The sequence below is a fragment of the Zootoca vivipara genome, chromosome 1, assembly GCF_963506605.1.
Source record: "Zootoca vivipara chromosome 1, rZooViv1.1, whole genome shotgun sequence".
Classification (NCBI taxonomy): Eukaryota; Metazoa; Chordata; class Lepidosauria; order Squamata; family Lacertidae; genus Zootoca; species Zootoca vivipara.
The window spans coordinates 125403164-125538279 of NC_083276.1; the positions used below are offsets into that span (position 1 = coordinate 125403164).

The 135116-nt window shown below is 42.0% G+C and overlaps 3 protein-coding genes across 6 annotated transcripts in view; 2 read left to right on the forward strand and 1 right to left on the reverse strand.

Moving 5' to 3' along the window:
- Positions 1-7158: 7158 nt before the first annotated feature.
- Positions 7159-88637, forward strand: BMPR2 (bone morphogenetic protein receptor type 2). Of its 2 annotated transcripts, none has more exons than XM_035137452.2 (14): positions 7159-7316; positions 8032-8744; positions 52063-52236; positions 53083-53262; positions 63625-63735; positions 64351-64442; positions 65183-65413; positions 66379-66493; positions 68232-68392; positions 71772-71919; positions 74086-74222; positions 75681-75856; positions 77063-78342; positions 80620-88637. In XM_035137452.2, exons 2-14 carry the CDS (start codon positions 8669-8671, stop codon positions 80868-80870), a joined length of 3132 nt encoding a protein of 1043 aa, XP_034993343.1. In that variant the 5' UTR covers positions 7159-7316; positions 8032-8668; the 3' UTR covers positions 80871-88637. The 2 variants fall into 2 exon arrangements, with proteins under 2 accessions (XP_034993343.1, XP_034993325.1); XM_035137434.2 differs by lacking the exon at positions 7159-7316 and adding an exon at positions 7476-7673.
- A 10122-nt stretch (positions 88638-98759) lies between these two features.
- FAM117B (family with sequence similarity 117 member B) lies at positions 98760-125813 on the forward strand. The gene is made up of 8 exons (XM_035114442.2): positions 98760-99656; positions 111018-111169; positions 113932-114024; positions 115271-115384; positions 116477-116620; positions 118208-118433; positions 118735-118855; positions 121040-125813. The coding sequence occupies exons 1-8, from the start codon at positions 98918-98920 to the stop codon at positions 121356-121358; spliced, it is 1908 nt and encodes a 635-aa protein (XP_034970333.2). The 5' UTR covers positions 98760-98917; the 3' UTR covers positions 121359-125813.
- Positions 125814-130043: 4230 nt separating this feature from the next.
- ICA1L (islet cell autoantigen 1 like) overlaps positions 130044-135116 on the reverse strand; it is a 19086-nt gene continuing 14013 nt past the window's right edge. For 2 of the 3 annotated variants that reach the window (XM_060281857.1, XM_060281849.1), the window contains exon 12: positions 130044-130527. In XM_060281857.1, coding sequence (XP_060137840.1) covers positions 130409-130527 — 119 coding nt within the window. In that variant the 3' untranslated portion in view covers positions 130044-130408. Of the gene's footprint in view, positions 130528-131247; positions 131307-135116 lie in introns of those variants that run through there. The other variant, XM_060281862.1, reaches the window with a different exon arrangement.

Sequence of the window (135116 nt, forward strand, 5' to 3'; positions counted from 1 at the left end):
CAGGGTTGTTGTGAGAATAAAATGGAGAAGACGATAATAATATTTGTCAGTATGAACGTCTTGGAGGAAAGGTGAGGTGTCAATTCAATAAATAAATGCATTTAAATACAGCTAACAAACTAAATGGGAGCATTGCTAAAAAAAAAACTGCTTCTGTAAATACATGGGACACAATCAAATGGGAAACATGAGCAGTGGGGAATATTGAAATGTTTAATTTCCCCATTTAAAACAATGAGATGGGATGAGCTGTGACTGGATTCTTGTTGTTGGAATGTATTGTGATAGTTAATCATTTTATGTGCTTATTGGATGCTTGAAAAACCAGAATCCTTCAAGATTCTGTTTGGGATGTATTGTTTTAGTTCTTAGTCCACAGTGGCTGTGCAGATGTTACAACTGCTGCTGAAAATTAAAATGTGTAAGAATGAATGAGACAATGACAGGCCAGCCAAATTTTCCCTGAGAGAGAAAGTTAATTTAAACCTGATTCAATGGCATATTTGTTTTGATAAGGTCATTGGAACTTACTGAATAACCGGATGATACCACTACTGACAAATGCATACTGCTAGAGGGAAATTTTCTCGCATTATGGTGAGAGCAAGCCAAGAGGCTTAAGCTGTTACTCCCCCACAGGTTGTAATGCAAGATGACATGCGTTTCTATTGGGGACAGAAATGCAAGACTACAATAGATAACTAAATCATGTATGGAACTGACTTGGTGCCAAAGACAAATCATTGAGGATGTTTAGGTAGAATGCTGAAGATATTTTGCTTTTTCTTTAATGTGCATTACTGAAGGTCAGATGAAAACGTTTCTGCATTAATGTCGAAATGATGAAGCCCCCAAAGGAACTCACTACCAGACAGAAACAAATGTCCTTCTGTTTGGAGAGTGTTGCAGTGTGTCACCAAAGAAAGCCACCTACCTCTTCAGCAGCTCCTGACAGTTCTCATTTCCATGTTACAGCCATATTAATTTGGTGAAAATGACCATTTCAGCTAAACTGCAAAAGCTTTCCTTTGCCAAACCCTAATATCCAATGATGCATTGATTTTGATTTTTATTCTAATCTTAAATTGTAGCCGCAATCTTTCTGCTACCAAAAGGGTTCTGGTATTAGCAACAAGAATAGATGATGAGGTGTATGTATGTATGTATGTATGTATGTATGTATGTATGTATGTAGATAGATAGGTAGAGATAGAGATAGAGATAAATAGAGATAGAGATAAATAGATGATAGATTAGATAGACAGATAACACTCACACACAATTAAACACCACCACAAAGGTTTAAAACTCTAAAAAATAAGCTATGCAACATGAAAAAATTCCTTCAGTAGCACCTTTCGTGTGCATGCACACTTTCTTCAGATATCTGAAGAAGTGTGCATGCACACGAAAGCTCATACCAAAATATAAACTTAGTTGGTCTTTAAGGTGCTACTGAAGGAATTTTTTTATTATTATTATTTTTTTGCTTCGACTCAGACCAACACGGCTACCTACCTGTAACTAGAACTATGCAACATGGTTTGACTTTAGTCAATATGTGCAATCCATTGAACACAATGTTCACCCATCAAGAACACACAGAACATTGTGGAATGACACTTTCAGTTAATTACTTTTTTTGATGCTTGTGAAAACTTTTTTAAAAAAAAGCTGCACAGAAGCTATGCCCTACTTAGAAGAAAATCCACACTCTGGGAGAGGAGTAAGTTTTATTTATTATTGTTATGCAATTATGTTTAAGTCAAATCAATGAAATATGTTTTAAAATGTATACAAAACCACATCTAATGCTTTCCCTCTGAAATTCTTTAACAATGCATGATAATCATGTATGTGTGAAGTTCGTAGCATTTACCTGACAGTTTTGAGGAGGTGAGCTGACAGAGCAATCCTGAACATACGTCCTAAAAGGGAGACCTTCAGTGGTACTCTCAAAGAGCCTCATGGCATCTTAACTGGCCACAGTGAGCAATGATCTGAAACATGTTTTGGAAAAGGCCATGCTTATTGAATATGATTAACAGGAAAGGGACAGGCAGCCGTATCCTCAAATCTGTACAATTCCCCTATGTCCAGAACTTAGTGTGCAAGCTGGAGTCAGGGCAGGGACTGAGTGAGTGAGCTGGACGCTAAGGAGCTGAAAATGGACCTGTTAACTTAGCCGTTAACCTCTTAAATGCTTTTTGCACCATGGCAGGGTGAGAAAGCACCAGATCTGTGATGGGTCTCCAGACCATTCTCAGCTCTCTTAACAAACTACCATTCCCAGGATGCTTTGTGGGAAGCCATGGCTCTTATACCACTTTAAGAGTCATGACTTCTCACAAAGAATTCTGGGAATGGTAGTTTGCTTGAAATGTATAGTATAGGTACAATGGTTAGGGTTCAGTTAGATGAGCAGCAGAGAGACAGCCAAATGGGAAAGGTAGGTTTATGGACCCGAGTTAATTTTCTCACTCCCTTGGTCCAGTGTCAGAAGTATCTGGATTCTGCTGGTTGGAAGGCTTTAATGGAATTTTCCATCCAACTCTACTGAGTAATCAAAATCCATTGTTTAATCTAAATTGGAGGTTGTGTTATGCAGGCGAGTGTCTACTATCTGCTGAGTAGATAGCGCTCTAGCTGTTCGGAGTTCCTTTTAGTAAGATTAATCAGGAATGGTGAGATAAGTGCGTTTTCTTTGAGAAATTCAGAATTGTGGGTGAACAATTGTAATGGAATTGCTTAACAATGTGCAGATTCCTTGCTTAAGAAAACGCTAAGGGGAGTGGGGGAGAAAGAATGCAAGGAATAAAGTAGTTAGGCAACTTCAGTGTCTCTTTGAAATGTGTCTGCTAAGGGACCACAAATGGCTTGTGCATGAACATGCTTTTATATGCAGAATGATGTCTTGAGATAGCTGCTCACCTTCACATTGTGTTGAGTTCAATGGTATTTATTCCCAGGTGAGTCCATACAGGATTGCTAACTTTATGGCATTCCATTTAGGAGTGCAAATTGAAACTGTAGTATCAGCAATCTCTATTACAGACACATTTATCTTCAACTTTTTCTTTAGAATTTTAACTTTCTGAAACCAATTTTAAGGGGTTAAAAGCATAGAGGAACCCACTTTGCTGAGGAAAAGCTGAAGAATGAAGTTCAAAGAGAAGCAGAGGTAAGGAAAATCTGGTTTTGGAAATGTCCCCAGGATGGCTAGATAGGGTAAATAAGATAGCAGATGATGCAGAGCTAGCAACTGATATTAGTGAGCAGATATGATAAGATACATCAAAGACACACAAGCATTATTTCAAAGGGCATGTCAGAACTATCTAACCTACGGTGGTGTTTACTTCATTTTGAGCATGAGAATGTTAATATTAAGATTGGTTGAAACAGTACTTGGTTTTAGAGGAGTCTTCTCTCCTTTGGAATCTCAAAAAGGGGTGGGGGCAATATTTATTCCTACCAAGAGAAGCTAAGGCTATTAATGTTTCTCTCCCGCAACCCATTCTATAAATGACTATTATTAGACAGCATATATGTAACACATAGCAAGCTGGTGTGAAACAGTGGCCAACAGTTTGAGCTGGGAAATTCTGGTCCAAATCTGATAACTATATGGTAATAGGCAACGTTAGGCGCTCAGCTTTAATTACAGTCAGAAGAGCAGACTTTAGGCTTGTCATATCTACTTGGTTGTTTTTTTGTTTCATTTTTACAAGAACCTCAAGATCTAACAACCAGAACTGGGTGCAAAAAGCTATATAATAATAATTCATTCATTCATTTAAATAACATATAACCCCCACCATTTACGCATATTGTGGTGGTGAACAAAAAAGAATAAGAATACATTGTATTGTTTATGCTGGGTTTACAAACGACTTTAATGGTGTCTCTTGAGCATATTCTGACCTAGAAATTTGTTTTTAGTATCAGAACAGAAGTGAGCTCACAGTATTTTCACATGAAAGCCCACTCTCTTAGCTTTCTTCATTTCAGTTGTCCCTAAGTTAGGTTTGGAAATTATTTTCTGGTAACAAAACCCATTCTGTTGTTAAACAACTAGGAGTCAGGCAGCATTGCTAATATACTGTACTGCAAATCACCCTAAGATCTACCATCGGATCCCAAACTACGGTACTTTCTGCCCAGTGTTTTGTAGGCACCATTGGCACGAGCTGAATTTGGCTCACACTTGCTCTTGCTTCAACATTTCCACTTACAGCCATGTGCCCAAAACCAACCTGGACAGAACACTGTGTACATCATGTTCTCACAACTGCCTTGCCATGGGCTGAAACCTCAGCACCGGGAGAACTTTGCCCAGCTGCCGTCATTCGCTAATGTGGTTAGAAAGAAGAAACCCCCAGGGTGACATTAGAAGACTTTTGGTCTATTGTCCGCTGCAGTAATGATTTAGCTCTTTTCTTTCCAGGAAGGTTTTGTGTGTTTGTGCACACTAACAGTGTTGGGGAGACACATAGCCTGATCTTATGTACGTTTACTGAGAAGTCTGTACTAGTGTTCAAAAACGTCTTACTCCCACAAATTGCTCTGAAGCCTGAGAATGGATCAAGAACAAAAATTTACTTTTTAAAAATGGACAGCACACACTACCTAATTATGCAGCATAGGAAAACGTCTGCTGATCTTCTCAAGTGAATTCTCTTCTTCCTCTTGTACAAATAACTCTGTGGGAGGTTTGGGGTGCCTCTCTGGATGAGACTCACTCAGCACCACCTCAGGATATTTTCAGATCCTCCAACTATCCCTATTTTCCAGGGACAGTCCCAGATTTGCAGAAGCCATCCTGGTTTCTGATTTGATCCCAGCATGTCTCACTTTTCCTTAGGACATCCCTATTTTCATCAGGGAAATGTTGGGAGGGTATGTAGTTATGCAACTACACACCCTCAAGCCAAGGAGATTAGTAACTATACAACCTTTAGCAGACATTTGGAGGCAACCCTGTATAGGGAAGTTTTTTTTAAAAAAAGTTTTATGATGTTTTTATATATGTTGGAAGCCTCCCAGAGTGGCTTGGGCAACCCAGTCAGATGGGTGAGGTATAACTAATAACATTATTATGGAATGTTGTTGTTGTTTAGTCGTTTAGTCGTGTCCGACTCTTCGTGACCCCATGGACCATAGCACGCCAGGCACTCCTGTCTTCCACTGCCTCCCGCAGTTTGGTCAAACTCATATTCGTAGCTTCGAGAACACTGTCCAACCATCTCATCCTCTGTCGTCCCCTTCTCCTATTATGGAATAGGATGAGAAATGTTGGAAGGTTATACATACCCTCAAGCCAAGGAGATTAGTAAGTATACAACCTGTAGCAGACATTTGTAGGCAGCCCTGTACGTATAGGGAAGTTTTAAAAAACAAAAATAAAAAACAATGATGTTCTTATATATGTTGAAAGCCTCTCAGAGTGGCTTGGGCAACCCAGTCAGATGGGTGGGGTATAACTAATAACATTATTATGGAACAGGATGTCCCGATTTTCACCGGAGAAATGTTGTTACAGTATGCAATTTGGCACCCACCCCTCCAGGGAAGAGCAGGTGAGTGAAGATGTACATCAGGAACAAGGCGGTAATAAAGATCTGATTATTATTATTTATTGAATTTATATACCGCCCTATACCTGGAGGTCTCGGGGCGGCTCACAGAAAAGATCAACATAAAAACCACAATACTGTATACATATATAATCAAAATAAAAACAACCCAATAACATCCCCCGATGGTGGGGTATAAAGCTTGCTAGCACATTTGCAAAGCTAAGCGGGGTCTGGTATGCTTCCAAACAGGGCCAGATTTAGGTTTGATGAGGCCCTAAGCTACTGAAGGTAATGGGGTCCTTTATATGTCCAACTGTCCTTTGTCAACAACAAATTGTTGCTGTTTCTTGTGTTGAATATATGCTATATGGTGATTTATGAACCTAATAGGTATCTCAAGCCATTTGCACGTGCAGAATGTAGGCACCCTATATATAGAAAAGAGCAAACTAGTAATATTTTAGGGAGCAGGCTAGCAGGCGGGGCCCATTACTTACATCATAGGAGCCTACACAACACAAAACACTGCTGCTGTATGTAGGTTTTTGTTTTGTTTTTTATATTGTACTAGCTGGCCAGGCCACGCGTTGCTGTGGCTCATCCCTGCGATTCCCCCCACCCTGTCCCGATCCATGACCTATCCCGTCCCCTCCTGCCCCCAACCCACACCCAGGCGAGTCCCCACCTCCATTCGGCCTAGTAGCTGCAGTATCATTGTAGCCACCGCTAGAGGTTGCAACCTCTTCTGCCTTCCATTTCCCAGCTTCCCTGGCCCTCTGATCTCAGGGTTCCAAGCCAGTGGGTTTTACCTGGATTCGTGGCACAAGTGGGCAATCTAAGCACTGGAAACACTCAGATATCCCCATGTGACGCTGTGGCCAAATTTGACCGCGATCGGGCAAGCAGTTTCGGAGAACGCCACAGCCTAACAAACATGGACCTTCTACATTTTTATATACCGTAGATAGATTTTGGAAATGTACATCCAGGTTTCTTTCCCTTTAATTTTTTTTGGGCCCCCCAAGAGAGTGGGGCCCTAAACTATACAGTAGCTTGTTTAGCTTATACATAAATCCGACACTGCTTCCAAACTGGTTGGGGCTGCAGCCGGTGCCGACATTCCTGCATTGCAGGGGTTGGACTAGATGACCGTGGAGGATCCCTTCCAGTTCTGTGATCCTGCCTGCCCCTGAGGATCCTGCCGACTGAGGCCTCGTGGGTTGGCCGACCCGGGATTTTACTCGTAAGCGAAGGAAGTACTGGTGGAGGTGGGGGGTCTCGAGCATAGCTGTCAAGTTTTCCCTTTTCTCACGAGGAAGCCTATTCAGCATAAGGGAATTTCCCTTAAAAAAAAGGAGAGAACTTGACAGCTATGGTCTCGAGGCAGGCGGGCCCCACGACAGAGAGAAGGTCCAATAAAACTCACGAGGTCGAAATGAAATAAAATATAAAACGCTGGGAGAGTGAGCCCGCCGGGAGAGTGGCGTCAGGCGGAGCGACGAAGGGCCGCGGGAGGCGCCTTCCCACAGCGACAGCGGCGGCAAGCAAAGAGAGGAAAGAGGCAGCAGCTCCACCTCTCGCCGGGCCGCCCGTCTGGCGAGCCTCCGCAACATGGCGGCGCGGAAAGGCCTCCGTCAACACCTTCTCACCTCCCTCCCTGAGGGGGCCGCTCTGCCGGGAGGAGCGCCGCCTCTCTATGACCGCCGCTTCCCAACCGCGCGGGGATAAGAACCTTCGGTGGGGGAAAGAGAGAGAAACAGAGAAAGAGGGGCTGCGGGAAGGACTACGACGTCGACGTCGCGCTCGAGACCGGGCCGACAGAGAAAGGCGGGGCCGTGGGGGAGGGGGCATGTCGGCTATCAGCCAATGAGGGGCGGGGCAGGGCGGGGCATCGTGGCGCCCGCGGGCCGGGCGCTTCAGACTGGCAGTTGAAGCAGCGACTCCCCTTTGTGTCTGGTCTGAGGGGGGGAAAGGGAGCAGCTGCCAGCCGAGCCCCGAGCCTTCCCGGCGACTGTGAGGCGACGCGCCGTGGCGTGAGAAACACCCGCGGAGGGCGAAGGGCGGGCTGCCAGGCGCCCCCAAAGGCAGGGTTAGGTGAGACCGTGTGCGTGCGTGTGAGGGGAGGGCGGCAGGAGGGCTTGGCCGCCGCTGGGGGAAGGAAGGGGGGAAGCCTTTGTGAAGTGAGGGGAAGAAGAGGGGGCGCTCTCCTTCGCCGCCCTCCCCTCGAATCCTTTTTCAGTATTGGGGGTCGGGGTGGGGTGAGGAAAGAAGGCCTCTCTGGGGCTGGTGGTGGGTGCCAGGAACTGGGGGGCCCTCATTGCTGGCGCCCTTTCCAGAGAAACGCCAAGAATATTTCCCTTTCTCCCGTCAATTATTTTTTCCCTATTGTGTTTGTGTGTAAGACTAGAGGAGCCAGATCCTGATTTCTCTTTTTCTTCTTTTTTAAAAAAAGACTCGTAATGGGGAGAAACGCCGTTAAAATCCCTCACGTAGAAGACGACGACGCCTTGTTGTTTTTAAACGTCAAGTGACTGAAAATAACACTTCAGGAAAGAGACGACGACAGAGAGAAATCCGGGTGTTTCCCCCCCCCTTTGGTTTCCTCATACCTCGGCCTTTTAAATGCCTGTCCGTAGCTGCCTTTTGGGGGATCGAGGAAGCTGCTTGTAGGTGACAATCGTGGGTTTTTTGTTTCGTCCTCTTCACCTCTCGGATATGATTCCTTTGCAACGTGTGCGGTGCTTTGATATTGCGAAGAAGCGTGGGAAGTAAGCCTGGTTTTTTTAAATATATATATATATAGAGAGAGTATGCGAAAGATGACCGCCGGCTGGGGGAAAAGGACATGTATGTTCGCTTGAGAACCAAAACTCTCATCTGCCGATTGGGAGGCAAGCCCTGAAACATGAAGACAGATCCGTGTAATGGAGTAAGAGGTCAGACTGCTCCTCTCATCTGCCATTTGCCCTTTCAGACTGGATTGTAAACTAAGAGGGTTAAGACACTTTGGAGACTGGAGATTTCCTCCTGCTGGCATTTTAAAAGAAAATTATTATACACATCATCCACCCTCCTGGATTTCTTCAAATATGACCGCCTTGCTGCAGCACCTTTTGCTATTGCTCCTTTTCTCCACTGCCACCTTACTACTCAGCACTGCGGCTGGTAAGTAACCAGTGGGTGTAGCAGTACAGCATGATCTGCAAACGAATTAAGCCGGATTACCTGGATTTAAACCAATTTGGTGTCAGTGAAGACCATGTGAATAAATCAGAGTACATTTAAATAATTTGACTTTATTGGTTCTAGAGATTGCATCCACACTAGTTGTTTTGCGTACAGGGAAGGGGGTGCGGCTGGCCACTGTTAAGGCTTATCTTTTTAAAATGTCTGCATCATGCTCCTGGAAATTGTTTCAGTTTTCAGACTGATCTAGTGAATATATTTATCTTCCTATATTTTATTGGGGGAGATTAGCACAATCTAGTAGTTAAGGTGAAATTTTCTTTTATTATGACATTTGTCACCATTCATATTTTTCAATACACATCCTGCACTTCATAAACTGTTGGCTTGCTGTGTGTGTATGAAATCTTTGTTCACATCCTTAAGTGTGGTCAATGGTTCTTCATTGACTGAAGTATGTAATACGTATTGTTTCACAGTATGTGAAACAATGTATGTCTGGGTTTTTAAAAAAACCAAATAATCTGTCAGTATTGGCAGAGAAAAAAGTCTACAGAATGTAAGCAGAAAAATAGATGCAGAATTATTTTGTGCTCTGACTATCCTGAGCAATTTTGTTTTTATGAGCTTTGCTCACTGCAAACAATATATCAGATATATTATTCATCTTTTGGACATGTGTGGAAGCTTGATACTGGCATAAAGCTTCTTGGGTGATAAAGGATGAAAGAGCTCTGAGTTGAGACTATGTTATACATATGTTTAATATTTTTCCCTTTGTACATATTTTCAACCAGTTTTTAAACTGCAACCCAGTTTTTATATCTGCTTCCTGGGAATAATTCCAATTTAACCCAATGACACTTACTTCTGAGTAGAGATATGCATAAAATTTCACTGACAGAAATCTAAAAGTATGTCTTCCTGCCTTCAGTCACCAGCTGAAATACCAAACTAACTTCATTTACCCCTAATTTTTTCAAGTGGACAAATACATTTGCTTTAGGAATGTTTCAAAAGAATTATATAAAAAGAACGTGAAATTATTTGAATCCTTCAAATAAAATTTTAGAATTAAGATTGTGAGCAATTCTCTCAGGAAACCAATGATGATAAAACATTTAAATATCTATCTATCCATCTATCATCTATCTTTCTTAATCCTATTTGGTTTTTAAAAAAGGAGTGGTTAAATGTGAAGGGTGAATCAGTCTTCTAGGCAAGTTACATGTAGGATTGCACTGCATAGTTGTTTTTCAAGCATGATTTATATGTTGGTGATTTACCTAGGAGTAAATCTCATTGAGCTTGGTAGTGCTTATTTCTGGGTGTACATGCTTAAGATTTCAGCAATACAGTACTAATTTTAAGTTTTTAAAAGGGCTTTCCTTGGGGGAATATTGAACTAAAATGAACATGAATGAAAATGAAAAATGAATGAAAATGAATATAGAACATTTGATTGCAGCAGGCTGGCCTTGGGCTAAATCATTGGTGCTTCAGATTAATGTCCACTATGCGTGTCATTGGTAGTAGGATTGATATTTGAAACCCATATTTCTACGTTTAAACTTTACAAGTGTAATAAAATATTCCATATTCAATCAAGTCTGCAAAAATACATGGTTTTTCTATGGGCTGATTTCTTGGCAAAATTCGAGACATTTATTGTGCTTGCTAAAAGAAATAGAAAGTTGTTTGTGCCTGGTAGGGAGCAGTAGCAGTAGCACTAGTGATGCTGTTAGCAATTGTCTTCAGGTTTGACCTAAGAGTAAACTTGGTATTAATTATAGACTGGGGAAGTTCTAATGGGCAATCTAGCGAGCGTTTTACATATGATGGGAGAATCCTGGCACCTACATATTCAGTAATGTCTAGAAAAGTCAGACGGTTCAACAGCTCTGCTGAAGAAAGTAATTCACTAACTAGTCTTTAGAGTCCAGATTTATATTCTATGAATATACTACTGTATATCCTATTAACCACTCAAGAACTTTATGATGTCCATTCATTCACAAACCCCAACATTTAATTAGTGGTAAAGTTCTACAATATCTAACAAGGATAAAAACAACTGGAGTCCTATACTGAATCAATTAAATAAGTTTAATTCCAAAATTCTTTTAAATGTATTTCTCAAAATCTATGAATACATTGTCGGATAAATTAGTTTAAACATAATAAAAGTCCTGTTCAATCAGTCCAAAGACCCATCTGGTCCAGCATTGTGTTCTTATGGTGGCTAACCAGATGCCTGTGGGAAGCCCAAAAGTACTCTCTCCACTTGTGATTCCTAGCAGTTGGCATTTGGAAGCATACTGCCTCTGACAATGGAGGTAGAACATACAGTAGGTAGGGCTATCACTTTCTCTTGTGGGAGTGAATTTCATGGTTTAACTGTGCACTGTCTGAAGAAATTCTTTTGTGCATCCTACATCTTCCAGCAGCCAGCTTCATTGGATGGTCCCGATTTTTTAAAATTATGAGAGGGAGAAAAGTGTCTCCCTGTCCAATTTTCTACACCATACATAGTTTTAGTCATTACTATCAGCCACACGTTTCTATGGCTCAGTCATGGGCCTCCTCCATTCAGCGTCCCTGTTCCCCACCCCAGCCGCATAACGTTGCGACATTCCTGTCTCTGGTCCCCCCGCTGCGTGACATCCTCTTCCTCCCATGTGACGGCACCTGGTGCCCCGAGCACTCTTTCTCTCCCTCTCGCACGCGTGTTCTGGCAAATCCCCCAACCCCTTTCCCACCCATTCATCCTCCTCTAAGGCATGGGCCTCGTCCACTCAGCGTCCCCGTTCCCCACCCCAGCCGCACACCCCTGTCTGGTCCTCCCACCGTGTGACGGGAGGACCAGAGACGGGTGTGCGTGAGGGCACCCGCCACCCCGACACATTCCACCTTCCCAAAGGCATGGCCCACCCATTCCTCACCACAGCCCCGTACCACACCCCGAACGTCACGACAACTCACTCTCTGTGGTCCCTCCTGTCTCTCTGGTCATCTTCCATCCAGGTCTCTCTGCTCTTCTGCTCCATCAGCCCAACCCCTCTTTCTCTCTCCCATCCGCACACTCCATGTGCATCTTGGGCCTGGCCTGCTCCCCTGGCTGTGCTATGCTGTGCAATGCCATGCTATTGTGATGTCACAGGTAGTCTGCAGCCAATGGCCGCAGCTGAGGCATCCTCAGTTGTGCTGCTTTGACATGTTTTTCTAGAAAACATGTTCTAACTTCTCACACGTGTGACATCTGTCCAATCTAAGTTTATACAAACACTCCTGTATTCGCATTTCAACGCAATCGGTCAAGCGGTTTCGGAGTTAGCTGGACGCGTACAAACGGGAACCTTTTACATTTTTAGATAGATTAGATAGATAGATAGATAGATAGATAGATAGATAGATGTCCCCCTGCTTCCCATTTTTCCTAAACTATAATGTTGCAGATGTTATAACCTTTCTATGTAGGGGAATTCTTCCAGTCCCTTAATCACTTTATTTGCTCTTTTCTGAACCTTTTCTAGCTACAGTATCATTTTTGCAGTGAGGCAACCAGAACTGTACACAGCATTCCAAATGTAGTCACAGCATAGACCTCACAGCATCATACTGGCAGTTTTATTTTCAACCTCTTTCCTATTGATTCCTATCATATATTGACCCCTATGTTGGTGTTTCTGTTGCACCAGAAGTGGTTTAGTCATGCTGGCCACATGACCCGGAAAGCTGTCTGCGGACAAATGCCGGCTCCTTCGGCCTGAAAACGCAACCTCATAGTTGAATTAGACTGGACTTAACTGTCCAGGGGTCCTTTACCTTTACCATTTTTTTAAACCTATCATGTAATTCACATTTCACAGCTGCCAAACACCGAGTCAACATCTTCATGAAACTGCCCACTGTGACCCCAAGGTCATGTTCCTGGTCAGTCACCACCAGTTTAGATTCCAATAGTGTTTATGTGAAATTATATTTTTTTACCCCAGTGTGCATCTCTTTATATTTGCATCTGTTGATTTGCATTTGCCATTTTACTGCCCATTCACCCAGTTTGGAGAAAACGGTAAGTCTGTGAATAACTTTGGGTGACATTCAATGCTGTCTCATTCAATGGGGAGGAAAGCAAAGTTTTTCTAATTCCTCCACCCCTTGTAGCCTCCTATGCCATTTCCTCAAATCCGCTGTGATGGATCTCCATACTGCAGAGTAGATTTAAGGAGGAGTCAGGGGCAGCAGTGAGAGGAGGAATCATAGGATCAACAGCTTCCAGCTGTTAAAGAAAGGTTGAGTTATCAGACTACAGTATTTATTAGGGACTTGATAAGGTCTTTTTTAATATAAAAAAGGGTAAATAGTCCATTTCCATCTGAGCTAGCTATTATAAGAACTTTGTAAATTTATAAATAATAACTTGCAAATAATGAGAGGATGGATCCCTGCTCCACTTACTTTTCCTCAGTGAGATGAGGGGCAGGGGAGCATATTGAATTTACATGTAACTTTGTCTCACTAGGTTTGGAACTAGGTGATTGTGTGAAAGGCTTAATGGAGAATGTGGGTTTTATAGAGGAATATGAAGGAAGTAAGAGGTGGCGTTAGAGAACATTACTGGAGGCAGTTCCAGTATGATGGGGTAGCAAGGGAGAAAGGGTAGAGTTATGTGGGGAAATGACCTTTGGATTGCTGAGGGTGGTGGGGCCCAAGGCGTGAATGTCACAGATAGATATGTGAAGATGCCACCATCTGTGGGGGTCTCTTTGCCTCCATGATAGTTGGAACCCTCAGAAGCCTCATAGATAATCAATCATGTAATTTTGTGAAAGGGGAAATTGTTACTATTTGGTGATGGATTGAATGTAGAAGTTGAAGGAATAAGCAGTTGAAGGATAAAAATCACGACTATGTGCCTTTCCCACAGGGTGGATGATGTCAGTGGATAAGAAGAGGGGGGGCTTAGGAGAAAAGATAAGCTCATTCAGGGGCATATTGACTTTGTAATGACAACAAAGCATCCAAGTGAAAAAATCAAAGGGGCACTTGGACATGAAAGACTAGATGAAAGAAAAAAGTTTTGGAAAGAGGTAAAGCTGAGTGTCATTAGTGTACAGGTGGTTCTGAAAGCTGTGGGATGTAATGGGGTCACCCAGGGACAGTGTAGAATGCTGTAATATAGGTTAACTGTTATATAGGTCAAATGTTCTGTGATTATTGTTGCTGATTCCAGTTACAGTGCTTGGTTTAAGAACAGTCCAGTTTAAGAACGATTTGGTTTACAAACTCTGCAAAACCAGAAATAGTGTCTTGGTTTGAGAACTTTACCTCGGTCTAAGAACAGAATCCGAATGGTGGAAGGGCGCCGGCAGCATGAGACCTCATTAGGGAAAGTGTGCCTCTGTTTAGGACTGGTTTTGGTTAAAAAACAGACTTCTGGAACGGATTAAGTTCATAAACCAAGGTACCACTGTACAGTACTTAATTCTGTTGCTGTGGGATACGGCCATCCCTTCATGCATTGCTTCAGCCTGATGTCACTTTTTCCTGGTTCTTTCTTTGTTAATGGGAGTAAATGTGGCTTAACAGCAAAAAACAAAACAAATATTAACTCATACTGATAATAGAGATGCTTACATAGTATTCAAAATTGATTGAAAATGTTTGCATATATGTATGTGTGTGTGTGTGTGTGGGTATAGGTGTGTGTATATATATATATATAATGTCCTGCCTTTTTAAGGGTCTTTTTTCTTTGCTAAATAAATGTTCTTATCTCTGATGACATTTTTGCATTTGAATGGTGAATGATTGTGTGTTGAACAGGGAATATGCTGTTAATCTTTTTTTAAATGTGTACAGTGTATGCTCAGTTCTACATTTCCCCCATATTTTGGAATATATTGCAGAAAAAGCAATGGGAGGAATTCAACATCATGCTCTTCTGCTTGTTCCATCAGCATAAGAATATCTGCTTGCCAGACTGAATGATTCCTCCTCTCCTCCCCCTACATGCTGTTGAGAGTTTTCTTCTTCTTTTTTCAAATAATATTTATTCATTTTATAAAAATGAAAAAATACAAGATACAAAAATACACAAAAGAGAACAAAAAATACAAAAATACAAAATATATAAAAGGAGAAAGAAAGAAAATTCATATTTATAACTCTTATGTCTTAACATTTATGACTTCCTCGTGTCCCCCTCACTGTGTTTCCTTGTAAATCATCTTTAGTAATTTATATATCATAATTCTAGTCATCTTATATATTCTTAACATTCATTTCATTTCTTATTTAACATTTATACCTAAATCCTAAATTACATTAACATTAACCTATCTTTCCTCTACAACCTCTATATACAGTACTTCCAAATCTAGAGAGTTTTCTTGATCCTGTAGATCAGATTGGGGGGCAGGGAGACTTGGGGAAGCCTCATTGCCCTTGGACTGGGTTTTGCTAGCACACTGGGTTAGATGAATGTGGACCAAGGAAGTGTGTACCTGAAATACTTAAAACAAAATCAATGGGGGGGTGTCAGGCTTGTAATGAAATCCACACAATTTACTAGCTTCCAGTGATCTGATGGAGAGCTCTATCTTTTTGCAGCAGTCTACGCATTTTTATGGTCTTGCAGCCTGCTTGGTTTCTATGCTGGGCTCACTTGATTGTGGCTGGTCTTGTGTTGTCTGTTTCCTTACTGAATGGAAGGGGAAAGTAGATGATGGGGAAAAATAAAGATGGTATAGGAGCCCACTGCCCCTGGCCAGCAATCACTGCTAGAGCACTCGAGGAAAGTGGAATAAGAAGAGAACAACAGCTACGCGCCCATTAATCCCAGTATTGAAGAGGACATGGCTGTTATGTCCTTCTGATGTGCCCTCCCCAAGAGGCCGTGCGAGGAGTATTTCCATGGCGGGGTGCGGTGGGCAAACGGTGTCTGCTGTGCCAGCCAAGTCCTTGCCACCAAAGCGATGACTAGCCTGGTGCAGCGGGCTCCATTTGCCCTCCGCACCCCACCATGAAACACTCCTTGCTAAGCTGCTCTAGGAGGGCACGTGAGAAGGACGCAACAGCCATGCCTTTGCAAGGCTGGGTTCCTTCTCATGCCGCCCTCTCTGAGTGGCTTTGTAAGGCTCAAAAAGGTACACAGGGCTGGTTTGGGCAGGACGGCATGAGAAGTGTGCCCCCTGCCCAAAATGTGCCGGGGGCGATTGCCCTGGCTACACCCCACACTACGCCCCTGTTTTAGCCCACTACTGGCCATAAAAGGAAAATGGCCTGGGACAAAGCTAATTGATCCTTTAAGTTACCGTACTGGAGATAAGCAGTACTGGAGCCAGTCAAACATGCATAAGACCTTTTTTGAACACTAGCTGGCAGATGGAGCTATAAAGACAGGTTGCATGGAGTGATGTTGAGTCCGTGGCCACATTCCAGTGATCATATCTTTGCATGTATCAAGACATACATGGTCTGAAGGCTGCCACCTTAGTGAAGCTGCGGTAAGTAAGTTTGGTTTGGGTATAGGCCTGAATAGGAGATTCTCTAGGAACTACATATGCACTGCCTTAGGTTCTATGAAAATATATAGGTGGAATATAAATGGAAGAAAATAATAATTTAAAAGATCTTAAGCCAAATATGAACAGGGCTTGTGCAGCCACACACAGATGTTCACTCTTCTTTTTGTGTAATCTGGGAAACAAGCCAGGATGTCTTCAGTTTCCTATAACTCCCCGTTATATTCAAACTGGAAAGCCGTGTTAATGACTTCTAAACAAGTTAGAATATAGTTACAGGTAGGTAGCCGTGTTGGTCTGACGTAGTTGAAACAAAAAAATTTAAAAAAGTGCTTCCAGTAGCACCTTAGAGACCAACTAAGTTTGTCATAGGTATGAGCTTTCATGTGCATGCACACTTCTTCAGATAGAGTATAAGTTAGAATATAACGTTATGGTTTTTAAAGCCATTTACAATGGTTTCCTGGTTCTGGTGTAGTAGCCTTTGTGTGGGGCTTGAGATTGTCGGAATGCATCCCCTCTTGTCTTCCAGGCATCCGGCCCTTTTATGTGCAAACCATGTATATGATTCCACTGGAGGAGAAGCACCTCAAACCTTCCCCTACCCCCATTGTCTCCATAGAGTCCATACACAGGTGTGGCTTCATGTGGCCAACAAGTGTGAAGTTATCTTAGGCAGTGTTTGGAATTCTCCAGGTGTCAGGCGCGTTTTGCAACTGGTGCAAGTCCAATTGTGACCACATGGAAATTTCTGAATGCCAGGTTGGTGATGACTGACATCTCTATTTGGCTGACGGCACTGTGGCAGTGCCAGGCAAGCCAGGTGACTCGGATACAACAAAAGACACATGTCTTGTGTTTCTGCACTGTCGCACAAGCCAGATGACTCGCATAGCAGCAAACTTTACTTCTATACTGCTGTGAGAGCTGCAACCCTAGGCACACTTTCTTAAGGGTAAGAAAGACCCTCTCAATGTGTTGGGGCTCACTTCCAAGCAAATGTGCCGAGGGATAAAGAGGGGCAAGTGTGTTTGCCCTCATGCCTACACCCGCAAGCTCACCAAGCCCCATGCACCCGTCTCTCATGAGGCGGTTGCTGGGTGCCTCGGAGCAGCCATGCTGGGCCAGCCAGGGCACTCCAAAAGGTGCTTCTCCCACTCCCTCCTTCCTCCTCCCTTGCAGTATTAGTTCATGTGCTTCAGGGGAGAAAAGATTACTGTAATTGGTAAAATGTGCAACTGAATTGTTAAATATGTTAATATTGATGATAAATTTTTTGCTTTGCAACCTTGAAAATAATGGTGCCTAGACATTATGTTATGGCAACCTCAGCCAAGGTTTAAGGTGCCAGTTGGCAAATAGCTTACATACCTGAGTTTCTAACACAAATTTTAGGACAATGGGTATAACTGGTAGTTCTGATTCCTCTTCAGTGCCTAAATCTAGGGCATTTTTTTTTTATTTCACGGCTCTCCAAACCATTTAGACCATGTGGGTCTTGGGGCAAAGAACATACCGTAGCTATCTGACTTAGGCACCCACCCTGCCAACTGGAACATGCCCTCAGGTGGGGAACCTGCAAGGTGCAAGTACCAGATATTTCTTGGGGATTCCTTCTGCCTCATTGTGCTTCGCTTCTCCAATAACTTCAGTATTAAGATGGGCTTTCTAGGTAAGTCACCTTCTCCATTCCCAGGGTGGCCTGCCCTGGTAAATTCGTTCTCTTTTCATTTGAGGAAAATAGCTAGTGCTAGAGGGAAATAAATATTCACTAACCAGACAGCAGGGCTCTCTTGCTTTATGTTAATGTCTCTTGTGGTCATCTTCAGGCAGACTTTACCTCCAAGGCATTCAGGCCAGCCTTTCCTGCTGTTGCTGTTCATGCGAGCACTCTCCCCAGAAAAATTGTGGACTAGCTTTTAATCTTCCTCAGGAATATCTACCTAGGACACTATTCTGGTTTCTTCTCCCATTGGTCTTAACCACACCTGCCCAGCAATGCCTTTCTTCCACTTGTATCTCATCTGTCAAGGTTGAATAATCACAAGACAAGAGGATTGTTTAATCTCCTGCCTGGGCTCTGGGGCTAGTAAAGGTCCATTGGACTCCTCCCCAAATTCTTGGGTGTGGGGTAGACATGGACTATTTTTAGTGTCCCCTTGGGGGTGCCTAGCATCATGAACTATTTAAAACCAAATGTACAATTATATATTTTAGAGTATTCCTGAAAATTAAAAACATAGCATAATACTTAACTTTTAAAAAACAACAACACTTGTTCTTCTTCTCAGTACTTTTTACTTGGGGTATAAAATGGATTTCAAGCTATATCTAGAAGTGTGTCATTTCCCCTGCAATTGAGCAAGGGGAAATCTACCAAAGTCAGCAATGGAACAAGATAGCTGAGCCTTCATTCTAGTATTATTTAGGTCCCATAGTGATGCAACTCCTCTGATTGCTTGCGGCTAACAGGAGGTATTATCTTTATTAAAACATAAAGTGTCTTGATGCAGTGTAATTCAAACACATTTCCCACACTATAGAAATATGCAGAGAATGACATGTAGAACAGCTTTCAGAAAGCAGAAGCTTTGATCTTCTCTTTTAAGAGTCTGCTGAGATCCCAAAACTTCCAGGAAGGGTTTAAAACCAGTCATTTTATTTTGTTTCATATTTCAGCATAGCAAGATAATGATGAAATATAGCAATCCATTTTGTAGAGATTTTCTAGTCTTTTCATAGTAAAACACCCTAGAACCTCTCTTAATTGTTTTACAAATGAACACTTAGGTAAACTGGGATTTGGGTTTACCCTAGAAGAGATATTTTTAAATTACTGAAACCATGTTGATATCATTTAAATTTTAAACTACTTTTAAAGCAAAATCTCCTTATAATGCTGTAGCTTGGGGTTATGGTATTCAGTTTAGAAGCAGATTGAATTTACAGGCTTTCTGGTTCTCCATTTGAAGAACTGGGACTGATTTTAAAATTGCAGAAATAATACTTCTGCACTGTCCTGTCTAGAGTGGGTCATTCCAGGCAAAGCAAGGCAAAGCAAAGCAAAGCAAACAAAACCAAGCAACCTTCTAACATGTGAAAACTTAGCATACCTGGAAGGTGATCTCATCGTTTGTGAAAATTTAGGTTCACAGCAGTGTTGGAAATTTGTCAGGCACCAAGAGTGTTTTGTGACTGGCATGGGTCCAATTGTGACCAATAGAGATTTCTGGATGCCAGGTTGTTGACTGACATCTCCTTCTAGCTGTCCCTTCCAGATTTCTTAAGCAGGTAAGCAGAAGAGCTTATTTATTGCATTTATATCCCACCTTTTTCTCCAAGGAGTATGGCTCACCCTGCTTTCAGTTAATCCCTATAATAACCCTGTGAGTTAGGCTAGGAGGCTGTAACAGGCCCAAAGTCATCTAGGATTGAAATCCTGATTTCCCAGGTCCTAGTCTCACGCTCTGATCCAGGGGTCAGCAACCTTTTTCAGCCGTGGGCCGGTCCACCGTCCCTCAGACCATGTGGTGGGCCGGACTATTTTTTTGGGGGGGAGGGGAGAATGAACAAATTCCTATGCCCCACAAATAACCCAGAGATGCATTTTAAATAAAAGCACGCATTCTACTCATGTAAAAACACCAGACAGGCCCCACAAATAACCTAGAGATGCATTTTAAATAAAAGAACGCATTCTACTCATGTAAAAACACACTGATTCCCGGACCATCCGTGGGCCGGATTGAGAAGGCGATTGTGCCGCATCCGGCCCACGGGCCTTAGGTTGCCTACCCCTGCTCTAATCACTACACCACACTGACTTCCTACAGCCAGTGTCCCATAGCAGAAGTATCTGCTATGGGACAGCTATATAAATTAACTAGGTAAGTAAATATGGGGAAAGCAAAATGTCACTTTGAGAAGGATCTGAAATTTTTTTCCTTGAAACTTGAATTTGTTTTATTCTGGATTCCTTATTTGATGTTTCAATGTGTTGTAAACTGCTTTGGGATTTTCTTTTTGAAATATAAAGTATATAAATGAAATGAATAACAACAAGAAATTCCATTGGGGGGGAATGGTGCTCATTCTGTTGTGGTGACAGTAACCCAGGTTTAAGGTGCCATTTGGCAGTTAGCCTATATATCTGAGTTTCTAACACTGGTTCACAGGGTACTTCATGGACAGGCTGTTTGTTGACTGATTGCTTAATCATATATGTATGAATACATCTCACAGCAGGTATTGATACCTAACAGTACTTCTAAACGGTGTGGAGAGAAACACTGGGCAATGAATGGCTACAGTACAACTAACTCCAGTGGGAGATTGGTGGCAAACCTAAGTTCGGGGGTGGGGGTTGAGAGAGGAGGTTGCAACACATGGGGAGGGTTAAACTTTACTTCCTCAATATTCCTGTATACCATTTAAACTTGAAAATTGCCAACAGAGACTTAATTTCCATACAGGGTTCATTGTCTGCACTGCAGTCACAATGAAGATCACCCCCATCTGGCAATTAGAACTGGGGGGAGGGGGGCTTCAGTACAGTCTGAATCCTATGTGTATGTGGGAACAATAGATAGAAAATGAGAGTCTATATATTTGTAAGAAAGAGAGAACAGATCTCCTACAGTGTTAATAGTTTTCTAGAAGAGGAAATTTCAGCAGGTGTAATGTGTTACGTAAACTACACCTGCTCAATTTCTTTCTATTACACAATTATTGAAAGTTTAGGAATCCTGCAATCTTTTGCATTTCGGTACCCTTGTGTGGGCATCTGTGTGTTGTGTGAGTAGGCGGCCATAACCGGAGCTAGTATACTGCCCTCAGGTGGGGGGAAAATCCCCCACCCTTGGCATAATCTTGTATATCTCATTAGGATTAAGTTACTTTCATTAAGCCATCTTGACCTTTGCCAAAAACATTCATATTCTAGTTGATGAATGACTTGATTTGCCTTGCAATATTCAGTGTTTTAGTTTCTGTGTCAAGGTTGTAGAGTAAGGTTTGCTTTAGTTGAGGTTCTATCCTTCTTGGAAACAACTAGCTTAACCTTAAAGCACATATATTAAAGCACATATATTCACAGTTTAAAAATAAAAAAATTAAACACAAATAGCCTTCAGAGGTACTTTATAAGAATATATTTAATAACTATTAATGTACCTGCACTGGAAGTTCTTTTTCATAACTGAGATAGCAGGTTCAGAAATTTTACCAAAATTTTCCTTGTGAAATGCCAGAATCTTCCTTATCCCTTTAACTCCAAAGAAAGCAAAACTATGTACAGGTACCGGTATGTTGAACTGAAGTAGAATGACATTCCTTCTTCATAACATCATTGCTATTAGGCCTGCTCAGGTGTTCACCAAGAAGATACACAGGGAGGACTGGGGCTGTGCATGCTAGCCTTTCTTTGGATGTCCCCAGCTCCAGCCTGAGCTTCCTTTGGGGCAAAGAAGGGGGAAACTGGTACAATAATTTTAAGTTGCCAATTGTCTTTTTTACTTTTTTCATCAAACTGTGGATTTGTGTTCACAAAGATTTATATATATATATATAATTTGGGGACAAGGCAAAACGAAGCTCACATTCCAGTGAGAGCCAGTGTGGTGTAGTGGTTAAGAGCGGTAGACTCGTAATCTGGGGAACCGGGTTCGTGTCTCTGCTCCTCCACCTCTGCTCCTCCACATGCAGCTGCTGGGTGACCTTGGGCTAGTCGCACTTCTCTGAAGTCTCTCAGCCTCACTCACCTCACAGGGTGTTTGTTGTGGGGGAGGAAGGGAAAGGAGAATGTTAGCCGCTTTGAGACTCCTTCGGGTAGTGATAAAGCGGGATATCAAATCCAAACTACTACTACTCTTCTTCTTCTTCTTCTTCTTCTTCTTCTTCTTCTTCTTCTTCTTCTTCTTCTTCTTCTTCTTCTTCTTCTTCTTCTTCTTCTTCCTGTCACTCTCAGAAAGACTCCAGTCAACACTTGTAAGACAGAACAGGTTAATCAGACTTCCAATTGCAGCAAAATTCTTGCCTCTTTCAGCATACCCAGGGGAACACGTCTGCCTAGGAATGTGCAAACAGGCAGGAGAAAAACTGTCCTAGGTCTAATCATCTTTTTTTTATTTTGAGGTAAGCCTCAAACTATACTGTGTGTGTTTCTCTCCCTCTCCCTTGTGATAGTACAGTGTACATCAAAATAAATGTGTTTTCGAGTTGTAGATGTCTGAGCTTCTGGATAACCTCAGGGCAAAATAAGCAAACAAGAGATCCATTCATGAAAAATGGAACTTTAAATTCAGGCAAGATGAAACTAGTACTCTAACAGTATTCTATCCCAGGCTTGCTGTTAAATGATGTAAGCCAGGCCCTAAAACTTGCAATTTATAATGAAGTTTCATCTAACCATCTTTTAGAAAGCTGTGTATTTGTATTGGGAAGGTATAAGGTTCTTATATGTATTGCCAATTCACTTCAGGCAGATTGCTAAATCTTCATCACTGAAGCTCCACTTCCTGGAATTCTAAGATGTTAAACACATGAGGAATTATTGTGGTAAAGAACAAGTGTTGCTTTGGAAGGCTAGGAATTGGTTGGAAAGTTCAGGAATGCAAAAAGTTGCAAAGTAACAACCATCTGCCACTTATGATCCCAGCTGTCCAAATTCTCAGTCACTACTGTTACAAATTGCCACTTAAAATCCAGTTGTTTTTTCATTTATATACAACGTTGAGACAAGTGTTCTAGTTTTAATTTACATACCCTGAAAATGTTTGTGGCCTTTGCAGTTTTGCTGTAAACTAACATATGTCTGTGATGGAATAGCTTTAATAATTTAATTTGGTAAACATGTAATTTTCTTACAGGCAATTTTGAATAGGACTGCCTCATATCAGGTTATAATCTTTGTCTTCCTAATTGCAGAGATTGTTTCATGGTGATAGCTGGCAGAATAAGGTATTTCTAAGGAATGACTTGCTTATTTTTGTTTTTGTGCTATAGTTACAAAACAATATGGAGTAAATAAATAATATAGTTTTAAAAGAAATTCTTTGAGAGCTAATGTACATTATAGCAGAGGCTTGAAGACTATCACAGATATATTTTTAGCTTTTCCAGGTCACTTCTCTGCAAGCAGGCATTTGATTTTCTAGACCACATTTCAAATTGTGCTGCACTATGAAATTTATTTTAAGATGGACAGATTTATGCTGGGAGCTTTTTCAGTCCTTTTCAGCTCATCACATTACTACTTAAAATGGAAAATAGTTCAGTTTATTCTAGCAATAAAGCATATGTTATTTTATAAATACATACATGATTTTAATACATAAAATTTATACTGAAATTCACCTATTACTTTTAAAAATAGCCTGATGTCAAAATGTTTGCTGATTATTGGAAATGTAATATGTAATAGAATGCAAAATACTTCATTGTTTCTTTTCCACATATAAAGTTAAACTCTTTTTACTCCACAGGGTATTGTGAATAATGGCTCTAATATACTGGTTGTGACCATTCCGTATTTTTCTTCTTATGTTTGGTCTCCCATTATTAATAAGCAACTTCTAAAGGTAAAGGTAAAGGGACCCCTGACCATTAGGTCCAGTCGTGACCGACTCTGAGGTTGCGTGCTCATCTCGCATGATTGGCCGAGGGAGCCGGCGTATAGCTTCCAGGTCATGTGGCCAACATGACAAAGCCGCTTCTGGCAAACCAGAGCAGCACATGGAAACGTCGTTTACCTTCCCGCTGTAGCGGTTCCTATTTATCTACTTGCATTTTGACGTGCTTTCGAACTGCTAGGTTGGCAGGAGCTGGGACCAAGTTCATTTAAAAAAAAAGGTATTGTTTTCTAGTTTCTCTCTCTAGAGTAGCCTCTTGTTGCCTCTTCACTTGTGTGCTACCTGTCAAGATCCAGACAGAATTTTCATTACCATCTTTCTATACTCCTCCATTTCCAAATGTGAATTACCACATTTTCTTTACAGCTTTGTGTGTTTCACTGAATTTGCGGGGCACATTTTATTGTATCATGCAATAAGAGGCAATTATGTGTTTGGCATTGAGTATATAAGTAGGGTGTTAACATCATTCACAACTTGCTGCCTTGCAAATATACCCATATGATACACGTGTTAGTCACATTCACACACTACTTCTCAGGCATACCCCAAAAGTGATAGGTGTACATCGTTAAGAGATGCAGGTGGCACTGTGGTCTAAACCACCAAGGCTTGTCGGTCGTAGGGTCGGCAGTTCAAATCCATGCAACAGAGTGAGCTCCTGTTGTTTTGTCCCAGCTCCTGCCAACCTAGCAGTTCAAAAGCATACCAGCACAAGTAGATAAATAGGTACCTACCCCTGCCGCAGGAAGGTAAATGGTGTTTCCGTGCACTCTAGTTTCCGTCATGGTGTCCCATTGCACCATAAGCAGTTTAGTCATAGTGGCCACATGACTCAGAAAAGCTGTCTGTGGACAAACGCCGGCTCTCTCAGCCTGAAAGTGGAGATGAGCACTGCAGCCTGTAACTGTTCAGGGCTTTGGACCAATTATATTTGGAGACCACAAGTCATTCTCTCCTCAGATTTCACAGCTTATTCTTGATGCATTCCTACAACAGAAAATTTTCTTATGGATTTGCTGCTAACTAGGCTCGTTGTGTTTAAATTCTCTCTGTTAGTAGTGCTAGGGTATGATTTAGTGTAGTTAAGAGAGTGGTGTGAACAGGCAATTTATTAAAAAGTCTGACCTCTTTTAACAGCAAATAAATTTTGCCTTGTGACCTCTTTATATAGATTCTTTAGTTGTGCAATCCTATGCATATTTACTCAGAAGTCCCTCTGTGTTGTTATGCTCAGATAAGTGTAAATAGGATGGCAGGCCTTATTTCATTCAGCATTCAAAGCAATAATTAAATACTGGTATGTTAATTCCTAACAATAAGGGCCTGGTTTTGTGTTTTGCCCAGTGGTTGATTTAATACTTTATTTTATGTTCTGTGTAGCGTGTTAAAAATGTGCAGAAGGTATTAAATTATATAATAGTAGTAATTTCCAGAATAGTAACAAATAAAGATTGTGAGCTGTGTGTTTTATTCATTTACAGCACCTAGTGTATATTACATGCTTCCACAAACGATTAAAAGGTGCAACATACATACTCTTTAGCAGCCCTGACAAAATGGTGGAATATACAATATGAGTGACTTAGACTGTTGGCATGAGTGGCCCTGAGCAGACTCTTCTGCTTTGTAGAGCCCACATGGCTCCTTGGTGTACTCCAGAGCTCATGGCAATGAAACAAGCTGGGAGATGGCTTGAACGCAAGTGGAGGAAAACAACAGGTGAATGCAATTGGAACACTGGTGAGTGCTCATTTTTGAGCCTACCCAGTGGCAGTGAAGGAAGCAAAGAAGACATATTTTGCTGCCTCCAATACATAGCCACTGTATTGTTCAGCAGAGTTTTTCTGAATAGTTTGGGGCCTTTTGTAGTCTGGCCCAAAGGAGGTGGTTTTTACTTCCTTTCACTTTAGCTTCTTGCTGCCATTCATGCACTCTGTACCCCCCTTCTTGACTGCAGCAAGATGATTTGATTTTATTTGTTATCAGGGCACTTGTTAAAAACATTCCTGTGATAATGCTGTCTTCTCTGTTTTCTTTCATGTGAGGGTCAGGAAAAAATAAAATAATTGAGTTCTGCTACTATGCATTAGTATGGATTGACCAGCATTTTATTGTTTACTAAAGGTAAAGTGACCCCTGACCATTAGGTCCAGTCGTGACCAACTCTGGGGTTGCGGTGCTCATCTCATGTTATTGGCCGAGGGAGCTGGTGTACAGCTTCCAGGTCATGTGGCATGACAAAGCCGCTTCTGGCGAACCAGAGCAGCACATGCAAATGCCGTTTACCTTCCCGCTGTAGTGGTACCTAGTTCATTCCTAAATCATATTGTTTTTGTTTTTGACTGTGAATGTTGTAGAGCAGGCATCCCTCCAGATGTTTTGGCCTATAACTCCCATGATCCCTAGGTAACAGGACCAGTGGTTGGGGAAGATGGGAATTGTAGTCCAAAACATCTAGAGGGCCGAAGTTTGAGGATGCCTGTTGTAGAGGCTCCACAGCTGGCAAAAAAGCACTGGGTTTCTGTCTACTTCAACAATTTTTTTAAGAGTGAATTTACGAGGAATTATAGAGCTGGAAGTTTGCTGCAAAGCAAGACTCTTCACCCACCACAGATCAGTCTCCACAGTAGCAAAGTGTGCTGCAAATAGGAAGCTCATGTGTTGCAGAAAGATGTCTGTCAGACTTAAGCAGATATCTCTAGATGACTTGAGGAACTGAGCCAAGCTGCATACTGATTGGATAGTGCAAAATTTTGTGTGACTGGTTATAAAGATATAGTTCCAACAAGAATGGGCAACTGTTGCCATCAGTTATCACACAATAGATCATAATTCTGTCATTTAGGTGAGCTTCGGATATTTCATAGTCAGTGTGGTTTCCCTTGTAAATCTTTTTTTTTTTTTAATCAGCAGACACAAGGAGTTGGATCCAGGCTTAGCCTTTTGTGAACAAAAGGGTTCCTTTCATCTGCAGAATTATGATCTAGTGGAGGAATTCCACTGGTGGAATAGGGGAGGTCATTTTATCCATCACCTTCTCCCCATAGCCCACCATGTTCCCTGAAAATCTGATCTGAGGATGCTTATTTCTCTCTTAATTAATCGTCTAATATGGCCAAGCTTAGAAGACTGTAGGAAGGAACTCAGAAGCAGCAGAGTCCTGTGAGTGTCATGGACTCTGAATGGATCTTTGATAAAAACAGAAGGTTGAGCAAATGAAGATGAGAAATGGAGGTTGAAGTGATATTGGTGATAAGATATAGCTGAAAGAGGGTATAAAGGCTTACACAAACATTAACTAATCCATTCCATGGAGTTGTGACATTTCAGGGTAAGTCAATGGACTGGTAATTTTAAAAATCATAGTTTTATAGATGAATTTGAAGGCTGTGCATAAGAATATATTGGTGCCTGTTATATTAAAAGTCTAAAGACAGTATCTAAAGGGAGATAGTGAATTCTTTAGATAAAAGCACATTCTTCTAGTGACTTTTCTTGAACTCTGTATCCATAGCATTTATACAAATGTGGTAGTTTGGTTAAACTTTTGGTGTACGGAAAAGATACTTAAAAGTACATATCTCTTTGATCTCCTGTCTGGCTGCAAAATCCTACAAGTCAAATTTTACAGTAAATGTTACAAACTTTGTGAATTTTGAGGAAGTACCTTGTTAAAGGGTAGCTAATGAATCTCGTAGTCTCTTAACTGCATCCTGAGCAGAGCTGCATGTTCTTTGCTCACTGCCAAATCTAAACAAGGTCGCAGAAAAGATTAGATTAGGAATTGAGTTTTACTAGAACCAAATATCAGCTACTCATCCAGACTTTTACACTGCCAAATCAAAACAAGGCCATAATAAAGATTAGATTAGGAATTGAATTTTACTAGAACTTAATTTTAGCTACTCATTCTAGCTACTTGTCTTTAGCAAGTGTTTCTATAGTGTGGTCTTAGTCCTATGCCCACTTACTTGGGAGTAAGTCCCTCTGAACTCACTGACCCTTATTTCTCAGCAGACCTGTATACTGCACTACTAATAGAAGAGTATTTTTTTTTAGACTCTTCCATTTTTTAGTCCAGCAGTTTCCTCAGCTGCAGTTTTTGAATGGTTTGAAGACCAACTACTCATAACTTTTAACTGCTGTGATTTGGAAAACATCCACAATGAAGTTGATGTAGACAAACAGGTTCTTTTAAAAAATGGTGCTGGTGTCCTGAATAAATTTGATTTTTTTACATAGCCCTGTGAAGGATCATGCTCCAAACATTTGATGCTGTCTGTCCAAATTCTGCTAAGAGCCTAGGTATAGCAAATAGTTTTCCCGGACATGCTTATGCATGAATTCAGGTTGTTAAGAATTTGCTTGCTAAGAGAATGTGATTCCATTTTCCGACTATATGTGATGCTTCCCCCCCCCCCCGGTCATTTTGAGCTTATAGTTACTTGAACCCCATTTTTAGGAGCAGTGAAAGAGATAAAATTTTCTGTATAATTATAGGAAAGTGAGTGAACTGAAACAGTCAGAGTGTATGATGTCTAATATTTTAAAATCAAATATAAAGTATCATATGAACCTGTTCATTCAATTAGAAACTATCCATTTTATGGGTGAAATTATAGCACAGTGGACCTTGGTTCTCAAACGGCTTAGTTGATGAACAAATCAGCTCCTGAATGCCAAAAACCCGCAAGTAAGTGTTCTGGTTTTCAAACGTTTTTCGGAAGCCGAACGTCCGATGCGGCTGTCAGCTATTGTTTCCGGGGTGCCTGCGCCAATTGGAAGCTGCAACTTGGTTTTTGAATGTTTCAGAAGTCGAACGGACTTCCAGAACAGATTACATTCAAGAACCAAGGTACCACTGTACAGACTTTCAAATTTGTAAAGAGGCTCAGAGGACAGTGACAAGGGAGCGGGCTTTTTCAGTTGCAGTTCCCCATCTATGGAACACTTTGCAGACATATTTTGGGTAGCCAGCCAATTTTTTTTATAAGGGCAAAGTATTTTAAATGCAATGAAATAATAAGTGCTGGATTCATCTAAACAATTCTGTGAGTCAGCACTATGAGTCCCACAAGTGCAATAGGGCTTTCCATTCTCTCCTCCCCCAATGCATCCAGCATCCCCAAATCAACTCGAGGGGGTCAGGAGAACCCCCAGAGCTGTGCATGGGGAGAAGAGAAGAGGGGAGATAGTTCCATCTGGCAGGCAGAAAAAGGTGTGCTGACAGAACAGCCCTAATATTGCTGTTATTATAACTGAACACACAAATAAACACTGGGTGGTATTCAACTAGTTTTACTTAGAATGTACCTAATGAAATAAATGGACCCAACTTAGTCATGTTTATTCCTTTAATAGGTCTGCTCTGAGTCAAACTTAGTTGAATACCACCCTAAATTTGTATTTGCTGTTTGCCATTCTACTGTGGCATAATAGGGAACACTAAAATAATAAAACTGCCAATTTAAAACAATTAGGAAATTAAATTTTTGTCTGAAAATGTTACCACAGGTTTATTGTACTATTCTGTGATTTTATTTGTTGTATTGCTGTAGAAATTATTGAAGCATTAAAAGTAACAACATTTTTTAAATCATCTGCATCATTTGGGTGGATATCTTCTTTTATAATTCCTGTCCGTTTGATTATTTAAAAAATGAAATGTTGGAAGTAAAAGAAGTTACTGCTACCAGACACAGCTTTGCCTGTACAGTAGTTCTTTTGTATGAGATAGAACTGTCTGTTGTTCTGTGTAGCATCTTCAATGGTAGTGAGTTGTCAAGATTTTATTAAGTGCTTCCTGGATCCTAGCCAGATATTCAGAACACAGAAGGAAAACTCAGCATTTTATCTTGGAACCAAGAGAAACAGTTGGAGGTAGGGAAAGTGAAACTGCAGTTTCACCCACCAGGTTTAATTAGGAATTAATATTTTGTTTTAAGTTCTGTATAGCCATGTTCTTTTCAAGATCCAGATGCTAGTTTTTTATTAGTCACAAAAAGGCATATGATTACCCACACACCCTTTGAGTTTTCAACCATAATGTTAAAATGTTTAATGCTCAAATGTAAGGTGAAATGCACCTGGAAATGTTTTTTGTAAATTGTAATCTGCATGGAAAAGCTTTTGAATGAGCATTCAGACATGGATCCTTTGGTTTTAAAGATGGAAAATAAAATACTGTAGGTGCTTTTTAAAATTGCTCATGGAATAATGATTCTTTGTAGAAATCTACTGGTATGTAACTGAGGGAAGGGGTGGCTTAAATGCAGAAAACAGAAGTGTGAAAAGATTATATGAGAGAGAAAAATACATGAAATTTAGTATTGGAGACCCTGAGTGTTTTTAATTCTACTTGATTGATATACAGCAGGCACCCCAAATTTCGGCCCTCCAGATGTTTTGGACTACAATTCCCATCTTCCCTGACCACTGGTCCTGTTAGCCAGGGATCATGGGAGTTGTAGGCCAAAACAAATGGAGGGCCGCAGTTTGGGGATGCCTGATATACAGTACAATAAGTGATTTCCCAAATGATGTTTTGTGCATTTATTAGAGGATTGATAGTTAATATTTTGCATCTTGCATAAGGCAACATGTAAGAAAGTACTGTAAACGTGACCTGAAAGATTTGTGTTTGAATGGAGCAACTGAGATGCAAATTGTACACTGAAACCTAGTTAGTATAACTAAGTAGCTGCAGGGCTGTGTGCTTCTAATGTGTGTGTTTAGGCTGGCCAAATGGCATGAAGAGTTTGTTACTTGGATACGCTGTGGGGCTGTTTCTGTCATCTCATGCCTTTTTTCCGAAGCTTTCAGTGACCGAAAAAAAATGCATAATTGGCTGCAGTGCAGTGTGATGTCAGGCAGCTGCAAGAGATAGTATTTGTTTATGTTAGCTGATTTGTTTTGCAAATTAACAGCCTAAGTCTATCTTAAGCTTTGAGAAGTAGCTTTCTGGTGAAAAGAGTTGTGAATTGATGTTGAGAATTTTGAACTATGTTCTCTTATCTCTGCAGCACAGTTGGAAATCTGGGAGTTCTCTCAAATATTGTCCATGTGTGCTATTAATTGTAGTGTTTGTGACCCTTAGTACTACACATGTTTTATTTAAGAAATTAAAGTTATTCATCATAACAGATTGGAGAGCACATGATAAATTAAAAATCTGGCGCATTCACAAATTCTAAAAAACCCCAGGTAATTTGCATTTTGTATGTGCTTATGTTAAAATGTATTCATGTGTTCTTTCTCCCGCCCACCATGTTCATGGGATATTATGATTTCTGCAATTATATTTCTTTACATTGTTTAAACATATTAAATAATTTAGAGATATGAGTTTGGTAAAGTATAATTTGTTCATTAACGGTATATTGCTTAACAGCTTATTGCTGAACTTACATTTAGATGTGAGAAATAACATATCTGTTCAATTTTAGCGTATTCCCATCTCATTTAAGCTAGGGAAAGTTCCTAAAACAAGATAAACTGCAATTACAAGAACTGTGTGTTGATAAAACAGTGTTGCTTTTTGTATAGCAGCAGATTGCTTAATAGATTCATGCTACTTGCTGAGAAAGAGCTGAAGCAGAACAGGAGTTCCTCTGTCTTCTGAGAAGTGAACTTTATTCCAGTTAGCTGGGGGTCTCTAGGGACTGTTGGGCAGTCTATTGTTTAAGATTCTTTGTAATGTAAACTAATGTAGATTAATGAAGTTGGTTTGAACAAAATAGCTTTGTAGAAGCTAAACCTCTTTATTTTTGCGTACTTTGTGTGTATTTTACTTGTTCATTTATGATTAATACATTGGTTTGACAAGTAAAGTAACTAAATGTCTACTATACAATGAATATATGTAAAATTCTGAACAAAATTCCTGGTATGATAGTAGTTGGTGGAACACCACCTCACATTTAAAACGGAAATGAAACTATTTTTGTCATAAAGCACCATATTTTAGGATTGGGACTCGAGTCAAATATGCCATAGAGTAAGTGGGGGGGGGGGAATCATCGTGTAAGTGGCAGCCTACACTTTTATTATTACAGTATTGCATCGTGGGGCCTTCTAATAGCAGTGGCGAGAGTGAGAGCTCCTATCTCTACAGTTGTCATTGTATATGGCATGCTGCATCTGCCCTGACAACTTTTTAAAAGCTCATTTCTACCTTTTAAATGATGCTGCATTATTTGTCATAACTGGAGGATCTCCAAATAGCAATATAGCGTTCATAAGAAATCACCATTGTGTAATAGTAGTAGTAGACTGGGTAGATCTCGGTCCAGTATACCTGAAGGAGTGTCTCCACCCCCATCATTCTGCCCGGACACTCTGTCCAGCGGCGAGGGCCTTCTGGCGGTTCCCTTGTTGCGAGAAGCCAAGTTACAGGGAACCAGGCAGAGGGCCTTCTCGGTAGTGGCACCCGCCCTGTGGCCCTTCCACCAGATGTCAAAGAGAAAAACAACTACCAGACTTTTAGAAGACACCTGAAGGCAGCCCTGTTTAGGGAAGCTTTTAATGTTTAATAAATTATTGTATTTTAATATTTGGTTGGAAGCCGCCCAGAGTAGCTTGGGAAACCCAGCCAGATGGGCGCAGAATAATAATAATAATAATAATAATAATAATAATAATAATAATAATAATAATAATAGATCCAGGGTCAGATCCCACTCTGCTACAAAACACAATGATATTGAACTAATCACTATCTCACAGTCTAACTTACTGCAAAAGATTGTTGTGTTTAATGTGGTGAGGAGACCCGCCTATGCTTTCCTTTCATTGAATTAATTTTTATTAGTATACTGTAAATTGTACATATTTTGTATTACATATGTGTGTGTGTGTGTGTGTGTGTGTGTGTGTGTGTGTAAATGTGTTGGAGAACTTCAGGTAACAAGTGACCAACAAGTCTAATAAATGAAGCAAAAATAAAGTTTTATCAGAGAGGCATAGGCATATGGTTGCAATCACACCTGAATTTTAGTGAACTAGTCAAAATGATATCTACTAGGTTTCAGCTGGTGTGTTTTGACCCACCACCAGGCCTGATCCCAGTTGCAACTCTTCAGCACTACCACCATATATGGTTTAAAAAACCTGAAGAGACAGGCCTTTTTCAGGGGGAAATCGCAATGCAAAAGTGTGTGAGATCATGGCAACCAAAATAGCTGCCATGCTCTCATGATAAAAATTTAGATGTCCCGGTGTGGGGCATACTTGTGGGGTATGCAGTCCCCACTCCATTCTGCCCTGTATTTTGCCAGACCAAAGGTGGCAACCCTAAACTAGTCTCACTTTTTTTTATTGGGGTTTGGAGAGAGGCAAAGGGGAAGAGCAGTCCTTACCCCAAGGGCAAATGGAGCAGCAGAGCACCACATCATAAGCCAGGAGTCAGCAAACTTTCTCAGCAGGGGGCCGGTCCACTGTCCCTCAGACCTTGTGGGGGGCCCGGACTATTTTTTTTGGGGGGGGGGTGAACGAATTCCTATGCCCCACAAATAACCAAGAGATGCATTTTAAATAAAAGCACACATTCTACTCATGTAAAAACACACAGATTCCCGGATCATCTGTGGGCCAGATTTAGAAGGCAATTGGGCCAGATCCGGCTCCTGGGCCTTAGTTTGCCTACCCATGTCATAAGCCTTGTCAACTTCTGCCAATAATAGTAGAGGGCTGTGCATGTTTTAGGTCTGTTGCTGTTTTGCTTCACCAGCTCCATGTTGGTGTAAGAGAGAGGCACAGCTCCATCAATACCCATGGAAAAGACCCTACTTCAGGGCCCTCCTCTGGCTATCACCAGTTGTAGCCTGTTGCTTGCTTGGTCAGAGCTTGGGTCTCTGCCACAGTGATCTCTTCATGGCACTCCTCTTTACCAGCAGGTTGAGGACAATGCTTTGTCCTTTCCCCACCTATCACCTTCAGGGAGGTTAGGATTGCAGCCAGAGTTCCCCTCTGCCTCTCACTGAAGCCCAGCACAGATTGCAGACCATGTTCTTCTGTAACGACAGGCTACTAAGCAAAGCAAACATTTGTGAATCTCTTATTACATAAGATAGGAGCAGGTAACTTCTCAGTTTATATTTGTTTGCTTAGATTGCAGTAGGTACATATCAGCTTTGTATTTGACAGCCAGGTTTATGTGGGCTGTGTGTCTATGGATGTAATAACATTTGATGTTGATTGGAAATTATATTCCGCAGAACATTTTGTTTCACATTCATTTGCAGTCAGTTGAGTTAGATTTTGTAAGATCACTCTAATCCTGTGCCTGAACTAACATGCAGCCATTTTATAGATGGATCAACCCAGTGTTGCTGTCTGGAGCTCTGATTGTATACATTGCTTAGCTGCAGTGGACACAGAGTAGCCTGGCCATGAAAGTTGATTCTGTTGTGTTGCCTCTAGGGCCTGTCTCTGCAGTAAATTGCACTTGTTGCAAGGGATCCAGATGTCTTTCCTCAAGGTAACAACTTCTGTGGCAAACCACAATGCTCATTGTTAAGAAAATGTGGCCTCTCTTTTCCTCACATTAGTGTGTCATTTGAGATTCTGGTATGGAATATAATTTCTTGTGTGTCATGGGCACTTATTAGTGTCTGAAATCACTGGTGCAAAACAAGATGGCTCCTCCCATGGCCACAGTATTTCGTGTACTTGGCAATGCACCTAGTTTGTGGTAGATGAAACCCAGTGGGCTAAAACAGCTAGCCAAGCTCCTGTATTCCAGATGTTGGAGGGTTTATTTTAGAAAAGTACTGTAATGATTAGGGAATGGGGGGGGGAGGTGAGTGGAATATGATATAAAATAAAGCATAGGTTCAAAATAACAATAACAGTAATTTATTACTGCCCATCTGACTGGGTGGCTGCCAACATATTAAAAACACAGCAAATACCAAACATTAAAAACTTCCTTCAGATGTCTTCAGAAAGTTGTGTAGTTGTTTACCATTTGACATCTGATGGGATGTGCTATTTGATGGGATGTTTTATCCTAACATTTTGAGCATGTTATGATGTTCAGCTTACATGCCTGGCATATGTATAATTCTTTAAGATGTTCTGCTGAAGACAAAAACTAGTAAATAACACCCCACCTTAACTTTTGTTGACAGAGGGGTGGATGGTGGAAGCCCACTAATGTGGAGGTACCTGCGGCAGCATGGAAACTTTTGGAGATTGGTGCTTGGGACAATTATTATTTTGCCCTGAAGGAGAGGGCATATATATTAGAAGGATCTCTTATTGGGTTCCTGTGCAACAAATTGTTTCTTGGGAGGGGGAATGCTTGAGCTGTGCAGGCTTCCCAAGCATAGCATTAGTCTATAAAAGATTAGAAAGCTACCTGCTTTATTAGAAAAATAAATTAAGGTTATCTATAACTTATTCCAGAAAAATACACCAATGGAAGAAATTACAATTGTATCCTGAAATGAATTTAAAAAAGAAAATAAAAGATTGTTTTGTGCTTGAGTAATTCTTCACATCTGGAAGGCAGAAGCATTTTACTTTCCCCTCATAGTATTTCCTATGTTCATTACAAGTGCAGCTCTGATAAGCAAAAGCCAGTCTAAGAAAAGTCCATGAACTGCAGTCCAAGGCAAAGATAAGATGTTCAATTTCTTCCCATTCTGATAAATGCTATGCAGCTACTGTGTGACTCAGATTCTTATTACATTTTAGCATGATTGTGAAGCAGTGGGCTGTCATCACATTTAAATAGAGCAATAGAGTTTAAATAATGTTTGCAAAACTTATCATAGTTTAATTCATATTAAATTATTTTTTATCACTTCAAGTGACTTTAAGCATATTTAGGTTTTTTATAATGTGTCATGACTTTTCCATTGTTTACTTTAGACCAAAAAAAATCACCTTTCCATTATTTTGACCCCCCCCCCCAAAAAAACCCCTCTTTAAAAGCAGTCAGTTCACAAAAGCCTGTTGGAACAAAAAAGTCTTCACCTGCTGGCAGAAGGGCAGCAGGTAGGGAGCCAGTCTAGCTTCCCTAGAGAGGGAGTTCCAAAATCTGGGAGCAGTTGTTTATGTATGCGACAACGGCCGCTCGGATGTTACTACCCCAGAGATGGAAGGAAGAAACAACCCTACCAGAGAAGAATGGCAAATCAAGTTGATAGTCTATGCCGAAATGGCAAAACTAACTGGGAAGCTCAGGAATCAAGAAGACAAGAAATTTAAAAAGAATGGGAAATGTTTATAATGTATATACAAAATCATTGTTAACAGGTCAAAACATTAGCAGGATTTTAAACACACTTGTAATCTAACAGAAAATTTAGGAAGATGAAAAATTGGAGAAGTCTTGATATGCAGTTGAAAATAGAATCAATAGGACCCATGGAAGGGATGTGGGGGGGGGGGAGTCAGGAGTTTCAGAGTAATCTCAACAATTAGATTTGGAATTGTTTTTGTTGTATGTTTATATTTTGGAAAATCAAATAAACATTTATTTCACACACACTGAGAAGGCCCTCTCCCGTGTCCCCCCCCCTAAATGTGCCTGTGAGGCTGATGGGACCGAGAGGCCTTTCCCTTCTCAGTATTAAACCTTCACATGTATTAATGTGGAAAATAAATATGTTGCATTTCATTATTTCATAGTTATCACAACTATGACAAAAGGGCCCTTATTATTAATTTCACATCATATTAAGCTAACTTTAAGAAACAGTGGTGGTAGAATTCTGATTATCATTTTCCAGGAACATTGATGCAAGAAGTATGAAATAGAGCTATTATTTTGTTTTTGACTAATGCAGACATTACTAATTCAGGACAAGTTACTGGTGTAAATATATGTGAATAGCTTGCACTTATTGATAAACAATGGAATTGGAAGGAGAAGGAAGCGGGAAATGAATAAAAGCACCAGTTTGTAAAAGGAAGTGCACATTCCATGGAAAGAATGGGGAACTTGTTTAGATGTGACAATTTTCTATCTTTATGAAAGGAATCAGTCCTTTCTTCCTTTGGAGCAAGGGTATCCAACATGGTGCCCTCCAGAAGTCATTGGACTCCAACTTTCATCTTCCCTGGCTATTGCAGCTGATGAAAGTTGGAGTCTAACAGCATATGGAGGGCACATTTTTGGTACCTGCACTCTGAAGCCAATGAATTTATAGCTCTGTTGCTCGGCATTTTGAATTCCAGTTTGCTCTTAGGAATGACGCAGTTAGGAAAATAACAGAGAATGCTCTGTTTTATATATTGGTTTTGTTCAATGTGTTTTTGTTTTTTTTAAAACCCCACAAAATTCTAGCTGTCAAGTGTTCAATGTGAAACTTAACAAAAACCTTCATCTGAACTTCTTTGCAGTTTTATTCAAATAGCCTTTCTATTTTATTATTATTATTATTATTATTGGGGAAATTATTTTTTCTGAATACTAGTAGTTATGATTCATGAAGAAAAATATAAAAATTATCACTTTTTATTTATTAAAGCCTAATGGATTGGATCCATCAGAGTTTTTCCTGAATGCAAAGAGTCCTTCCGTGAACTGCAATCCAGAAAGGGCAGAAGAAACAGGAGGGATGGAAGAATTCTTTACCAAATGCCTATTTCCCCCTGCAGGCTTCCAAACCATGGCTTGTATTGCTTCATAGGATTCCATCAATCCTCCTGGACAGTCTTTTGCAAAAGGCTGTAGGGGGAAACCAGGAAAAAAAATTGCTGCCACCCCCTCCATTCATGTGAGAGTTCCATGAGCAGAACTGGGCTGATACATCTCTGAATTCAATGTCTCGTTAATTAAACTTTGAGAAAATTGTTAATGGAAAAAGAAGCATCATGCATTTCCGAAGCATTTTCATCCTAAATACTTTTCTGATTCCCTGAAGTCAAAGTATTTTACTCATGTAAAATAAAGAACATGTTTAATAGAAAACATGTTTCCTTCCTGGAAGAAGGGAGCTCAGAAGAAATTCTACAACATACTATTTTCCTGTAAGCATCAAGTCATTGTGATGAGTAACAAGTAACTAAAGAGTTAATTGTGTACTGTAGCACCTGACCACTGAGGAAGATCATGTTACAGAATGTACCAGAAGTGTTTCTGTATGTATCAGTTGGTTTCGTTTCTGCCTGGGAGACGGTCTCAAGATGTCTGCGCTCTCACCAGGTTGTTTGTTATTTTCTCTCTAGAATAAACTTAAGTAGTTATTAGAACACTTTGGACTCTGTGTGTTCTTAAGAGGCTTTTTATCCAACGGCTATACAAGCTTTCGCTGTGTGAGAAGAAGAACTCTGCTGTGTGTGTGTGTTTTACTGCCAGCCCGGTTCTACGGAAGCAGAGAAGCGGAGAGGAAGCGCGCCGGGCGATAATCAGAGGCTCCTAATTGAGTCATAAACAACTCAACGGAGCCCTATACCCCTCACAGGTTATGGGTCATAGAACCTAATCAATCACCAAAGCAATAAAAGGTGATTGCAGCTGTAAAAGCCGTGGAGAAAGCCGGTGTAAAGTGCTAGCTGGGAGAAACCTGTTGTCTTGCAGTCGGCAATCAATAGATGCACTCGCTAGCAGAAAGACCCTGTACCAGAAGGCTGGGATCCGCAGTCTACCCGGAGGAGCAACGTGAGCTATTCTGAGTGAGTACACAGACACGGAGCCCGGGGGTGGACAAGATGGCGGAGCAGCTACAGGAGTCATTTGTCGTGCCGTTCCAGAGGTTGAATGGCGACAACTATGCAGAGTGGAGAGAAAGGGCCAGAATGTGGTTGCTGGGAAAGGATTTGTGGACTTGTGTGTTAAATCCTCCAACCCCTGTCGCTGATAATTCAGCAGCTGAAGCACAGAGGTTTGCAGCAGAAACCAGAAAAGACAATAAGGCTCTATGTGCCATTGCCATGAGCTGCGATGCTACACAACTGCCCTATGTGCAAAATGCTGAAAATGCCAAGGAAGCCTGGGACAGTTTGGAAAGGGTCCATCAGAGAAAAACAGCTGGAGCTAAGCTGCATGCTATGAGGCATCTCTTTGAGTTGAGACTGAGACCAGGGCAACCCATTAAGGAGCACATTGCCAATGTGATTGATGCATTCCATAAGCTGCAGCGGCATGAGATTGTGTTCAAAGAGAAGGAAAAAGTTTATATTTTGCTGTCTAGTTTGGGAAACGCCTATGAACATTTGTGTTTAACATTTGAGTCAATGCCTGAATCTGAACTCACGATTGCTTACGTTTCTGGGCGTTTGGCGGATGAGGAACTGAGACGCCAGAAAGAATCGGCTGAGAAGGGGGGCCGTGGGCGCAGAGAAGCCAGTGGGGGTGCAGTAAAAAGCACTGAGGAATCCACTGTGAGTGCGTGCGCAACAAGGCTTTGCTATCGGTGCCAGCAGCCTGGGCACGTAGCAAGATTCTGCCCAGCTCCGGAAGCAGCCAAGGTCACTCAGCCAGGTGCCAGGCAACCCAGCGGACGTGGTCGTGGGACCAGCCAGCAGCGCCAAGGCAGAGGACGTGGGAAAACTCCAGATAAGCCTGTCAGCCGTCTTTCTGCTGCCTTAGCAACGATTCGAAACAAAGGACAGGACAGTTTCACTTTTATTATCGACTCAGGCAGCAGCCATCATCTTGTACCTCCTTCAGGACAGATCCTGAACTGCAGGCCACTTGAAGATGAAAAAAGCCTGCATCTTGCTGATGGTTCTTCTGGAACAATTAAAAGCAAGGGTGTTTTTTATATGCAATGCTTAGACACTAACCTTGATGTTTATGTTGTACCAGGCATGGAAAATGGTCTTTTAAGTGTGTCTTGCTTATTGCGTGAGGGCTTTGAAATAAGTTTTGCCAATGGTGTTTGCAAAATTGCCAGAGATGGGGCTGAGCTGGTAAGCGTTACTGTTGGGTCTGATGGTCTGTTTGTCCTAGACGGGAGGGGGCAAGCAGGTGGAAGTAACACTGGTGATGCTCAGGCTAAAAGTGCCAATACCCCAAAGGGCACAGAGGGCGCTATCCATAAGGATTGTATTCATGCTTGGCACAGAAGATATTGTCACATGTCTTTTCCTTATGTGAAAAAAGCCCCTGATTTTGTCAAAGGTTGCAGGTTCAAGCCATGTCAAAAACACCTGCAATGCCGCGCATGTGCGAAAGCGAAGACGAAGAGATGCTCTTATCCTAGGTCTGAGAGGAAGAGCACAAAACCATTTCAGTTAGTTCACTTGGATATTTCTGGGCCTATGTCAACGTTAAGTTTAGGTGGTTCAAAATATGTTTTGTGTCTTCTGGATGATTTCAGCCATTTTTCCTGGGTCATAACACTGAAAGAGAAGGGGGAGGCTGCCAGAGTGATACAGGAGTGGGTAGCCGAGGTAGAACTACAGTTCTCCGTCACTGTCCAGTGTTTCCAGAGTGACAGAGCGGGAGAGTTTTTGAGTGCAGAACTACAAGGGTTTTTCCGAAGCAAGGGAATGAGGCACAGGAAAACCGCTCCTTTTAGTCCACAGGAGAATGGTTTAGCTGAAAGGAAATTTAGAACGCTGTCTGAACTGGTGGAGGCAACGTTGTTTGATGCAGGACTACCCCAGAAGTTTTGGGGGGAATGCTATAAATTTGTGAATTATTGTTCAAATCGCGCTTTTAATTCAGTTGTGGACAACACACCCTACTACATGTTGTATGGCAAAGTTCCGAAGGTGCACTATTTCAGAACTTTTGGGTGTGAGGCTTGGGTTCTAATTCCAAAGCAGAAGCGCAGAAAGGGAGGATCAAGATCCAGAAAAATGATCTTCTGTGGTTACGAACCAAACTCAAAGGCTTGGAGGTTTGTACCAGCAGAGGGGGACCAAACCCGCGTTCACATTAGCAGGAGTGCTACGTTCTGTGAACAAGAGGGCTGGAGACGCATTCATGCTAACCCCGAAGTTCTTCTTGACTGGTCTTCAGGTTTTGACCAGGAAGAGGAAACTCAGGTAGCTGATGCTGGAGTTCCAGATGCTGCAGGACCAGATCCAGGTCAGGCAGCTGGTCCAAGTGGTGTAGCTCCTAGGGAAGTGAAGCAAGTAGTCAGAAGCGCACCGACTTCACCCCAGGTCAAGCCTGGGAAGTACAGCAAACGTGGTAGGTCACCCACTTCACCCAAAGCAAGCCCAGAGGGGGCTGCAAAGCGTAGTAAGTCTCTTGACAGTGCTGCTAGTCCGAGAGAGCCACAGTCAGAGACAAGCAGTTCGGATTTAGAGGGGGAAGATGTGGGACCAAGGCGTTCAAAACGCACCACGAAAGGTAAACCACCTGAAAGGTTTACAGCTGTCAGTGTATGGGCGAACCTAGCAGTGTGTGAGCCTGAAAGCTTTGAAGAGGTGCAACAGTTGTCAGTGGAGGAAGCTAGGAAGTGGAAAGTTGCAATGGAGAAAGAGTTGAAATCCATGCAATCTCTTGGTGTGTATAGCCTAACACAGTTGCCAGAAGGCAAGAAAGCAGTCAGTTGTAGGTGGGTCTACAGGCTGAAACCCACAGTGACTGGAGAGCCTCAGTACAAGGCTAGGTTAGTGGCTAGAGGTTTTACTCAGAAGAAAGGAATCCACTACACAGATGTCTTTAGTCCGACTTCGAGAGCGGAATCTTTCAGGATGCTTTTAGCGACTGCAGCGCAGAGAGGCCTAGTGGTCAACCACTTGGATGTGGACACCGCTTATTTGAACTCTGACCTCCAGGAGGAGTTGTACATGTTGCCTCCTCCAGGGTTTGAGAGTGACGTGCCAGGTCAGGTGTGGAAGCTGCACAAGTCGATCTACGGTCTGAAGCAATCAGCTAAAAATTGGAATTCATGTCTTGATTCTGTTTTGAAGAGCCTAGGTTTCAGGAAGAGTCTAGCTGACAGTTGTCTGTATCTCAGAGGTGAAGGAGAACAGCAAGAACTGTTGCTTGTCTATGTTGATGACTTGATCTGCTTAGCAAAGAGCCAGATGCAAGTGCAGAAGTTTGCAAAAGAGCTAGGCAAGAGGTTCAAACTCAAGAATCTAGGTGCAGTGAATGTTTATCTAGGTGTGCAGATAGACAGAACTGAGGATGGAAGTTTTTTGCTCAGTCAGAAAGGCAAGATTGAACATTTGCTTGAGAAGTTCAGAATGTCTGACTGTAAAGGGGTCAGAACACCCATGGAGACAAACTTTGTGAAAGATTCACAAGTGAAGGACAAAGTAGCGTTTGAGAGTCCTGAAGTGTTTCAGTCAGCGCTAGGGAGTCTGTTGTATTTGTCACAATGGAGCAGACCAGATATTGCTTTTGCAGTCAATTTGCTCAGTAGAGAAGCATCGAAACCTAGCGTGCATGCTTGGAATGGCATTAAGAGAGTGCTTAGGTATTTGCAGGAGACCAAAGAGTATTGTTTGGAGATGTCAGCGCAAGGTGAGCCACAACTCACTTGTTTTGCAGATGCTGATTGGGCCAATCAGGAAGACAGGAAGTCAGTGACTGGTTTGGTAGTCAAGTTTGGAAATGCCCTGATTGGTTGGCGGTCGCGCAGGCAAAGCCTAATAGCAATGTCTTCCACGGAAGCCGAATTCTGTGCGTTGTCTGCGACATGCACTGAATTGGAGTACTATAGATGTTTGGTCCAGGAAATCTGGGGTGATTGTAGCCAGCCCATCACTGTTTGGGGCGACAATCAACCATCTTTGAGACTGGCGGAGTCTGGACAGTTCAAGGCCAGAACCAAACACTTAGACATCCGCTTCCGAAACGTATGTCAGAGCATACAGGTAGGCTTGGTAAAGTTGAGGTATTGTCCAAGCCAAAAGAACCTAGCAGATGGGTTCACAAAACCCTTGAGTTTCCAACGGCATGGGGAATTCTGTGAAGGGTTGGTTTTAGGGTAAGTTTGGATACCCGCTATCCCCAGTGTTCAGGTGAGAGGGGGTGTGATGAGTAACAAGTAACTAAAGAGTTAATTGTGTACTGTAGCACCTGACCACTGAGGAATATCATGTTACAGAATGTACCAGAAGTGTTTCTGTATGTATCAGTTGGTTTCGTTTCTGCCTGGGAGACGGTCTCAAGATGTCTGCGCTCTCACCAGGTTGTTTGTTATTTTCTCTCTAGAATAAACTTAAGTAGTTATTAGAACACTTTGGACTCTGTGTGTTCTTAAGAGGCTTTTTATCCAACGGCTATACAAGCTTTCGCTGTGTGAGAAGAAGAACTCTGCTGTGTGTGTGTGTTTTACTGCCAGCCCGGTTCTACGGAAGCAGAGAAGCGGAGAGGAAGCGCGCCGGGCGATAATCAGAGGCTCCTAATTGAGTCATAAACAACTCAACGGAGCCCTATACCCGTCACAGTCATCAAGTACTGTTTCAATATTAATGAATAATCTATGAAACCAAAGGCAGTAATCTGGTTTGGATTCAGTAGCTACAGTTCTAAAACTATTACTTGTAAGTACTTCATGAAGCAATTTGAGATTTCATATAACTAAGCTGCTGGAAAATGCCTTGCTTTTATTATAACTTCTGTTGTTGCCCTAAAAATAGGGATTCTGCTACTGCAATTTGATATATCCAACAAGCATAGCTCCTTCTCAGAGAAGCAGTTATGTGGTAATATCTCCTTAGGATGCATATTGCTCAGTATGCAGCAAAGTGCTTCTGTTAGAACAAGGATTTTTACTTGTGCAACCAAACTTCACCATCTGCTTTCCCAACATTGTCCCCTGTCTCCCTTCCTTAAAGGCAGGGTAGGTTAATCAACTTTAAAATCTGGGGAAAAGAACATTCATATTTGGTTACTCACCCGAAGCTTGCTTAAACTTCTTTTTGCAGTCTGTTTGGGGCTTTAAAAATAGGGGAACTTTCAGGCCCAGTACATGACTGGAGAGCTGTGTTCAGGTTGGTGCGCTAGAAGTTATACAGGCCTGCTATACAGTGTCTTATGTTTAGGAGGAGGAGGAGGAGGAGGGCCGCCCGGCAGCCTTACCTCATGCCGTCCCTCTCCCGCATTTCTACTTGGCTGTGCAGTCTCCTGGCGCCTCACGCCGGCTGGGGCAGGCCATTTAGAAATAAGACTGGGCTTGAGGAAAACGCACCTCGAGAAATCGGTGCCGTTTAAAAACGGGCAGAGGCTGGTGGCACCGAGGGGAGCGGCGCCGGGGAAGTGGCGGCAGGAGATGTTGTATAATAATAATAATAATAATAATAATAATAATAATAATAAAGTATTTAATAGTGTGGCAAGCTGTAAAGGGGGTTCTTCATGGAGAAGCGGGGCAGGGAGGAAGAAAGGTGAAGAAAAGGTGAGAGAAAGGAGCGTTCCTGAAGTAAGGATGAGTCATGGTTTTTGAGGTGTGGAAAAGACGGGGGGGTGCCAGAAGGTGATCACGCCTAGGGCGCAAAAAACCCTAGCACCGGCCCTGGCTACAATGGATAAGAAAATATGCATGAACTAGCTGTCCCGGCCACGCGTTGCTGTGGCTCATCCCTGTGACTGCCCCCACCCTGTGACTGCCCCCACCCTGTTCCGATTCATGACCTATTCTGCCCCCTCCCCCCCAGGCTCATCCCTGTGACTTCCCACACCATGACCCATGACCTATTCTGTTCCCTTCCCCCCGGCTCATCCCTGTGACTGGCCATACCCTGTCCCGACCCATGACCTATCCCGCCCCCTCCTCCCCCCACCCCTGGGTCATCCTGTCCCACTCGCAAACCCCTGCGGCCTGGCCGGTTCCCCCGCTTTGGTGTTGTTTTCTGTTAAAGGCCCATATTCAGTTGGTTGGAATGTTCTGTTGTGATGTAACTGATAGTATACAGCCAAAGGCAGCAGCTGAGGTGTATGTTCCTTTGACGTCCACTGGAGGGCGCTATGTTTTTTAAAAATAGAAATTTACGTTTTTACGTTTTTACCTGCCAAAGGTTTGGCACGTGTGGAATCTAAGGTTAAGTTGGCACTCGCATATTGGTACTGGACACTGTGTCCAAATTTGAACACAATCGGCCAAGCGGTTTCCGAGAAAAGTGGAAAGTCCCAAACATGGGCCCTTTAAATTTATATATATATATAGATAAAGAATGTGTTGATGTGACCCCAAAGATCAGTGCTTTTTAAAATTGTATTAACAAAAGCATTGTTTCCAAAATTTGGGGAAGGAAGGGTGGTGCTGTGGCTCTAGTAAGACGTAATGCAGGCTTCCATTCAATTCTGGTCAAAAGAATTCAAGGAGCTTGTTGCTCAAGAGACAAGTTATCAGGATTATGTGTTTCAGAAAAGCAGGTTGAGAGGGAAAGCTGAGAGAAATACCGGTAGGCAATTTTGTTCAAAGAAGATTAAAATGGCAATATATTTGAGAATGATGGTCTAGGGAGACTCTAGAAGAAGTGGCAGATCACTTGCTTGCGCAAGTTTTTGCATCTTACCCAATTAAAACAGAGCACCTTAAATTACAACATGGTGATTTTAGAGCAGCTTTGCAGTAGAATAAACTGCTTAGGGAGGATGTTTGATGTTCCTAGGTGATTTTAATAAAATGTTGTGTACTTCTTCCATACATGAATTATGTACTGTATATAATCATTTGTTTTAGAACAGAAGTTGGACTAAACAATCCAATATCTTCCTTCAATACTGTGACTGACCCTTGCTTCCAAAGTGATTATGAAAGATTGTGGGTCAGTTCAGATATTTAGAAATAATTTTCTTCGTGTGGTATGGCATCACTGATCTGGGAATGCAATGCACTCATGTAGTAACTTAATATCTAACCTGATTTATCCTTGGATATAACTACACTCTCTCAGACAGAAGCACTTTCCATGATTGTGGTGACAAAAGAATCTGCTGCTGCTATTATGAAAATTGTTTCCAGGATATCATAACTATTTCCATGCAGGAGCAGTTATTTATCAGGTTCTTGATGCAAGTGTTTCCCCAAAGATTTACCCACAGTAAAACTTTTGAATGTCTGATTTCACACTGAGAAGTTATTTTAAAGTGTCCCCAGGGACTGAAGATAGAGCACCCATAGAGACCGTTGGGGAAGCCCCAAAATATTTTAATTAAGCTTTGAATGTGTACAACTGTGGACAAAACAAAAACAAAAAATCTAAACAGGCTAATGAGGAACAATTATGTTTAGTTGTCATGAAATCCTAACGGGATTAACTGGGGTGGCGGAGAGGAAAATTGGGGCTCAGGGAATGTAATGGAGTGGCTTGAATACTAAATTACACTGCAACACTTTGATGCAGAACTCCAATTCTTATCCTTTTAATTTATCACAGTTACACAAATCAAGATTTCATAAGGAGCAAATAATTTGCACTTAGTGAAATGTGTGAATTTCCTCCTTTCCTTGAGTCACAGCATAAATACTTAGTGTTTACATATGGAATTGTGTTGTCCTTTGTTACTGAAGATAGAAACAACATCCTTTCTTTGTTTCTTTGGCAGTCAGTGCCAAGGATAAGAAAATACAGGACAGCTGAGCATTCCAGGCCCAAAGCATCTGTTCTTGAGAATAAAATTGTGTGTGTGACCTACAATTATTATTTAAACCAAGGCAAGAGCAATCCTTTGTCTTCAGAAATGTCTGAAAGGCAAGAGTGGGGAAGATTACATTATTAGTCAAGACAATTTCTGAGCATGTAATGTGCCACAGCAATATATAATTTTTGCAGAATACTTAAATAATGTGTAAGATAACGGGAAGGTATGTGACAAGAAGTTCCTAGGACATCAGTGCTATCAAATATCACCACACATTGTTATTTATTGCTGTCTTGTGTAGGACAACTTATACAGTGAATCTTCTGCTTTGTAAACATAGTGGTGTGTGCTCTATCAGTAAGATGTGTCACAATTAAAAAAAACATTTTTAAATTAGTTTATACTGCAGTGTTATTTTCAGATTCAGTATTTGGAAATTGCATAATAGAGCTGCCAATTACCTTGCCATAGTCTCTGGTCAAACTGGTTTTGGAGCTTTTTATAATACACTGCAGTACTCTTAGGGTGGGGACCCACTGGATAATTCCCATGAGGAGTAACACATTCTCCACACTAGCCTGGAACAATTTCTATGATGTTTCTTTTTAGTACATTCAGCAGTAATGCTTACCCTATATAGCTCTGTAAAAAAAACAATGAAGAAAACTCAGCTTCCTTTCATATCAATAAAATAGTCGTATGTGCTACCCTTATATATCAATAGAGTGGACATCAGTTTCAGCTTATTTTCTTTTCTCTTTTAAGAGAAGAGAACAGGTTGTCATTTGACTTATTCCTTATGTCAAACATGGCTCTGAAAACTATAGTTTGGTATGATATCTGAATTGGCAAGAAAAAAAATTCCTTCCAGAAGCACCTTAGAGACCAACTAAGTTTGTCATTGGTATGAGCTTTCATGTGCATGCACACTTCAGATACTTCTTCAGTGTGCATGCACATGAAAGCTCATACCAATGATAAACTTAGTTGGTCTCTAAGGTGCTGCTGGAAGGATTTTTTTTATTTTGTTTCGACTATGTCAGACCAACACCTACCTGTAACTTGAATTGGCAAGGTTTGGCTTGTGCTTTGATAGCAAACCAGAATCAGAAATCATGGTTTCTGCTAATTAGGGTTTATGTGCCTTAATTATGTTTGTATTGTTATAGCAATAGAAACAGGTTTTCTGTTACTTTAACAGTAAGAGGAGTAGCCTTGTCATTTCCTCCAAATAAATCATTGTGTGTATACTGCCTAAACGTTTCTGCATTAGTCTCTTGTAGCAAAAACAACATTCTTTGGGTCCCTGAAAGCCTAACAAATGTATTCTGGCATAAACTCTCAGGGGCCCAAGACTACTTCATCAGATGCATGAAGTGAAATCTTAGCTGAAGGTCTATTTTCTAAATTTTGCACCTCATTGCCATTCAGTTCCTACCTTACAGTATTCCCCATTTATATACCTGCCAACTAAGATTTCACATTATGTGGTTCCTGTCTGTGGGAACTGCGGGGCCCAGGGCCTCGCCACGCAAGACAGCTCCCCTTTTCCGGGGGGGGGGGCTGCATTGCGGGAGGGGTTCCATGACCTCATTTACCCAGCAGTGGAAGGAGGAATGCTGCCCATGTCACTAGGGTGCCCAGCTGACCTATCGTCTACTTTGGTGGATCTCCCAGCCCACTCACCCTCTTTCTTGTGTTGCTTGACTATGGCCTTGCTATGACTAATGTCGGTTGCCTGGTTGTTGGGGCCAGGTGGGAATTTTTCCGCTTGGCAAATTGGCTCCAACCATTTGGTTTTTGCCTACCTAGTAGCAATCGTCACAGCTTTGTAAGGTTAGGCATTGGGTAAGCCTTGTTGTGGGAGGTGAGGTTGCTGCCTCTGCCTGCCCCTCCACGCTAAGGGGATCCCATTAAAGGGATCCAGGTGTGTGGTTCCTGTCCAAAGCCTGGGTGTGGCCTAGGGCCATGCCACAACCCCATCGGTGACCCTGGGGGAGTTCTTAATTGATGTATATCATAAGGCTCCCCCTATTGGTGGTTGACCCTTTCAAGACTTCCTGCAGATGGGCAGGAGTCAGGATATAGTCTTGCTTCATCCAGTTGCCTAAGCCAAACCGCTCACATCTGTAACCAGTAAAGTTGTGGCCTAATTTATCCCATTAATCCCATTAACCCAACATATTTTTGTTTGTGTGTTTATTTCTGTGGGAACTGCAGGGCCCGGGGCCTCACCATGCAAATAAATTTGTTAGGCTTTCAAGGCCACAGAATTCTGATGGTTTTTGCTACAAGAGACTATGTATACACAGTGATTTCAGTAGAGCCATTGGAAAGCTTTCCCTCTTTAATTGCTTTTATAGCCTAAATGGTAGGTGAAGATTTACATGCAGATTCTGGTCCAGTATGTACAGTATAAATGTGAAAATAGAGCAGAAGAATAGAATCAGCAGGTAGCTTTGCTAAAGAGGCTGAACTTTGTTGCTGGGTATAGTTCTAGTCATAGCTGCCAAGTTCTCCCTTTTTTTAAGGGAAATTCCCTTATGCTGAATAGGCTTCCTCGTGAGAAAAGGGAAAACTTGGCAGCTATGGTTCTAGTTCAAATCTGAATAGACTTATTTACTCTGGGTCATTAATGTCAAAATTATTTTGTGGAAAGAATATACATTGAAAGGCACAATGAACATATGAACTATGATAGTTGCTCTCAAAAATGCTACATTAATGCTAGTGTGTATTTCTTCCTTTACAGAAAATTCACATATTTTCTCTTTGATGCTAGAAAATGGCAAAATTCTGATTTAAGGCAAAGAAATAATTTAGCATTCATGTATTTTCCCTTTCACTATTTTAATAAGGCAGTCACTTATGGAACATTGTTATCCAGTCCCTTTGTTTTATTATACATTATTACACAATGCTTTGCTCAGGCATGGCAATCCAGTGAAGATTTATCTATGAAAAATCTGGAAATGCACAAAATAGGCATTTTGCTTTGATTGATTCAACCAGTTTACCGTGTTTCCCCTTTTTTAAGACACCGTCTTATAACTTTTTTCCTCAAAAAAACCACAGGGTGGCTTATTTTCGGTGGGTGTCTTAAGAAAGATGCAAAGTGATACACAAAATAAGGAAAATATTTGGTGTGTGCAAGCAGTTTTGCATTTATTTCTATTCTGCTGCTGAGTCTAGTCTTCTTACAACACAAGGAGGCGGCTTGCCGGGTTGTCGCCCAGCAGCGTGCGCGGAGCGCCCCGAGCCTCTGGGAGCCGGAGGAGGAGGCTTGCTGGATCGTCGTTTTCCTTGTGTTTCCTTGATTTCCTAATCCCTTCTTATCCCTGCCCTGTCCCACCCTAACCCTTCCCCACCCCCACTCCCACCCCCTCATCCTCCTAGTGCCGTACCTTCACTGCGTGTTCCCTGCTGGGGGGTGCGGCTTGGGGGGTAATTTTTTCGGTTGCATAGGCTTCGTCGAGCGGCTTTTTAGCTGCTTGAAGGGGGAGCAGTCAAGAACGCTCCGTTTGCTTGCGCTGGGAGCGGGAACGCTTTAGTGGCTGGGCTAATTTTAAGCTTTTGCCGTGTTTTCCGTGCTCTAGGCTAGCGCTCTGAGCGGGAGCGCTCTAACCGCCGCCAGCTACCGGTATTTGGGCGGCAGGGTGCCGTTTTCGCGCGCCTCAGGCCACGTGTCCAGTTTTAGGGCTGGCTTGTGGCGCCTTTGGAGGGGTGCTGTTGCGTGCGGAGGCTTCCACTCCCTCCCCCTCCTTTGTTGAGTCCATTGACAAGCGGCTTGAACCCGCTTGTCAGCGGTTCGCCAGGCTTTTCCTTGTCTGCGCTTTGACAGCCGCCAGTCAGCTGGGCTCGGGGAGGCTTTTGTGACAGCTGCAGATTGCGCCTTTTTTGCCGAGGGAAGCGCGGAGCGGCTCCTGGCTCGGTGGCAGCGCTTCCTGTTTGGTAGCGTCTCTCAGTCCTCCGCCTTGCGGAAAGCCGCCTCCTCCTCTTCCCCGCCCCAGTTGTCTCCTTTCCTCGCTCCCCGCCTTTTCTCTCTCTCACACACACAGAGGGAGAGACACCGTTCCGTGCGCACGGCCGCTCAGCCATTCTTTCGCGAGCGTGTCACAAACACCGCTCTCCTCCTCCCCCCACCCATCCTTTCTTGCGTGCGTGTGCATGCCTCCTCTGTGCTTCAGGTCAACAGCTCGGCGAGCGCGAGCGCCGAAAGAGGGCCGAGCGCGCGGTGCTTGTGCCTCCTCCTGCTTCTCCCCCCCCCGTCCGTGTGTGAGGGAGAAATTAGCAGTTGAGGGCGAGGACGGATAGAGAGCTGCACGGCGCTTCAGCAGCAGCAACAGCAGCAACCAGTTCCAGGTGCCGAGCCGCGGCAGAAAGAGGAGGCGGCGCGCGGAGCGCCCTGAGTCTCCGGGACCCAGCGGTGCTCTATAGCCCTTTGAATCCTCCTCCTCCTGCTGTTGTGGCTTGGGGCGCTCCGTGCTGTGTTGCTGGGCACTTTGTCGGTCCCGCTGCTGGGGCGCTCGGCGGTCTCATTCTAAGCGGCGCTGCTGCAGCAGCAGCAGTAGCCAGTTCCGGGCACCAACCCAGCAGCCCTCCTTTTCCTGCCGCGGCCGGCATGCTGGGTTCCGCTGGCTCGGGGTATGGCTTATTTTCGGGGTATGGCTTAATTCCACAAAAGTGTAAAAATCCTGCTACGTCTTATAAAATGACTACGTCTTAAAATAGGGGAAACACGGTAAATTCTGTGCACTAGTTTAAGGACTTTAAATGCTTCTTTCATTCTGAAGAGTCTTTCTTTCTTTCTAATGAAATAATTATATAGGGTTGTTTTGATGAGGTATGGCCTAATTTCTGGAGTATATCAAAAAGAAAAGTGGACAAAAATTCCTTTGAATTTCTGGGATCTTAAGACATTTTGATCTTTTAATATTCTAGCTCAAGGGAGATGTATGTTCAATGGGAAGACTAATTATGATGATGATCTAAGATTTACTGATAATGTGGGCTGGGACTGAATGTATCCCTATTCATCCGGTTTCCCTTTCTGAATATTTAAAGCATCTTCATTTATGAATACCATAAAATGTACCAAGCTTGTGATGCTGCTGCAGGCCACTTTTAAGTGCTTTTTTCTGCTGTAGTACTCAATGTCACTTCGTTTCTAATGGTTCTGCTAATAGGATTTTTGGATAAGTCTAATATATTTCTGACATGGTGATCTCTGGTGTTCTAGAGTGAGAGGAAGAACTATCCCGGCACAGCATATTCACAAAAAAGGAAAGGAAAGCAGATATTGCAGAGGAAAATGTTTCTATACACATAAATAGGAATTGCACTTGCATCCAGCAGCAGCTCCTAACAGGAAGTTGGATATTGCTTTTAAAAATGCAAAGTTCCAAAATTGCCAAGACAGCTACCTGAGGCAATCCAGTCAACATACATAGTACCCAAGCATTACTTGTCTGCACATGGAAGAAAAACTTACCAGCAACTCTGTCTGTTTGCCCTTTAATGATAACAAAATCAGCTACTTGAGGTGGCTACCTTACTCTTCCTAATGAAAGGGCCAGCCCTGAAAATGACTCTTCTAGTTTCTTCAACTATATTGTTTGTCTTCTAGTTTTGTCAACAATCAGTGCCACAGTCTGGTTTCTAAACTTGCCTGTTTTTGTTTTCTTGTTTAGCTGCACAGAGCGAAGAGATGACATGTGCATTTAGGGACCAGTACCAAAATGATCATGGAATTAGCGAAAGTCGAATTTCTCAAGAGAATGGTACAGTTTTGTGTATGAAAGGCAACACCTGCTATGGTCTGTGGGAGAAAACACGTGAAGGAGACATCCATCTTGTGAAACAAGGTAACATTCAACAATAATGGCATTCAGCAATAATGACAACAAACATAATCTGTTTGTCACAAAGGTCTTAATATTCAGTGGCAGGTAGCAGTTTTTTGTAAAACTTTTAAACATGTTAACATACTGCCTTCTGATCACAAAGGAATCTACAAATAAATGTCCCTCATTTTAAAAAACGGCTGAGTGCAGACATAACTCTTCTCAGTTCTCTGCTGCCACAAAGGCCAGGACTAGGCTTAAGTTACAGGAGAATATATTTCATTTGAACATTAGGAGAAACTTATTGAACAGTTCAACAGTGGATCAATTACTTAGAGGAGTGGTGAGTTCTCCCTCACTAAAGTTATTCAAGCAAAGGTTAGATAGCCGTATGTTTAAGATGCTCTAGTTCTGGGACTTGTGAACTGAGCAGGGGGGTGGACAGATGGACCCAACCTGAAAAAAGCTCTGATTCTCTTAATTGTATGACTCCTGACTCCTTCCCAGTTCATTGTTGCACCCCCTCTCCTCCTCAAGCTAAAGCTAACTACAGTTCCGTCTTCAGTGGTGTTAATAATGACCATAGTTATCAGCAAATTTGCAAAGCTGCTTCTATCCATTATTGCAAATGGTGGTTAGCATTAATGTAAGTTAATGGTCGATGGTCAAATTGAAAAGGGGGGGTACCCACTTGGGAAAGCCGTGTGGATGCCCACAGTGCATTCCCAATAGCTTAATCATGATTAGGTGAGAGACAATCTAATAAGAGCATGAAGTTGAGGAGGAAAACATGCAGAAAGTTTCACAAGCTAAATAAATAGCCCAAATAAATACTGCTATTTGATTTACAACCTTTTCCCCCTCCAGGATGCTGGTCTCATATAGGAGACCCTGAAGACTGTCACTCTGAGGAATGCATAGTCACAACCACCCCTTCCTTGGTTCAGAACGGGACATATCGTTTCTGCTGCTGCAGTTCCAACTTGTGCAATCTCAACTTCACAGAGAATTTTCCACCAGCAGACCCTACTGATGGAACACCTTTCAGTGAGTCAGAGTGCCTCAGGCTGTGTGATAATCATGATTTAAGAGCAACTGAGAAAGCATTGCTACTAATAGACTCCACATGCAATTTAAAGATTGAAATTAACTTTGTTTTTCTATTAATATGTAATCTATCTGTTGTATTATACAATGTTTCACCTTAAAAATAACTTAGGCTTCACTTGTCCGGTATATCCTTTACAATATTGTGGCAATATTATTTTGCCATGGTCTAATTCTCCATGCAGAGGACCTTTTATTCTTCCTCTTGCTTTGGAATAGCTCAAAATACCCTTTTTAGTCTTTTACCTCTCTTGCCAAGGTTGAGTTTGGTTCTGAGCTTTAGTCCTCCTGACCTTTTCCTTGAAAGTGTTGGTGTCTTTTTTTATATCCTTCCTTTGTGATTTGATTCTTCCATTATACATGCCCCTTTTAAATCTCATCTTAAATCTCCTAATGCAGCCACACTGGTTTCTTTAGATGCCTCCTACTTCTCTTCCTTGTTGGAATTGTTTGTGATTATGCCTTCAATATTTCACCTTCAAGAAACTCCCAGCCATCATTAACTCTTTGCATATTTCTAAAAATGAGATCTCACCTGTACTGTAGTTCCTGGAGCAGGCACAGTGGGTTTTGTTTTTTAACACCCCCCCCAGCTTTGACTCTGCCCTGCATGATAGTTAGGGTGGCTTTGGAATACTTCAGACATGGGCATCTGTGAGGCTACTGCAAAGGAGAACACAAATCACAACCACAGCAGTACAGAATTGTACTAGGCCTATGGAGGTTACATTTTGCATTGCAATGTTGTTTTTCCTACTTCTGTTTAGCTATAATTATGCTGAGACTGGGATCACACTCTGATAGAAAATATCTGGAATGGCAACATGACCCAAAGCTCTTTTACTTCCAGGCTAACTGGAGATAATTGCCTGTATATTTACAATCATTTCTTTGCTATCTATCTTCAGTGCCCAGTTTTAGATTTATTTTTCAATTGCAACATTGGAAGACAATTTAGACATTGCTCTGGCTTGTGTATAGATGTCAAAATACATATAGTCCTGGAAAACAAGTAATGCTCCTAATTAGCTGCAAATGCTGTACCGTATTAACGTAAGAGCATATGTTTTCAGACATCAACATGGAATTTAAATTTGTGGTATTTAATATAATCTGCAAATAACCATAAATATTGTGTAGAAGGGATTATGTTTTTATAGTGAGAGAGCCTTAAGGCCACATAGGAGGAAATAATGGAAATCTATTGTGTGGTATTTAAACAATGTGATTTCAGAAACTGGGATGTTTGACAGCAAGAAAGGCATATTGTTTAATGTTCTATATGCATAAATTGAGGCTTCGCAAGAAATCACGAAGAGGATAAATGATTGGGAAATTAACATTCCTACCGGGGGGGGGGGGCGTAGAATGACCTCTGGCTCCCAAACCAAATGTTGCCTGTCAAGTCCCTCATCATTTGCCCTACCAGGCCATTTTGGTGAAGCCAGGCTCACCCAAAGTTTGCAGTAAGAATCTACCGTAAAATGGTCGTCTTTGGGTTCATATTCCCTGTTGCTATTTCATCTCATTGTTTTCATTATAATTTATATTGGAAGAAACTGATATTACTAACCAGTACTAAAGTGCAGGGCTAAACTGAACTTTCATCTTAAAAGAACAAAATAAATATTGTTCTCAATATCTGCTGGAAATTGATAGTAGTCTGTGGAGAGCTAAATGGTCTACAAATCATGCAATTTGGACTTACTGTACTAGTATTCCATAATATTCCCTTACAGACAAATGCTGAATAAGCATCCTGCAAGCCCCATATTGTAAGACTGTAAACATCTCAGAACAAGAAATAGTTCTTGTTAATGTTTCGCAATAGTGCTTTGCATACTAAGAGGAAATTTCTAATTCTGGAGCAGAATTGTGTTTCTTTAATAGTTAGATGTTTTTATGATCATTAGCTGTGCTTGAGAAACAAAATGAGCATATAGGTGCCTGAAGGTTGGAAGACAAAAAGTAGGTGGGAGACGAGTGAGGTCACCATAGTACTGGTGTTTCATTGGCTGAATAGCAGCATGCTACTCTGTGACTGACAGTTTTGCCTCTCTTTGTCCGGGCTTGAAAAAAAAGCTACTGTGCTTGTGATCTGTTTTCCTATGTGTTTTCCCTTGCTCTATCCCTCCTCCCCTTTCCCTCCCTCACTTCCAGGTTGTGGGAAAGAAAGAAACTAACAGGTCCCCCTTTCTTTCTGTTTTCCCTTCTAAACTTTCAGCATGCGTTGTTGGATGCACTCGGGGTTTGTAAAAAAAGTTTAAGAAAGGGGGAAGTGTTGACTCCCTTTGTGCAGCACTTGGTCGGTCTCTTCTCCTGTACTAGATGGCAGCAGGCAATTGATATTATTATTTCCCCTTTTAAAAAAGCTCTAGCAGAACAAGGTGAGGTCATGGTACACTGCAGATCAAAGTTGATCTCATGTCCCCCATCTTATTTTCCCTCTCTGGGCCTGCAAGGGGTACAGAGACACTCCCGGAAAATGACATGGCCAGCATGATTGCAGCTTCACTCCAGCTGTTTTGGGACTACAACTCCCATCATCCCTAGGTAACAGAACCAGTGGTCAGCGATGATGGGAATTGTAGTCCCAAAACAGCTGGAGGGCCTAGTTTGGCCATATCACTGCTCTACAGCATGCCTGTATGACAATCTTGCATTGCTGTACTAAGAAATAAATTGCTGGTGGGCATGTTCTCTTCAGGGCTGCTGTAGTAGTGAGGGATAAAATTTACTTCTCAACTTTCCTTCTGCTTCCATCACTGCAGCTTCAAGTCAGGAAGGGGAAGTGTGTTTTGAGTAGCTAGATCCTGGCAAAGAAGGCTTTTTGAGGAAGGAGAAAACTAACCAAGATAAGCAGAGGGCAGTTCAGAATTATTCTCCATCTTTTTATGCTTTATTTCAAGACAGAGAATAATTTCAGAGTTTTAAAAGCTTGCCTTCAGATTGAAGAAAGCTTTTAAAAGTTCCCAAAGTTCATTTTGAAGTCCAAGCTTGGGGACTTCTGTTTGCTAGCATCTTGGCAAAAAACTACAATGTAAACCTTGTTTTAATGCCCAGATGGGTGGGGTATAAATAATAAATTATTATTATTATTATTATTATTATTATTATTATTATTATTATTATTGCTACGGGCATTCAAAGATTCAGTGTGCCATCTGGAAACCAATTAATGCATTGCAATATCCATTCCCTGTTATTTTGTCTTGGTTTATCTCTTGTGGTACATTCTCTAGTTTGCCAGAAGTTCTAAATAAACATTAGTATTGTTTAAGTCAGTCGTTAGCTATTCATAAGATACCATCTTATGAATAGCTAACGACTGACTGTATTTCACGCTACTACAATTTCCCAAAGTTATGGATACTGGTGGATGAGGTGAAGCAACAGCTGTGTAGACTTAAGACAGCCCTATTTCTGCCTCTGTTTACACCGGCGTAAAATATGGTATATTTTTCTCTTAACGCAAAGATGGAAGTCTAAAGGAAAGTTTCATACACTGATGGAAATAATGGCATTTGTCTGAGCCTGCTTCATGCTCACTGCATAGCTGGATTTTTAAAGGCTTATTCACATTGCACTGTAGCCAAACTAGTGTGCGATCTAAGGTAAGAAAACAGATTTTAATAAAATGTTTGGTATGAATTAAGGTGGTTCCAAATATTTTTCTTGCAAACACAAGTTTAGCCAACAAATACTTCTGATTTACAAATACACACATGATGGTTTTAACGCCATGTGGAATGTTAGTTAATTATGATATATACTGAAATCATTGCCTTCATGGCTAAAGGAACCTTGAGATCTTTCTCCTCATTGTTATCACTTTATTAGGTGGTGGTCCTCCGCTGTTCTATTCCCCTAGAAATATACATAGGAATTCCCTGTTACTTGTTTGCTTACATTTTAAATGGAATATATCAATGTATACGTCAGTTTACAGGCGGGGGGAACCAATTTCCCCCTATTGCTCCAATAGCACCCATCCTAGCATAATAGTTAAAAAGTAAACTTGCTGAGCTTTGTATGCTTTGTGTTTGTACTTTGGAAAGATGAACTTCAGCACTAGAGAAATGAATCTTCATTCTGCAATCTACAAAGAACCATGCCTGAAATTTTAATAATGAAAAAGCAAAATATGCATAAAATGTACATACCTGTTTAGTAAGGCAAGTTATGAATGAACTTAGAATTCCCATATGCAGCTACTTTATGTGAGTTGGCAAACAAGGCAGACAGTCTTGACTATAGTTTCCCATTACGTCCAAACCAGGAAAGTATGGTTAACAGTAATATATTAATTAAAATATTAATTAAGCTGCAGTTTAAAGTTAGCTTAGCAGCATGTTTCAAAGCTGTTAACTATCATTTCCTGGTTCAGGCGGAAAGGAAAACTATAGTCAAGGGAAAACTTACACAAAGGCAGGAGTCAGTTGTGTATTGGGGAATATATCTGGTTAGTAAGATGAGATCTGATTGTCTAAATCAGGCATAGACAACCTTGGCTCTCCAGATGTTTTGGAACTACAACTCCCATGATCCCTGACTACTGGCCCTGTTAGCTAGGGATCATGGGAGTTGTAGTTCCAAAACATCTGGAGAGCCAAGGTTGCCTATGCCTGGTCTAAATGCTACTGGTGTAGTACAGCTTTGCTCCAGAGGAAAGCTGCTTTTAACAGCTAAAGGAGCAGTTTGTGTCTGAATTGCTCAACTTTGGCATTAGTATGAGAGAGCAGCAAACTAGTCATCATCTCTAATTATGTTGCAGGCACTAACTTCACAGTACTCAGCAATCACGTTCAACAGAGCATGCACAATTGTAGCTGATGTGCCAGCTAATAGAAGAATGTCCCCTCCACCCCAGCAACAAGATGTCAGGCTTAAACTGCAGGTGGAAAATGTAGTATTACAGCAACAGAAGCTCTAGCCCAAAGAATGACTCCTGTGTCCCTATCATAATTAAGTAACACATGCACATTTTATTATGAAGAAAATCCCCTGGAAAGGCCCCAAGAGGCATTTATTTACATTCTCCTGTCAATGACTTGAATTCATTACCTCTCCATAGCTTCCACAATTTGAACATTTTTAGCCCCCTAGAGATTATGCCTAACTAGTATTGTGTTGTACTATTCTTGGAATGCATCTTGTGTTTTTGCAAATAATATTTAAACATAAATAAAAGGCACATTGCTCAGTTGCTATAGAAACCAAAATCGTATTAGCAGACTATGAGCCATTTTGTTCACTGTGTTTTCTGTTAGCACTGGCTCAATTACGAGAAGTGAAATACTTGTTTTATGCTTTTGGGGGTTTTTAAAGTAAAGGATTTTGACTATTAATAGAACATGAAGACAAAAATCTTTTAGATTGAGAATGAATGAATATTTGTATCAGACATTTTAAGGAATGCCTGGGTTCAATCATGTTGTGCATTCCAATATTAACCCAACCAAGTCAATATTTAAAAATATACAAATTTATTAAATGTTATTTAAGCCTTACCTGAAATAATATGTCTAAATTATTTGATCTTGCAAAGCTATTCACATACCACCATTCCATAAAATTGGTAGGTTGTATTGCTGACATAATTTAAGCCTCATTATAGTTTCATACAAGTTTTTATTTATTTAGTTGTATTATTCATACAAGTAAACAATATTAGGTAGCAGACGTCTTAAGCCTGCTAGTATATAATGTAGTTCAGTATATAGTTCAGTATGGAGAATGGCTGTGGAAACTTCTGCACATACCGAATAGTCTTTAGGACATTTTCCATACTGAACCATACCATATGCTATCAGGTTTAAGAGGTCTGCTACTTAATATCATTTATGTTTATGATTAATATAAATAAATACAAATTACTTGTATAAAACTATAATAAGAACCATGTGGAAGACATAGAAAGACTGTGAAAACTGTTCAGGCAGTTTTGCTTCATTATTGTTTTGCAAGGGTAACAGTGTGACAGTTCATTTTTTTTCTGTCATAAATTGCTACGCCACTATGTAAATTTGGGCAGTTTAAGAAGTGCATCTGTTAAACAAAGCTAAAAATGTGCAGTTCTGAAACAATGACCTGCAGTTAACAATTGAAATGGAATTTTATTTGAAACGTTTCTTCAGGACACCAATAAAAACTTTTAAAGGAAGAGGTAAAATGATAGCTTCTATATAAGTATTGTATGCTGTAAAAATACAGCATGTTGTTCAAGTGCAGTTGTTGCATAAGAAAATAACATATTTCTAAGGGGTGCAATTGAAATATGATTCGTTTTCTTTTGTATGAAATATTGAATGCAAGTGTTCTTGCCTATGAGTTAAATGATTGGGGGGGGGGCAGGCCAGCTCTCTTCCCCCACCCCATATTTCTCAGGGAAAGCGTAAATTCACTAATCCTTAGACTACCTTTCTGAGTGAGGCTGTGAAAAAAGGAGGGAGCCCCAGCAGTTGCATTGTATTGAAACCATCCTTTGCACACACACACACACACACACACACACACACACACACACACACACACAAAAACCAGACAAAGGCTGAGTGTAGCAAGGAAGCAGACGGCACGCCTCCAGTCAGTGCCCCGGCCTGGCTCCAGGATTTGTAAACAGAAACATCCCAGGCTCCAATAAGGCAGACGGCGGCTCTCCGTCTGATCTGCATGCAGGAAGTGCCTGCTTGTACAAGTCTTGCCATCGCATATAAGCACCCACGAGCTGTTTAAATTCGCCAGAGCTGCCTTTCTATGAACACGGGAGAAGCCAGGGTGTTTTAACTTCTTAGAGGAACACAGCATGCTTTATATGCAGCATGCTTAAATGTGAAAGACCATGCAGTCGCATGAAATGTTCAGAGGTGATGGGCATATGTATTTTAGTGGGGATCAAGCTTTATGTTTGGGGGGAGGGCAGAACTGAGTTATCTGTGATGCAATTGGTCAGCTAGTTAAATATTTTTATTTATTTACTTGATTGTGGGGGCAGCTGCCCCCAACACCCCCCGGCTACGCCCATGCAAAGGAATGTGTGTGTTTTCTCTTGGAGTATAAAAAATCCACACGCACTCAGATTTCTCAGATTTCAAGGAAAGTTAACTTGATCAAGCAAACTACAGCTCAGCCTTTAAAATTCCAGATCTGTTGAACAAAAGAAAGCAACTTACAACAAAAAGGCAAAGTGTGGTACATTCAGTTCCTTAGTATAACAAATTACTTAAATCTTATCAGTGTTCCAATCATGCATATAGAGGTGGTATTTTTTTTAAGTAGCAGTACTTGCAGATTTCCTTCTGGCTAACTTTGATGCACGTATCCAGGAGGAGAGCTGCAACTATTTAAAAAAACCCATCTGTCTTGAGTGCCTGTGTGCCTCGAAGTTCCATCACTTGCCTTGCCTTTTCTCTTCTCACTACCCTTTCAGCAGGAAAGATGTAGCTCAATGTTTACTTCTCTGGAGGACAGGTCAGCTGGAAGGAAGAAGCTTAGCTTGAAGCCTCCAGGCTTCCCCAAGACTAGTGGTAAAGCACTCTCTGACTATGGAAAATAATTGATTGATCTTGCCGTCATAGAAAGGAGACGGTTGCTGCTGTCTTGGTAATTTGCTTCTTCTATGCTCATTAACTATTTGAGGCCACTTCACATTGCAGTGCTTAATTTTGAGAGGTGCTATGGATAAAATCTGCAGCTGTGCAAGCAAGCATTATTGTTAAATAAGAGGAAATTTTGTATTTTTACTCCAGGAGTAAAAGGCACACCATGCATGCTCTGAGCTACCATCTTTATTTGCTACTTCATGTGTTTTGTAGCCATTCTGCAGTAGTTCCAGCCTTCCTGGAATTCAGATTCCAGAAACTTGCATTGAGGTACTACCACTAAACCCTTTGGCTGCATAGATCATGCAAGGCTGTGATACGTGATCCTCAGGGTCCTTTCCAACTCTACAATTCTATGATATATAAAAACATACTGTGGCCTAACATTGTACTGCAACTGCTGGGAGAGATTATCTAGAAGCTGGATGCTGGTTGCTATCAGTATTCAGATGACAACCTCAACTCAAGTCTTTTTTTCATGAGATTACAGAAGGCAGTGGGAGGTCCTGAACTGGTATTTGATGGGCGAAGGACTGATGATTTAATCCAGACCAAGTGGAACTGGTATAAATGGCTGTTTTTTATGCTGTGCTTATGCTATCTGGAGTTACCTGTTTATAATGCGCATCATTGAGTCTGTTTTGTTCTGCCTCTAGTAAGCCACCAGGCCTCATCCCCTAGTCCTGCTCATGGGTGTCTCTGTTTTTAAATTTGTGAAATATTAGAGACCATATAATTACCATGCCACCAAGCCATATTAGAAGAATTACTGTACAGGTCTGAATATAAGCTGCCTTATAATATACAGTGGAACCTTGGGTTGTGGACATAATTCATGACGGAGGCATGTCCACAACCCACAGTGTTCGCATCCTGAAGCGCCGCGTCTGCGCAGGCGCTGGTGCGATTTGGCGCTTCTGAGCATGCACGAGCGGCGAAACCCAGAAGTAACCCGTTCTAGTACTTCTGGGTTTCCGGCTGTAACATTGAGGTATGACTGTATACTGAACCGCTAATATGAGGTCTCTTTGAAAGGAATGTACTGTATACATCCAGTGCTTTTGCAATTTAGAGTGGAACCCCTTGGTTCTCCTACATCTCAGGCTTCCAACACCACCTGTTGAGTAGAGCAAGTGATCCTTTTACAAAACTACAGTACTGAAGTATAGAGTTCCAAGTATAAGTTCCATCCAATGTCCCATCTTAAATCACAGCTTCTCTACCTGTAAGAGCGCAGTTATCAGCTGCTCTCAGATTTTATACAAGCCTCCTTTTTTTGGGGGGGTGGCCTATATGGAGTGGGTGAGGGGGTAAGGTATTGCAACCCTTCTGTAGGTTCAGAACCTGAGGAATAGAGAACACGTTGCGGTCTGGTGAGGGGAAATTGAGGCAGGCAGGGTGGAGCTATTGTCCTGGAAAAAGAAACTCTGATGGAGGGAACTACCCGGTAAGGCAGTGGAGTGAACATAATATTTCATATGAACGTTTATCTAAACTAATCATTGTAAACAGTATTCTAGAACATGCTGTAAATAAAAATAAACCTACTTCATTATAATTGCAGTCAGAATAAACTAATATAGAAACAAAATTATTTTGCATTAGGGATTTTAGCCCGAATGATTATTCTACCTTGAGCATCTTAACGTACTAACAAATGAATTGCAACTGCAATACAAAAACAATTAGAATTAAGCCAACTAAACACAAAGCTTATATTGGTCATTATGCTTTTCTCAACTACTTTATTAGTTCTAAATCAGAAATAAAATTGCAGTGAAAAGATCAGTTAATTTTATTCTGTAACCAGAAAATCATCTTATTGCTGCAGATTCTTGAACAAAGGCAGGATTAGAACTGATTTTAAACTTCATTTCTCTCTCTAAATCATAATATGAATTTACTAGGAAACATTCTTAAAGCCCAATCATACTCTAATTTTCTTCCTTCATGAGGTTCTAGCAAATATGAAGACACAAATAGCCTAAAGTGTGCCTAATCCAAGCATAATTCAAACCAAGTTAACAACTAGGAGCATTGTTTTACAGAGCAGCTTTATACCACAATGTTATTTTATGTGAAGGTCATCCAGCTAGAGGCTGGCTGTGGACTTTGTTTAACCCCTGAAATAATTTTCAAATTATTGCCCTATGACCAGGAGGAGAAGTCAGCAAGATGAACAGTCATCTTTGTAGTCTCTCCCTTGTCAATTTAGGATTTAAGATAACTGAAAAAGAACTGTATCATGATTAGTCTAAACATATCAGTTTTTCTACACGAAGCTGAAGGTGTTTGGTATGGAAATATGTTGGCAAATAGAAGTAGCTAATAGCTATTTGGAATGGGGGGGGGGTAGGTGGTAGCTCTGTGGCCAACTCTCTGTACAGAAAAGGCACATACTTTTGTAAGCTAAGAAAATATTTTTAAAAAATTATTTTGAAAAAGGAATAGTATTCCAAAGAGCAATATTGTTTACCTTGTGTATCTTCAGAAAAAGCTATTGGACTTACTAAAATGATTAACAGCTAGATCCTTATCTTTAATTGAAGAGATTTTAACATTAAATAAAAAATTAGGGGTATGTGATATAATCACCAGAGCAATACTTCAATCTCATTTGCTTTCTACTAGGCATCCTAATTCTTTCTGAGAAACATGCGTTGTATGAAGAAGCCATAATACATAGTTTTCTTTCTTTCAGATTCATCTCATTCACTTCGCCGAGATGAAACAATTGTCATTGCTCTGGCATCAGTATCTGTATTGGCTGTTCTGGTGGTTGCCTTTTTCTTTGGATACAGAATATTTGGAGGTAAGCTTTGATGAGTGCGTTGTTAATTTTCATCTTTTGTTTTTTCTTATAATGATCATTTCCAAGTTACTTACTCTTCTGTTTGGCAATCCAGTTTTTTAAAATATAAAACGCATTAAAACAAAACATCCCCATAGCCTACCCCGAGATCAGAATGCAGGCAGCAATTTACTGCCAGCTTCAGTAACATTCAGTCCATTCCCTTTTCCCTGCAAGGGCCATGTTCCCAAAGCAAATATCCAAGCTTAGAAAAGTGCTACACGACCAGTGGAGCTTTTTGGTGGCAGTTGATGGTAACAAGAAAACTCTTCATAATAAAGGGGATGCATGTGACAAGGTTTTTTAGATTTTGCAGATAAGGTCTTGAGGAACACAGCATGTTAGCTGTCCCAATTAACCTTGGCATAGGGAAAGTAATGTGCAAAACTACATAGCCGGCATCCATTAGCCGTACTAATATTGGTTCTTCTACGGTAAAACTGCCACTTTGTCTAACTCTTTAAGTTGTTTGCAAGGTTTCTCCTGGATAGGTTTGTCCATTGCCAAGACATTGTCAAGACCTCAGACATTTTGATGTGTAACACAAGCTTTTTCCCCTGGATCTTCTTTCATCAGGGGATCATAAACAAGGTTTGCACAGTATAGACATGATGGAAGCAGCATCATCTGAACCCTCATTAGATCTTGATAATCTGAAGCTACTGGAGGTAACTATGCCATTTGGAGTTTCTAGCTCTTTGCTCATCACATGATTTATGAATCACCTGATCAATTTAGTACAAGATGTTTATGTTTACTTTACTGGTACATACATACAAGTTAGTATTTAAGGATTTTTTGTAACCATACTGATAATTATTTAGCTAGATGCTACTTTTTTGTACCTGACAACTAGGTCATGATAAAGTGGCTATTCATTCATTCATTCATTCAATATACTGCCCTTCATCTTAAGATCTCTTTGTCCTATAACATTTTCACTTGAGTATTATTTCATAAATAAAACTGCTTGTATTCTCAGCTGGTGTTTAGAAACACAAAATTGATATTTTTCTGGTTACTATATTCACAAGTTTGTGATGGTCTGCATGCCTGAAGCCCCATTTCTATTTTCATTTAACAAAGCCATGCCCCATAAAGCCAAGCTTAACATGAGCCATGTCTTTGAATCCTGTTATTGGGTTCTTCCTCTTCTTCTTTTTTAAGTAACAACAATTTCCACTTGCATATATGTTTCTTTAGATACTAACATGAACTAAATGTTGTACCATGTCAGAGTGAAATGTAGCACTGCAGATGAAAGGCCCAAATCCAACATGGACAAAACTCAGTGCTCATGCGCACTGAAATCAACAAATTTAAGTGAACTCTGCACTGGACTGTGGCCAAAATGTATATCATATTAATGTGAAGTTCATCAAATGGTTACTTTTTTAATATTTCACAGCTTATTGGTCGAGGGCGATATGGAGCAGTTTACAAAGGTTCCTTAGATGAGCGTCCAGTGGCTGTAAAAGTATTTTCTTTCACTAATCGTCAAAACTTTATCAATGAGAGAAATATATACAGAATCCCACTCATGGAACACGACAATATTGCCCGATTCATTGTGGGAGATGAGAGATTCACTGCAGATGGCCGGATGGAATACTTATTAGTGATGGAATATTATCCCAATGTAAGTAATAATTTAAAGAGAGTTACTTTATACACCTTTGGGAAGATAGAAAATTGATTTAAGTTGCAATTAATGTAAAAATATTCTGTGGGGATTTTACACTATTGTATTTTTAATAACAACAGGTCAGGTTCATTTGTTCATTTTATTTGTATGCTGCTTTTCCACACACAAAATCATGCTCAAAGCAGCTTGCAACAAGGAAATGGATGCATTTCAAACAAATGCTACGAAAACATTTTCACAATAACATAGCAAAACAATAATGTAGCAGCAATTTCACAATAACATAGCAAAACAATAGCAAAGATAATGATATACAAAAAAAACACATTCCAGTACTACAAATCTAACAATATAATTTAAATAACATGCATAATCTAGCAGCAAAAATAAGAAGGGAGCTTCATACGTTCACCTCAGTCCTAGAAACGCCCCTCCCATGATGTTGCTCACAGTCCCTCCCTTGCAACAGCTTCTTATAAGGCTTCCACAGGCAAAGGATGGAAATATCCCTCCTATGATATTAAAGAAGAAAATGCCAGGAGCTGAATTATATACACATGAAAGGTTCTGTCACATTCTGATATCACATTCTGAATCTAGAACAAGAAGTAGAACCTAATGTAGGGCTTTACAAATAGGAGCATGCTTAACCATGAACGGTTGTGTCACTGGAGCCTGGGATGTCCCCAGATGTGAAATGTAGTTAAGTCGTTTGATTAAAGCTGCCTCAGAAAATACCATTTCTTTTGCCATCATGAAGCACATCTGGTGGACATGAGTGTCATTTTTAGATAAAGCCAACAGTAACCACAAACGAACTAGCGCCTCTTCCTCTTAATAAAAGCAATACCCTATGTCCACAAATTTTGAAATGGAGTATTGGAAATAAGTGTTGATTAAAAGTCTCTACAAGCGACTGATGAACCTAACAACATGCACTGTGTTTATTCCCTTCTCAGGGCTCTTTGTGCAGGTATTTGAGCCTTCATACTAGTGACTGGGTGAACTCATGTCGTTTGGCACACACTATAACTAGAGGTCTGGCATATCTTCACACAGAGTTACCTCGAGGAGGTAAGGCCAGGAGTATGCAACTTTCCATAATGATAATTTAGGATTTTCTGTTTGATAACAGAATCAAAGGATTTTTACAGATTTTTATTTTATGATGATACAAATATTTCTGCCATTAGAAATAAGCAACTCTTCCATACACATTTTGTACCCATTGTGTAAGTTCATTTGGAGCCTTCTTAAATAATTAGTAACTATGATGAGGTGTCTTAATTTTGGCACTTGATTTAAAATACATTATGCGTTATTTGCTTACGCACTTAAATTATTTTTACCCTTCTCTTCAGCTGAAAAATGGCTCCAGTAACAGTATCGTCTCAATGCTTGCTGAGCAATGTATGATTGAAAAAGTAGCACAAAGCCTGAGAAAAATGGCCTGAGAAGTTGGTCACAAATAAAAATATATGGAACTAAGATATTTTGTTACCCCACAGTAACTTTGAAGGCAGCTTTTAGAGAAAAAAACCAAACAGAAATACAAAATAAGACCAGGTACAAAAATTACAGAATTACTCAATGTCTCTGACTCAGGCAACCAGATATTATGAATCAGAACAAGGAGTAATGATAGCTCAGTTGGTAGAGCATGATACTCTTAATCTCAGGGTTGTGGATTTAATCCCTATGCTGGGCAAAAGATTCCTGCATTGCAGGGAGTTGGACTAGATGACCCTCAGGATTCCTTCCATGGAGCGCTGCCAGTTTATCAGCAGAATGACAAGGGAGTTACTGATTATTGCCCTTTCCCCTCTGTAGCCCCTCCATGTCCCTCTAAATTACTTCTCAAGGGTCCCCCAACCATTTTAAAGCAAATTTAGGGGTACTCATGGGCTGCTGGGGGAGAAAGAATATTTGGAAATTACCTCTCTTTTCTTCCACTGACAGAGACATTCTTGTTCTGTATAACAAAAAAGTGTGATAATATATTATTTTAGTGCTGGCATAGATATTTATTCTGAAGTTTGCACCGTTTGTTGCTTTTTAAAAATATCCGTGATTATGAATGTAAAAAGGGCATATGGGTGTGTTTCCACTTTTCACCAAAACCGCTTGACCGATTGAGGTGAATTTTTGACACAACATCACATGCGAGTGTCCGAAAGATATAGGAAAGTTTGCTAAGACAGATGTCACACCTCCACCAGGTAAAACCCCCAAAATCCCCTGTTCCAGAATGCACCACTCAGCCAAAAGTGCATGCTGGGAAAAGAACCAGGTTACAAACCGGTGCCCTCTAGCGGCAGCTACACTGGTACTGCACCTATATAACCTTCCCTCTCAACAGCACCTTGGCTCCCATTTACACACTAGGCCAAAGCCTTTACAGACTAGGCCAAATGGAGGTACTGACTTGCCTGGGTGGGGGTTGGGGGTAGGGGACAGGATAGGTCAGGACACAGTGGGACCAGTCACAGGGATGAGCCAGGGGTAGGGGGAGAAGGGGGCATGATACATCTCAGACGGGACAGAGAGGGGGGGTATCACAGGGATAAGTCGGGGTGGGGGGAGGAGGGAGGAATCACAGGGATAAGCAGGGGGAGGGGGGAGGGGTGGGATACGTCATGAATCGGCACAGGGTGGGGGAAATCACAGGGGTGAGCCACAGCAGTGCGTGGCAGGGCCAGCTAGTATAACATATTCTTAGATTCTTAGATTAGTATAGTATCACAATCATTTCATAATATATGGACAGAAACAATTAGAAATCCTAAAGCAGGGTTTTCAAATGTCCCAACAGATCACTACAAACCTGCCATCTCCCATCGGGATTTGAACAGCCGCAATGTATTGGTGAAGAATGATGGAACATGTGTTATTAGTGATTTTGGACTCTCCATGAAGCTAACAGGAAATAGACTAGTGCGCCCAGGTGAGGAGGACAATGCTGCAATCAGTGAGGTAAGTACGGAAAGGGAATACAGTGGTTGGACACGGTTAAATTATGCACAACAGAAGGATTCCCTTCAGAAACCTCTTCTAAGATCTTAAGGAAGTTCATGGAAGGAAAGTTTCCCATCAACTCTTCCCTGAAGCAACCTGATTCTCCTCCCCTCCATCCCACAAAAAAGCATCTTCAGGCGTTGGGAGTGGGCTTCTGAGACAGTGTAGAATAGGACATGAGGAGGGGATACAGGGCGAGGAACAGTAACAGAGAGCCAGTGTGGTGTAGTGGTTAAGAGCGGTGGACTCGTAATCTGGCGAACCGGGTTCGCTTCTCCACTCCTCCACATGCAGCTGCTGGGTTACCTTGGGCTAGTCACACTTCTCTGAAGTCTCTCAGCCTCACTCACCTCTCAGAGTGTTTGTTGTGGGGGAGGAAGGGAAAGGAGAATGTTAGCCGCTTTGAAACCGCTTAAAGGGAATGAGAGGTGGGGTATCAAGTCCAAACTCCTCCTTCTACTCCTCTCCTCCTCCCCCCCTCCTCTTCTTCTTAACTGAACATGAGACTTTGATCCAAAAATAAGTTAACAAGGATGTTAATAGAAAGATAGTTTCTCTCTCTCTCTCTCTCTCTCTCTCTCTCTCTCTCACACACACACACACACACTGATCACATCTCAGCCCACATTGTTCAGCTGGTCCCCCAAACTTCGAGAGAGGCTTTCCAGAGGTCACAGGCAATTGCAAAGCAGAGAGGCTGATGGGATTTTTTTTCTTTCATGAGCTGCCTTGACTTCTTTTGGCACCCAAGCCAATGAGAGTTCTCTACTCTACCTTGATGTGACTATCATGAAGCAGAAGACCCTGGTTGTTGTTTTTTAAGGGACACTTCGTTTCAAGCACATACCTTTAATAAAAATGTTCACAGAAAGGGCCCCCAATCTTTCCTGGCTGCTGCTTGTTTATATTTTGGAGCAGAGGGGCCAAGTCCTTCATCCCTGATACAATGCATGTGTATAATCTTGATTGGTTTGTGGCAGAGCTCTGCGAGTGTGACTGCCTCTCCTTTCTGCCAACCTCAAGGTGAGTTGACTCCTAATAGGCTCTGCACTGGAAGCCCATGTTTGCAGCTGCGAGTATACTTAAAAAAAACTACATACAATGTATCTTTGAGAGTACCAGTATAATATGTGTTTCCAGATATGTTTGACTCAGACACATCAAAGACAATCTTTAGTATCTTCCTTTAGTCATTGACACAGTGGCTGGTTTGGTTTAATGGTTTGGAAAGATGGTCTTCACTTAGTTTACCTTTATATGGCAACCATAAGAAAACATCAGCAATGAGCTAGAAGTGACAGGTAGACTCCGTGCCCCATTATTTGTTTGAACAGGGTCAAAACAAATACAATATCTTGTTACGCAGATGCAATAGTTACAACATATAGAGCGCAACAGGCTGAATGGTAATGTTTATAAAAAAGTTTCTTTACTGGTTACTTCCTAACATAAAGGTAAAGGTAAAGGGACCCCTGACCATTAGGTCCAGTCGTGACCGACTCTGGGGTTGCGCGCTCATCTCGCATTATTGGCCGAGGGAGCCGGCGTACAGCTTCCAGGTCATGTGACCAGCATGACAAAGCCGCTTCTGGCAAACCAGAGCAGCACATGGAAACGCCGTTTACCTTCCCGCTGTAGCGGTTCCTATTTATCTACTTGTATTTTGACGTGCTTTCGAACTGCTAGGTTGGCAGGAGCTGGGACCAAGCAACGGGAGCTCACCCCGTCACAAGGATTCGAACCGCCGACCTTCTGATCAGCAAGCCCTAGGCTCAGTGGTTTAACCACAGCGCCACCTGGGTCCCTTCCTAACATACCGTTCCTTAATCACATTCGAGGACTGAACTCAAACAAGAATGTATTAAGAAAGGAAGAAATATATCTGCATTGGATTTAATTAATTACGGTAGATTATATACCTTGGTTAGGGATTGTATATGGTGTACATCCTGGACTTGATTTGTATGTTAGGAAGTAACCAGTAAATAAATTTGTTACAAACATTACCATTCAGCCTGTTGTGCCCATTATTTGTTTGCAACATTTCAACAGATATTTCCAACACCTCCAGTAATGGCTGTGTGTTTAACCTGAGTGGTGATGTAATGGTGCTGTTGCAGCTACTCTTGAGTAAAGACGCCCAAGTCTGCTCTGTCTTTAAGAGTTTTATTGTGCATAGTATTTACAGTGCAGAGATAGCAGAAAACATGACCTCTCAGTCACTCACAGAATCCGGGAGTGGACGTTTCCTGTTACGTGCCCAGCATAAGAGTTTGGGCACCCCGAAATGCCTCCTCCCAACCTTACGTTTGGTGGCGTGCCAGAAGGGGCTGCCTGTTCCCCTCCACCTTGTTGGTCAGGGTGTTGCAATGGCTCTCTAGCATAGGGGAACCCTCCAACTCACTAACTTCCTCATTCCTCCCACCTGACCTGCTGCTGCTGCTCTCACTGGGCAAAGTGCTGGTCAACAGGAGAGCCAGAGGCTCCCTGTACAGAGGTCCCCTGACAGGTGATGAGATTGAAATCCCCTCTACAGGTAGTTCAGTAACTAAAATTTATAACTGAATCTGAAAAGGGGAAATTGAAAGAGAATTACCGGTAATCTCTGCTGTTTAGTTCAAGATACCTAAAAATGCCAAGTGCCTCAGTATATCATGCAAGGTTTTTATTTCTTTTTAAAGGTACAATGTAAATTTTGTGTCTGCATAACAATCTAAAGGATAGCTGTTCCCAGAATACCAGATTTACTATTTCACTTTTTATACTGAAAGGAGGATGGTATAAAATGCTATAAAAGGTCATTATTTCACAAAAAGATTTTTTTAAATAACAGCTCCTCATGTTTCCTTTTGCCAAATAGAGGTGGAGAAATGGTCTGATACTGTCACCTGCTCAGTGTGAATGAACAAATATATCTCTAAGACTATCTGCCCCACATGCAGCTGTCGCTCTTTGTGCTCCTGCTGGAAATAAGAGAACCTTTATTATTAATTTTGAGGTCAAGGAAATACTGAACTTTTTAGCTAAACATTGCTTTGCTCCTGTTCCACTTATGGCCACTTCTTAAAACTATTAGATCATGCCACAAAAGACTTTTATTGGGAACGAGAACACAATAGAATGGGCATGGTTGTTATTATAAATGTGGTTAATAAGACCAGAGCAAGGCAGTATGGTCTTGAAAAGGCTTTCTGTTCAAGAGATACCACCCTGAGAATGGAAGCAAACATAAATGGGGAGGGGTAGCTCTACTTAATTCCTTTTAAAGATAAGGGCAATAGACGGGATTTTGTAAATACTGTGCTAATGTAAAAATGTCACAACATGTTTTCTGCAGGTTGGTACAATCCGTTACATGGCCCCTGAAGTGCTGGAAGGAGCTGTGAACTTGAGGGATTGCGAATCCGCTCTAAAACAAGTAGATATGTATGCACTAGGCCTAATCTACTGGGAGATTTTTATGAGATGCACAGACCTGTTCCCAGGTAATAGAGGAATTGCTGGAATTCTCCTACTCTGATTACATCCACTGGCTTTGGGTCTTTTTGGGGGGGAGGTGTTGCTATTGAGATCTGTAAGGATTTGCTGTAAATCCCAATTCTCTTGTTTGTATGCAACAGTGAACTCAGTGCCATCTAGTGTTTCAGAGTTGTATTGAATGTTATAATTCATGATGAAATATGTAGCCTTGGTGCCTGATAAAGTAATGTTGCCGATAAGCTTTAGGTATTAAGGAAAGCTTATATGTTACTGTTGGTAAAGCTGAATGAATACTATGGACATGTCCACATGAGGTTTGTTGGGTGGCTGGTGGTATACACAATCTCCATCAACAGCCACACACGCATGCACACACAGAAAAATATATATGTGAGGCAGATCAGTGACATCTGAAATTCTGCATGAGTAGCACAAGCCACAAAAGAAGGGGGGATTCTTAAAACAGCACATTGTGGGATTTTCAAATTTTGTTAACCAAGGCAAACCAGGTTTATGGGGAGCTTCCGAATAAATATGTCCCTAAAATGTTTACATTTTGAAAAATAAAATGTCAGCTTTTTGAATGAAGTACGTGAGGAAAGTCCAGTTAGTCTGAATTATAATCCTGTTGTTTCAATTTATTGACTACCCTTACCGTATTTTTCGGACCATAACACACACTTTTCCCCTCCTAAAACAGAAAGGAAAAAAGTTGCTGAGTGTTATGGAGCAAAGGCGGCAGCTTTCGTGCTGCCCACTCCTCGGCAAAGGGGGCGAGGGAGGAGCTTTTGCCATGGTGGCGGCTTCAGCGGCGACGGAAGGGGGGTGGAGAGGAACGAGAAGCTCTTCCCCTCCGAAGCCGCCCACCGCCGCTTGCAAAAGCGGAGCGCACTGGTAGCAACTTCTGAGGAAGAAGAGCTGATCTCCTGCACCGCTGCCAGTGTGGTCCACTTTTGCAGGTGGTGGTGGCAGCACATCCACTGCCACACCTGCAGATGTAAAGGAAAAATAAAGCTGTGTTGTCATCAACATATTGCTGACAACACATGCCCAAACTCCAGATGACTCCACTCAGCGGCTTCATATAGATATTAAACAATATGGGGGAATAGAATTGAGCCCACTTCCAGCTCAGATAGTCTTTCCAGGAGAATACAGTGGTCAATGGTATCGAAAGCCACCAAGAGGTCAAGGAGTGTTAACAGGGACACATTGCCCCTGTCTCTCTCCTGACAGAAGTAATCATATAAGGCAACCAGCACAGTTTGTGTGCCAAAGCCAAGCTGAAACCTTGACTGAAATGGATCTAGAAAATCAGTCTCCTCCAAGAGCACCTGGCTCTGGTCAGCAACCACCCACTCAACAACCTTTCCCAAGAAAGGGAGGTTGGCAACTGGCCGGTAATTACCAAGGTTCTCAGAATCTAGAGATGGTTTCTTAAGAAGCTGCCTTCTCACTGCCTCCTTCAAACAGAAAGGAACTGGCCCCTCTCATAAAGAGGCATTGGCCAGCTCCCTGGCCCAGGCAGCTGTCTTCTCCCTGCTGGATTTAACAGCCAAGAAGGGCAAGGGTCCAGAGCACAGGTATTCACTTGTACCAATCCAAACGCCTTGTCCACATCCTTGAGCCGCATCATTTTTAGTGATCCATGTCATATCTGTTGAACTTCCCTAGATCATTCTTAGGATTTTTCGGATAGATTGCACATGTGATCACATGGGAAGGAATTTACAAGATTGGGTGGAAGAAGAGGCAAAGATTGCCATACAGTTGTGTTTGAGTCAATGTAGGAATGGATAAAATAATGCATCCATGAACTTGTAGAATACTACTACTGCTACTAGCCTTTATTGACATAAGTTAAAACAGTAAAATAATACAAAACCATCCAAATACATTGTAGAATAGTCCTGGTCCTCAAGTAGGCAAGGTCCATTAAATGCTGCATATGTTAGGCATAACATATTTGCAGAGCTTAGGCAATTTTGTCAATCAACTTTGCAAAAGAGCGAGAGTAAGCCAATAGCACATGCAGCTTACAGTACAACTGGACCAAATATTGGTTCGGATGCATGAGGGAAAAATATGATAGGCATCTTCCTGCTATGCTTGGGCATTTCAGAGCTATTTGGACTTTTTATTTACGTTTAAAATATTATCTCTGTAAACAGGAGAATCAGTGCCAGAGTTCCAGGCAGCATTCCACACAGAGGTTGGAAACCATCCCACTTTTGAAGATATGCAAGTTCTTGTTTCAAGGGAAAAGCAACGACCAAAATTCCCAGAGGCCTGGAAGGAGAACAGCTTGGTGAGAGAAGCAAGATGCTACCATTTTTCCCCCCTTTTCATTTGGAAATCATATGCAAGATGCTAGGTTATGGAGTTGGAGGCATAACATTGGTTTAATATTTAAGTTGCTGTTGTTGGGAAACTAAACTAAAATTAATAAAAAGTAATATTTGAGTGCAAGATACAAGTATGGGCTGGACATTTCATGATTGAGTCAGTAACCTAGTCTATCTTTTGTGTATGCGCTCTTTAAATGCCCAGTTCACTGTCTTGATCACTACGTAGGATACATTAATGTGCTTTGAAATATATTTTATTATAAAAGTTTAATGTGTTATTTCAGGCAATGTCAGTCCAACAGACTCATGAATACAATAAAGTCCCATACTCTGTTTTTGGACTAGACTCCATTTCATTTGCTCAGTTTCTTAATTCATTAACATTCACAATAGAAGTAACAGATGTAAGCATCCTCATTCTCAGTAATCTGATTATAGCTGCTGTCATAGACGGGTGTTGGCTACTCCCGAGTAAGCACTCCACACATCCTCTGGATTTTTCAGAGTTTTATTGGGCATGCTATACACAGTGGTGAGATGTCTCAAATCATGTCTGCTCTGCAGGGGGCAGAAGCCCGCAATGGCGTCTCGCGGGCTCTGACCCCCCTTTTAAGACTGGGCATCCAAACGCCCCTCCTCCTTGCTCTACGGGTCCTCCGTGGTCCCAAACCAGGCTCCTGAGGTGCTGTTCTACCTACCCCCCCCTTTCCAGCCCCTGCTGAAGCTAGCTCCGCCCCTGCTTCCCTGCTCCCAGCCTGGAGCTGAGCCTCCAGGACTTTGCAGAGCCCTGGACCCTTCTTTACCACTTCCTGTTCCTGGTTTTCCCTCCCAGACTTGCTGCTCTCGCTGCTGCTCTCCCAGCTGGTAGAAGTAAGCAGAGTGGGCTGCTCTCTGCAAGCCCTCTCTCTTACAGCTACCATGTCTGTTTAGTAAGATTTGTATAAAGACCTGAAACCCTTTTTATCAACCTCTACCACCCACCTTGTAACATATTTTGAAAACATGTAACATGATTAAAAAATATCTCACTGTTGCAATCAACATGCTCAGAATAATTTCTGTTTCCCTGTTTGTGAAATCATATAGTTCTTTTATCAACTCTGTTGTCAAACGAACCTAGACTGAATTGCTTTTAAAGAGAATCTTAGCTGCACCAGATCAAGTAATAACATACCTTAGTACAGACAAGATTACTTACTCATTGTAGTATTTTTCTAAAAGTTTTACCTGGGAGATGCCCCATTGAAATTAGTAAGGCTGGCTTTTGAGAAAATATACACAGGATCGTGTAACATTTCTTGACCCTTTAGAACACAGGATATGTAATTTTGAGATTCAGTTTCATTGTTGACTCCTAGAATGTGTGTTGAAGCATAGCTTTAAAAGTGTGCAGAATGTAATGCTGGTTTACTTTACAGGCTGTGAGGTCACTGAAAGAGACAATTGAAGACTGTTGGGATCAGGATGCTGAAGCTCGGCTGACAGCCCAGTGTGCTGAAGAGAGGATGGCTGAACTCATGATGATTTGGGAAAGGAACAAATCTGTCAGCCCAACAGTCAACCCTATGCAGTCTACAGCTATGCAGAATGAGCGGTAAGTAGTACTAAGTGTGCGCTGTTTTCACAATCTGATTCCAAAAATCAATGAAACTTTTTAAAAAGTACATTGTATATGCACTTAAGTATTACATTTATTGCTTTCAGTTCTCATCTCAGGGTTGAACTTTGATTTCAAGGATGTCACCTTTTCCCTGAACTCTAAAATCATGATAATTCAGTGCTCGGGAAAATGTGGTTCTCCTTTAGACAGTATCTCTGTGTAAGTCATCTGTCACAGCACTGTCCAGCAAGGAATGTCCAGGGTGAGGAATAACTCTTTCTTGACAAAAGTACACTTACAAGTTAGGAAAAGGCATGTCCATCAGTCCTGTGTCTCGTAGCTACTCCCAGATGTGCACCCAATGAGGCAGTAGTAGCCCACCCCAACCTCCACTTATGTATCTCCCCCACCCGAGTGGTGCGCAAGCAGGTGAAGACTATGTCTGCTTGTGACCTGTTTCTGCCCCTCCCACTTCAGTCCTCTTCTGGTCCTGAGAGACAGTGGAGCAGGAGAGGTGGGGGCAGGAGGAGATGTGAAAGCCCTTTATACCAGCCTGACCTATCTCTTCCTCCTCCTGCTTGTGTTCTTCACTCTCCAGTACTGCAGCTTCTGCCTCTGACTCGTCAGATCACTGATCCCTTCTTCCAAGCCAGTCTCCAACCCACCCCTTCTCCCACTCATCAGTATCCAGCCACCACTCCTCAGTGTCCAGCCAGTCTGTGACATCAGCTAACTTGGGTCCATTAATTTCAGTGGGTCTGTTTATAATATGAATAGTTAAATTCAATCCAAGGGCAGGTTGACAACCACAAATTTATTGTGCCATAAGTGCAGCTACAACATGATCGTTGAGGCCATTTCCAGACAAAAGTCCAAAATAGCACTTGTCAAAGCCCGTATTATGCCTGTTCCCACATTTGGAACAGTGTTGAAATAATAGTGCTACGAATGGGATAAAATTAAAGTAGGCATGTGGGTGCTAGAATGGTGACATACAGCTTCTGAAGGAAAGAAGTCTAGGCCATCACACTGAGGTCCATGACATAACAGCACCGCCAGACACACACACACTCAGCAAAATTCCCATGATAGTTCTGCTTGCTACAGAAACTATTTTGCATTTTAGATCCTTTATGTTAGAAGAATTTATCATCTACATGCTCTTAATCCTACTCTCTTCTTTGTGCGTTTTTTTTAAAGAAATCTATCACACCATAGGCGTGTGCCAAAGATCAGACCATATCAAGATTACTCTTCGTCATCTTACATTGAGGACTCCATTCACCACACTGACAGCATAGTGAAGAATATTTCGTCTGAGCTTTCATCATCCAGCACACCACTGACGATTGGGGAGAAGAACAGAAACTCTATTAACTACGAGCGACAGCAAGCACAAGCTCGCATTCCTAGTCCTGAAACTAGTGTCACAAGCTTGTCAACCAACACTACCACCACCAACACTACAGGTCTCACTCCGAGCACTGGCATGACCACCATATCTGAGATGCCTTACTCAGGTGAAACAAACCTTGGTGCTACAAATGGCATGCAGCCACTTGGGCCAACTCCTGTTTGTTTGCAACTAACAGAGGAGGACTTGGAGACCAACAAGCTGGATCCAAAGGAAGTGGATAAGAATTTGAAGGAAAGCTCTGATGAGAATCTGATGGAGCATTCCCTTAAGCAGTTCAGTGGGCCAGATCCACTCAGCAGCACTAGCTCCAGCTTGCTGTATCCACTGATAAAACTGGCAGTAGAAGCAACAGGGCAGCAGGACTTCACGCAAGTTGCAAATGGTCAGGCATGTCTAATTCCAGATGTTCAGCCTGCTCAGGTCTACCCTCTTCCTAAGCAGCAGAACCTCCCAAAGAGGCCTACTAGCCTACCTATAAACACCAAAAACTCAACAAAGGAGCCTCGGCTGAAATTTGGAGGGAAGCACAAATCAAACTTGAAGCAGGTCGAAACTGGAGTTGCCAAGATGAACACTATCAATTCTGCAGAACCTCATGTGGTAACAGTTACCACAAATGAAGTGGCAGGAAGGAGCCATACAATAGCCTCTCATGCTGTACCAACCCAGTATGTGAATGGTACAGTGCCATGTGGCCAAGCATCCAGCTCAGGGGTCCATAGGGCCCAGGAAATGTTGCAGAACCAGTTCAGCGGAGAGGACAGCCGTCTGAATATCAACTCGAGCCCTGATGAGCATGAGCCCTTGTTGAGAAGGGAGCAGCAAGTGAGCCATGATGAGGGCATTCTCGATCGTCTGGTTGATAGGAGAGAACGCTCGCTGGATAATGGTAGAACAAACGCCAACAACAACAACAGTAACCCGTGTCCAGGACAAGACGTTTCTGTCCTCCGTAGTCAGAGCACAGCACCAAATTCTGGACAGGTCCATACTAGAAGAGCACAGAGACCTAACTCGCTGGATCTATCAGCCACAAATGTTTTGGACGGCTGTAGTATGCAGTGTGAGTTTTTGTGGGGTTTATCAGTGGATGTTTGTGAAAATATTACAGAATTAAACTTGTTGACTTGGGTAACAACCTAAAAATCAAATTCCACCCTCCCAAACCAGGAAGATTTAACTCCCAGTGCTTTGGTTTTGCTTCTACCAATTAAATTATTTCTGTTCTTCCCAGTGAAGAATACCCCTTCAGCCTTCTCTTTTTCGACTGTTATGTTTAAAACATAAATTAGGAAGGAGTTTAAATATTTTTTGCTTCTGAGAAAACTAATACTGCCAGAGGGGCTCAGCAATACTTATTTTGTTGACCTCTCTTAGAAGTGTGTGAGCTTTAGTTCTTCAGATAAATGAGTGACTTGCAACAGTAGACTCACCTTTTTAAAAAGTAGCATGGCACTCTCCTTCAGCCAAAGCTTTATAGTTGAATGAACCAAAGTTTGACTAGAAGATTTGTTACACTATTTAACATAACTTTCTACAACCAGTATTGTATTCTAAAATTATTTAGAATGTGTTATATCTAAATTATTTTAGAGTTACTGTAGTAGCCTATTATTTTATTGGGAATTAATTAATTCACATTTTAGAAACCTTTCTTTTCTCAAGAGCTGTTCTCCATTGTTAAGTTGAAGATGCTCCATAATAAGTAAATGGAAGTTATGGATGTTGGTGCCACACACACATATATAAATACAGTTGTACCTTGGAAGTCAAATAGAATCCATTCCAGAAGTCGGTTTGACTTCCAAAACGTTTGGAAACCAAAGTGCAGCTTCTGATTGGCTGCAGGAAGCTCCTGCAGCCAATCAGAAGCTGCGGAAGCCCTGTCGGATGTTCAGCTTCCAAAAATAGTTTGCAAACCGGAACAGTCACTTCTGGGGTTGCCGCGTTCAGTAGTCAAAACGTTCAAAACTAAACTGGTCAAAAACCAGGGTACGACTGTATTACTGCTTTGTTTACCAGTAGTTGAATCCCACTATTGTAATTTGTTGTTATATGAAGTTGGAAGCTGAAAAGAACACTCAAGTACAATATGGTTCAGTATTGTGAATATAACATTTATTCATATTAAGGTAAGATACGATAGAATTGAGACAGTAGAGCCTTCTTCCCATTACAAGACCAGTAGAATCCAGGTAGAGGTTGCATAAGCTTAATTCATCCTTTGTGCCAACTGTGTTTTACACTTAACCATATTTGAGAACTCTAACCATGGCTTGAGCTCCAAACACAAACCACAGTTAAAGGTACTTTTTCTTTTTCTTGGCACAGCACACCAGTCTTTTAGGTTTGAAATTCTTAGGAGGCAGAGCAACGGCTGTAATTGGTTTGCCAAACCGTGATTTTTAAATCCACTTCAAACATGGTTTCTAATTCTGGCTTGCCCCCGATGGATCTATCATTTTCATTGCTAAAGGAAGTTTAAGGTTTCAAATTAACACAAAGAAGCAGCAGTTCATTTTGAAATCTGCCATTTTAAATCTGATTCTTTAACAAAAAAGGATCCGTAAGTATTAGGCTATGTAATCGATGCAATCACATTAAGGTCTCTTGATCAACTGTAGCATTTTAGATTACAGGTGGGGAATCAAATGTCTGAATGTTGCCTTGTTATCAGAAAAACTCCATGCATGTAAAAAGAGATACCATAGAAAGACTAGACTAGAGCCTGACTCCCTCTCATGCTAGTTTTCTTTGTATAAGAAGCTTGTTATATGGTAGAGCAATCGAACAAGGCCACCCTCACACGAAGTCTAATATGGTACATTCGAGCAAGAGCTGTACCACCTGCTCCAACTGATTCTGCAGCTAAGCTTTCAGACACAAAAACAGGTCCAAGACAGCACATTAAGTCTCTAGTAAAATGTGGAATCCTTTAAAAAATGGAATCATGTTCATAAAGTGACAGAAATGGCAATACTTATGACTAATAGTACATTCTGTAGGCCTAGTTCCCAGGATTTATTCTGAAAGCACATAAGGTTACCACCTTGATGAAGCTATCACAGGTCTGAGTTTGGTCAATGCCTATATATATATATATATATATATAGCATGAGAGAGAGAGAGAGAGAGAGAGAGAGAGAGAGAGAGAGAGAGAGCTTAGCCCTGGATTTTAATTCTTGTGGTTCTTGATGAGTATTTCTGGTTACCAGGACTGCTTTGTTGAAGTCTACTTATCCTGTCATCCATTGCTTTTGATAAGATTCTATATCGTCTTTTTCTGCCTCTTCTGCTCTTTCCTCCTGTATGACACTATGTATATTCTGCTTATTTTTAGTGAGTGAGTCATCCCTAGATGGCAAACCTGGCTCAGGAGAAAAGATCAAGAAACGTGTGAAAACACCATATTCCCTTAAGCGGTGGCGCCCTTCAACATGGGTCATCTCTACAGAACCACTGGACTGTGAAGTCAACAACAATGGCAGTGATAGGGTAGTCAGCTCAAAGTCCAGCACAGCTGTTTTCCTTGTAGAAGGAGGTACTGCTACAACTATGGTGTCTAAGGATACAGGTGTGAACTGTCTGTGAATTGTTTAAAAGCTGACAAAAATGACATTTTTTGCATTCTGTTAAGCAAACATGCAGAAGACCTGGGGGGGGGGAGTCCCTTCTCCTGTCAGCACCCCTTACCAAGGACTTGCTTTAAATAGATTTCAGCTATGCAGACAATTTTTAGCTTATGCTTCCATATTTTTAATTTTGTTCTTATTTTTTGAAACATTTTTGCACTTTTTATTTAGTATTGCAAAACTACATCTGTCTGTTCCTGACCACAGAATTATATATATGTGTATCAAATGATGTGGTCTCAAAATATTTTTTTTAAAAAACAAAAACAAAAAAACGTATTGCTGATAATCAGTTTGGACCGGGTTCTAAAGGTCACTAAACACACAAGCCACCTGGCTACAGTGGTGTTTGCTGTTCATGTTTTGAGTTCTGTGCACAAGCTCGTTTGTATGTTTCTGTGTGACAGAGTGTATTATCTTTTAAACTCCCTAATTTTCAATTGTGTTATGTTGAAATGTGCAATAGTCTGTAGTTCACAGTATGCTTTGTGTTTCCAACCCTGCTACACATTTACCCTTTTGGAATGAAAGGGTGGTAGGGGTTTTTAATCTAATGATTTGGCAGACAATGAAATCCAACTGTGAACTCTGCAAAGCATAATCAACTTAAAGCAGCTGCTTGTATCTATCTGTATGTGTGCTCCAAGGTCACAGTTAATGCATGATTTTCCCTGCCTTAAAAGGGCTTTTTAAATAGGAAGGAGAAAAGAACAAACTTCTATTTTCTTTCATCCTTTGAAATTAGCAAATTGCAGCTTTCTTCATAGTGGGCAATGCAGCTTTGGAAAACTCTAAGCAAGAAAGTGTTGAACAAAATATAAGGAATCAAAGGGTCAGTTTGTACAATCAATGGAGGTAGATACCTGCCCTAATAAGCTTGATGCTTGATAAACATGCCGCACCATTGGCAGGTTTACAAAGTTTAAAAGCTCTATGTGGGATAGATGATCTGTGGTATCTTTTTTTCACCAAGCAAAGATGCATGTGCAAATTATAACTCTGGTATGTGTAAACTGACCCCAAGTGTCTCCCATTTTATTTTATCTCTTGTCGTATACAATTTGAAAGTTAAATATGCTTTGTATTTATGTACATTTTTCCTCAATGAATGCTTTTGGTGTATATTGAAAAGAACATTTTTGCCTAATCTTGGTAAGTTATCTTAAATTTTTTACTGTAGGTAGGTTGGTAAGACAGGTTTTTGATAGACAAGCTAAAACATGGACTCATTTGCATGATAGTCATGTGATGAGTTCCTATGCCTCTGTACTTTTACTGCCCAATTCTGATGGCCTAGTTCAGTGTTGCATCAGATTGCCTAGGTGTAACTGGCTGATTTACAGTGTATTTCTTTACATGTCTACTTAAGGAGTACATCTCACTGAGTCCAGGTAAGTATATCTAGAATTGCAGCCTTTGAATATTGTGAAAATACCCAGTTCCTTCAGAAATGTCCTGCTTATGCATTAATTGCCCCTTTAGTACCTATCATCACAACATATCAGGGTTTTTCTAAGGAAAACATTTTAGAATATTTTAGAATACATGTAACACTACATATTTGTGCATGACTATTAAAAAATGGCCCCATTAAAGCACCATTTTGAAAGTCAATAAGGATATCTCCCTAGACAGAAATGAGTAAATATTTGCTTACTGGCCCTTGTCACAGCGTGAAGCCCTGTTGTCTCAGTTGTTAAGACTTATGTAACCTTAACAAGATATATCTTTACAATCACTAAATAGCATCTAGTATGATATCTGGTTCTAAATAAAAGATTGAGTTCTGATTTATCATAATCCAAGACTTACATAACTGTCTTTTTGGGCCACATAGCACAATCTCTACAGCACATTTTCTCCCCATGCTACTTTCTGACGAACTGCTTCATTCTGTTTTTCAGGCCTTTAAAAATTGTTTATTTCCTTAATTCATTTCTTACCAACTTTCTTCACCTTTAAAGTCTTGAACTCTGCACTCTTTTTGAAATACAGTAGAACCTCGGCTTACAAAAGTGGCAAACCCGGAAGTATTTTTCCAGGTTTCGTCGCTCGCACATGCACAGAAGCGCTCTGCGCACTGCACGCATGTGCAGAAGTGCTTTATCGCGCTGCATGCATACGCAGAACAGGCACCTCCAGTTACGGAATCCTCGGGATCTGACCGGAGCTCCGGAACTGGTCCCGTCCGCAACTGGAGGTACCACTGTAGTTTAAGGTTACCAGACATCCCCATTTCCTGGGGACAGTCACCAGATTTACAAATCAGTCCCCTGACAAAATCCACTGAATTTGACTGAAGTTGAAAAGTGTCCCCGGATTCATTGAAAAAAAATAAATCTGGTAACCTTACTGTAGTTACATCCAGCTACTGAAGACTAAACTAACTTTTTCCACTGAATGATGTTTGGATAAACTGATAGATTAGATTATTGAAGGTAATAATTCAAAGTGGTTTAAATTAAATGGAATCCTGGTACAGAATATCTGAATGCTAAGTAAGTTATTATATAATTTAGAATCTATCATGGACTTGGTTAATGTTTAAAGTTTTCCATCAAATAAGATCACTGCTTTCATCCTGTGATAATCACATAGAAAGCCCTCTTAATCAATTCCCCCCCCCATTCATAGCCCAGTTTTCATCATTTATCTCCTACTGTGTTAAGTGACTATTTTACAACTATCTAGGCTAAGGAGGTTTCCTTCATTTTGCCTCCTTCCTGGGGCATAGCATGCCTACATCTAGGCTTTTTGTTAGAAGGACTTGGGGAGGGCTCATTTGGGGTGGGAATTTCCCTGGGCTGGGCAACCATGCTGTAGTTCAGGGATAGTATATCTTCCACTCCAAAAGCTGGGCAGCTTCTCAATGCATGTCCTCTTAGATCTTAACTGGGAGTTCACAACCACATTTTAAAAATTAACAGAAAGTGGAAAGAGGCTACTAAAAATATTCAAGAGTGGAGTGTTTGTGCAAATGAAACTGTGTGTGTGATTTTTGGCTCCTTTTTATTTTAGACCTTTTCTGGTGTAACACTTTGCATGTTGAGACCTATTGCCAATGATTGCATGGTTTGATTGTGATTTCACTAATGTCTCACATCTGCATAGTTGGATGTGCCAAGTCTGAATGCTCATGACAAAAGGATGGCAAATCATCCCTCTCCATTCCCTGAAAATAGACATTTCACCTTTGGATTATCTTTGCACAGTTACTGGAGGTGGGGTGTGTGTGTTCTCTTTCTTCAAATTATACTGATAGTAATATATCAGTAAATAGGCATTTAGGGAGAAAGAACCTCTATATGATATTTTGGAGTGAGAGTGTTTAATCAAAAGGTGCATTCTTTTCCCATGTTGTGAGAACAGTTTTCTAAAAATGAATGCAGCATGTTCTCAAAGTTCCATTAGTAAGCAAGTCAGAGACAATTTATTTTTCTAGTGTGACAGTTGCCTCTTTTCCCCCACAAAAAATATTTACTTGTACTGTAATTCAAGGGAAGGGAAATAATGCACAAGTTAAAACAATTGCACTCTTGTAGTTGTGCTTAAGTTATACATATAAGCAAAGGATTTAAAATAAATGGAAGATGTGAGAATCAGCTTTTTAATTCATGGAGGATCAGTGTAGAAAACTTGCTTTTTGTGTTAAGATATAACAAATGTCAGTTATTCATTCAGCCTTTCATTTGAATCTAGAAAGGTGTCCTGTTAAGTAGTGATATTTCTTTTACTTGAGTGAACAATATCAAAAGTTTCAAGGTCACATGCTTATTCTGAAGTACCCAGTGTTTCACAAAATGATTTTTAATCCTCTATGCCTCTAAATTGGGGGGGGGGAGGGGGGAATTATAGATATGTATCTGAAAGAAAAAGCCTACCAGCAATTTATTTGTGGTGTAGTAGTTAACAAGTCTTTTTGCACCGCTGCATTGCTAAGGGCTGTTTGCTTTGTTTTTGTCCATAAGGTTATCCCTTATGTAATAAATAATTGTAACATGCAAATGAATTTAAAGTTTATAAAAGGCTATTCCATCAGTCTATATAATGAAGAATATTTTATGTGATTTGCTTTTTATCATATTATGTATGTCTTTCGATGCCTTTTTTTCAGTAAACACATGCCTCAGATCTCTGTTGCAACTTTTTCCAGACACACTGTACGAAATATACTGATTGGAAGTATTAAGCCTATAACCACAGTTAGCCATACAAAAAGATGAAGGACTCCCTATAAGATGGAAATGTGTCTGAGGGAGCAAGTTAAATGCTAAGCATCCCTTCCCTACCCAATCCTCTTCTCCTCCTGTCTGCAGCTTTTTTTAAAAGAGGAACATGTCATATGGCACTGGGATGAATGTCCCTTTCATCTCCAGTGCAGGCTAAGTACTGAAATTCAGATAAAAAAATATCATAGGCATTAGCCATCAGCTATATGTGACATTCATTCAACTGTATTGCACTATGAATTCCAATGGCCTTGCTAACTGGGAAGATAATCTGGAGTAAGCAAACTCTTGTTTTCAACAGGGATACACAAGCAACCTAACATTCAACCTGAAAAATATCGTGCTTTTGCAAGTGCCCTGTTCAAGCACTCACAAAAGTGGAAGCCTTTTTTTTTTGTAAGTGTCCAGTTTGAGGACTTGCAAAAGGCTTGCTGGTCCTCACAGTGACCACTGCCTCCCATCTCACCAACCTGAATAATATAATATATCTTGAGGCTAGGGCAGGATGGTAGAAGAATGGAAGCAACAGGTGTTCTGGAGCCCCTCTCAGAGCCTTCTTCCCAGCAGTCACTCATAGTATTAAGTCCCATCCCCAATGAAGAAAGATGCTCTGCTGGGGCCTCTGGATGCTCTTTGCTATCTTTGACTCCCTCACTGGCAGAGGAATGGGTGCGGGGGGGGGAGCACACCACCCTGACGGCACAATCCCGGTGGGGTGCCATTGCAGCTGCCCCCCCCTGCTGGGCACCACGCCCCCAGGACGTGCACCAGCCATGCCCCCACCTGCTCTCCACCACTGGCTCCCCCTGTCTCAAGGTAAGTAATTGGGACCTTGGGACAGGGGGAGGCAGAAGTGACAATGGGCACTTGTCAGATCCAGATCAGTGAAGGAGTCCTGCTCACCTTGAACCATTTTCGAGAGTTTGAACATATGTGCTGTCTTCTGTGACCATTAGCATGTGTGCTCTATTTTAAGTTCTTTCTGTCAGACTGTATACATTTGGCCAGCCACACAGATTTATTCAAAACAGTCCACTTCCCTTTGTGTACTGCTGTTCATTTTTAAAGAAAACCATTTGCTCAAAGTACCATTTTACACCGCTTTCCAATATTTCCTTCAGCACTTGGAAAGTTTAATTTAAAACAGAACTAGTTCAAGTTAATCCTCTCCCAAAGCGAACTACTTCCAGTTCATCCTTTTACAAAACAAAACTGGTTCAATTAATTCATCCAAATGAATTAATAAAAAGTTCATCTTAAAATCAGCATTCAGAATGTCACAACCTGCTGTGCAGATCTTTAGGGTCTAAAAGGAAATAGGGGTACACAACTAATAAGATGTCTACCAAACAGAATGTAAGCAAGTGAATCTTTACAATTTGTGCCAGCCACACTGCTGTTAAAGGCATCATTCATTTTCTTCCTCTACCTATACTTCTCACTGCAAACTACCCTGTTGAAAAAGAGCAAATCTCTTAGTAGGGAAGTTACAGGAAATGTCTTACATTCCTTCCTTTTGATTACATAACCACAGTGATTAAGTTACTGAGCAATCTTAGCAACACCTCCATATCTGTCTACCGTAATAAGCCTCCATGGTTTGCTTTCTAACTTTCCTTACAGATGTCTGACTGGGGGGGGGGGGGGAGAGTCTGGGCCTCCTGCCAGGCTGAAGAGAAGGGAATGAAAGTGAAGATGAACTAGAAATTGTTCAAAGCTCTACCCTAGAATAAACTTAATACACCTTTACTTCACCCAGCAGTTATGGGGACCACTTTCAAGTGTAGTCCAGAGATTTTTGAACTAGTTCAGTGAACTTTGTTCAACCAAACTACAGTAGTTCATTCCAAGCACTGATTTCCTTGTTCCTTAGAACTTAAACTTTGAGGATATAGTAGTTGGCACTGTTAGCAGTGACGGGGTGAGCTCCCGTTGCTTGGTCCCAGCTCCTGCCAACCTAGCAGTTCGAAAGCACGTCAAAATGCAAGTAGATAAATAGGAACCGCTACAGCGGGAAGGTAAACGGCGTTTCCATGTGCTGCTCTGGTTTGCCAGAAGCGGCTTTGTCATGCTGGCCACATGATCTGGAAGCTATACGCTGGCTCCCTCAGCCAATAATGCGAGATGAGCGCGCAACCCCAGAGTCGGTCACGACTGGACCTAATGGTCAGGGGTCCCTTTACCTTTACTGTTAGCAGTATCAGTCTCATACTATTTGAGTGGTAACAGAGTACTTGCTTAAGTGTTTTAAAGACAAAAATTTGATATGAGTCTTATGTGCTCTGCTGACATACACCCCACTGTTACACATGGGACCGCAGGAGAAGATGCATATACAAAGCTGCTTTATAAAATTCCTAAACTGGAACAAAAGAGCAACTAATCCTGAGGAACTTAAAAGACTAACAAATGCATTCCGGCATGAACTTTCATAGCTGCAATATAAATAGGCATTACGTGTCCTGAAAACTTGGTGGCCTTGTGACATGTTCACATACAATGCTGACCCATGGTTAGTGGTACATGCACAAGCTAGAATGAGGCAGAGCAAAACCACCAGCTTGCATTCTCCTCCCACGTAGCCAAGAGAAAGACTTCTGCCATGTCTATTGGCTTCTCGTTACATATAAACTGGAGACGGTAGCAAAGAACACACTGGATCAGTTTCAAAACGAGCCAGTTCCAAACTTTGGGTTATAAAGTTGGCTTCATTAACTATCAGCATGACATACCAGGATTTGTAAAAAACTGAAGCCAGGTATTGCAAGAAGAGGGGAGGAAGAAACGAAATTAACAACAACAACATGTGCAAGTTCAAAGCTTTGCTGAGGCTCATTATAGCTCATGCATGTAGTACTAAATCATAGTTTAGCATTGTGTGTGAATTAGTACAGTGAGACTAAAGGAAAAATAAAACACATAAAATACTATACCACATCAGAGTTGGGTGTGTGCCTTGGCTCATAGAGGTATACAAGATGCAATAAGAAATTAGGAATTATTCTTTTTCTCCCTATGATATTAACAAGTGAAACAGAATTTTTTTATTATCTTAAAGCACATCATTCAGATCTGGACCCTCACTTCCAACAGTCTTAGGTCTATTTCCAGTTATTAATATTTAATATCTGTTTGGCACAAATACTGTGTTATGCACTGTGTATTTGGTAGCTTGAAACCAAGTTCTTTGTATCTTAACAGCACTATGAAAAATTCCAATGTAAGTTCCAAAAGAAACTGACAGTGCAAATTAAGGAAATGATAATTCCATCCTCTTTATTTGTGTAGCTTATACAATATTGAACTGCATTTCTTGTTTGCTTACTCAAAAGTGAGGAAAATGGGTTGTATTGGCATGCATGTAAGGTTGAAACATCCTTCTCAATGACTGTGGGCTAAGAGTTTCCTCCATCTCAACGATGGTGTGTTGTGACAATGGAGATATCCCTACAACTTTAAACACGAAGTCATGCATAACCTCTAATTGGAAAAAAACACTGGGCTACATGGCATTCATGTCCACAGCGAGATTTATAGGGAGAAGGAGCTGAATAATACTAGTCCTCTCAGAGCTGTCTTATTGTAGTGCTTTTCACACATTTATGCTGAAATGTCAAATTTATACATGGTTGATTTTACTACTTTTGTATAAGCTGCCCAGTACCTTGCTATGCTTCTTAAGTTGTGCATTACAGGATAGTCTGACTATGAATGAAACATACTGCTTTTTTTTAAAAAAAACATCTGTGGATGCCACTATGAAAGCTTACATTCTTAAAAGCCACTTCAGAGTTTTCTATGAATACTTGATATATATGAACCTATATAAAGAGACTGTATCAATACAGAGAAATTGGATCAGAACATTTAAAAACATTCTTTAGGTTGGGGGGGGGGGGCGCAGGGAGTCTTGCTGTAAAATGATGCATTAATCCATTTAATAAAAATCACCTTCATGAAAAGAGCTGGGGGTTTTGTGTGTCTGTAAGTTTGACAACTTTATGGTGTGACCAGTAGATGTCACTGCTTACTATTAAAGGTAAAGGGACCCCTGACAATTAAGTCCAGTCGCGAATGACTCTATTAAAGCATGGGATTTAAGATATATTTATCTGCTGGTAAAGAAGAACCATCTTCTAACTTGGCATATTACAAGAGTAAGTTGGGGGAAAATTTGCCCAAATATTAAGGTTTCTGTATTCTCTATTTCAATCATGTGTATACATTGTTCTAAATCTGCTTATAAAGAAGAGTACGATACTCTGAAGGAAATCAGCCCTGAGTGCTCACTGGAAGGACAGATCCTGAAGCTGAGGCTCCAATACTTTGGCCACCTCATGAGAAGAGAAGACTCCCTGGAAAAGACCCTGATGTTGGGAAAGATGGAGGGCACAAGGAGAAGAGGACAACAGAGGATGAGATGGTTGGACAGTGTTCTCGAAGCTACCAACATGATTCTGACCACACTGCAGGAGGCAGTGGAAGACAGGAGTGCCTGGCGTGCTCTGGTCCATGGGGTCATGAAGAGTCAGACACAACTAAATGACTAAACAACAACAAAAATAACTATGATTTGCCAACCATCACACTAAACCACAGTTAGCATAAGCCATGGTTTGAAAACCTAATTCAACCCATAGTTTGCGGTTCATCAGAAGATACTTTAAACCCTGCATTGTTAATTTGGCCATTGCATTAAACCATAAGTAAGTTTCCTTGACATGGCTTACCATGTTGTCTGAAATTAAACCAGCCTGTTTTCTAACAGAAGATTTGAACCAGGGACTTGTCAGCAAATATCCTATAACAGTTTTATAAATGGACTGCTACATGTTTAACATTGCTCCATTTCACATGAATTTCTGTTTTTGACATTTGTAGGCAAGGAAACTGTTTTTAAAAATTGTAAACAAATGCTGACACAAAATAAAAGTCCTAGGCCATCATCTGTGTGCAATTAGGACCAAGGTTCTCCACCGAGATTTCTGGTCTGTTTCTTCATCCAGTTGACATGTTAAAAGTTACATTTTTTAGAAATGAAGTTACCATCATTCACATTGCAGCAATACACCATTGTTCTCAGAATTTTCTCTCCAAAAATAGTTCCTTCCTTTATGAGCTCACACCCTAAATAAGGGAGCAAGAGGAAATCCTTAAATAAGTCTTAATTGTCTGGGCTTGTCGGAACAAATGGTGAGAAGGAGCCAAGCTTTGTCATTCCAACTTCTCTTGCTAAGATCTGCAAATATTTCTCTTTGCACTATGCCCATGAGAAAACTCCTTTTTAGGCAGGGCCTGGCGACTGGAAAAGGGCAAAGAGTGCCAGGCGATGTCTCTGTGCTGCGAGCTCTTCCTCTTTTCCTTTCCCTATTCCCTATTGCACTGCAGCCGCTTGCTTTGAAATGCACGTCTAAGTAGAAGTCCTGAACTGTCTGAAGCTAATCAGTGAGGACATCTGCAGAGAGCATTCCACTGCTGTAGTGCTAAAACCAAGAACATAAGAAGAAGCCTGCTGGATCAGGCCAAAGACCTGCCTTAATCCAGCATTTTGTTGCCACAGTGACTGAATAGATCAGAGCTACCCGAACTTGTTTCTCCGACTACAGTTTCCACTATCCCTGACCACTGGTCCTGCTGGCTAGAGATGATAGGAGTTATAGTCCAAACAGCTGGAGACCCAAGTTTGGGAAACCCTGAACTAAATGCTTTTGAGAGGCCCGCGAACAGGACATGAAGAGTCCTCCTGCTTCGGGTACTTACACAGTTTGCTTCATAACTTGTTTTTCTTGGAGGGTTAGAGAGAAAGAAAGAAAGACAGAAAGAAAGAAGGAACGCTCATTCTGTAGCCCCTGTGCAAGACTGGGCTGGCAAACCCTTAACTTGGCCCAACTAAAACTGCCTTGGTAGACTGGAAAAACTAGCTTTTACTATCTATTAATTCATAATACATTCACACTCCAGTGCATGGCTGGCCTTCACAAGACTGGGAAGCCTCTCCGAGAGGCGTTTCTCCTAACAGACTTGACTTTTTTATTATTCTTTTTAAAGCAAAACAAAGGATTTGGTTGGTTTTCAATGAAGGGCTCAGAACCATTGATCCAGCAGATTAGCAACAATGCAAAAACAATTTCCAATGGGAATTAGACAGAATTAATAGGGTGGATGGCAAGAACCACCCTGATAAAAATGTCAGATACTTATCCACAAGCTAGCTGCTGAAACCTAGCTTATCCCACGCCTAGGGAAGGACATATAAGGCAGCTGGGGCACTTATTTCCTTGAAAACACAAGTGTGTGTCAAATATGTCAGATAACAAATGAGGGGTCTTAAATCTGTATCTAGTTAAGCGAAGCTGATACTATATCAGTTGAATTTTAGAGCCACAATCTCCACACGAAAAGTACCATGCAATTCAAGTATTTCCATGTAGTGCAGCTTATGTTAAATACGTACACATCTACCAACCGCCATTCCCCTCCTGTTTATTATTTTTATACAAAACTGTATATGCTTTGGCTTTTATTTTCTGTATTCTCATCCATTTATTTTAATTTTTTAACATAAGGTGATGAGACTGGGCCCCCAGCAATTCTACGTAAAGGTGCCATAGAGGTACAAAGCCATTATAGTAACTGCTGTTGTTTCCTTTCAGCTGCTGGAGCCTGCTGATCTAGTATTTTCAGTGGATTTTGACTCCAAGAACGTTTCCCTGGGCAGTTGCGATCCAATCCCTGAATAGGGTTAGCATTTTTTTACTGCGTTGTCTCACTTTCTACTTACAGGAAGGGTGTGTTCACATTATACCCATCTTAGTGCCCAGGTGGAATTGTTGCCATTGTGCCCCCCCAAAAAAGCTGTTCAAATTGGCACAGTTTCATTAGTGTCAGATTTCTATCTGATTGTGTTTGCACCATGGGGTCTTGGCAGGACAAGGATGTCCTTATCCTATGCCAAGGTGAGAGATAAATGAGAAACTTCTTAATCGGTGTGAAGCTGGTTTGAGAAACAATGCATCAAACAGTAGCATTTCATAGCAAAGTACAGGATGCACATGCCTTTTGGATGATGTGTGAACACGGATTAAAAGCACTGGAAATGGAGTGAGGACCAACCAAGGGAGCAAGGCCTTTTCTGGAAGCCCAGCTGTGGTGAGAGCCATAGCTGCCAAGTCTCCCGTATTCCCCGGGAAACCCCCGTTTTTCCAGCTGTCCCCAGCCGAAAAAACGGATTTTTTTGTTTCCCCCCGGTTTATTCTGGCGCGGCGGCCATTTTGGAACTGGGCGGAGCATGCCCAGAAGCGACTTTTGATGCTGCTTTGCCCAGTTCCAACAGTCGCTTCTGAGCATGCTCCGCCCAGTTCCAAAATGGCGGCAGCGCTACTTCCGGTCTTCTACTTCCGGTCCAGTCCCTTATTTCTCAGGCCGGAACTTGGCAGGTATGGTGAGAGCTGGCTCTCAAGAGTTCACTGCTGACTTGCAAGATGAACATAGGACTTCCAAGGCCAAAACTGAACACTGGACTGGATTAATAATTTTGATTCTACCCTCCCCTCCGTACTCCATTTGTCAAGTATTAATGAAACAAAGAAACACTGGCAGAGTGCCACAAAGAATTGTTTGAAGCTCTTCCAATCTCTGTGTCACGAGGAGATTGTTTTTGCTCTAGGACAGTCACTGAACTGTCTTGGCAGCCAGAGCTACACTGTACATAAAATGATCTATAGTAATTGCTTCTGTTACCGTCATTCCCACGCTGCTTCGTAAAAGCAGTCATGCCTGAACTGTCTTGGTTGTAAAAACACTCCTTGGGTTAGCTTCATGCCCACCTTCAGTATCTATTGCTAGCTCAAACAGATAGATTTAGGCCACAATCTTGGAAAGGCCCCACGAGTCCAAACAACTCTCCAGAGATAGCCGTTTCCTCTCAGTCCTCTCATCCCAATGCAAAAAAAATGAAAGGAGCAAAAACGGTATCTCTTCTTTTAACCAGACAGATTAACCACGTTAAATGAGGTAAGCCTCAGTGCATAGCAACACCAGCTTGTAATTACATGAGTCGAAACACAAAGACGTGCATAGTCAGATGCTATAGTTGACTCAAACAGGTTGCAAAGGGGAAGTGAAGAGTGTAAGAAAACTGTGTTTTGCTGAAAACAAACAAACAACTTGTTTATTTATGTTTGGAAAGTAAGGGATTAATGTCTTGTGGGCGGAAGGAATCAAAGTGGTGCTCCAAAAACGGTTCAATTTCACACACAGACACACACACACACACACACACACACCTTTTTGTACTATAGTCATACACCTATTTGCATTCAGACCAGGCATCCCCAAACTTTGGCCCTCCAGATGTTTTGGACTACAATTCCCATCATCCCTGACCACTGGTCCTCTTAGCTAGGGATCATGGGAGTTGTAGGCCAAAACATCTGGAGGGCCGCAGTTTGGGGATGCCTGATCCAGACTAATGTCTTCTTGCGTAGTTAGTTCAGGGCTTGTGTGGAAAGCTGGCAGAGGGCATACTTATACAATTAAGGTGTGTGTGTGTGTGTGTGTGTGTGTGTGTGTGTGTGTGTGTGTAAATGGCACACGTTACAGCGTGTGGTGTGGACAACCAGAGAATAGCGATGCACATGTGGAGTCTAGGAGACAGTCAGTAGTACTCTCAGTAAGTGAGAAAATTGCACCTGTCCCTTCTCCTGTGGGGCATGGGTGAGATCATAATGATCAATAGTGCAGCTAGGTAATTTTAGCTCCTGGGCTTAATAGTGGAGGGTGGGCTTTAGTGGGCCATGCACATTACTTCAGTTGGGAAGCCCACAATTAACATGTCTCTTCCCCCCACATCACCAGCTGTTCTGTGCTTTACAACTGCTTCTACATTCCTGCTACTTTAGAGCAAAATGCAAACAAATAAAAAATGCCAACCCTGATTTTTTTATTATTATTATTTGGTAATGAATATTCTCAGCATGTGCAGTTTCACATATTAAACTCACTTAAATTATAGCACCATGGTGACTGCGGGACTAAAATGGAATTTGCTTCTGCCGCCTGGATGCAAAGTACATTTATCGAACAATAAGCACCATTTGCTCACTGGAAGGACAGATCCTGAAGCTGGTTGGACAGTGTTCTCGAAGCTACTAACATGAGTTTGACCAAACTTCGGGAGGCAGTGCAAGACAGGAGTGCCTGGCGTGCTCTGGTACATGGGGTCACAAAGAGTCGGACACGACTAAACAACAACAACAAGCACCGTTTTGTTGTGGAAAATGACAAGACCTATTTTTAAGTAAAAATCATGCAAGAAGAATCTGTAACAATGGGCATGTCTAGCCAGCTGCCCCCTAACTTTATTTTTAATAATAATAATAATAATAATAATAATAATAATAATAATAATAATAATAATAAATACAAATAAAGGGTGCTGCAGTGACCAACATCAGCCCTGTCGGGCTCCAGCACACGGTTTGCTGCTGCTGCCGTCACCTGCCACTCTCTGGGTGTTCATCTGGGGACTCTGAACCTCAGGGTTCAGTCTGAGCTGCACCGCTGGTAGTGATGACCGAAAGCTTTTGCTGAACAGTTGGCATTTAATAAGAGTTTAAAGGACATGGCATTGGTTTTGATTGACAAGAAGGCAGAAGAGGTTTTAATGGGTATAGCACCAGAGCGATGTGGCAGTTAAGAGTGTTCATAGCTTTGGGTGTGGTTTCAACCTCTTTTTTGGCTGAGAAACACGTAGAAGTGCTTTAGGCAATGTGCCTCAAACTAACCTACCTCATAGGGTTATCGTGAGGCCAAAATTGTTGTTCTGAGATCCTGGGAGGAAGGGTGGGATACAATTATAACAAGCAGATAGTTGCTACCGGTACAAGCTGCGACAGCAGGTTTTCCCTTCTATATATGGGGCGTTGCACTAGGCGTGGGAAAAGGATAGCATTGCTTCTTTATCAGGTTTTAACCTGCCAGATTGTTTCCTTCTGCACTTCCTGGCCCCACACCCCTTTCTCAGCCTCAGGGTTAGTAGTTAATGGGCAAATATTTAATATGAGAAAGGACTGCACCCCAGGCTATAATGTGAGTTGGACTGGTGGAGGAATTGCCATCAAGCAAGTTCAACAGTGGAACAGTCTCCCTCAAGAGGTTGTGGACTCTCCTTCCTTGGAGGCTTCTAATCTAAGCAGAGGTTGGATGGCCATCTGTCATGGATGCTTTAGCTGAGATTCCTGCATTGTAGGGGGTTGGGCTACAACTCTACAATCCTATGATCTCTGATGCCTCACTGTGGCTGGAACAGGGAATAGCACGAAAGTAATGAAACAGTGGGGTGCAATAGCAAGCAAGCTGCTCTAGTATAACAGGCGCCAAAATTGGAGAAATTATGGACAATTTGAAAGAGTTGATACAATAATGGGTAAAACTCTTACATGTAAGAACTGGAGCCCTGCTCAGCAGCTAACAGGTTGGGAAACTGAAAAAGGAGTGGAGGGCCAAGCCCTGCAGAGCCCCATCCCACAAAATGGCTTGGAGACAAAACCTGTTGCTTTAAGTCTAAAGATTGTTTGCCTGCACCTTTCCTCTACCTCTGGAGCTGGCCCCAGGTGGACTAGGGATCAGCAACTGGAACTGGTAGCCCATGACTAGATTGTAATACAGTGGAACCTCGGCTTACATACCGTCCTCCTTACGAACACTTCGGGCAACAAGCTCCGCTAACCCGGAAGTACTGTAGATGCTGCTGCTTGAGATCTTTGCCTCAGGATGCGAATTAAGTTCGTAACCGAAGGTACCACTGTACAATAAAATAGAACACGAGAAATAAAAGGAGCAATAAAAATACAATTGAATATATTTAAGACAGATATGCCGCAGACCTCTTGAATGAAGCTTGGAGAGCACTGATAGTCCGCTGACCACAGTTTGGGAACCCCTGTCATAGGCATTAGGAAAAAGGAACGGAGAGGAGGAATAAGACGAAAGCAAGCATTAGAGCAACTGCTTCTTCACTGGCCAGCAGAGGAAGCCAGGCTGGTCTTTCTCCCTTGCCATGTTGATTTTCCTAGAAGGCAGGGAAGTGTCAAAGCTGCACCTATGGTAGTGGAAGGCTCTTCTCTGGGTAGGCTCCCAAAACTCTGCTCAAGAAAGAGACCCTGAGACCATAACTGAGGCATGCATGGATATTAAGTTACTTGCAGGGCAACAAGTGAAGCCTACAACACTGTGTAACAGGTGACCCTGTTGGCCTGTGCTTTAAATGAGTCATTTTTTGCTCTAAAGTGCGGCGTATGAAGAAGAAATTATCTATTTGGAAGGGATTGTCATATTCCTTCTGTAAAAGCAAATTTAAACATTTCCACGTATCAGTATATTCGGACCAACATTCTTAGGGGCCAATTGGACACAAAATGGGGGGGGTTGTTGCTATTATTGCTATTTATTTATCTTTGTATCTTTATTTAAATGTTATGAATTACGTGGAAATTGTTTCAAGTTTGTTGTGTACTTTTTGATTTTGATTTTTTTAAATTATGAGCTTTTGCCCGTGCTGCCAGCCGTCTTGAGCATGGTTTGAACTGTGGAAAGGTGGCATCAAAATAAAATTCTGTCCGTGGTCAATGTATGTAGTTCTGCTGCTGCTTTCAAAATGGGAGATATTGGAGGAGATGTAAGGCTGTATTTCTGCTGCAAAGGGCCAGCAGACAGAAGGGAATAAGAAGCTGCCCTTATCCTGGGCCAAACTACTGGTCCCATGTACCAGTTCAGCACTGTCTGTTCAGCTCCACAGTGACTGAAGTGCTCTGGTTATCTCCTGCTTGGACTACTGCAATGCGCTCTACATGGGGCTACCTTTGAAGGTGACTCGGAAACTGCAACCTGGGCACAGTTGCCAGCGGACCATATAACACCAGTCCTAAAGGATCTACACTGGTTCCCAGTACATTTCTGAGTGCAATTCAAAGTGTTGGTGCTGACCTTTAAAGCCCTAAATGGCTTTGGCCCAGTATACCTGAAGGAGCGTCTCCCCCTCAATTGTTCAGCTCTAAGGGCCTTCTGGCAGTTCCATGTAGCAAGAGGTAAAACTACAGTAAACCAGGCTGAGAGCCTTCTCAGTAGTGGCGTCCTCCCTGCGGCATGCCCTCCCAACAGTTGTCAATGAAATGAGTAATTCTATAACCTTTAGAACAGGCACGTCCAACAGGTAGATCGTGATCTACCTCACTGGACATCTGTGGGAGATCACTGGCTCCCCTAAAAGAAGCTCATCATTTTTCCCCTGCACCCCTAAAAAACGTGGCTTTGCCCCTCCCTAAAAAAAGTTCAACAACTTTGACCTGAACCCCTAAAAGGGGGGTAGATCACTGCCAGTTTTTAACTCTGTGTGTAGAACGCTGTCTCTTGGGAGTTCGCCAGGGCAGTCTCGAGCAGGTCGGGCGCCCTGGCGTTGAGGGGCGGAGATCGCTCCGGCGCCCCCGCCCTCGCAGGGCGCAGCATGGTTTCTGAGCGGCTTCGTCGTGCGGTGCCCGGCCTACCGGCCCGGCGCCCTGGCACACCGCGCCACCGGGGCTCTACCTGGAGGCGGCCCTGGAGTTCGCCACCCCTGCTTTAGAAGACACCAGAAGGCAGCAGTGCTGTATAGGTAAGTTTTTAAATGTTTAATGTTTTATCATGTTTTTTATATATGTTAGAAGCTGCCCAGAGTGGCTGGTTAACAAAATTACTACTACTACTACTACTACTACTATTAAAGGTAAAGGTAAAGGGACCCCTGACCATTAGGTCCAGTCGTGACCGACTCTGGGGTTGCGCGCTTATCTCGCATTATTGGCCGAGGGAGCCGGCGTATAGCTTCCAGGTCAAGGCCGTTTACCTTCCCGCTGTAGCGGTTCCTATTTATCTACTTGCATTTTGACGTGCTTTCAAGCTGCTAGGTTGGCAGGAGCTGGGACCGAGCAACGGGAGCTCACCCCGTCACAGGGATTCGAACCGCCGACCTTCTGATCAGCAAGCCCTAGGCTCAGTGGTTTAACCACAGCGCCACCTGGGTCCCCACTATTATTATTAGGCCTGTTATTATTACGCAGACACCTTTCCCAGCACTGCCAGGAACAGAAAACTAATGGAAAGTGCGACCTTATGCATGCAAACTACATGCAATGAGCGTCCTCTATGCAGGAAGTACTTAGCACCTGCACAATTTTAATAAATAATACTAATACTACTACTAATAATAATAATTGTCATTATTATTATTCATAATAATGGTTTCCACGATGGGGCGCTGTATCTTAAAACAAAACCCAGCTGTGTCACCTGGCTTCCCCGCCCGCGGGTGAGGGCGTGTGACGCCCGCGATGAAAACACGCGTGCGATTGCGTGGAACGCCTCCGCCTCCGCAAGCTGTCAATCAGCTCCCGTCTTGCCTCTCGCGACGCTGCCCCTTTAAGCCTCACCCCACGCCGCGACGCGCGCGCACACGCACACACATACAGACGGACCCCCCCCCCAAGGCCACGCCCCTCGCCCAATCAGCGCGCTGTAGCGGCAGCAACGGCGCCGACGAGCTTCCAATAGGAGACGCCGATGCGGCCACTATTGTTGATGAGGCGGCCGTAGCGGTCGCATCGGCCGGAGCGGCGTCCTGCTCGTGTGTGAGGAGATCTATATTGCAGAGGGGGGAACTGGCTGACTGGCGGCTCTTCCCCCTCCCCTCCCCCCTCCTAACGGCCGTTCTCCTTACCCCGTTTACCTCAGAGCCGGCCGAAGGATGTCTTCTCACCCGCCGCGCGTGAGGCGAAGCGGCTCGCCGACCCCGGCCACCTCCCTCGCGGCGGCGGCGGCGGGGGGTGCCGCGGCTGTGGCAGCGGGAGCAGGCGGGGCCGCCAGCGCCAACAGCAGCCGCCTGCAGCCCATGCGGGCGACGGTGCCTTTCCAGCTCAAGCAGCACGGCAGCCCCACGAGGGGCGGCGGCATTTCACGAGGGGCGGCGGCGGCGGCGGCGACGACATCGCCTCAGCCGCCGCCTCCACCTTCTTCTTCTTCTTCGCCGCCGCCGCCTTCTTCCTCGCGCACCGCCAGCCCGACGCGCCCGGCGCCCGGTAATGGCAGCGGCGCGCGCAGCGCCGGCGGCGGCAGCCCTGCCGTAGCCACGCAGACCCCTGCCGCCGCCGCCGCCGCCCTCCCTCCTCCTCCTCCGCCGCCGCCTTCCACGCGCGGCAGCCCCACGCGCGCTGGCGGGGGCGGGCCTCGCGGGAGCCCCCCTCGGCTGCACCAGCTGCCGCCGCCGCCCCCCGCGCCGCCATTGCCGGGCACGAGCCCTTCGCCTTGCTCCTCCCCGGTTTCGCCGCCTGTGCCCGAGAGCAGCGCCTGCTCCGCCGCCGCCGCCGCCGCCGTGGTCTCTTCGTCGTCCTCCGGGGGAAGGATCCGGCACCGGCAGAGGAGGCGGTCGCCCGAGCACAGTAGGGCCTCTCCGGAGAGGAAGAGCCCGAGTTCGCCTGTTTGCAAAGGTGAGGGGTGGGGTGTTTTTTTTGGGGGGGGGTTGTCTCTTAAGAGGGGGGGAGGGGGCACTTAGGGTGGAGGAAACCGGAGCCCGAGCTGCTGCCAACTGGCCCTAGCCATACCGGGAGCCTGCTTTTCGTCTCGAGCAGATGGCGAGGGCTTTCCTGCAGAGATGGACCACGAGGCCGGCAGCGCTTTGGGCATCTCTGCGCTTTCCTTGTGGGCCCCTTGGCTCTGGACTCCCTTGTTGGTTGGGGGGGGGGTTGTCATTTCTCACCTGTTATTTGCAGATCCTGGGTTGTGGTGCTTTGAGTAACTTCCTTACCCCCATAATTTTTGGAGGCTGACTCGCCTTCCTTCCTAGGGAGCTGTGTTTCGATGGCACAGTGTACGGGGACCCGTGGAAAGGAAAGCACTGTGAAGCATGGTGTCGTGCCTGAAAAGAGATCTGGGCAGTGAAAGGATGTGTCTAGACATGTTTCACTTTAATAGGAGCATGGCAAGCTGTATGGTGTGGAGCCCATCTAGTTCTGTTCTGTCTACACTGTGATAATGGCTCCCTAGGGTTTCAGGCAGGGAGTCTCTCCCAGCCCTATTTGAAAATGCTGGAATTGAATGCTGGGAGACAGATGCTCTCGTTTCGGCCTGGTTTTACAGTGCAGCTTTACATTGATTTGTGGTGGTAAAACATTACAAAATATAATATAAGTTGATGGTAATTGAGGGTTGAGGGGGAGCTAGTATGTTATTAAATATTTTCTGATCTTTGAAAGCAATTGCTCAGCTGAGTGGGGAGGACTTATGTTTTTTTGCAGCAGACAGTACTCTTCAGTTTGGGTAGTTATATGTGTCCTCCTTTACGCTTGTAAGTTTCAACTAATGTATCTTGTTGTGCAAATTAGGTTTTGGAATACCTGAGGTCTAGTATTCACAAGTTTCTCTGAAATGAGTAAGTGAGATACTTCTATAGGATCTGTAGAATTGACACCAGGATGGAAGTATTTGCTTTAGTGACCCTCCCTCTGTTGAGAAAGCAGTGGCCTTGAGCCTCTCTGTTCACTGTTCCATGGCTGAGTACACACCATACATTTAAAGCACATGACTGATTCCTCAAAGAATCATGGAAACTAGTTTAATGGTAGTGTGAACTGTAGCTCTGTTTCTTTGGGGAAGTCATGCCTTTAAACGTATGGTGTGTACACAGTCTATCTTGTTAGGTTCAGGCCCTACAGCAGTGTTTCCCAACCTTGTGCCTCCAGATGTTTTGGGACTACAACTCCCATCATCCCTAGCTAGCAAGACTAGTGGTCAGGAATGATGGGAATTGTAGTCCGAAAACAGCTGGAGGCACAAGGTTGGGAAACACTGCCCTACAGGACAGGTGCAGGAGTTCAATACCAGCCTTAGGGAAGGAAAAAGACAAAGAAATTTGACTGTCTTGGTAGCATTCTCCATGCAGTCAAGATAAGTAGGAGCAGAACAGTGATTACTTTATCCAATGAAGATACAAAATGTTAGTCAGTGACAGTCATAGTGCCCTGGAATACTCAGCACCTCCCTATGTAGGTCTGTTGTATACAGTACAATTGTATCTTATGCCAGTGGTTTTCAGCTGGGGTGCCGTCAGGTGCAGCACCATATATTTATTGCTTCCCTAGAATTGATTTTTTTTTTTAAGGCTGCAATCCAGTGTACGGTAAGAGTGAGCCCAATGCAACTTAGTTTAAGATGTCTGAGTATAGGGCCCTGCTGGAAACTTTCCACAGGGGAGCCACAGAAAGAATGGAGCTGTGGACTCAAAAAGGTTGAAAACCTCTGTTGTACACACATGTAATTCATGCACTTTCAACCATACATGGTTAAAGGCAGGCTAGTTGAAATTCCACAAGTTAAGTCAAAGCAAGGCAAAGAGCTTAAAAGCACTTTTTACACTGGGTCTGCTTGGGGTAAAGGTAAAGGGACCCCTGACCATTAGATCCAGTCGTGACCGACTCTGGGGTTGCGGCGCTCATCTCGCGTTATTGGCTGAGGGAGCCAGTGTACAGCTTCCAGGTCATGTGGCCAGCATGACAAAGCCGCTTCTGGCGAACCAGAGAAGCACACAGAAATGCTGTTTACCTTCCTGCTGCAGTGGTACCTATTTATCTACTTGCACTTTGACGTGCTTTCGAACTGCTAGGTTGGCAGGAGCAGGGACCGAGCAACGGGAGCTCACCCCGTCGCGGGGATTCGAACCGCTGACCTTCTGATCGGCAAGCCCTAGGCTCTGTGGTTTAACCCACAGCACCACCCGTGTTGGGGTACCTGGTGTTTTTAAGCACTCTTCCTTGGGCGGTGGCAGCAAGGCCTGTTCAGTGCATTGGTCCAGAAGGCTAGGGGTGCTTCTAAGTGGGCAGTTTGAGTATACATGTTTTTACATATATGTAGAACCCTTGGAATCGAACCTGCACATATGTTGTGATTGTGTTGTATTTGAAACTGTTTACTAGATAGTTGTAAATGCAAAGAAGAGGCAACATGTTTTATAGACAGGCAGCAATCATTCTAGGCAAGTTCAATTGACATGTGGGACCTTTTGGACCCGGAAGAGGATGGGGCACACTTATGTATGCTCTGCCATCATGCATGGGGGCTGGCAACAGAACCCCTGCACAAAATTGTCGTCGCCTGTAGTGAGATTGAGAGGTTATGTGGAAATTTGTACACTACTATTGTGTGATGTGAACAAGCATATAAATATCCACTTGCCTGGTTATCTTTGGGATGTAACCAGTGCTATTTTGCAACCACACAGGGAAGCTTCTGTAAAATGGAGAATTCTCCTTCCTTGCACACATGCACACCCCCATTTCTTCATTATGCCATGAAATACTAAACTGATGTGTGGGCAGGTAGACTAGCAAAACTTAATGTAAAAGTACAGTGGTACCTCTACTTACGAATTTAATGCGTTCCGAACGCACATTTGTAAGTCGGAAAAATTCGTAAGTCGAAGCAACCCTATCTAAAAATTCGTAAGTAGAAAAAATCCTATCTAAACCGCATCCAAGATGGCGGACGGAGCTCCATTCGTAAGTAGAAACATTCGTAAGTAGAGTTATTCATAAGTAGAGGTACCACTGTAGCTAGATTGTACTAAAGAAGCATATCCTAACAACTAACGTACTTTAAAAAAAAAGAATACTAACTTTTAAGGACAGAATAATTTGAAAACATCGTCCCAAGATGTCCTTATGAGAAAATGTGGTTAGGATTAGCCAGCACACATATTTTCTGCAGGCTTATTTTGATGGCAAGCCTCATTGAACTTGGTGTGACTTCCCAGTAAGAATGCGTAGTAGAATCAAGCTGCATAATTATGAACAATAGGTTTCTTTTCCTTACACCTTAGAAAAACTAGAAATGTGATCTAGAAAGGACCTGTCTTAAAACCACTTGCATAGATTATACATTTCTTCTTTGACCAGAGTCTATCTCTATTCAAAGCTCAGACTTTTATCGGTTGTTTCAAGTATCTTTAATGAAAAATAAGACCCACTGTCAACTGTAACATTGTTTAGGATTGCAGCCTTAGTCTGCAAGACTGTCTTGACTTGTCATTATCAATTGCTATGGACTTTGGAAAGTGTGACTGCTTTTTAAGCTTTCTTTCAGCCTTGAAGAGAGCTATGAAAGAGTAATTATTCTTGAGGCCATTGTTCAGAAAACTTTTATGTCCTGAAGGCTCCTATTCATTGATACGTATAATTGACAATAGCACTGAGTCGGAATTTGTTATGGGAATGACTAGTATGATGTTGCCCCACCTACCTTATAACTAAATTTTCAAACACGTAAGAAATTTACAATTAATAGCTTTGTGGCATGCTGATTTTCCATGCGGCTATTGGAATGCCTTTACTTGACAGGAAAGAGTCAGGAAGGTGAAAATAGAAGTTTGAAGGGTTATAGCATATCTAGGAATTTTGTTTCATACAGATACTTCTCAAATCATTAAATTGAATGTCGTTAGGTAAATAACATAAATCTCCATTGATTTGGAAAGATGGGCACTACTTAAATTTAGTATTAAACTTGAGATTAATGAATGCTTCAAATCTATATATATATAAATGTAGACTGTCCAAGTTTGTTAAAATGTGGCATTCTCCCAAACCGCTTGCCCGATCGCGTTCAATTTTGCCCACAATGTCATATGGGTTTAGGCAAGTGTTTCCATGCACATAGATTGACCACATGTCACACCTGTGCCACGAAAATCAGGTAAAACCCACTGGTTTGGAACCCTGAAATCAGAGGGCCAGGGAAGCTGGGAAATAGAAGGCAGAAGAGGTTGCAACACAGCGCCCTCTAGTGACGGCTACACTGGTAGAAAACCTTGGCCCTCTATTGGAGGCTACACTGGTACTGCAGCTACTAGGCGGAAAGGAGGGTCGCCTGTACAGATAAGGCCAAATGGAGGTGGGAACTCGCCTGGGTGTGGGTTGGGGGCAGGAGGGAACGGGATAGGTCATGGATTGGGACAGGGTGGGGGGAATCACAGGGATGAGCCACAGCAATGCGTGGCCTGGCCAGCTAGTAATAATATATGTGTTGTGTGGGATTTATCTACAGATACCCCAAGGGACCCAGGTGGCGCTGTGGGTTAAACCACTGAGCCTAGGGCTTGCTGATCAAAAGGTTGGCGGTTCGAATCTCTGTGACGGGGTGAGCTCCCATTGCTTGGTCCCAGCTCCTGCCAACCCAGCAGTTCGAAAGCACGTCAAAATGCAAGTAGATAAATAGGAAACGCTACAGCGGGAAGGTAAACGGCGTTTCCATGTGCTGCTCTGGTTTGCCAGAAGCGGCTTTGTCATGCTGGCCACATGACCTGGAAGCTATACGCCGGCTCCCTCGGCCAATAATGCAAAGGTTCTGTCCCCATGAGCATGTAAATGTGAAAGGTTTTTTTGCCCCAACATGCATCACTTTGCATTTGCTTACATTTAATTGCATTAGCCATTTTATCACCCATTCACTCAGTTTGGAAAGGTTCTTTTGGTCCTTCTGTGATCAAGTTTGTAATTTGTACACAAAGAGATTGCCTGGAAGGAATAGAAACAAGATAAACCAGATTATACAAGGCACTGGAGGAGAAATGGATAAATTGTATGCATCAGAGTCCCATACATAGGCCAGAAAGTTTACAACATAAGCTGAAAGCTTGCAACAGTTTGCAGATTGTATTGTTGAGGCTACATCTATTGCATTTTCATGATACAAATTTTCCCCATAGGTCAGATGACTGCAGTTTCTTCCCTTTAGTTTAGTTCCCATTAGTTTTCCATTATTTATTCAGCTCCATTGCTGGAAGTAACCAGAATATAAAGATTCATAGTATGGAGTGCAATAAAAGGAACTATTATTTCAGCTTGAAATACAGAGAGAAATTGATTTTGTGCATTTGCACAATAAATTTCCCCCTCTCAAATAAAATTTGCTTTTAGGAGGGCAACTGCTATTGTGTGTGCATTTTTAAAAGTGTGTGTGTGCAGAAAGAGGGAGCTGCTTTGATGGAATACTGTTCAATACAGTCATACCTCGGTTTAAGTACGCTTCAGTTTGAGTACTCCGCCGACCCGTCTGGAACGGATTAATCCACTTTCCATTACTTTCAATGGCAAAGTTCGCTTCAGGTTAAATACGCTTCAGTTTAAGTACGGACTTCCGGAACCAATTGTGTACTTAAACCGAGGTACCACTGTATCTGGAAACAAGGACTTGGATCTAAAATTCTCCACTGTGTGAATGGAAGGGAGGTTCCCAATTTCCCTACATAACAACCCCTATGACTACAAAGGACTTTTCAAGGGATCTATGGTGGTGGTGGTGGGGTAATTATTCGTGCTCTCTTTTCTGCTCATGCAGCTGGATCTAAACGTAAAGTAGGACATTCATAGTATTTGGCCTGTACTTGATAGTAAATGTAAATGCAAGGCTTCTTAGTGGGAATATCTGCAAGCTGAATCTTACATTTGACACCCTGGTATGAATCCTACCTAATCCAGGTTGATGATATCAATGGTTGTATTATTCAGTCTAGAGGCAAGAATAGCAGTAAACAGTTTTTGATCCTGATAAAGTAAATATATGATTCTATAGAATCACTGTTCCTAGAATTCTTCCATATGTCTGAAATAGGGCCCTCTTCCTCAGTGTCATTAAAGTCATCTCTAAATATGGCACTACTCTCTGAACTGTTGCATTTTACTATTCCTAGTTTTGGGATCTATCTGTTCTTCAGTGAATCTCTTCACTTTCTCCCCTCTGCCATTGAGCTTTTTATATGTATACTGGATGAGTAATCCCTAGATTTTCCAAAGGCTACATTCTGCCTCTTAGAGACACACTCTTGTAATGCATAAAAAGCTTTGCACATACAGTGGTACCTCTACTTACGAATGTTTCTACTTACGAATGGAGCTCCATCCGCCATCTTGGATGCGGTTTAGATAGCATTGTTTCTACTTAGGAATTTTTAGATAGGGTTGCTTCGACTTATGAATTTTTTCTCCCAATGCATTCCTATGGGATTCGACTTACCATTTTTTTTTACTTACCTACGAATGTGTGTTCGGAACGCATTAAATTCGTAAGTAGAGGTACCACTGTATTATCCTCAGTTGTATCTATGAATTGATCAGTGGCTGCTGGATGAACCAAATAATCATTCCAGTGAATGAGATCCTAGGGCCTCTTTCCATTATGGAAATTAATGCTCCAATTCACTAATTCTAAACAATTTTTTGAATATGTATGCTTTAAAATGATGATTAAAAATAACTGCATGGAATCACCCCAACTTTATGGAGGAACCCCTCTTCCTTTAATATAGGGGAAAGTAGATTGGGCTGACTAAAGGTAAAGGGACCCCTGACCATTAGGTCCAGTTGTGACCAACTCTGGGGTTGCGGCGCTCATCTCACGTTATTGGCTTCCAGGTCATGTGGCCAGCATAACTAAGCCACTTCTGGTGAACCAGAGCTAAAGATTAACAAAAACCTAATTCAAAGTCAGTGGGAGTTTTACAGCTGAAATTAAATCAACAGGTCCAACTGGCTTGTGCAATGGTAAACTTAAACATTTCGCAAAAAATATTGAACCCCAAAATGGAATTGTTCCATTTAGTGGTGGAACACATTACCACTTGGTTTGTTTGGAAAACAAAGTTACAAGACTTAAACTAGTTTTATCTATTTATAAAATAGTTTATGGATGCAATTGCTCTTAACCTTTCTGACTTGAACACCAATTTCTGCTTTGTCCTGTTTTGATGAATAACTGAGTTTGTGACACCTGAGGAAGTGGAAAATATCCTTACAAATGAAGTAGAAATCTCCATAGTTTTGAAGGAGCAGTGATGAGACCACTGGTTCAGAAGCCCTCACTTGATTTCACATTTTAACAATTTTACACAAAGACTGCAGCTTGTGTACAACATTGAGTGAGTGGATGTCCATTTCTCTCTGCCCCGCTAGGGCAGGGATGGTCCATTCTGTTTCACTGCCTGAGGTGAAACAGGAATGTGCCACTCCCTATTCACACCCCACCCCTCCTCTTCTGCTGTCGCCAGAATGCCCTCCCCTTTCATCTCCAGCTGCCTTCGAAACCATCAACCAGGCTTTCACATTTTCACTCGCACTGTAGCATACAGTTCAATAATTTGTGGTGATTTTAAGCATAAATGGTACATTTTGGCTAGCTGTTCCTAGTCAATACTTTATCAGCATACAACAGAAGTACGTGAGATGAATGGTTAGCATCATTTTAAAAATAAGATTACGTTCAAACTATGCAGAAGCTACCATATCATCGGTGTCAGAACTTCCCATATTAAACAGTCTGACATGTTTTTGGCTAGTTGAAGCCCATTCTGAATTACTTCCTCCTATGTGGTGGTGATAGGATATGCACTGGGGAAGCTAGCATCTGTTACCGGCTTAGAGCTAGCAGAACTCTAATTGTGTAGCAGTCGAGTTTCTGTTCTGCTGCTTTCCAGATGGCAAGCATGAAGCTTAGGTGTCTAGCAAAAAGCCCTATCCCTGTTTGTGGACTCTGGCAGAAACATAGATAATGCCAACAAATATATATTGCAGTTACATGGTGATTTACCTATTTACTCGAATCTAATGCTCAGAATTTTTGGCCAAATTACATTGTGAAAATTAAGGTGTGCATTAGATTCGATAGCACATTACATTTGCTAATAAATACCTTTTTTTGTTTCAAGGTTCTGAAAATTGAGGTGTGCATCAGATTCAATGGTGCATTAGACTCTAGTAAATACGGTACTTAATTTTTTTATCATGTTTTATAGATTGTAGGTTTTTAACTGGGATAGAGATACTTCTCATATTGAAACCTTGTTTTAACTATATTTGTAATATTTTATGTGTATGCATTGGGAAGCAGACTGATGGGGCACAAACCTTCAATTGCCATGATATTTGCTGCAAATACATTAGCAAATATCAATGTAATTTTTCTGCTAATGCTGATAATAACTTGTAATTTACATAATTGATGTATCTGCACATATATTTTCAGAATGTATGAGCACAGCAACCTAGTAATTGTTTTGATTCATTGTTTTCCACCCATGAAGTTGTGAAGGATGTGTCCATTCTCTCATCTTACATAATTTATGTTTGGCCTAACTTCTGGGTTCAATTCCTTCTCACTTTCCTAACCTAAACTAATTGATGACAACTTGCTGGATATATAAATCATTGTAGAAATGAATCTTTAACTGTTAAGAACGATAAGTCAAAGTTTATGGTATTTTCAAAAAGGAAGGCCAAATATTATTGGACTGTGGATGGGCAGAGAATAGGACAAGTCGATTCTTAAAAGTATCTCAGAATCTGGTTTCATGCCTGTTATCTGTAATGTACAGGGTAAATTAGCAAAGATCAAAGCAGAGTCTGCAGTAAGAACATTCTTCAATTTTCTACACAAAAAGAAGTAAATTTGTTCCAGCTGCTATACGAGTGCGCACTGTAAAAAGTGTGACCCAGATTTTGTTTGGAGCCTCAATATTGTTTCCAGGACTTGGATTTTCTCTTGAAAAATTGAACAATATTAAGGCTCCATCGGGGGCAGGGGGCGATATGAGATGTTTTCTCTCTCTCTTTTTGATGTCATTGTAATTAGTTTGAACCAAATCTGACGAAATAAAGAATGAAAATATAGATGTGCAAAAGCTGGTTGCATTGGCTAATGGATCATGTACTCCACGGTTGTTGAGTCTTAGCTGATCTTGTTCTAATAATTGAATGGCCTGTTTTAAATTTTCTGACAATGCCCAAGTGCAGGAGAGATATTTTGTTGGTCCATTTTCAAGACTTTATAGCAGATTTCCTAGAGTTCCCTTAAGGGTAGATCGTGCCCGTATAACCACTCAGAGTTTGAAAGAGTGTCTAGTCATGTTTTACTGTTGTTTTTATCGGATAACGCCTAATTATGAGGTGATTTCCTGGTCAATTGTTAGAGACCCTTCTGACTATATTCCATGATTACCAAGCAAGTGGCAAAAATATCTGGATGGTGTCATATCATGTCTCTTAGTTTTGCTATGACCGTTAGTTCTTAGCTTGTCATTTTTTAAAATAATTGGCTTCAACTGAGGCTGTGTTTTTGTATTTTTATGTTTTGTCTTATTGGTTGGTTGATCATAATAAACATCTGATTGACTAAATAGAATACCAATAATGAGTATCCTATAACAAGAGAACTTCAGGCAGAGGGAACACTGAATAGTTTTGGAACCATTGACTATAGTATAATTAAGTCTAATAAAATTAAGACATTTCTGAAATACCTCTATTGTTCATCAGCCCAGCTGTTGTAACTGCTATCTTGAAGCAAGTGCATCTCTTGTTATGTAGGTCACATCATGTGAAGCTAGCAGCTGAGCAGTTGTGGGAAAAGAAGGGGGGCTGAGCAGCAACACAAGGGAATAAATGACAACGAAAATACTACATGATTTGCTGAAGTGCAGACAGTATTTTAATGAAATATTCTGAAATAGCCTAAGGATAGATGAGAAAAATAATATAGTGAGAATATATATTTAAATTTTACTCTCCTGTTAATGGGGATGAAATATATATGCAAACCTTGTGCAGTTAACCATAGTATATGTTTTTATTGTACTGGTGCTAAAATATATACACTACATGCATTTATCTGCAAATGGGAGCATTGGTTGTATGATGCTCAATTACTTTATGCAGTATAGTGTACTATACTACATGACGATGTATAATGTTTAAGCAAAACAGCTCAGTGTGTAATGCATTAAGCAAACTAGCTTCTAGGCTAATAAAATAATGGTAAACTTTGTGCCCTTGCCAGAGTTGTTGTGTCGGCATGCACACTATGTTTTGTATATTTTTTGTTTTTCAACATCTGCTCCCTGCGCATAATAAACTATTCATGAATTTCTGGGAAGTTTTAGAAGAAATTGGATGAAAAGAAAAAGTAACGTTGTGTGCCTGAGTGAGTTCTCTGAATAATAATGACTTTTAATTGTGTGTATGGATTGGAGTGGAGTTGATGGCTATACTGTAGTTGATTTATATTTTTTTTATTCAGGAAACGGTAGCTCTGCTATTGTTGCAATTCTAGTGATTGCTTTCCCAGATAACTGATTCAGTATGTGTTTGTGATTTTTAAATTGTAAAATTCACTTTTTTTACTAATGTAGAGGAAAGCAAGAAAGCGATATATTGGGGGGAAATGGAGCCTTCTGATAAATTATTACGCATGAGTACTACTGCTCTGGATTTGAGGCTTTTTTTGTGCAACAGGGAATTAGATGCACAATTCCTAGTATTAAACAATAAGTTAATGGAGTGTAATTTATCTCAAAAAATGTAAATGTGATGACCAGCTAGAAGGCAGATAGTGTATTTAACCTAGGACTGCCAATCAGTCAAACTGTAGTATATAATAACACAAAGGGAAAGTTTGTCAGCCTATTCAGTCACAGTTTAATACAGCTGTGCATTTAAAAAGTCTTCAAGGCCTAAACTTTAAATATTCATTGTTGGCAACGGAGTGCTGTGTTAGTCAGGAGTATATGTATGGGTGTGTGTGTGTGTGTGTGTGTGTGTGTGTATATGTGTATATATATATATATATATATACACATACACACAACCTATACATAACAGCTCCATAAATAAGAGGTTTACCAGTTGTATACAGTACAAATGCATGATACACAGAATGAAAAGCTGTGTAACAGTAGGCTTTATAGCTGTGTAACAGTAGGCTTTATTTCCTCTCAGAGTCATATTTTTTTCTTTTTCTTATTATTATTTTAGTTGATAAACCACGGCCACCTTCATCAAGCCCTTCCAGTATTGCTCGACGTACCCCTTCACTAGACCTACTTGCTGCTCCATATCTTGCTGGACAATGGCCTCGTGATAATCATGGTCAAGCTGCACCATGCATGAGGGACAAAGCCACACAGGTAAGAGTTCATATATACTAGGAAAAAACACTTGCCAGGCAGGGGTAAAGGAATGTCAGCACCACTCCTGTCTGCAAAACTACAAAGCTTCAGCAGGGGACATTTTCTACTGAATTTATATGCTTAAACATTTGAAAGCATTCTTCTTTGTGCACAACATTTGTTAAAATATTATAGATGTTGGTCTAAAATGTTAAAATGGAAGTATTGGAGACCTTTGCTATGTACATCATGAATTTCCAGTGCCTGACATTAATCATGAGTTGATTAATTTTGTTGCTTTCCTCCTTGTATACATTGATATTTCTCATGTAGTTTTCATGATATGTGTATGTGGTACATATCATACAGTGTGGTGTAGTGGTTAGAGTGTCGGATTAGGATCTGGGAGGCCAGGGTTCAAATCCCCACTCAGCCAAGAAACTCACTGTATGATCTTGGGTCAGTTACTCACTCTCAGCCTAACCTACCTCATAGGGTTGTTGTGAGGATAAAACAGCCAGGAGAACTTCCCCACCTTGAGCTCTTGGGAAGAAAGGTGGCATATAAATTAAATAAATTTTATAGATGATAGATAGATAGATTGATTTGAGAGGGCATAGAGCATTGAACTTGAGTAAGCAATATCTTCTCTAAGTATCCTTACCTTATTTGGTGTGTCATTTCATGTCTAGTATTTAACAAATATTGTGGCAGTTCTTGACATGTGTAACAGAGGCTCTTGGCAGTTCAAGACATAATCAATAGGCTTTATTTTAGTTTAATGTTTAAGAAAGGTGATAGATGACCCCCAAATAATAGCCCAATGTGTGTGTTTTTTCTTTTCCTGCAAAAATGTTCATGCATCATCTTTTAAATAATTTAGAACAATGGACCAAGGAAAGCCAGGTAGTGTCCCCAATCCAGATTGGATTTTCCAAGGGACATTGCACAATTGATTAATGTTTTGTTTTGAATTATTTTATTCAAAAGTATTTCAGCAATCCAACAGAAAAGTTGCAAGTTGGACTTGTTGATCTCTCATCTGCGTTGAATATGAGTGACAAGAGTCTAGGGAATTTTTATTATGGTTTTTTTAATTTAAAAAAACCAACCCAAAGTATGTCCTCGGAAACAGCTGCTAGGGGTATTTCACAGAGAGAGTTCAAAAGGAGCAAATAACATTGCCCATATCTAAATTATATAAATAATAAACACCATTCATTATTTATGTGATAATTTATAGTTCTTCTTACTTCAAACTGTAAAAGGTATAAAAATAAGACATTAGAAAGCTCAAAGCTGCAAGAAATTCACAACAGCAAATGATAGCTTCCTCCTGCTCCTGGAGCCCTGTAGTCAATTGACAACTAGTTTCAGGATCTTTAGCTCGATGGTGTTGAGTGCCATATAGCAACTAGTGTTTGGGAGACTCTTTTAACAGCTATTTTTAATTATTCTCAATGCTTCTTTCAACCTATTCTGATTTGCCTCCTTTGGGAAAGACTGTAAGTTACTTCACTGGACAAATGACTGCTGTTTCTTATACCACAGCTATACTGTAATAGTGATGTAAAATACAATATATGTTTTACAATCTGGCCTCGGGGATTCTCCTTCAGATTGAATATTTTGGCCCTGCTATTTAATCTTTGCATAAATAATGTACCAGTTGCATTGCTTGCTTCTAAGGGCCACACGTATATGCAAAAATTGTATGTAATCAGAACAGATGTTTTTCTTGGTGGAGGAAGCCCTGCAGGGAGGCTTCCCCTCCACAATTGAAAGAAGGAGAGGGAAGACAGAGAGAGACCAATGTGAAGGGAGGAGCAGAGATAGACATAGGCAGAAGGAAAAGGCTGGGATGGATAAATGTGAGTAGGGTGCAACTCAACTGTAGTTCAGGAGTGCTCCCTGCCATCCACTCCCTCTCTTAACTGGCAATCAAAAAAATTCCAGTACTGCTTTCTTTATGCAGATAAGATGGTTTTTATTTCATCACCGCTAGGTCCCTGGGTGGTCACAACAGTGCCAGCCATTTAAGAACCTAGATTCACTTACCAAGAGGAGCAAGAAGGTTGCGATTGCGCAAGTGCACCAGTGCTACTTACTGGGAGGACAAGGTGGCAGGGAAGTTTGGGCTGTGTGGGTGCTGCAGTGCATTCACTTAGCCTAATCTCCCCACTACTTTGCCCTCCTGGTAAGTGACATGGACTCCACTGACAGGAAGCTAGTGTTGTGGCTCTATCCCACCAGGCAAGCTCTCCTGCAGTGTTGTAACAGTTGGATATTGAGTTGTTCAATTTCCCCTGAAGCATCTGTAAGAACCATAATGCAATTTTTTGCTGAATATGCCAAAATGGACATTCAGTGTATTAATTTTGTGTCCTCAATTTAGTATATTAAAATTAAATCTGACCATAAAAGGTCTGCTTATCTGTGGGAATTAATTTTTTTGTTAGCTACACATGCATTTACTCAGCTTAGATTTCAGACTTTGCCCACCAGATATCTGACAGGCAACTTTTAAAATAGGCCAGTAAATGACTGTATTTGTATATGTGGATCAGACCAAATCAAAGGCATTATACACTGTATTCTGTATTGCCCTTTATATAGCTCATTTAGGAATAGATTCTTCTATTCATTTCAGAATGATTTAGGGAACTAAACCTTTAAGGTCTGGCATGTTGTATTTCTGAAAATTATTTTGATCCAATCTGTTTCTAGTCAGCCTCTGATTTTAATTTTTTAGAATCATTTTTTCTTTGTCCTTGTCTTAGACTGAAAGTGCTTGGGCTGAAGAATACTTGGAAAAGAAGAAAGGCTCTCATAAGCGATCGGCATCTTGGGGCAGTACAGAACAACTTAAAGAGGTTAAGAAACATGTTTAGCTGTATTCAAGTCAATACAAACAATAGCTGCAAATGACTGTACATTTCTTACACACAACATGAGAGATACGTGATCTCTCAACATTGTGGATGGGGAACCTCAGGTTCCTGGAGGCCAGATGCTGCCCTTTGAGCCTCTCTATGTGACCCTTAGAGCTTTCTCCAGATCATACCCCTCTGCCTTCTTTTGACTCTGGCCACCACTGGCCTGTAGTCCCTGGAAGGTTGCCCTCAAGAAAATGCAGCCCGCAGGCTGACGAAGATCTCCCATTCCTATGCTGTACTAGCAAGAGGAGCAATAAAACATGGGGTGCTGTTCTAAATGATAACAAAGCCACCCATCTGACTGCTCATAAGGTCAAGTTCCAGCACATGGAATTGGCATAAAAACATGTAATAGAGAAGAAGACATCATAGTTAGAGACTGGCATGGTAAGAAGATGGCTAAGTGTCGGTTTCATCAGATTGATAACCATGGAGAACATACAGCCAAATTATTTTTACTTGTCTCTTTTTTTAAAAAAAAACCTGCTGGTGTTCGAAATACGATATGAATATTTGAGGCCTGACCTCACAGGGAGAAATACCCCATGGGTCTACTTCCTGCCAACCAACAAATCTGTGCAACCAAGTGGTACAGATGCAACTCAGTTATAGGCAGAGGGAGTTTGTTTCAGCCCTTCACTCTGCCCCAGCCACTACAGCCTGTCTTGGCATAGCTCTTTCTCATGCCTCCTGCTCATAGTTGGGGTCAGATGGTGGCAGTGCCCACCTGCCATGATATCAGTAAAAACAAAGGCTGAATGGCAGGTGTCCAATGAACCTTCTCCCCCATGTGAAATGGAAATGCCAGTGTTTCCATCAATGTGCATTCCGTTTTCACAGTGTGATGGAGTTCCCACTTGGTGAGGCACACATCTTTCCATCCTGCTTTTTTCATGAGCTACACAGGCAGATTGGAGACAGCATTCTGCTTCTACTCCAAGCCAAGTAGGAGGCAAGAAAAAAGCCTGTAAATGATCGTGTTGGTACATAGGCATCCCTATTCTTGGTGTGGTCAACATGTCTCTGAGGGGAGGGAGAATGCACGTGTTAATGTTAGTAGTATTGTGCACTGTTCCTAAGTGGTTACTGTGGCAGTAACAGTACTTACTATACATTTTGACATAATTGTTCAGACTTTTCATTATAAATTTTACAGGGAAACCTAAAATGTTTGTCCTTTCAGATAGCCAAGCTACGCCAGCAGCTGCAAAGAAGTAAACACAGCAGCAGGCATCATCGGGACAAAGAAAGACAATCTCCATTCCATGGTAATCATGCAGCCATTAACCAATGCCAGGTACGATCACGATTGTTAATGTAAAATTTGGAAAGAGTTCATCCCAGGGATGTTTGCTGTATTTTAGGTGCTATGTCACAAAAAGAAACTCCACCAAAAGTCTGAAAGCTGTCAGCACTCAAGGAGGCAGAAAAATAATAATAACAAAATAAGTGACATGCACCTGCTTTATTGCCGAGCAAATGTTTGCTTTAGATTTGAGTGCCTTGCAGAACTTGAAGATCAGCATGTATACTATATCCGAGGTAATGGGTGAAAGAAAAAGACACCCAAATGTGTTTTTGGTTCTGAGCTTCCAGCAGGCACAGCATGTTACACACTCAAATGAAAGAAACATAAGTTGAAATTATCAAGCCCAAACACTATGCCCCAGGCACATTGCAGGTGGCATGTACAAACGATGTGCGATTGCCGCCGCCCAGGTCTTTTTGGACCTGGAAGAGGGAAGATTGGGGGCAGGATGGAGCATAAAAGGGCAGGACACGCTTATGCGCACTTTGCTGACACATGCAGGGGCCGGGAACGGAACCCCTGTGCAAAATGGTTAGTCACCTGTACATGTTAAAATCTAAGGTATGCTTATAGTAAAAAAAATGCACTCGCTGCAGTTTATTGTAACATATATCTTGTGTTCCTCATCAATAGAAGATTCAAATCACAAGTGCTGACCTATTCTGGGAGAGGGAGGAATGAAGTGAATTTGTTGAGGTGATGGGATAGAAGGATAGCATTCATGGTGGGATCTAATGGTCCATTTCAACACCTTACCAAAAGGATGAGGCATAAGTCAATTGGAAGGGAATTCCGTAATTGTGGAGTCACCCCTGTGAAGTTTTCCCCCCCAATGTGCATACCAGCCTAACCAATCTCATTAGAAAGCACACAAGGAGGACATATGAAGTAGATCCTGATGTATGGGGAAGATTCTATGTATGAAGGCCATTTTTCCGATAACCTTGTACCAAGCCATTTCAGGACTTAACTTTGTCGTATTAACAGAATGTGAGCTGAGAGCTACAGTTTCTTTCGTTCTCCTATATTAAACTACAGAAATGTAGCATTTTTCAATTACTATTTTTGGGGTTTGTCTAGCCACCTGTCCCAAAGAGTGTGCTAGTTCCTGTGATACCAATTGCCAAGTCAACAGGATCACGCTTCCGTAACAGCATAGAGGGCCTGAATCAGGAGATCGAAATAATTATAAAGGAGACAGGAGAGAAAGAGGAACAACTTATTGTGAGTATACTATTGCAATCAAATAGGTTTTAATTGCGGTCTCATGCTAGTTTGTGAAATGGACTGAGTTAATCTTCAGAATATGAAAGATGTGAAATTCTTTTTAGACATAATTTTAGACATAATGTTCCTGGTTCCATGGTTTAGAAAATCAGAAATGAACATCAGGCTCATGCCTTCATCCGTTGCTCCCCCCCCTCTTTTTCACACCAGCTTTTTTGCACTGATTTTGGTTGAATTAATTCACAGGTTTCTCATGTCTGAAACAGGACACTGTGATTTAATGTCAGTTTATTAACTATATTCTTCAATCAGGATCAGACCATGGTTTCAGAACCTGGGGTTATCTTCAGTGTAGTGCTATGTAAACTCCCATTTCCACATTGGGACTCTGCCTCCCCTTCAGACTCTCCCAGATGTGTTTGGTGGGTCCCTCAACCCCCCCCCCCAGAGCAGATTGGGGTCCAGCAGTTGGGAAGGGGTGGAGAATAAATATTTCTACTTTCACAAAGTTTAGTTGAATACCAATCTTGGTTAATAAATTGGCATTAAACCAGCATTTCCCATTTCGGATGTAATGGGGCACTGTGGAGACTGCAATTTAAGCACCAAAGATGGCATGCAAAGGAAAGGTGAGGAGGGAGTATGTGAGTTGGACACTTGTTCCTGGCTTAATAGACTCTGGTTGAAGGGTGGGGAGCCTGATTTCCTGAGGACTAAATATGATACTCTAGGCCTCTCTATCTGGCCCTTGGAACTCTCTCCAGACACCCCTTCACTGGCCCTGCTTCACAGCCTGAGATTCTTTGCCTGGCTGGAATGTGTCCTGGATGCAGGATTGAAAGAGGGGTTGATGTCAAAAGCAGCCTACTTTGTGTGGGTGGAAGGTTATTGCTTTGTTTTGCTTTTATTTTAACTATTTTGTGCTTTTATCGTATACTTTTATATATATAGGATATCTTCAGGTGAGAGGCGGTATATAAATTAAATAAATACTTTACAGAGGTGAAACTGGCATTCGTTGCTTTGCCCGCTTTTGCCTCTGGTCCTCAGAAGGTTCCCCAGAGGGGAACGCTGACCTCAGGCTGAGACACATTCCCCACTCTTGCTTTAGATTATTAAGCCAGGAGTGTTACTTCCCGAGCCTCCTACTATTTCTGAATATCCAAGTAATTGTGCATTCAACACTTTCAAGATGAAATACACATGTGTGAGAGTTTCTGGAGTCAATGAATGTCATTGGGAAAGGAAACCAGACATTAAGAAGGGGGTCATTGATGAAGTACCCTGCTTCAGTCAATTTGGTTGCTTTTTGTATAAGATCATCCCTTTAAATCCTCTTAAGTAGATATATATTTTCCCCTTTACTAGACCTCAAATCTCCTTAAGTTTGACTTCCATCTCTCTCTCTCTCTTTCTTTCTTTCTTTTTCTTGGAGTCTGAAGAATAACTAATCTTCTACTAAAGAGCTTTATTGATACAAAAGACTAAAGTAGTCTATTAACGTGTAAAGTAATTTCTTATCCAGACAAGATTAATGGTCTGCTGCATGGCAAGAAGTTTATACATACGTTTTTTTCTTCACAGCCGCAAGATATTCCAGATGGGCACCGAGCCCCACCACCTTTGGTGCAGCGGAGTAGCAGTACCCGCAGCATTGACACGCAGACTCCTGGCGGGGCAGAGAAGGGCAGCAACAACAGCAGCAGATCCCAGTCTGTGTCCCCAGGCTCATTCCTGGCCATTTCCAATGAGGGCAGTGAGGAGAGCCCGTGCTCTGCTGATGACCTACTTGTAGACCCCAGAGATAAAGGTACCCGCTGAGAAGTGCTCATAAAAGCATATTACAAATTCCAGGCCTAGGCATTTGCTGAAGTGTGATGGGGAAACGGGAACTGAGCAGGAAAGAGCAAATAGTCTCTCGTGCATTGTGGACTTTTGAGGGAATATTTACTGATATTTCTCATGGCACTTGGGGGATAATGATGGGTACACTGGTATGTTCGGGGGCCATGTTGGAGGCCCTGGTTTTAAGAAATACCAGTAAGAGTGTGGGAGAAACAAGGGCGAGTGTACTGGTATGTTTTAAGGAACTAAACCTCTGTTCATTACAGAGAATGGAAACAATTCTCCTCTGCCCAAATATGCCACCTCGCCCAAACCCAACAACAGCTATATGTTCAAGCGTGAACCTCCAGAGGGCTGTGAGAAGGTGAAAGTCTTTGAGGATAGCTTGTAAGTAGTACTGTACTTGATAGTTACAAAGTCTTAAACTTTGGTTTTGCAATGCAGCTTTCGTGGCTAATCTCTGTATGGACTCTTCCTAATGTTATTCATTCAGCTCCATCGTTTTGTCAGTTCATATTTCAGTAATCATTTAAAACTGTTTGGAGTTGTCATTGTCCCCCTGCCACTTTTTAGGGAATGTTTAGGTAACAGAGGTCAGACCCAAAGCTGCTTCATCAATGAGAACTGTGATATATTGCTAACCTACCATGGCAACCTGTGGGGACAGGCAGGAGGCAAATGGTCAGTGATTAGGGACTGAAAGCATACCATGCCACACAAATTGCTTTTTATTAGTGATCAGACTGGGTAATAAAGGGGTTTATGCTGTCTAGCAGCAAATGATGTAATAGGTCTGGAGAATGGCCACATAGCTTTGGCACTGGACACAAAGCCCCCAAAGAGAAACTCTTTAAAGTGTGGAATATCTAGTTTTCTTAAAACATGAAAAACACTTCCTTCGTCTGCAGTTTCACTTATAAGGAAAACTTACCACAGGTTAATTTTCAAAATTACCCAGCCTTGAACTTTGGAGACACTCAGAGCTCCTTCAGATCTTAGCACAACTGTGGGACATGGCCCCATCCCTTCTCAGTTACAAATTGGATAGAGAGGTGAAGGGTTGGTCCCTGCCATGCTAGCTTTTGAGGAACTTGGAACACCCTCAGTCTAAGGCAGGGCTGAGGACTTCGCTCAAGCTCTGAGTTGGAGTGTGTCATTGTTGCATTAACTTTGGAGATGCTCTGAAAGCAGTGAAACTGTCAGACCCAACTTCAAATCAGGGAGAACACATTCTTCTCCTGAGCCTGTAGAAAAGCAGAATCTCATGATTTGGAAACACATGGAAAACCATGAAGTGTCACACTATTTTGAGTGCAAGACAAAGGGAGAATCCCCAATTCTCTTAGGCTTTGGGAAAGGTGGTGGCTTTTGCCAGCCTTGAATTCAGTTGTGGACCGTCTTATTTAGGATTAAGATGACAATGACCATGGCGATTCAGTAAATCATGGGTACTTTCAGACAAGCCTCCAAATTAGACACTTTCTTAGTCCTTGGGCTGTTTCCAGTGGTGTCCCAGACCTCTCTCTAAATCATCTGCCTTCTCCTCTTGATCCTGCTGCGCTTGCAAAGGCACTCCTTCTCCTTCTGACACAGTGCCACGGCTAAATAGGGTTGTTTTTCACTTCTAGCATTGGTCCAATGCCAGAGGGAAGTAAGTATATTTGGGGGGGGGTTCCTTTTCACTGCAGTTTTGGACTTGGATGAGTGCTGTAATGGGGAGGAAATAACCCCCACTCTTCTGCTAATCAGGAGAAGAGTGGGGGGGTGCCCCTTGTACACTGTGGTGGGCCTGTCTTGGACCCGGGCATGTTCTGTGTTGGCATGCAGCCCTCAGAAGTCTGCCAACCTCAGTACAACCCTCTGGTCAAAACTGCTAATCATCCCTGCAGCAAACTGCAGCTTGGTGAGTGTGAACCTATGTTAAAGTGATAGATACCACATCACATTACAGAGGAGTGGAAGGAGGCTAGCAAAAGGGAACTATTTCATCCAAGCAACCTCACCACTGCAGCCATCTGTTCTCCCTGTTCATCAGAGTTGAAGGACCCTCCACCCCACTGTGTTCTATCCAATGCCATTCAATAAAGTCACCCAGCTCTCTCTTTCCAGTAGCTTGTTTCTACTTGCATTTCTTGGAACCCAACCCGATAGTCTTGAAAAAGGGATTTTTTGTGTATCAGTTGTGTATCAAGCCATTTGTAATGCTTCATCAGGCAGTTGAGACCGTTACGAAAGAGGTTTGCCGATACACCTGGGATAACTGTTTGTGATTTTAAAATCTTCCATGCTTTTACATTGATCCAGTAATGGAGAACCTGTTAACACATTTGTTGATCTCTGGGATCAGCACAACAAACACTGTAAGTCATTTAAAAAATGATTAGAAAAAAGAAAGGATAATTTTTTAGCATAATGAACTTTAAAATGCCCTCTTCCTTTCACACATGTGTGCTAACATCCACATATTTAATTTTCATTGCACCCAAGATTTACAATTTATATATTCAGAATGCTGGCAATATTTAGCTTTCTGTACTAAACCTTGTTGCATTGTTATTCTTTCTTTTGTAGGCCAAAGCCCTTGCATGAAATTCCGGCTTTTTACTGTCCTGACAAAAATAAAGTAAACTTCATTCCTAAAAGTGGCTCTGCTTTCTGCCTTGTCAGTATCCTGAAGCCACTTCTTCCCACACAAGAGCTTACACTCAAGGGTGCTACTCATAATCTGACCGTCACACCTGGTATTACACCTGCATTGCTGCAGCCTATTGCCATGGCCTCCATCTCTGCAAATGCAGTCCAAGAGCGGCTCCCTGGCGGAACAAACAAAATTATACCACAGATGTCGGTGCTGCAGCAGTCAAGACATGGTGAAGAAACTGAAGGATAAACTTGGTTTTGTTAACTTTTAAGAGAACTTTATTGAAGCTAGTTGTGATTATGCCTTCCAAATCACATCTGTTTGCATCATGATTGCTGGCAATTCCATAAACAGGTCATACTAGTACCTTGATCTCCATGACCGTGACAGTTAGGCTGGCGTGAGATCTAGGAAAAGGAGTGGCAGAGAAACTGCTATACTTGACTTGGGAAGGCTCAAATTAAATCTCTGGCCTGCACTTTTTTTAAAGCTTTGGTACAATAAAGGGAGACAGGTCATAATGCTTTACAATTTGGGAAGACCAATTTTTCTGATGCATCTTCAATTTTGAAGAAGGAAACATTCAAGACATACCAGCTGTTCCTTGCAAAAGATCTGCAAGGGAGAAACAAGCAAATGGCACTGTAAGAAGTATTAGTTCATACAAATACTGAGCTTTTTGATGCATAGCAGAAAGCAGGATGATCCCCCTTTTCTTGCTACATCATTTCCACTCTTGGGACCAAAGGACTGAATCTTCTCAGCTTTCTACGATGTGACCAGCATTCTGTGATGTGACCACATCCTCCTCCCACTTAAGCTTAATCTCCTTCAGACCAAGAAGAGAAGCAATATTGGTACATTACGTGCATTGGGGTGGGAGGTCAAGCACTCACATAGAGGTACCTGTCTGGAAATAGTGTTTCAGAGCACTTCTGCCAGTGGTGTAATGATTTGTTCCTAGTGTGTTTCAGAACAATATTCCCTTCTCCCTCTCCCCCCAAAATGCCAACTAACTGTCACATCAGTGCCTCCTGGGACATCTTGGTTTGTTGTGTCGCTTTCAGATTCTAGAATTGCCTTTTGGTCTATACCCAATCCTATCATGTCTTGCCACTACTATATAAACTGTGTAGTCATATGATCTTGAAATGGCCATGCATGGTTCTTCCTGCTTGTCAAAGTACTGTCTTGTGGGTCTCTTGAGGGTAAAGTTTGTCAGGCATGATATTTGTTAAAGCAATTTATTTCAGTGGATATAGTCTCCTTTTTGACTGGCAATATTGTTAGGGTGTTAACCTAAGGATCATTTGATTCTTTAATATTGGTCTGCAGTTGTGGCCCATTTCATTTCTTTTGTGATCTTCCTAAAAATAATTGTAATGGTGTAACAATCAGAAATGGGATGGAGTTTCTGTTACTAAATCTGTTTATGAAGGGTAATGAATAATCTGGGAATGAGAGATTTTACCGAGACTCATTAAACAACTAGAGCTAGAGCAGCTGCTTAAAGGCCACACTTTCAGATTCCAAAACGCCTCCAAAATGGCAAATTATCATGGAAGGTAGGCTAGTACTTTCAAAGGAGCTATTAGTACAGAATGATTCAAAATTAATTGGTGCCAAGCTATGCAGTTATAGGAAAGTTTTTTTTTTTTAAGGGAGGCTTTCCTGGTATCTTTAGACTAACGAAAATATTGTAGCATTAGTGTGACCATTCAGTTTGTGTGATTGAAAGGCATAGCAATACTGTTATTGCTGTTCATCTTACTATGTCTATTCATCACCAGTAACCACGTTTGGAGTGGGTCACACCAACATCCGTTTGTTCTTGCATTCATTTTTGCTTGCTTAGTAATACCAGATATACCAGCTCCTATATTGCTTGGCCTTTTGGTTTCACTCTATGGCTTTTTTTGTTTTAAAAAAACAAAAACACCTCTCCATACTCAGGGTATACATACCTACCCAGTTTGGTGACCACTTTGTACACCTAGCAAAGTGGGTTCTGGGCTACAATATACTTGTTAGTCTTTAAGGTGCTATAAGACTTTGTTGTTTTTGCTGCAACAGACTAACAAAGCTATGCTTCTGGAACTATTTTTAAAAGTGTTATGTCATCATTTTTGTACCTTGGTCCTGTATTGTACTTGCATATCTTTGTTTCTGCTGTGTTCTGCTTACATATATTGTATTAGCACAGCAAGATGGTCTGATCCCCCCTCCCCCCCCCCCAATTCATTGAACCTAACTTGCCTGACATATCAAGTCTTCGGACTACTTGTTTTGCAGCAAAAACATTACCATTAAGGCAGCTGAGTTCGAGTGTTAAAATCAGGTTTTTTGCTCCTTTTTGAAACAGGTAAGGATGAAATGGGAAAACAAATGTAGTATTTCAAAACTAGGTCAATTGTCAAGCAATGTGTTTCATCAGCGTAACTTCTGTGAACAGCCTTATTTAAAATTGAATGTTGTGGCTTTGTGAAACATGGGAAGGTAGGCTCCCTCTGCATTAGAGGAATCTTTGCATTTAGTTTAAACCCAGTTCCAGTTCTTAAGTTAAACAGCAGCTTATAAGAGACTACATGAAGCTCCTCAAGACATTTTTCCATTGAGTACCTGAGAGCCAAATTTCAACTTGGAACGGTATATAAAACATAAGCCTTTGAAATTCATCAAAACTGAAGTTTCCCATGTCTTCAGAGCAAAAAGTGAGAAACACAGTTCAGGCTGGCCTGCAGGTGAATATGAGAAAGCTGACATTTCAGCTTCCATTAAGAAAATGGTGTTTAGCCCTTGTAATTGAAATTATTGAAAATTCTGAGGAAATGCAAACCATAAGCAGCTCTTTTTTTGGCTAGTAAATGTCCACTTAAATACAATGAGATGTTCAACTGATCTGCGCCAACAAATATTAGTCCAGGCCAGGTAATGATTTAAATAAATAAAAATTGCGTACTATTCTTTAACATTCCACTTACAAGTTCTCTCCAAGCCTTGATTTTGCACTCCACTGCCTACTTTTGGGTTGCTTTTACCCCTCTGTGACATCAGAGCAATTCAGCCCATGACTTTAAGAGAGGCAGAATAGCCAGAGAGGATAGTGTTCATGGAAGAAATCAAAAGCAAAGAAGTTAGGACAAGGAAAAAGGTTTAACAGAATAATGAAAATCCAGCTTCAGCTAGTTAGAAATAATGTGACCAAAGTCATTATTGCCAGTTGTCAGGATTCACCCTCCATTTCCCACTCCCCCAAACCAGCTTGTATGTGTGGGGAAACAAATCTCCCCTTTCCTTCAAAGCTGTTTAGAGGAGACGGGCGGGGAATGATGCACTCCAAAGTTTTGTTGCCTTCCTATCTCTTCCAAATGAAGCTATAGGAATAGGGAGATAGTTGTTTTCAGCATTTCACTTGCCTCCCAACCAGGAGTTGGCTTGGGGAAGAACAACAGAACAGAGGCTACTTCCTTCCCTGTTAGAATTCCAGCTCCTGGTTGGAGATGAGAGAAGTCTGGAAACGTAGAAGCAAAACAGAAATGTCTGCAACCCTGGTGAGAGCGAGAGAATTACTGTCACTAGCTCCCCACAACACTCTAAAACTGTCAGGGAGGAGAATCTGAGGTCTCACTACTCATATTCTGTCTTCTTGCTGTGTCCTGTTTCCATGGCTTTTCTTTCTGTTATGGGGAGAAGATGACCCAGAAAGAAAAGGGGGTAGGCTGCAACAAGAGGGGGGGGGTAGTTGATGGGAAATATTGGGGAAAGCCAACCTAATGTGACATTTCGTTGTACCTATGAAAATAGGTATTCTGGTTTTGTTTATTTTTCTTAATTCAATCTGAGATGTTGCTGCTGCTGCTTGTAAGTTCTCCATCTGAAAAAAGGAACACCAGTAAAATTGTCTTTAAATGGCTATGTTTGTATTCAGGTGTAAACTGTTAGTGACATGAAACAGATCCTTTGGGGGAAGAAATGTATGTGTGGTTTTAGCTAGTTGTTGGTGTGGCTAAATAACACTGTATTGGGCAAGTTTCAAGGTATTGTTGACCATAATATGCATTTATCACTAAAAACAAAGTTGCAGAGAATTAAGATTGGAGCATCTAAAGGCCTCATCAGCCATGAAAGTCATATTTCCTTAAACTGATATACAAGTATATCTCCTGTACTAGGTAATGGAAAGGCAGATTACTTGTGTTGGTAACGAAGCATGAATGTTTTCTTTGACTTCTGATTTCATCTTGTTTGGCTATCGGTGTCCTATTTAGATCTGCAAATGAAAATGAAATGTTCCCCCAACATGTATCTTTCCTACCATTCTAATTCTGTCTGGATATTGTGTAATGTGACTTCATCACAGCGGTTCACTGCCAGTGGCATGTGATATATTTCTCTTCCGGGTTCACCCCTTGCTAGAGACTGGCTATCCTGTTTTATGCCAGTACTAGGGATAAAGACGCCTAATTTGGTAGACTGTATGGCTATATGCTATATTTGCAAAGCCAATGATGTTTATGTAAGACTTTATAATAATCTTTTCCCTCTCAGTGCACACCAATGTGTTTGGGCATTTCCTGTTTTTCTATTTTTTATTTTAATTATGTAAGATCTACGTCTGCAAAAAATTCTATTGAATTTTTTTTACGAAAACGTTTTACTCACCTTTATGGGACTTGCACACTTTCAATAAATATTTCAAGTGAAGACTTGCGTGTTTGATTCCCCCCCCCCAAGTTTCATATTGAAACATGAGCACTAATATGTGAAGCCAGACTTGTAAATGATGATCAACAGAGACATTTATTTTGGAAGTTCTTACCACACCCACTGGAAAGCTTCATTCCATTTATCTGAAATTGCCAAAGGTTGTTTTACAGCAAACATCTCCAGCTAATTGACACTGCCTCTATTAAAGATTACCGTACTTAATTTGTAGAAGGGCCTGCCTTTGCACACATATCCCTCTTTGTTTTTTAGAGCCAGGGTTTTCAGTGGATAATAGTGTCCCAAGAGTTCTTGAGTCAAATGCTAGCTCTCACAGAAACTCTAGATTACTTTATGCCAATTTCCCCCCTTCCTACAAAATAGATCAAGCTGCTTTATAGAGTTGTAGGGATTGCAGTATTTATGGTGCATAAATGCTAAGATTATATTAATGTTACTGTGTCCAATAAAGGGCATATTCTGAAGGGGACATGTCATTTGAGTTGCATATTATCTATAAGTAAAACAAATTTCTAGAACAAAAATAGGAGGAAATTCTGAGGCCAAAATAGACGCTGATACTCCTTGGAGACACTGGAAGATCCCAGACCATAGTTTTGAGATCCATCCAGATAATTTGCCATGTTCTTCCCCATAGGTCTTAGAGCAGGGTGATGTCTACAATTTGGGGTGTACAAAGATCCCTTCCTTTGGCTGCTTGTGCACAGGGCCTTTCTCTCTGTGGGTGGGTCCTGGAGGGCTGTGTGCATGTTCCTGCCCAGCATAGGAGCCAACTCCTAGGGACAGGGTTCCCTTCAGCCCCCCAGCAAAAAATTGGGAGGGGCTGCCCCCCAAAAGGTGATGGGCATTGCCATTCATGGTGTGCGCATGTGGTGCATCATGTGACCAATTATGTGGAAAGGAGCTTACCTGCCCCCCTCCAATATTTTACTCAAGCTGGCACCCCTGCCGCACAGCGAGTTGGGTGGATGCTGTGTGGTGTGTGTGCTCTGTTGTCATTACGTGTTACGTTCTGAAATAGTGGTTGCGAAGGGCATGAAGGGCTTCAAATCCCTTCCTGGAGGACTATCTAGGGATAGGCAGAAGTGGTGGTGTTGGCTATGGTGCTGGAGCTCCTGGCGTGGCTGTGCTATGGCATCGTAGTGGGTGGGGTGGGGTGCTGAGGACATGCCCTTGTCATTGTGAATTCATTCGCTCTTTCCATATATGCGTGTCACCGCTGATGCAGTCCCTGATTGGTTGTTGCCACTGGTGGTGTTTCCAGGGCCGGTGGAGGTGTGTCTTGACATCTTTACCTCGTTTCTTTGCTTTCTGGTGAGTTTCCCTGGTCTTTGTGACTGACGACATATAGAATGCAGTGGCTTTTCTGTCCCTCCCCACCACCCTGGGTAATTAGAGTAGGCTTTAGGATTGCTCTGCCTGAGAACCAAATAAAGGAAACCAGACATCAAAACAACAGAAATGAGACATGCCTTATTGCTAACTTGTTTACTGTCTGCATGTAAGAGATTTGCTATAATGCTGACATAGATTAAGGGGAGCAAAGGCTTAACCCAACACTCTGAGTGGTCAACTCTTAACAACATGCCTATTCCATAATTCTGCAAATCCCCTCTAATCCTTTTTCTGCCTATCTGTGGAAGAAATCTGACGAACAAATGATTGCACCCCATTTAGATATAAAGTGGCTTGTTCTGTATGAGAAACTGGCATCTGCGTTTCTGAAGTAATCTCTGAATTCTGCCAACCGCTTTATCTTTGTCCTTAACATTGGTTTGGAAAATGATGGCCCAAAATGGAGACTAATAAGAATCTACATTCAAGCCCAGCTCCCATATATTTTTTTAAAGTGCTGTGTCCTGTGCTTGAAAAAAGAATGTTTGCATTTAATTGGAAACTGTTTATGTTATTCTTAAAAGCTTCTAAATTTTAGTATTTTGCCTTCTTCCTAAATGAAAACGACAGGCAAGAGCTAAACCCCCTAGATCTGCCTGAATTGTACTGGAAAATAATATACAAATAACAATGCAATCCTTTGCATATGTACCTGGAGTAAGCTGCACTGAAATCAGTGGTATTTCTGAGTAAATTTGGAAAGGATTGTACCTGTGCTCAAGGTGAGCATCTGCACTGCTTATGTGAGTTGTAAAAAGCAAGGGAAATTGATGCTTGTATGTTCAATTAATTCCATGAACCTTCTCTCTTTCCCTCATATACACAGACAGCAAAACCTTTTTCAGACCTTTGTATACTACAATACTCAGCATTCATGCTTTAAAAGCTCCCAGAGCTATGGATTATATACGTGTATATTGTATGTGCGTTCTTCTCAATTGATCTGATGTGGCAGACTGACAATCTCTCTGCTCCCCACACCACCCCATGTGCCAAGGACTGGTATAATACCCTGTTTCTCATATTTTAAGACATACCCATAAAATAAGCCATAGCAGGATTTGTAAGCATTCAAGGAATATAAGCCATACCCCGAAAATAAGACATAGTGATAGACGCAGCAGCAATGCCAGCCGCGGCAGGAGGAGGAGGAAAAAATTAGACATCCCTTGAAAATAAGCCATAGTGTTTTTTTGAGGAAAAAATAAATATAAGACGTGTCTTATAATATGAGAAACACGGTATTTGGTCCCCAAAGCCACTTACCACCCTGGGGTGGTAAGGCCACCAATTTGAGTAGTGCTGAACTAGATCACTAAGGATGAAGTCCTAACAGAGTCACAGTTCTCAGAGCCATTTCATAGTCACTCCCTCTTCCCAGGGAACTCTGAATAGGGGATGTCTGAACAACTCTCTGCACCTTAACAAGCTGCAGTTCCCAGGATGAGGTCTAAATCTTGCAGTAAGCAAAAGACTGCAAAGAGCCCCAGAAAAGGATGTGCTGTACTTCAGAAGCCCAAAGAAAGTGATATAAAATGGTTCCTTACAGGCGTACTCCAAGTGGAGGAGTCTTTAACGGATGTTAAAACGTAGCTGGGGAAAAGTTTTTATTCAGCTTTGCAAACTGCATTAGTCTCTTATCTTCCCAAGAATCATTTAATATAGTATACTATATAATAAAGAAGAATGGGGCCAGAATTCCACAAAAGTAGCCAGGAGGTTTACATAGATAAGATGTGACACTAAACTAGGTCTAAATGCGAAACTTGAATGGAAATGTAACCATATTTGACAACAATAAACAAGTCTGTTCCAGAATAATACTATTGATGTTGTTTCTACTTTCAACCAATATTTATTACACTAATTGATTACCAGAATAACTTGCAATATATATATATATATTTCTAATTAAAGGACCCTACACTTCATGCTTTCTAAAAGTACTCACCAAATTATGACAATGTATATGATATGGTTCTGTAACATTTTTTATTCTGACTTGATAAACTGCAAGCAATCACAAGTAGAAGAATGAGCTACCAATTTAAATTCAAAAGGCACATGTCTCTAAATAGAATATATATTTAAATATGAAGCATTATGTATCTGTTAACATTTTCCTACATATGGAGGGGAGCTATACTGTTAATTGATTATTTAGAAATCAGTTTCCAAATAATGAACTTGTATAACAGATGAAAGATGAAAGCAAACTCAATACTAGGTATGTTTGCTTTCTTAAGTGATGCAAATAATTGATCAATACTCTGGAAAACAGATTGTCAATACAGGCAACCAGTGTAGGGTTCCGGTGCCTTAAAATTATTTTTCCAAGGTAGGCGGTACAAGGAGATTGGAGAGCATCAGCAGACAGCTCTTTGTAAACATTAAAAGCAAGTTCAGGAGGTAAGTGGCAAGCAACTTTTCTCTGTGGTGTTTCTAGATGGGGGCAACATGAATTTGGAACTCTTCAGAGAGAAAAGCAACAAGGAAACATTGGCCGGGAAGTATTTGCCTTCATTTTTCTGATCTAATTACCCTCCAGATGCACCTTTTCCATGTTATCAAGGGCTTGTGGGGCTCTAGTTGGACCGCTTCGCATAACTGATCTTCAGTAGCTGCAAGGATACTTGACTTATTTATCTATCCTGCTTCACAGGTACTTTAAAAATAGCTTATATATACAATATAGGGATTTTTACAATGTACTGGGCATTTTAAAAAAGTTTTGGAAAACTATGATGATATATGCATATAACTATCCTCTACACTGCTTGTCCTTCAAGAACAGATGAAATATAAGAGGGCAAAAGTCCAAGAAGTGATTAAGCAAAAATATGCGTAAAGGACTTAACATAAGGAACACTAGTTATCTAACTGAAATGGTAAAGATAATAGTTTGCCCAGCTTCCTATAACTATAATTTATTGAATTTATGGGTGAAATCCTAATTAATTGTGTTGTAAGACATTTCTGCAGTAGTAATTAATAAAGTTTTATAGCATTGGAAATAATCATGAAATCAAGAAACATGTGGTCTTTACACTCCTTATATTTATGTGACAACATAGATGTTCTTTATCTGCAATTATGTCTGTGACAGTGTCTGAAGGTCTCTCTTGGAAGGACACGGTAGTTTCATACTAAAGTAGTTTTATGTTCTGGGTTACACTTAATCATGCAGTAAGGAGATCGTCATCTGAGCGTCCAACAGCATCTGGATTTGAAAGAGGATCCAGGTCTGCAAAGGCTCTAAACCAGGCTGACATGTCTTGGCTACTAGTCTTCTCCACGGCTGAAATACAGGTAAAAGAAAATTATTTTGTTGTTTGACCTAGACCAGGCATGTCAGAAGTCTGTTTCATCTGGCCCTTGTGGCAGGTTATCGGGGTCAAATCCTAAAAAAAACCTCAACAACTTCAACCCTAAAAATAGCTCAACAACATTGGGGTAAAATTGTAAAAAAAAAAAAAAAAAGCTCAACAATTTAGGGGTGAAATCATTGTAAAAAAAGGTCGGCCCTCATGCATGTTCACTTCATCAAATCTGGCCCTCTTTGAAAAACGTTTGGGCACCCCTGACCTAGACAGAGCTTTTAAGAAATAATTTTTACTGCTCAGGCATTTTCTTCCTTCATATTAATTAATGAGTGGATTGGTGATTTTTACTTTTTTGTACTGTATCCTTTTAAGCCACTTAAATAATAATAATAGTTGTTAATTTTTAAAACTATTTAATAAACAAACAAGTATTCCTAACAACAATCAACAATCAAGGACAAAACAAGTTGTCTGTTTAGTACTGCAAGCATTACATATAATTCAGTTACTTTTCGTTGGGAATTAGAGGGGCTTTCTTTTTCTACTGGAAACTGCCCTGTCCCAATGATGGTTTCACCTCATGCTCAATGTGTGTGTGGGGGGGGGGATCCCCATTTGTATCTCTCCCTCAAACTTGCCTTTACAGTTTCTGTTTAAAGAGCTGATTTCTCACCCAGGGGAATCAGATTACATTATGGTGGTCAGGATTACTTTCCTTTTCAGAAGCTACATTGCATGAAATGAACATGCACACCTGTTATGTACTGAGCTGAATCCTAGAACAATAGGATTCAGAATCAGCGGGAGCTACCCAATCCAACTCCAGGTGGAAGTGAATCCGCAACCTGATTGGCCTGCTGGAGCAGCCAATCAGGCGGCTGGCAGAAGCGAATCTGCTACCTGATTGGCCTGTAGGAGCAGCCAATCAGGCTGCAGGCAGAAGTCAATCCACAATATAATTGGCCCACAGGTGTAGCCCTGAAGTAGCCAATCACGCAAGGCCCATTGTGTAAATAATGTATATAAGCAGATGGTTTTGGGAAAAGAGCCATTCTTCTTCTCCTCTTCTCCTTGATGACTATGAGCTGAATAAAGAGCATGAAATTCACTCTCGACTCCGAGTACATTTCACTGGCGATGAAGGTGGGATCCTGCTGAGCTGACCGCCACCACGCACTGCACCGCAGCACCGCCACCTGCTGCACCGCTGCATCGCACTGTGCATCCAGGCTTCAGCTCCAGGACCCAAGGAACCCAGAATGGCAACCGACAGCAGCTTCTCGCCATTCAAACCAGCATCAGGAGACTGGGAAGGGTACGCCGCCCGTTTCAACTTCCTCCTGCAAGCGAAAGAAGTCACCAACGATGCCATGAAGAGGGCGACATTCTTCAGCGTCTGTGGAGAGGAGACGTTTGAAATCGCCCGGGCTCTCCTTGCACCTAGAGATGTCGCTACCGTCTCTTACAAAACAATAATGGAACGGCTGAAGGAGCACTTCTCACCACAGCCCTCGGTGGTAGCTTGCCGAAATGCCTTCTACGCAAAGCGGCAAGCCCCGGGGGAAACCATAACTGGGTTTGTGACCTCCCTCCGCCAAGCCGCCCGGCTATGCAACTTCTCAGAGTTGGAGAACATGCTTCGTGACCGCCTCGTTGGTGGCCTGAGGGACGAGATGTTGCAACGACGCCTCTACGCCAAAAAAGACCTCACGTTCCAGATTGCTCTGGAGGAAGCCCTGGCAACCGAAGCCGCCGAGAGGTCAACGCAAGAGGCACGACCGGCCCCGCCATCCCAACCGAGGGTCTACCACGAAGACCTCACCGACGAATCCGAATCTGACAGGGAGGAAGTACACCGAGTACAGCGGCGCACTCAAGCAGCACACACACCACAGCAGCCTCGACGAGAAGGAGGGAACTGTGCAAGCTGCGGGGAGAACCACGAGAGGAGGACCTGTCGTTTCCGCAACGCAGAGTGCAGGCAGTGCAGAAAATTGGGACACATCGCCCGGGTGTGTCGGGCTCGACTCACCCGTCGACAAGCATCAGATGACCGACCCAGGAGCCCCAGGTCACACGGCACCATGCACCAAGGCAACTCGACGGAGATCACGGACTACCAGGTATTCCAGTTGCCCCATCCCAGCACAGAGAAAATTTATATAGAGGTACAGATAGAGGGAGCCCCATGCCGCATGGAGCTGGACACGGGTTCAACTCTATCCATAATCTCGGCCCGAACATTAAGGGAACTGTGCCCTAATGGGGGTCCCAAACTAAGGCCGGCCCCATTCACCCTCCGGGACTTCCAGAAACGTAAGGTCCCTACTATGGGGGTGGGGACCTTCAGGGTGCAATATCGAGGGCGAAAGCAACAATTGGACTTGCTGGTAGTTAAGGGCCCCTACGTTAGCTTACTGGGACTGGCATGGTTTGGACCTCTGGGGCTAGCCGTTACCGGGGTGAACCGCACTAGCTTACAAGTGGACGTGGACGCCATATGCAAAGAGTTTCCAGGGGTTTTCGATGGGGCATTCGGACGATATACAGGACCCCCCATTGCCCTACAGCTAGACCCCGCTGTACGACCCATCAGGCACAAGGCCCGCCGGGTCCCGTTCGCCCTGAAACCCCGCATAGACGAGGAATTGGACCGGCTCGTGGAGCAAGGAGTACTGGAGCCGGTGCCCAATGCCCCCTGGGAAACTCCAATTGTCACACCCGTCAAGCCTAACGGTTCGGTCCGCATCTGTGCAGACTACAAATGCACCATAAACAAGGCTCTCACGGCCCATGCATACCCAGTGCCAGTGGTCAGCCATGTCCTCGCCACCCTGGCTGGGTCAAAAATCTTTGGCAAACTGGACTTGGCCCAAGCGTATCAACAGTTGCCTGTGGACGAAGCCACAGCAGAGGCTCAGACGATTGTGACGCACAGAGGGGCATTCAGAGTAAAGCGGCTGCAATTTGGCGTTAGCGTGGCACCAGGCATATTCCAGAATCTAATGGACTCTCTCCTTAAAGGGATTCCTGGCGTCACCCCTTTCTTCGATGATGTACTGATCGCCGGGCCCACACCAGAGGAATTTGAGGACCGCCTCCGCTCCGTCCTGCACCGTTTCCAGACGGCGGGCCTCAAGGTGAAGCGGGAAAAGTGTTTACTGGGAGTGCCGCAGGTGGACTTTCTGGGATTTAAGGTGGACGCAGAAGGGGTCCATCCAACCGGTGACAAGGTACGGGCCATTTGTGAGGCCCCAGCGCCCAAGAGCAAGCCCGAACTTCAGTCATTCTTGGGACTATTGAACTTTTACCATGCCTTCCTTCCCCATAAGGCAGCGGTAGCGGAGCCCCTACACAGACTCCTAGATAAAAGGGCCCCTTGGGTGTGGGGCCAGCGACAAAGGGCCGCATTCCAGGCAGTCAAGGACTTGCTCGTCTCGAACTCGGTCTTGGCACACTTCGACGAGAGGCTGCCAGTGGTGCTGGCATGCGACGCCTCTCCCTATGGCATCGGCGCTGTCCTGGGACACCAACTCCCGGATGGAAGAGAGGTGCCGGTGGCATACTTCTCCCAGACGCTTGCTGCAGCCGAACGAAACTACTCACAGATTGACAAGGAGGGTCTGGCAATCGTGAAGGGCGTAAAAAAATTCCATGATTTCTTGTACGGGCGGCCCTTTACCATAGTGACTGACCACAAGCCGTTGCTTGGCCTGTTTGCCCCCGAGAAGCAGACCCCCCAAGTGTTGTCTCCACGTGTCCTCAGGTGGTCAATTTTCCTTGCCGGCTACCAGTATGCACTAATCCACCGCCCTGGGAAGGCGATGGGCCACGCAGACGCCCTCAGCAGGCTACCACTACCAGAAACAGGCCCCGACCCAGCGCCTGCGCAAGAGGTTATGACTCTGGAGCTGCTTCCCGACCGACCCATTCAGGCACAAGAAGTTGCGCACCATTCCACAAAAGATAGGGTCATCTCCCGGGTCCTGGACTGGGTGTGGCGAGGATGGCCCAGCAGCAGCCCCGGGCCAGAATTCGCTGGCTACACAAACCGCAAACATGAACTGTCGGCCCACAAGGGGTGCCTGTTATGGGGAAGCAGGGTTGTTGTTCCCCAGCCCCTCCGCAAAAGGGTCCTCACAGCCCTACACGAGACACACCCAGGGGTAGTGAGGATGAAGGCCCTTGCCAGGAGTTATGTGTGGTGGCCGGGGATTGACAGAGAGATAGAGGCCTGGGTCCAACACTGCCAGACCTGCCAAGAATCCCGCCCGGATCCCCCAAGGGCCCCAGTCCAGCCCTGGGAGTCCGCCCGACATCCATGGTCACGCTTGCACGTGGACTTCGCTGGCCCCTTCCAGGGAAAAACATTCTTCATAGTGGTGGATTCCTACACCAAATGGCTGGAGGTCGCACTGGTACCGTCCACTTCTACGGCGGCAGCCATCCGGGTACTACGTAAGCTTTTTGCAACCCACGGGCTCCCTGACACCCTCGTCTCGGACAATGGAACCGCATTCACGTCAGAGGAGTTCCAGACCTTCACAGCGCAGAACGCCATCCG

Bases quoted from the DNA above. Each gene is read 5' to 3' on its own strand.
- FAM117B (XM_035114442.2), top strand. From the start codon at position 98,918: ATGTCTTCTCACCCGCCGCGCGTGAGGCGAAGCGGCTCGCCGACCCCG. The intron at 116,621-118,207 runs GTGAGTATACTA...TTTTCTTCACAG, and splicing joins AGAAAGAGGAACAACTTATT to CCGCAAGATATTCCAGATGG. The intron at 118,856-121,039 runs GTAAGTAGTACT...TTTCTTTTGTAG, and splicing joins AAAGTCTTTGAGGATAGCTT to GCCAAAGCCCTTGCATGAAA.
- BMPR2 (XM_035137452.2), top strand. From the start codon at position 8,669: ATGACCGCCTTGCTGCAGCACCTTTTGCTATTGCTCCTTTTCTCCACT. The intron at 52,237-53,082 runs GTAACATTCAAC...TTCCCCCTCCAG, and splicing joins CATCCATCTTGTGAAACAAG to GATGCTGGTCTCATATAGGA. The intron at 63,736-64,350 runs GTAAGCTTTGAT...TTCTTTCATCAG, and splicing joins TGGATACAGAATATTTGGAG to GGGATCATAAACAAGGTTTG.